At 40.0% G+C, this 116,261-nt stretch overlaps 2 protein-coding genes across 9 annotated transcripts in view; one reads left to right on the top strand and one right to left on the bottom strand.

Moving 5' to 3' along the window:
• The first annotated feature begins 15,787 nt into the window (after positions 1-15,787).
• On the top strand, positions 15,788-71,261 carry ppip5k1b (diphosphoinositol pentakisphosphate kinase 1b). 8 transcript variants are annotated; one of them, XM_037106512.1, is made up of 32 exons: positions 15,790-16,044; positions 27,078-27,628; positions 29,146-29,341; positions 30,573-30,663; positions 30,992-31,077; positions 31,387-31,541; positions 31,805-31,906; positions 32,051-32,212; positions 33,472-33,593; positions 34,615-34,716; positions 35,048-35,134; positions 35,629-35,704; positions 36,040-36,149; positions 36,444-36,467; positions 37,998-38,083; positions 38,276-38,401; positions 40,484-40,528; positions 41,538-41,659; positions 41,995-42,177; positions 42,474-42,615; positions 43,077-43,300; positions 43,837-43,964; positions 44,067-44,181; positions 44,310-44,417; positions 44,512-44,628; positions 45,512-45,652; positions 45,862-45,970; positions 49,685-49,828; positions 52,869-52,931; positions 62,474-62,611; positions 63,371-63,484; positions 68,423-71,261. In XM_037106512.1, exons 2-32 carry the CDS (start codon positions 27,452-27,454, stop codon positions 68,512-68,514), a joined length of 3,687 nt encoding a protein of 1,228 aa, XP_036962407.1. In that variant the 5' UTR covers positions 15,790-16,044; positions 27,078-27,451; the 3' UTR covers positions 68,515-71,261. The 8 variants fall into 8 exon arrangements, with proteins under 8 accessions (XP_036962413.1, XP_036962407.1, XP_036962414.1 ...); XM_037106513.1 differs by lacking the exon at positions 15,790-16,044 and adding an exon at positions 16,179-16,201; XM_037106518.1 differs by lacking the exon at positions 49,685-49,828 and having other exon boundaries at positions 15,788-16,044.
• Positions 71,262-79,037: 7,776 nt separating this feature from the next.
• The window catches only part of map1ab (microtubule-associated protein 1Ab), a 73,149-nt gene continuing 35,925 nt past the window's right edge, over positions 79,038-116,261 (bottom strand). Inside the window, exons 3-7 of the mRNA XM_037106700.1 lie at positions 97,478-97,560; positions 96,581-96,718; positions 84,039-96,408; positions 83,640-83,872; positions 79,038-83,399 (exon numbers count right to left, since the gene is read on the bottom strand). Coding sequence (XP_036962595.1) covers positions 83,244-83,399; positions 83,640-83,872; positions 84,039-96,408; positions 96,581-96,718; positions 97,478-97,560 — 12,980 coding nt within the window. The 3' untranslated portion in view covers positions 79,038-83,243. The remainder of the gene's footprint in view (positions 83,400-83,639; positions 83,873-84,038; positions 96,409-96,580; positions 96,719-97,477; positions 97,561-116,261) is intronic.

The raw sequence follows: 116,261 nt of genomic DNA, 5'->3' as shown, positions 1-116,261 counted from the left end.
AATACAGTAAGTGCATTTCACCACTGCTAAGAGTATAGGTGTCATCAAAACCAACACATCTAAACTACATGATTAAACACCGCTGATCCATCAATACAAACACGACCACCACTGACTAATAGAGCTTGCTGTCTTCTGCTCTTAAGAAGGGTGGATTTTCAGAAACACTCACTAGTCTTTCCTCAGTTAAAGCGGACAGGACAACATTGCAACAAGCCAGTCTGCGAAATTGTCATGAAATATAATAATTTTTTTCGTGTCTGCATTGAGGAAAATTGGATCAAAACAGCATTTATTTAATTAACTTCAGTTTAAATAAGGTCTGTTTGTGACCACAACTTCTTTGTCATCTACTTCTACTTCTACTTTTACTTCTTCTTCTTCTTCTTCTTCATAGATGAGATGCATTTCCCCTGTTCAGTGTCCTATTCCATCATGGGGAAAAATGGGCTTTAACAGCACTTTGTCAAAGAACCTAAGGGTTCAGCCACAATAACATTAAAAGAAAAAACAGCTGAAGTGAATATAATTGATTGTCTCGTTTTGCCAGTAACACCTTTGGTCCCCAATGGTAGCAGAATCTGCTGTAGATGTGATGATTTAGTTTTGGCTTGGTCATTTACATTTTTTTTTCTGTAGATTACATCCTCATATATCATAATTTCCCCTTTCCTGTCTTTGTCTGCTTTCTCGCCCTTTATCCTGCTCACCTGCATCCCATTAGATAGTCATTCCTGTGTATTTAATCCTGTGTTTTCCCTTCACTCCTCATTAGTTAATCTGTGTTCCTTTGTCCTGTCTTTCTGTTGTGTTTTACCTGCGTTTGTTGCCTGCGTTTGTTCCCAGCTCCTTGTGTGTTTCAGATTCATTGCCTGCATTTTCTTTGCTTGGACTTTGGATTTCAAATTTTGCTTTTAGTTTTTCAACCTGCCTGTCTGCATGACTTGCATTTTGGTCCCTTGTGACAAACTTTGACACAGGAATGACCCATGGAGCGTGACAAAGGACCCCAAATTCCCCAGATCCGACTCAGAGCATCTGTGTGATATGCCGGAATCTGATACATTGAGGCCCAAGGATGGATCTGGCTTGGTCTTGGCCCATTGAGGTGAGACTGATGCTTTACCAGACTGGGATATGGAAAACTGGGAGGCTGACACCTTGAGCTCTTTGTCCCATTCTCAAGCCATTCCTAAGCAGTTTTTTGTGGTGTGGTAGGATGCATCATTCTGCCGTCATGGTGTGCCACTACCATGAGGGTGTGTATTTGGTCTGCAGGGGTTTTTGGGTTAGTGGTGTGTCTCAACTGGCATCAACATGAGTACCAGGACCCAAGGTTTCCCTGCAGCACAGTGTGATGAAACAACTGTTGTGGCTGATCAATGTGTAAGCGATGATTCAAAATGCTAAAAAAAACAAACAAACAAAAAAAAAAAAAACGACTGCAAGTTTGTGAAATATGTGATTAATATTTATGCTCAAAAGTATACAGCTGTGTGAGTAAGAGACAAAGATCCTGAGGTCTGTTAGTGCGAGTACGTCCGTAAGCACGTGTTGGCGTGACATATACGCTATACTGCCACATGTGTCTGCTGCTGTGTCTGTGTGCATTCAGTTTAAAGTTAAACATGCTAATGTTGGCCTGAGGTTGAGGAAAGGCGTGTCTCCCATCCGTCTCCCACCAAACTCTATTCAGAGGTGTAAATACTGGCTGTGTGCTCTCTGCACTCACTGACGCATGCTCACCATCTACATCTTCAAAGGAGAATGTATTAACGGCCGATTTGCTCTAATTTTATGCTTATTTGCAGACCTGCTGTTTATTCAGCAGCTGCACACAGATAAAATAGTAACATCGGGTTTGCTCACCATCATTCATGTCAATCAGCTGTTGCATGGTAACATATCTGAAAGAGCATCTCAGAAAAATGTCTATTTTACAAGTTTATGTTAAGCTTTTAGTTTGCCTGGTGACACATGATCTTTTTATGTTGACATTCTCTTGCACATTCAGAGTTATTTGGCCTTTACAGCCGCAGATTTCTGATGCTGAGCAGCTCCGTTGGAAAGCTGTTGAGATACTTCAACAGGGGTTGCTGAGGAGAGTTTCCCACTTTCCCACCAAGCCAGCAGTTTTGGGGATTCCATACGGCGCTCCTCGAGTCACAAGGAAGCCTCCAAAATATGTTTAACGCCTGTAATCTTCAGAGACGTTAAAAAAACATGTGAGCAGTTAGTGACTAACTCTCTGACGGTCAAAGTTTTGAAAATGGAAACAACCATGACCAACCATGACCTATGCTATGGCTGTGATCTCACACAGGTTTGTCTTGAGTTTTGAGAATGAGTTTGTCTCACTGGCAGCCAAACCTCAGTGTTGGTCCTTAGCCCATGAAAGAAACATTCAAAGTTAGATAAATGAACATTGTCGAGTCCACAAGACCATGCAAGACATTTTTTCCGCTGTATACACTGTAGAAGAGCTACTGTTTCACATTTCTCTGAAACAGAGTTTTTCGCACTTTCTGATTCATTCATTACAATCACAGAAGTCATGACTATACTATGACTAAGAATTTGGCCCAACCCTAAAGAGACTGCTAAACAGTGACCCTTGGGAATACTTTCAACACTAGAACCAACACTTGGTTTGCACTCATAAGAGATTTGTTGTGGATACTCATGATCTGCAGAAGATGAACCCTTGTTACTTTTTTCTGACTAAATCATTGGTCTCTCTGAAAAAATCCAAATGTGTCACAGAAATATCAAAAATTACAGGGAGCACTGTGATGAGATTTACCAAGCACATCCATGGCATGTCCATGACATCAAATAGTTACAACGACTTATGTATGTAATGTGGTATGTTTGTAACTGAAGTTGCTGAAGTAACGTGGCAATTTTAGCCCAAACCCAGATGTTTTTTTTTGTTTTTTTTTTTAAAATAACCAAGCAGTTTAAGTGCCTAAAACATAACAATTGTAGTAATTGCAGTTTGTAAACTGAAGCAAACTTCAGTGATGATCTGGTACACTGCACAGGCTGAAGAAGTACTGGCTGTGAACCAGAAACCAACCCAACTGTTTGCCAACCGCCTATTAACCTGAAAGAAGAAGAAGAAGAAGAAGAAGTAGAAGTGGAAGTAGAAGTAGAGGTAGATGACGAAGAAGTTGTGGTCACAAACACAATGAGAACCAGAGGCTGAAAGTAGTCCTGTCCTGTGAGGCCTGAAGAACTGAAACACAGTTGTGCTCTGAGGCAGCAGGAAAGACCCCTCCAGTGTGTTAATATTGTCATCGACTTGAAATTGCAACAAGGCTGTTAAAAGTGTTGAGTGTTTAGGCTTTATGTGTTGGTCTAACTGTATATTAAAACGCACAATAAGTCTCTAGAAACAGACAGGTAGTTGGTCTGTTTTCGCAGTCTGGGTCGTAAAGAAATCATGTGTGTGCTTATGGTGTTGAGCTGACTCACAAAATCAATAATATTAAATAGGGAATGACTGTGACATCCTGCACACAGGTTTCTATAATATAGCTTGGTCGTTTGAGACCATGAATGCCTCTTTTGTTCTGACAAAAATGAAGAATTGGGTCATTATTTGCTTTCTGTGACTTAAGAGTCATGATTAAACATGATTTTTCCATAATTATTCCTTCTGTATTCGAGTGTGTGTGTTTGTCTGTGTCTTTGTCGACACACCCAAACCATCCCCTGTGGTGTGATTTCAGCTCATTTACAGTCTGTGTGAGTGCGGACTTGACTCACAACTAGAAGCAGAGTCCACCTGAAAGACCTCTCAGAGTGGACGAGGGAGGTCGACACAGAGACGCTTGTGTTTTCTCTCTTCTCTACGCCTGAGCTGATCCAAATATGAGCAGCCGCACGTTGGAAACTGGAATATTGCTGACACAGAGACTCGGACGGATCAACCAGAACCAAACTGAGGCTTTTTCTTCAGGGTGACAAATTTCAAGCTCAGGAAAAGTGCTGAGGCGTCTGTTTTGGTTGATATGTTGTTGCACTTCTGTTCACGCAGGGGAAACACACACACACCTCCTGTTCCCTGCAACTACTCACACATACACAAGACATCACACACGCTTGCAAGTAAAGTATTCATAGATAAAGATGTAGAAATGTCAGCATCCGTGTTCTGAGTTCGCACACACATCGAATTTGACTTCTCTCAAGTCACATTAATCATGTGGCTCAAAAATTATAGCAAATTAAAGATTTTTAGTGATTCTATCAACATGGTTCATAGTTCAGACTGAAATAAATGAATAGATTCTGGACATATTAAGATGATGGCAGCACAAGGCGTAAGTGATCAGTTCCTCAACTGCATAGAAAGAGGGTGCTGGCTTTGAACCCACTGACAGGCTGGGGCCTTTCTATGTGGACTATTGCATGTCCAACAGTCCAAAGACATGTAATTTAGATTAAATGGCGACTCAAAAATCGCCAAAAGGTGTCAATGGTTTTGTGTTTGTGTGTGTCAGCTCTGTGATGAACTGGCGACTCGTCCAGGATGTTGTCAAAGTGCTGCCCTCATGTGTCATATTTGCTTTTCATTTCCTCCCTTTGTGTGATTTTCTGCCCTGTTACTGTGCTCACCTATATTTTATATTATATATATTAATTAGTTGATCAGCCTTTGTGTAAATAGTCTGTATGCTCCCTGCAGTCATTGTCAGATTGTCTGTTCAGTCTGTTCCTGTGTCTCCCGTTTTTACTCCCAGTTGTCTCGCTCTGGTTTTGTTTCTTGGATTCTCTAGTTTTGTTTTCTGCCTTGGCCTGCCTTGTGCGTTATTATTTGGATTTGGATTTCAGCCATTTCAGTGGTCATCAGCTTTGTTTCATTAAAGCTCACTTTTTGTTCCTTACATGTCAGCTTGTGTGTCATAGGTTTGGGTCCCATTCTGTGTGAATTATGACATATGTAGATAGATTGTGACCCCCCAAAGAATGAGCGATTGTAGATAATGTAAAAAATGTCATAGAAGATGTCATTTTGTGCAGACATTTGTGGTTCCCAGAAGATGAATCCTTTAGATGTACTGTACAGATTTAGAAACTACGGGTATGAATAAGTATAAATATGCCGCTGTAATTTATAGACAGTGTAAACTCACATATACTGTATATACACATATGTATATTGTACACAACCACCTAATTTGCAATTGCAAATAATCCATATTGGAATATTTTGCTTTATAAATGTCAGTGGTCTGTACATCAGAGTTCCTGACATTAAACATCTCCACAGTTTACAGAGTTAAACCCTCTTTACCTGATTTTGCGAGTTCTGCAGACTGTAAATCACCACACATGAATGGTTAGACAGATAAGTCAACAGATGAATACTGACAAGTGAGAAATATCAGACAAAAAGAGAAACAGGCAGACAGATTTGATAATAAGACCAACAGATACATACAGATTAGGTTTTTTATGTCTTTTCAGTCTTTTCAAACCAGTACGATGTCTCACTAATGTGTCTTGAGGGACCAATCATTCTGAAAAAGAGCAAATGTATTCGGCCACAGTTCATATCATTTAACATGTCAGCAACATCCTGGGGTCCAGAAACTGGTCAGAGAAATGTCAACATACTGTAGATGCCAGAATACTTTTACACTTTCCCTGAATTCCTTCCTGTGTTTTAAAATGTGCCTGAAATAGACGGTCTCAGTTTAGCATTTTGTGGCTGCCGGTATACAGTGACTGTGAGTTTACTTATAATGTTAGTGTACTGTTCTCACAATGATCCATGCTAGAATGAATACATTGTATATATATTTACATTTATCTCCAACAATACAAACAAAATGAAGCTTCACATTCAGAACATGGGAATTAATTCATGTTTGTGGTGAAATATGAAATAGACGGCACACACAACCTAGTTTTTTGTCTCTTTGTGATAGTCTTGGGTCCTTTTGTAGTCATTTTTTAATCCTTCGTAGTTGTAAATGTTTATGTTCGTTTTGTGCCTCGTTTTTAGTTTTGAGCCACCTTAATATCATTTAGTGTCTGGTTTTGGTACTTTGAGTGTCATAGTTTTTAGGTCATCTTAGACACTCTGTGTTCGGTACTCTGGAGCTCAGTGAATCTTTGAAATCTGAAAGTAATCTGAAAATTCAGTAATGCATACATGAGTGAATCCTGCCTGTTGTTTCCTTGACCAGTACAGCGTGCTGGCCCTGTCAAGAGAAGAGGTAACCTATACTCTATTAGTTTGAAATGAAATGAGATTGTAATAATGTATGGTCATGTTTTGCTTTTGGAATCCTCGCAGTCGCAGAATGGTCGTTACACGCACCAGCTGTTTATATGAAGGCCTCATACTCTCATACTCATACTTTGTGTGCGTGTGTGTGTTCCCTCTCATAAGGCTGTCTTTCAACGACTCCTGGCTGGGCATCCATGAAGGAAAGGGCCAATTTGTGTGTGTGTGTGTGTGTGCTTGTGTGTGTGTGTGTGTGTGTGTGTGTTGACACAGCCTCTTGCAGTCTATCAAGTGGGAGGGCTGCATTTTTCCTTTACAGCCTCTCCATAGAGGTGAATAGATGCTTTATAGCTGTCGAGGCTGGCTCACTATATATAAATGTGTATATGTGTGGATGTATGAGCCACACTGCTCCAATGAGCATGTGTGGATGAAAATGGATGGGAGGATGTACAGGTGGTCTCCTTCTCATCAGTCTGTGTTGTCTTTGATAAGCCGTTGGTGTATTATCTAGTCAAAGGAAAGTGCTTAAGTTGCTGTTGGAGGTGTCAAGATGCCACGGTCACACTTGTAACTACCAGCATCAAAAATACCTGTACAGGAATTTCTCTCTGTGACACTAATGTAAAGACGTACTGATGACTTACATAGTTGGACAGGAAATTATAACATCCTCTGTTTGTTGTGCTTGACATGCGTGGCTTTTATTAAACACTCATCCTGCAAGTACAGCTGCAGGCATGGGATCCAACTGTGACCTCCTGTTGTCCTGTATGTTACTATTGCTCAATCCAAAGAAGACATAGAGAAGCTGGATGTGTCCACCATTTTTTGAGTCTTATTAGTAATATTAGTTATACTTTGCAGTAGGATAAATGCACAATACGGGACTAATAGAGGTAGAATGTACTAGGTATTTTCTTGTCATGCATGCATAATTTTTCCAAATCAGATGTCAGAAAAGTGAAATGAGATCAGTGAGAAAACCTCTTGTTTTATCTCTTTCTGAAACTGATCTTTTTAAACTTGGGTAAGGAACGTAAGAAGGGGCCACCATCACACCACAGGCTAATACCTCAAGTATCTGTGGCTGATATGAGATCTTCCCATCTAAGTCTGTGAGAGAAAGCAAAGTGTATTCATGTTGAAAAATTAATGTAAGTAGAAGTAGCAATGCCAAAATGTTACAATACTGCATGAGAAGTATATAAGAAATCATTAGGCAGAAGAAAATCCCCAGTTCCTGTTATGTTATCATAAATGATTTAAGTACAGATGTACCAATATACTGTAAGACGCATTTTGATTTTTTAGCTGGTTTAGAATTAATAACGACACATCATCTGCTTATAAAGACTGATTTCTGATAGATGCCTGGATATCCTTGATTTGGGTGTTTGGATATGAGTGATGCGAGAGGTGCTTTATTCTATTTAATATATGACTCTTCAAACCCAATTTTCTGCAGAGTATCACTGAAGAATTTCCAATTCGTTCAGTAAAATGCTCTTTGTGAGTCCGGTGACAATGTTGGAAGCTGAGTCAAATAATTTGTGAGGACTGATGATGAAGGAAAGCGCCCCATTTATAAAACTTGTTTGGTCAGGATGTTAATGAATGGAATAACTGTTTCAATCCTGATAACTACAGCCTAGATCATGATTTCATAACCTATACTGATTGATAACAAGAAACGGTAACTAGATACCCATCTAGTTCGCTCTCATACTGAGTTTTTATATGGGGTAATGGAAAAAAATTTGGCTACTGTTCTATGAGATGAGTTGATTTGGAGCTGCTTTCGGAATCTTAATTTGAAACATAAACAGTAGTTATCTTTTATATCTGTGATTTTGGTCATTTTATATCATTTGTATCCCTTTTATATGTGACTACTCATGTTGAATTTTTGTGTTTTAACATTTTCTGCTCTGCCTTCTTGTTTGAACTCAAGGCTACCTGGTGATTAGCTTGACTGTTGAGTGTTATTCCGTACTGTCGTTTTCCTGAGTTTTTTGCTTGTGCTTGTTTGTTTCTGTTTAAAAGGTCCTTTGTAGATAAAGTTTATTGATTTATTTGTTATCAAATTAATGAAGTGTACATATTCTGAGCTATAATTAAGTGGAATTACTCTAAAATGATATAAAATAAATTAATCAATCAAGTACAACTTCAAACTTGTACTTAAACACAGAACTTGAGCAAATGTACGTCTTTGTACCACCAGAGGTTTTTACAGTTATAACACTTACGACTAAAATTTAAAAGGGTGCTGTTTGACGTGTATCACTGTTTATTAGCGACATGTTGTCATGACCCGGCTCTAGGCAGGACAAATACGATGAAGCGTACAGGTAGAATAAGAAGTTAATATTTTTATTCCCCAAAAGAAGATCTCTACCAAAAATAAGCAACCAAAAGAACACAAAGAAACCACGAGGAGCTGAGAGTCTGTTCCAGCGGCGGAGCTGTGCCCAGCTGTGCCCAGCTCCACCGCTGGAACGGAGTGAAGAAGAGAGAGAGAGACCGGAAGAGGGAGGACCGACACCCTCTTGTAGCCTATACCTGGGGACTGGCAAGGCCAACCCAGTTGACAAAGCACCAACCACCCGCGACCTGCAAAGAGACACACAGAAACAAGGGAAGACAGGACAACAACGCAAACATCAAACAGGCACCACCAGCAGGAGGCTGTCACAATGTTTTTACTGTTGCTTCTTGGCTTCATGGCACACAGGACTGCTCTTCATCTCTGTCATTACTGCAGCTATTTTAAAATTCTTACTTTATTCTCAGTTTACTGACTTTTTTCTCAGAAATCTGACTTTAAAATCACAACTCAAAAAAAATTTCACATGTGGCCCTAATCCTCTTCCATATATGTTAATCTCAGAATTCTAGATTTCTGTCTTCAATCTCAGAATTCTAGAATTCTGAGATTAATGCTGTCTGTGCTGTCAGAATGCTGTGCTATCAGAATGCTGTCTGTCATCTCAGAATTCTAGAATTCTGACTTTGATCTCATGATTCTAGAATTCTTACTTTAATCTCAGCTTTCTGACTTTGTTCTCAGAATACTAATTTTAATATAACTTTTTTCTCAGAATTCTTTTTTCTCAGAATTCTGCCTTTTTTTCTCAGAATCCTGACTTCATTCTCAGAATTCTGACTTTAAAGTCAAAACTCACAATAATCATCTGCCCTAATCATCTTCCATACATGTAATCTCAGAATTCTAGAATTCTGGCTTTAATCTCAGAACTCTAGGATTCTGTCTTTGATCTCAGAATTCTTGAATTCTGACATTAATCTCAGAATTCTAACTTTAAACTCACAACTCAAAACAAATTTCACATGTGGCCCTAATCCTCTTCCATATAAATTAATCTCATAATTCTAGAATTGTCTTTAATCTCAGAATTCTAGAATTCTGACTTTAATTTCAGAATTCTGACTTTTTTCAAAGAATCCTGAGTTCATTCTCAGAATTCTGAATTTGAAGTCAGAAAACAAAAAAATGTCACATGTGGCCCAGATCATCTTCCATGTTCTGACTTTACCTCAGAATTCTAGAATTCTGAATTTGATCTCAGAATTCTAGGATGCTGTCTGTCATCTCAGAATTCTAGAATTCTGACTTTGTTCTCAGAATTCTGACTTTGATCTCAGAATTCTAGAATTGTTACTTGAATCTACGCTTTCTGACTTTATTCTCAGAATACTAATTTTAATCTCAGAATTCAGACTTTTTTCTCAGAATTCTGACTTTAAAGTCAGAACTCCAAAAAATGTCATATGTGGCCCTAATCATCAATATGTGTTAATTGCAGAATTCTGTCTGTAATCTCAGAATTTTAGAATTCTGTCTTTAATCTCAAAATTCTAGAATGCAGTCTTTCATCTCAGAATTCTACAATTCTGATTTGATCTCAGAATTCTGACTTTAATCTCAGAATTGTGACTTTGATCTCAGAATTGTGACTTTGATCTCAGAATTCTGACTTTTTTTCTCAGAATCCTGACTTCAATGTCAGAATTCTGACTTAATGTCAGAATTCAAAAAAATGTCAGATATGGCCTTAATCATCTTCCATAACTGCTTCCATAACTATTAATCGCAGAATTCTGTCTTTAGTCTCAGAATTCTGAATTTTCTCTCAGAATCCTGACTTCATTCTCAGAATTCTGACTTCAAAGTCAGACCTCAAAAAAATGTCACACGTGGCCCTTATCTTCCATATATATTAATCACAGGATTCTGTCTTTAATCTCAGAATACTAGCATGCTGTCTTTAATCTCAGAAATCTAGAATGATGTCTTTCATTTCAGAATCGTAGAATTCCAACTTTGATCTCAGAATTCTAGAATTCTGACATTGATCTTAGGATTCTAGAATTCTTACTTCAGTCTCAACTTTCTGACTTTATTCTCAGAATACTAATTTTAATATCAGAATTCTGACTTTAATCTCAGAATACTGACTTTTTTCTCAGAATTTAAAAAAAAATGTCAGATGTGGCCCAAATCATCTTCCATATATGTTAAGTGCAGAATTCTGTATTTAATCTCAGAATTCTAGAATGCTTTCTTTGATCTCAGAATTCTGTCTTTGATCTCAGAATTCTAGAATTCTTACTTTAATCTAATTCTTACTTTAGTTTTCTGACTTTATTGTTTATTGTCATTTTAATATCAGAATTCTGACATCAATTTTTTTTAACTTTAAAGTCAAAATTCAAAAGAATGTCACATGTGGCCCTAATCATCTTCCTTATATGTTAATCGTAGAATTCTGTCATTAATCTCAGAATTTTGACTTTAATCTTAGAATTTTGATGATTTTCTCAGAATTCTCACCTTAAAATCAGAACCCAAAACAATGTTACATGTGGCCCTAATCATCTTCCGTATATGTTAATCGCAGAATTCTGTCATCAGTCTCAGAATTCTAGAATTCTGTCTTTAATCTCCGGATTCTAGAATGCTGTCTTTCATCTCAGTATTCAAGAATTCTGACTTTTATCTCAGAATTGTAGAATTCTGACTTCTATCTCAGAATTCTAGAATTGTGTCTTTGATCTCAGAATTCTAGAATTCTTACTTTAATCTCAGCTCTCTGACTTCATTCTCAGAATACTACTTTCAATATCAGAGTTTTGACTTTTATATAAGAAGTCAGAATTCAAAAAAATGTTAAAGGTGGCCCTGAACATCTTTCATATGCGTTAATCGCAGAATTCTATCTTCAATCTCAACTTTGATCTCAGAATTCAAGAATTCTGACTCTGATCTACAAATTCTAGAATGCCGTCTTTGATCTCAGAATTCTAGTATGCTGTCTTTCAAATCAGAATTCTAGAATTATAATTCTGACTTTGATTTCAGAATTCTGTTTTTGATCTCAGAATTCTAGTATGCTGTCTTTCAAATCAGAATTCTAGAATTCTAATGCTGACTTTGATCTCAGAATTCTGTGTTTGATCTCAGAATTCTAGAATTCTGATTTTGAGCCCAGAATTCTGGAATTCTTACTTTAATCTCAGCTTCCTGACTTCATTCTCAGAATACCAATTTTAATATCAGAATTCTGACTTTAATCTCAGAAATCTTACTTTAACCTCAGAATTCTGATTTCAGTTTCAGAATTCTGACTTTTTTTCTCAGAATCCTGACTTCATTCACAGAATTCTGTCTTGAAAGACAGAACTCAAAAAAATGTCCCATGTGGTCCCAATCATCTCCCATATATGTTCATCACGGTATTCTGTCTTTAATTTCAGAATTCTAGAATTCTGTCTTTCTTCTCAGAATTCTAGAATTCTGACTTTGATCTCAGAATTCTAGAATTCTGTCTTTGATCTCAGAATTCTAGAATTCTGTCTTTAATTTCAGAATTCTAGAAGGCTGTCTTCCTTCTCAGAATTCTACAATTCTGATTTTGATCTCAGATTCTAGAATTCTGTCTTTGATCTCAGAATTCTAGAATTCTGTCTTTCATCTCGGAATTCTGGAATTCTGTCCTTCATCTCAGAATTCTAGAACTCTGACTTTAATCTCAGAATTCTAGAATTCTGACTTTGATATCAGAATTTTAGAACTCTGATTTTCAGCCAGGATTCTGGAATTCTTACTTTAATCTCAGCTTTCTGACTTCATTCTCAGAATACCAATTTTAATATCAGAATTCTGATTTTAATCTCAGAATTTTGACTTTGACCTCAGAATTCTGACTTCAATTTCAGAATTCAGACTTTTTTTCTCAGAATCCTGACTTCATTCACAGAATTCTATCTTGAAAGAGAGAACTCAAAGAAATGTCAAAAGTGATCCTAATCATCTCCCATATATGTTCATCGTGGTATTCTGTCTTTAATCTCAGAATTCTGGAATTCTGTCTTTCATCTCAGAATTCTAGAATTCTGACTTTAATCTGAGAATTCTGGAATTCTGACTTTGATCTCAGGATTCTGGTATTCTGTCTTTCATCTCAAAATTCTAGAATTTGGACTTTGATCTCAGAATTATAGAATTCTGACTTTGATATCAGAATTCTAGAATTCTGATTTTGAGCACAGAATTCTGGAGTTCTTACTTTAATCTCAGCTTTCTGACTTCATTCTCAGAATACCAATTCTAATATCAGAATGCTGACTTTAATCTCAGAATCCTGACTTCATTCTCAGAATTCTGACTTTAAAGTCAGAACTCAAAAACATTTAACATGTGGCCCGAAACATCTTTCATATATGTTAATCGCAGAATTCTGTCTGTCTGTCAGAATTTTAGAATTCTGTCTTTGATCTCAGAATTCTAGAATTCTGTCTTTGATCTCAGAACTCTAGAAGTCTTACTTCAATTTCAGCTTTCCGACTTTATTCTCAGAATACTAATTTTAATAGCAGAATTCTGGCTTTAATCTCAGAATTCTGACGTTTTCCCAGAATTCTGACTTTTTTTCTCAGAATTCTGACTTTAAAGTCAGAACTAAAAAAAATTTAACATGTTGCCCTAATCAGCTGTCTTTCATCTCAGAATTCTAGAAATCTTACTTTTATCTCAGAATTTTAGAATTCTGTCTTTGATCTCAGCATTCTAGAATTCTGTCTTTAAAGTCAGAACTCAAAAAAATGTCACATGTGGCCCTAATCTTCTTCCATATGTGTTAATCGCAGAATTCTGTCTTTAATCTCAGAATTCTACAAATCTGACTTTGATCTCAGATTCTAGAATTTGGTGTTTGATCTCAGAATTCTAGAATTCTGACTTCGATCTCAGAATTTTAAGCTTCAACCATTAATGGAATGTAACCCTCAGCCGCCACAGCCCAAAGCGAGAAAGCGAGAAAGCACTTTCTTACTAAGGTCAATCACAGTTAGAGTAGAGTTAGTGATGGTAGAGTTAATGATCCATAATAACAGCGAATATTTTTCAATTTTCCAGGAAGTCTGTGTGAGAAAGTGAGTGAGAGAGGTGGAGGAATAGAGAGCAACAGAGAGAGAGAGAGAGAGAGAGAGACTTGGTGAACCCGTTCAACTCATTATCCATCATTAATGACTGTGCACACTCTTCGTCCATGGAAACCACACAAGGGGAAGTTTCCTATTTTTAAAACATATATTTGGTTACGGGGCTAATTCGTTCACAGTGCACATTTTAACTATCTCTCCTCTATAGGTCTCAATTCTAATTTGACTGCTGACAGTCATGTCAGTCTAATGTTACAGACCTGCACACTTTAAACAGACCTCTTCACCTCTGTTTCCTCCTGTCTCCTTCAATGTTAATGTGGACAAGGACGCGTTTGTCAGCGTGCTTTCAAAATCCAAGATGGCCATCAGTGATAGTGCAGCCATTGAATCAGTGAAGACAGGGTGCTTCAGAGAGCTTTTTTTTTTTTTTTTAATGATTACATAATTTTTGGATGCTGGATAGGTGGTGAGAGAGAGAGAGAAGATGAGGAGGAGGGGTTTTCAGTTTTAGTGGTTTTTAGTGAACACTGCTTCCTTATGCCGAAGCACAGACAGACCTTCATGTACTTCTGTATGATGGGGCAGAAAGGAGCTCCACATTTTCTTGACAGGTTGCCAGACCGGACTGTCTGGCAGCGACCAGCGCCGGTCTGATGCTGGGAATGGCTCAATGAGAAGCAAAGGCAACTGTGGGATTACAGGGATCTATGTAAGGCTTGTTTCATACCTCAGCTGACTGTGTGAGGTTCCTGTGTGAGGCAGCAGAGATGGATTACTAATGAAATAATAAGTCTGTGTTATCTATCACTTAGATGACAGAAACCTGATCCACAGTTGATGATGTTTGTGTATTTTCATACCAAAAATGTTTAAATGTTTATTCTCAACAATAGATCACAGGACTACTTGCAGTGTGATAAGTGCTGGCCATTTTGATAAACTTACAGATAAATATCTTCCAACTCTCTCTTAGATCTACAGAGTATTTCAGCATCTCTCAGATTATTACTTTTATCTAACTACTGCTCTACTGTTACATCTCACAGGTCTCATCAGTGGAGAGCAATGTTTGAAAAAAATATGTAACTTCCCTGGCACTAAATAGTGGGCGGGCAGCTAAAGAGCAACATATTTCCTGGAGATGGTGGAGACCATATAAAAAGAGAGTGAAACAAATATATGCATAATTCAGGGGTGCCTGAAACATGTCTTTACTGTACCTCCCATAAGTAAGTGTTATTGTGTGAATTCTGATTCTCACAACATACTGACACATTTCAAGAATATAAGTGCAGAAACGAAAAATAAGTTACCACTCACAATACATTATTAGCTGATGCTCTTTCAAAAGCCCGTTCCTCTCATGGGTCTGGCAGTTATTGGACTAGTGCTGCTTTATTGACATGAGGTATATTTAAGTGTGGGAGGACAGCGGTCTATGGACTTTATATTACACCTAAGGGAAGGATTGTAAAATGTGACTGAAGCAGCAGAATCATGAGACATATCAACCAAATCCCCAGATGCTAACACAGTATATTTGCATATGAATAGGGGGTGTATGCCTCATGATAAAACTTAAATCCTCATGCAACTGATAAAAGACTATATTTAGTACAAAAAACATGTTCTGTGTCAAAAACTGTCATAAAAAACATCACAAGTATATGTGTAAGTATCAGTGGCATTGTCTAAACCAATTAGTATTTAAAGGATTAAAATCCTTAATATGAATGAATATTTGGTATTTAACATTAGGACTGATGCTGGTTGAAAAATGCAACCCAGTGAAAGTTGAAAATAATATTAATATAAGCTATTTTTATGGCCGTTCTTGACATAGAATTTTTTGTTAATAAATGTGATCTGATCTTTTTATCAGTTACATGGAGGTTCAGCACTCGGGTAAATGTACTTAGTTACACTGTTTATTTGAGTATCTGATTGTATAAAGGATATTTGGCACAAAAACTTTCCTCTGGTCACTGAAGGGCGAAGTGCTGCAATGCACGATGTGGCCGCTAGATGGCGGTGATGGCGCAGCTTAAAGAAAATCTTAACTTTCTGAAAAAAAAAAAAAAAAAGGTGAAGAAAAAGAAAATGACGGAAGCCGCAGTGGAGCAGCAGGCGGCAGCAGCAGCAGCAGCAGCAGCAGCTACAGCTACCCGGCTAATCACCAGCAATGACCGGACCTGAACTTTAGCGAGTAGCTCACAACTTTACAGAGAGTAAAAAGAAACTCAAGTGCGGCGGCAGCAGCTTCCTCACAGTCGCGCTCAGTCGGGGAAACAAGGAAGTGAACAGCTGACTGACTTCCAGAAGGGTTTCCGCCGGTAAGTCCCGGTCATTTTAACGCTTTCTACTCCTCTCACGGCGTGGCTCTGAGTCCGGTAATAGCTGGGTTTCGCAGTTGTGTCGGTGGAAATGGACAAAAGCAGGCAAGCTTTTACTGTTTTGTAACTTCAGCGTCTCTGTCAGGAGTGCCGTGTTGTGAGCAGGACGACGCACTGATTTATTTATCCATGTTTTATGCGGGTTATTTCTCCCACAGGAGCCGATTGTTACTACTACACCTATAACTGAGTCATTCATTGTGTTTACAGTGATCTGAGACGAAGGTCGTGGCTCCAAACCGGCTGCTGATGATGTGGTTCAAATGTAGTGTATTTAACTTAAAACCTTAACTATCAAAGCTGGTTTGGAGTTTAGTGATACAAAAAGTGAGTGGAACTGGGAGTGTTTACATATTGTGTGTGTGTGTGTGTGTGGTGGTAGGGGTGGGAGGTCACCTTACTTACTTACTTACTTCATGCCAAGTAAGGTGACATCTTCAAATTGCTTGCTTTGTCTGATGTTAAAGTTGTAAAAGCCCAAATATTCTCATATAAGACAAATAAAAGTAGTAAGAGACCCTACCAGAGAGCTGTTGCTGCCTTTACCTTGAACATGACAACTTATTATCATAGGAGTTGCTCATTCATCTTCTGTCAAGTGATTGTAATAGTTTAATCACTCAATCAGTTTCCATCTGTGAAATTAATGTCTAAATTAAATCCATTTAAGCAGTCCTGTGGAGATCTGACAAATGGTACAGTAGATGAAGAAAGCCTTTAAAGATAAAGTAATTATCTTTTGTGTTTTAAAGCAGAAATTACTTGCACTTAGAGAGGAGACAGTTTCAGAAGACTAAAGGAGTAATGCAACATCAACAATAATACTCTAAAACATGGCTCCACAGGAACCTCACTGGCCAGCTTTAATAGGGGAATACAAATTATTATAACAGAATATCCAACCTGTGAAAGAGAAAATAGCGTAGAAATCAAAAAACCAAAACCATAAACACTAGTGTAGTCTAACTAACAGGAAATGGAACAAGCCATGAACAAGTGATGACTGGTCAGTAGAGATGCAACCCATGGCTAATGCTTTACTCAATGAATCTGTCAATCATATTTTTGAGTAATAGAGAAGCAAATTAGTTGTTTGGTTATTGAAATATCAGAAAATGGTGAAAAATGTCGGTCTGTGTTTCCCAGAGCCCAAGTGATGTCCTCAAATGTCTCGTTATGTCCAGAACCCAAAGATATTGAGTTTACTGTCATAGAGAACGAAATATACCAGGAAATGTTCTCACTCCAGTTTGACTTTGTTGATACAAACCACTCCACCAGTTGATTATCAGAATAGTTGGTGATTGATTGAATAGTTGAATTAATTGATCATTGCAGCTCTCCACTGGTCACATATTTTTTTTTATTTTCAGACTCCAGTAATCAAAAAAGCAAGTCAACAAACCACAACAAGTGTCGCACTGTAATGATTTCAATAGTTTTTTGAGTGAAAAGGGTAAATTGTGATGCAAAAATTATCATTCCCACTTATAGTAAATAATGACACAATCACAATATCTGACCTTATGGGCAATATCATGCAGCCATGCTGTTGAATCAGTCTAATATAATGAAGTATGATCAGTGCATACAAAGTTATAAGGCCCTACTGATATTTTGGAGAATACATTTAACGCTGTGATCTCTGCTTCTCCTCTTTATTCATTTTTTAGTATGTTGTGATGTAAAAATTGTCATCTAAACTCTATCTGCTATATCTAATACACATTGTTATCTATCTTGTTTATCCTCTGCTTTGTTGCTGCTGAGTCTCTGTGTTATCTGCTGCTGCAGCAGCCCAGATGCTTCTCAGGGATCCATTAAAGTTTCATTTCATTGTCACCCTGAAAGATGCTTAAAAGTTATTCATCAGTTGCTGAGAAGCTAGAGAATAAAGTCATGTGTCTTTCAATGTTTCATAAATCATCTTGTGCACCCAACAGAGGTTTAATCTCTTATAGTGAACAATGTTTGCGTTGATGAGTTAGAAATAATGGGTCAGGGCATGCTGTACACCAGCAAGCCTATTATGGCCTCTGTTTCCAGTAAGGATAGACGTTTGTATTTGCAAACAAAGACAATTTCTCGAGAGCTCACTGCATAATGAATTTACAAGCTTGTAGAGGTGGTTGTCACTCCTGTTCTGCTGGTAGTTGTATCCTGATAACATTACCAGCATGTTATCTGACCCTTTGGGGAGATACTGTTTCAGGGCTGACGTTAGTGTCCAACCTCGATAACGTTGTGCACTTGAGCAGTAGCCATAATAATAATAATTAACAGTTTTGTTAATGATTTAGTCTTGAACTCTCTTCAGATAACAAGCTGCATACTGCCTCTGCCTGACAGACATGTAGGGATACTGAGCTAAATGTTAACCTTTTTAACTGTAAAAGTCTCTGTTACAAACACATCATTATGTCGTTCATTACTTCTTTTTCTCCATGATTGACAGGCAGTCACTGTTGCCATTTGCACAGTTTGTTGTGATGTTTCTCGTTTGCTGTCTTATCAGAGAAATTATGGTGAATAGGAGCTATTGACGACCTCCTCCCTCACTGGTCATAAACCCAACACAGGCTTCCTGTGGCAGACAGTCTCAAAGGTTAAAAGCCTTTTATTGTTGCCGAGTTGTTGATCTCCAGACATGCAGTGATGGTGGAGGTGACTCATCCGTGGTCGAGGGCCCGCAGGTGTCATCTGGGGATGTTTTTAATCAGCCGCCTAATTTATTTATGGGTGACACAGGTTTATTTTTGTGATGGGAACAATATAAGTGGGAGCCAAGAGACAGTTTCACATAATGATTTTGTCTGTTTGTGCCCTGAAATGACAGAAATATGAGAGTCAGACATTCATAATACACTTTGTGTCTTGAGGTTGTCCACAAGGGTCAGGAGTAGAAATAGTTTGAAAATCTTTGAGATGGGTCTGAATACGATGCCTGCTTTCTACCCTCTATGTTTCTGGGTGCATTATTAGTGTTTATTGTTGTCTAAAGAAGGGCTTAACATGTGGTGGCTAAACTTAGGAAGACTGTAATTTCCTTTTTCAAAAGTCACAGTTACATTTTTAAAGGGTACTCAGCTGATTCATTATCATACTGTCATTAAGTTCAGTCACAGCCTCAAAAAGGTGTTCGTTTTGACTGCGCTAAGGATGCATGATATTTAATTTTTTCTCCTGATGGCAGAAAACATTGAGTCTCTTCTGTAGAAGAATTAATGAATTATCATATGCCTACTGTTGTGTCGGGATGTTGCACTTGCAAATGCAGATATACACTGCTTTTTTAAATGTATACATTAAATGGGCAAAATAAGAAAACTACTTCTGGTTTGGCAGGTCACATTGGCTGAAATGTTAATTTTGGCAGATGTAGATATTTTTATTTGTTAAGCTTTTAACGGCTGATACAGATGCTGTACTGATATTATCGTGCATTCCTAGTCTGACATCTTCGTGTCCTCTTCATCTGTACAATAGTGGTCTTTGTAAGTCTTTATATGTACCCACCATGGATAGCTTTACGATGCAGATTGGGCAGGACAAAATATAATTATGGCAACATTTTGAATCCCTTTCTATTCCAATATGATTATTGCTACACTGGTGCAAAATATATAGGTTCTTATTTAAAACATGCAAGCGTATAAAACAGCTTCCTCTGATAATTTAACTTTAAGTTACTATTTCACATTTCCTTGAGGTGTAAGTTTGATTGAAAAGAATTGAGGCGTAGTTGTATCCTATTCTGCTTTCTATCTATTTGACATTACAATTACAGCTCACTTGGGCATGGATAAGTTGCTGTCACTTTTTTATCGTGGTCTTATTGTATTGTTAGATGTTATTTTGCAATGTTTAACAAATTAATATTGTTATCGTAGGTATTGCGAATCGTTTCCTATCATGAACCCGTGCTAGAGGAGTTGATTTTCCGGGCTAAATGTTGCTTCAGAGCACAGTGTAACTGTAGAAATTGTAATAGCATGCAACATTGGACCAACAGTGGTGTTGAGTCATGTGCAAGTGAAGCTCACGAGTCTTGCTCCCCCTTACAGTCAATCACGATGACACCAGATCAGTTCACTGCTGAAAGTCATTTTAATCTGTGAAGTATTTAGTGTCTGGTTGAAATTGAATTCAGTATCTTAAGATATATCTGGTTCTTCAATCCATCACGCAGTATTTTCTTGATGTGTGCAGTGTTGGCTCATCCTGCCAGTTGACTAAAGGTCATGCCCTTGGTGTAGTAAAGACAGAATAAACTTGGGCTCAGTTGTGCCTCCTCACAGTTAGATTATTTATGAGTTTATCTCTGTTAGTGTTCTCCGACCCTGAGCCAGCAAGAAGGGCTTCCACTTAGTTTAGTGTGGCCTGTCATCGCTCCTGGGGTTAGTGATGATGAGTTATCTTTGGGTAGCGTATAGCTGGCTCATGGCACTCAATCCCTGTGCCTTTGCTCCACCCCTCAGTTCCTGTTTCGGTCCCCCCTGGAGAAGAGGACATAGTTATTTCTGGGTCCGAGGTTAAGATGGGTCACATGGGAGATTCAGTTGAAGTATGTCCTGGCAGAAAGTCCAGGACACAGGAAGACTGTGTCTGCTCTCCTGAACGTTCAAAGGTGCCGGTGAACTAATCCACACTGAATGGGAGTGGAAGTGACTTTAAATAAGTTCTCACAGTCATTCAAAGAATGCATGGCGCGCACAGTCGACTCGTGGTATGTTGTGATATGATCTACCCATCTGTTTCTGGAGGCTTTTCCCCTCGAATCAGCTGTTTGATGTGCATGGTGGGGTCAGGATGGTGGTGGTGGTGTTTGAAGGTGGGGGTGTTGGACTACACCAATGGGAGACACATCACCTGACTTGGCTGCGCCTTCTGTTTTGTGGACATACTGTAGTACAGTGGCAAGTTTCTTCCCCTAGCTTGGCTTCATTTCTTGGGCATTGGCTCAGTTATGAGGGATGACAGCTTTGTGTCTTATTCTGTTGTTTCGGATCAGATTACGGGCAAACAGTGACCACACACACACCCATTATGTTGGAGCACTAGGGATGCAAATGTCTGTTTAAACTTGGCTGCTGTTACGTGTTGGATTTCTGCTGAAGAAAACATCATATCCTGATTAGAAAATTGCTAGTGACGTTCAGATTGCGTCTTTTATACAACCAACAGTCAAAAGCAGAAGACTCTTCAATTAATGTCATAAATGACAAAGAAAAGCAGCAGATCTTTGTAGTTGAAGAAGCCTAAACCAGCAAATGTTTGACATTTTGCCTGAAAATTATGGAAATGATTATCTGTAACTAAAAGTTGTTTCAAGGTGTAAGTGCTAGTACACTCAGGACAATGGGCTGTATTGCTGGCATCTGTAGACTCATCTAATTACAGTGAGAAGCACTCAGACTGCGATGTCTCTATGAAACTGCTGTGTCAAATCCTTGGCCATTACTTCACAGCGCTGTGTAACTGTACTTCTTGATAGCTGAAGAATTTTGAGTGATAATAATATTTCTAGTTTGTTTTTGAAATCCTGAAACAAGGAGTCAGCTGCCTCAGCAAAGGCCTCTTTTATCATCTCTCAATCTGGGAAGGACTTATTATGATTAGTGATAGAGTGACTCACCTGTAACAATGTTTCGGTGGCGGCCTTTGCTTGTGAATTCCGCTGTGTGAAAAACGATTATTGTCCGATAAACTGTGATTTTAGTTCCCTCACCTTTCTCTTTTTCAGCTCACTTTTTGGGGGGAAGTCAGTGTTGTACCTTTTATGAACAGTTCGAAAGTGCCTCTCAACATTCCTGATGGTAGTTTGACAGATAAGACAAATGCACATTTTTTTAGTATCCCTTCTTTTGTTGATATCAATTGAAGCCGCTAACCAGGTCCCTTAGCTCACTTGCGTTTTGAAGTTGGTAGCGCATTTGCTCATGCATGTTGACCCGTGACCTGTATAAGAAGAGATCTCAGACTGGCTGTCCTATACACCAATCAGGTGGCATAGACTCATATAGACTTCATTCAGTCATTCACTTTCCTACTGCTTAATCTAAAAAAAAAAAAAAAATGGAATGTCACGCCATATACCCACTCTACCTTTGCGACCTACCAGTTGATCACGATCGAGGTATTGGGCGCCCCGGTTGTAGAGTCTCCTCTGGTGGACAAATTATGCAACGCCAACACTCATAACATGGTTGGAGGGTGTATCGGCCATTTTTATTTAATTTTCTAAATATTAATTTATCGGCCATTATAAATGCAGATACCGGTAGTTAGGAAAATGCCTAATATTGGCCTGCCGATAAATCGGTCGGGCTCTAACACTGAATCATCAAAATGATTTTGAAGCTGTTATTTTATTGTAAAATAGACACTCACAACATAGGACACCGAACAGAATTCTCCTGCTGGGAGCTGTGGGAACTGAAAAGCCACATTGAGATGATGGGCTAAAGGTCCATTGTTTGGCTTTCAAACTATCTTCACAGTAAAGGCAGTGACAACAAACAGCAGCTCTCTTTGTTCCTCTTACCAAAATGCCTCTGTGTAAATGTCTCTGGGAAGTGGAAATTCAAAAACGATTGCAGAAACAAGTTCAGTGTTGCATCATGTCGAGGAGTCAGCCGATGAGCAGCAACTATAAACTGTATCGAAAGAACAGCAGACAAACCCAACCAGAGTGCAGTATTCTTCACAAGGATCCAGAGATGTCATATTACATTTAAACAAAGAGTTTCTAGACTTTAATCTGCATCATTTCACATTGATTGAGCCATTATGGCAGGCTTGTGTCAAGTGTGTTTTAGTTCAAAAGATCCAAAAAAAAGAATATTTGGCCATTTGATCACAAGTCAGCATAGAGAAACTAAGTCTGAGTAAATCCACGGCATTTAAATCTCTGTCCTTACCTGGGAGAAACTGGGAAGGGAAAGTTACTTGATAAGTAACTCTTATTTTAGTGTTTTAGTTTAGACAACTGGAGCCCTTGAGGAATTCAGAGAAAATTCTGTTTGTGGTTATGATTGAATAATTAAGATGAAAATGTAGATCTGAAAAGTTAAATGCATTCCGGAGTAATATGAGCCACCTCAATTTAAATACAGGACACAATGGAGAGAGACAGTCTGGCTCCTCTTCAAGCCAGCAGTATGAGCTATTTTGGAAATGAAATGTGCTGAGTCAGCAGAAGTAGGCTTACATGGAGCAGACAATGTTGGGAAAGGGGAAGTGTGGGCCATCTCACCTGTTAGAAGCTCTGACCTAGACTTTAATTGAATTATTATTGGTCTGTATTTATGAACATACTAGTAGTGAAAGGAGCTAGAGGGGTCGGCATGGACACTATGGGCTTTTAGTCGTTAGCATCAGCGCCAGTGAATGGAAGGAGACGGACGCTGAGCTGGGCTTGCTAAGTTACATATCTTGTGTTGTTGCACTTTTTTGATGCACAGCCAGTTGCCATGGTCTCCTGTTCAGGTTTCAGCTGCTCAGTTTTACTTTAATGTGCGGTGTGCAGACTTGTGCAAATCTTGGCTGCTGCATTACAAATATGTCTGAGCATGCATGTGTTACTTCAAGTTTTCAAGTCTTAACATTATTATGACATGCAGAGTCTTGTTTGAAGTTTGCACTTAACATAACAACTAAATGTCTGAATGGAGGAAAAGGCAATGGTGAAAAATAAATGTGCTAGTGTTTTATGCCTCTGTGCTGGAGGTGGATGTGGCCGGAGACATTTGACATTTTGGAAAATGACAACTTTGACTTGAGAATGAATTCCTTTTTTTCACTGTTACCTTATGTATTTCCTAATTTTGTGAATGCCACATCTCAGGAATACCTGGAGGATTTTTTTCAAAATTTGGGACAAAATATTTTGCTGATATGGAGCCTTGGGTCGTTGTCATTGCACCATGTGATAAAGCTCTCTCGCAGTCTTCTGTACTCCTCTGTAGAGTGAAGACAGCTTATTTCTAACTGGAAATTATTCTCTAGGTTGAGGGGTTGACTGATATGTTTTTTTTCAGGACCAATACCAATTATCAGTAATCCAATCAAAATCTTGGTCTCAAAGTTGGGTATAACCAGTGAAATCAATTACAGTTTGATCATTTATTTTTAGGTGCCTTGCTTCTATATTTCCCTTTTCTGCAACTTAATACACTCTACCCCATTAATTCAATTTAAGTTACCAGCTACTGCGTATTTAACTTATTCAGTGTTAATTGACTATTTCTCATGACATCAGATAGTGTTGTGGACACCACTCTGTTGGAGACCCCAGAGTGGTGACCACCAACAGAGAAAGAATGTTGCATGAAAGCCAAATTACTTTAAATGTATTTTATTTTTTTTTTTAGAAATCAGTCACATGAAAACACAAATACAGATAACAGGAAAAATGCTGAATGTTGGCAACAATAATCAGTTGACCCTGAACTGGAATCATGCATATCAATATGGTGATACCTTCAAGTCACCAAAGATGACATTTAACTTTAATTAAATTCCTTTAAGCCTACACTACATACTGTAGGTTATATAATACGAGTTGGGACAGACATTAATGTAAACTGAATTTGACTGGGGCACATAGGTATACAACTCAGAGGTGGCAGTTCAAGTCTGAAACTCCTTCAGCCTTAGGCCATGAACATATCAGTCACCCCTCAACAGTAAATATTTCAATAGTCAACCAAGAGTTGGGAGGTATCCAAATTTTGATACAGTCAAACCTCCTCCCTATTTTACTGCAGTATATGGTATCACCGTGACTAATTAAAAATTATGACGTAAGGCTCAGACGGCATCACCAAATGGTTGGCTTGTGCCTACACCATTCAGAAACTGAATACCAAACACTTATACTGAAACAACAACATAACATGCACAATATTACCAATTTTAATTAGCAACACATAGCAGCTTATAAAAAAGTGCAACAGTCAAACAGAATAGAATTAACATAAACTTCCAGAACAGTTTTCATGCACACAAATCAGTTAAATTAAATCACAGCCTGAACAACTTTTAATAACAACAAAGAGCAGCTTATAAAAAAGTGCAAATAGGCCGACAACAGTCAACCAGAGTTGAATTAACATAAACATCCATATAATCATCCATATAAGTATAACAATATTATAACAATTATTGCAAATCAATAGGCCTAAATTAAAACACAGTCCAGTCTCCTCTCCAATATTTTTTTAACAAAAACCAAATAAAAATAGCTGAAAAAATTATATTAAAAAGATAATGAATGCAAAGCATTTGTGACCGCCGAGTTAGATTGTGACCGAAGCAATTAAGCCACGGCCAATGCAGGGACCTGATTGCAGCAGAAATGTTGGCAGCGTTGTCAGTGGTTATGGCTGAAAGTGTTTCTCGTCAAGTTGCCAGTCCTGAAGTGCAACTCTAAGAGCAGCAGCAAGATTATCCGCCATATGACTCTCAGGAAATACATTGTTTGGAGGCATTTGGATTCAAGTTTTCACTCAGGTGTAGGCCGAATGGTGTGGACAGTGAGGGACATGTATGGTGTCATGTTAACTGACGACCACATGTCAGTTGTCAGGGAATAACTGTCTGCCTCTGACAGCAGCACTTGCACCGTATCTCTAACTTTATTATTTAAACATGGGACGGCTGTTTGTGAGAAATGTTTCCCTCCAGGCAGCTCGTACTGGGCATCTAGGACCCTCACCATATCCTTAAAGGACTTTTTTTCCACCATGTGGAAAGAGGCCATTTCCTTCGCCAAGTATTTTGTCACTGCATCAGCACAGGTTTTCCAATGGACACTGTCCATTGTCCTTTTGTACTTGTACTTTGTTGTTTTCCTGATAGCCCCCATTATCGTCTACTGCGTATAACTGGCAGTGGACTTAGTTGTTGTTGGTCCTGCATCAGCAGGAGGTGTTGAAACTGTTGCACGAACTCGGAGCGAACTAGATGCGTTAGAGGTGTTTCCATCTCTCGCGGTCACCAAACTACATAAGTCGTTTTCTTCTTTGAGGCCAGGTCACTCGGTGCACGACTTTCTCTCTCTCTCTCTCTCTCTCTCTCTCTCTCTCTCTCTCTCTCTCTCTCTCTCTCTCTCTCTCTCTCTCTCTCGTCTCCATGCTGTCACATGATGACAACTACACAAGTGCTCCTGGACATAGAATAATTTTTAGGCATTAAATACATTTATATTTAATCCTTATCTCCTGTATAAGTGCACTGCATTGTTTTTTTTTAATAATGGTATTGAAACTGATACTGTTGCTATTTTTAAAGCGATAGTTCATGTTTTTTGAAGTGGGGTCATATAAAGTACATATCTATAGTCGGTCTGTTCCCCACAGTAATCACCGATCAGCGCAGCCTCAGTTTGGAGAAGTAGAGAGCCACTCTAGCCCAGACGCTCAGCTTTGTACTGCAGTGAACGGGGTATAGAGAAAAAGCGAAATAATACTCCTAAAACAAGACTCATCTTAAAAAATTTATAACCATTCAAGTGTACGTTGTATAGAGAAAATTCACACCGCTTTGCATTGCCGTCAGACCGCCCTTACTTTTGGCACTACATTTTCTCAACCGTAGAACCTCTATATCCAAAAAATACGAACTATCCCTTTAAGACCCTGCGGTATAACGTATTACTGCCCAACCCTATGTCAACCTACTAGAATTTCTTTTTCAACATTTTTTATTGACTCTTGTGTTGTAATAACCCAGCTTCTACCGGAGTCAATGAGGTTTTCCTTTTGAGTCACACTGATGCTATATTCCTGTAGCTAATTAGATGCACTATATTAATTTAGGTTGCGTAGCTGTAACTGCTGTTTCTCTGCACTTAAAAATGTTGCTTAACTTCAAGTCAAGTTTTTCTTCTTTTGTGTAACTGAAGGAACAGTTGTGTACTGGCTGCTTAGCCATTTTTTATATGTGTTATTTATTTTCCTTTTTATTCCTAGGGTAAGGAAAACAGTGCACAGATGTTGACCCTGGGGATTCCTGTGTGAAGACACATCTCTGGACTGGAACATGTTACCGCTCAGAGCCAGAGCTCCTCTGTCCTGACACAGGGAGTTTTACAACCTGGATCTTTACTAATCTACCTCAACCCACGTGGCGTCCACTCCCTACCTACTGTTCTACCTCATAGGAAATCTAGCACTCTTTTTCTACCTCAGCTCTTACTTGCACGCCTGCAGACGCACATAGCTCTTATCAGCAGGCCCTTCACTTTATCACAAGGCTTTCAGGTGTGAGTTTACTGGGTTTCTTCCTGCTCAGCTGATTGAGGATTGAGGAGTCACCAAGCAGCCATGTTACAGAGGTGTTTGTGATGACCGAGCCCTGCAACGGACCAGGAGCAGGGGAAGGACAGGGGCGGGATCAAAGAGACGTTCCTCGGTTTGTGCTTGGCTGCGAAGATGACGAACAGGATATGGACCAAATGGAGACAGGCATGAAGAGTGAGATGTATCGAGAGGAAGAAATGGAGGATAATGAAGATGAGTCGGTAAGTGACAGGTGTTGATTTAGGTGTACACACAGCTGGTTTGTAAAGTTTTCAGATGGGGTGCCTCAAGGCTATAGTGTTTTAGTTGTGACATATTAGCATCGAAAGTAATATATCACTAATTTTTGCTGCAGTCACATTTGTCTATCAGGGTCTACACATAGTATTATCAATGACTTCTTGAGTAACTGTGAATCTACAGTGGAAAAAGGGGGATTTAATTTTGGAACAGGAAGCCAGAACTGTGTCCATTTTGGGCAATAGGAAGTTAACAGACCTGGAAATTTTAAAGAGGAAAGTTTTATTTGGAAGTGGACAGTGGAAAAAAATAGTGACAGAAATATATAAAGGCTGGCGTGAGAACAATGCAGTAGATAAACAAGTTTAAGGCATCTGCTCTGTTGTTTGTCCTGTAGCTATAAAAGGACTTTATGATCTTGCTTCAAGCCGCTCGCTTACTTGCTATGAGTCCCGCTCTCTTTGTCTCATGGACAGTTTTGCCATTAAGCTGATGTTACATCGAGGAAGCACGTAGCAGTTATGTTGATGCTTTAACTGTCAACACAGCCACTGTGGCACCACAGCAACAATTTTCATACTTGAGAAATGAATATATTTTCCAGGAATCTGATAAAGTTTTAGCCTACAGACAAGGCAATACACTTTTCCTGATTGTATTAAGTAATAGGGACAAAAGTTATGTCAATCATGAACGATCTTGTGGCAGTTTTAAAGAATGAATGCACAACTATCATCACTCCCAAATTTTGACAGAATTAAAAGTCTGCAGCAGCACTTCTGGACCTGAGAGCCTGTAAAAGTCATTAAACACTGGAAAGACTCAACTTTATCAGTCTAACTGTACTTTGTGGCCGTGGCTGGCATTAGCATTCAGCTCAAAGTGCATCTTACAATGGTGTTATCATTATAATGTCCTTTTAGCATGTCAAGGTGGCTACAGCTAGCATTTTACATGAGAGTAACCAGACAGTAGATGTTTACCAGTCTTCCACAGATAGTGCTGGTTAATGCTGGTAGTATTGCAGGTCACACGACACTTCGATCTACAATGTCAATAAAGTTGGAAAGAAAACCAGAATGCAATCAATTTGCAACAAGGTATATGAAGTGTTTCTGGGCCCCTGTAGTAATATCCTTCATATAGCCATGTGTTTCACAATGTGTTGAACCTCCTATTTGTCAGTCAATTCATATCAATCAGGTTTTATTTATATAGCCCAATCTGCACAGTGAACACTAAGACCCTCAATTTGAGTGAGGAAAACTTGACACATTGACAAAAAAACACTTCCTTTAAAAAATCCTTTAAGAAAGAAATGGCTCTAAAACTCCACCAAGTCAAATTAAGATTTTCTATGCTGTCATGAAGTCTTTACACTGCCCTCTATGTGCTTTTGCTTTGGCACATGTCATCAGTTGTCATTACCCTTGTCTCACTTGTCATCTCCCCTCATCTTTCCCTTCTCTGCCCTGGTCTTCTCTGTCCTCTCCACAAGCCACCAGAGCGACAGATTGTGGTCGGCATCTGTGCCATGATGAAGAAGTCCAAATCAAAGCCCATGACTCAGATCCTGGAGCGCCTTTGTAAATTTGACTACATCAACGTAGTCATCTTTCCTGAGGAGGTGATCCTGGAGGAACCTGTGGAGAAATGGCCCCTCTGCGACTGCCTTATCTCTTTCCACTCTAAAGGTACAAAACCTTGCAAACAAGTTAAAAACATCCTACTGCATGAGGAGAAACGGTGACAGGGAGGTAGAGGGGAAGTGAGGTCTGACTTTTAAGTGCAAGGTTAGGGAGTTCACCACGTTTTGCATATCCTCCGTATGAATCCTCAGCTGCTTTAAGCTCCACATGAACCCTTGTCATCCCGCAATTACATAATGTTTTTCCTTAAATAAGAAAATACTTGAATGTTTTGAACCACAAATTAGTCAACAAGGAAAACGTTTGAAAAGCCTAGCCCTAATCTTGCCTCAGATCTCAACTGAGGTTTAGTGTTGTTTTTAAAAATAAGGAAAAGATGATGGTATAAACAATGTCAGAGTAATACATAATCTGTATCTGTGGGAGTAAATTCAAAGTTCTGTCTTCCCCTGGGAAATATCAGTACCTAAAAAGCCCTGCCAATGTTTTACAGAGTTTGTGTCAGGTTGTCTAGCAGCAGCCAGTAACGTTTATGGGAACTGTGGGATTGGAAACATCTATTTAAGGCCTGTAATTATTTTTGTTTCTCAGCTGACCAAGTGTGGTTTACAAAAGCAGAGCTAGATGAACAGGTTCAATACACCTTTCCATGTATACAGTATGTCTTCTGTCTTAAGTGAACAAGTTGCAGCACACTTAATCACATGTTATGTTTCAACTTTTTTTTGTGTGTAAAAGCAGTCAGGTACAAACGGCAAAGGATGAAACCACTTTTGAATGTATATACTGTACATGTGTTTATACACTAATTAAGTCATGTTTCCTGCTGACACTGCTCTGACTCAGTTTGTGTTTGAGTCTCACATGGCACTGTTTCCTTTTCTATTTTTAACAGAATTTGAGATTTTTAGATATTTGATCCAATCATGGGAACATGAGACGAGTCCTGTGTTTTTATTATTATTGGACAGTTGGGAGAAACCAACTCGTATTCCCGAAATTATATCCTTAGGACATCTCTGTCTCTTGTGTGTTTTTTATGCATGAGTTGACTTTGACTCTATGCCGGTATGTCTACCTATCCTGTGGAATATAGGCTCAGTCACTACTGTGTCAAATGATCAGACAACAGATAATAAAGCAGAAATGTTTCTACATGAAAATTATTATCACTTTGATTTGGTTTGTTGTCAGTGCTGGTTGAACTTGGATCCATGAAGAAACAGTTTGAGCTAATAAAGTTGAGTGAGTTTTTAATCACATGACATCTTTTCAGGTTTCCCTCTGGACAAAGCTGTGGAATATGCCAAACTCAGGAATCCACTACTCATTAATGACCTCAACATGCAGTATTTCATACAGGACAGGTATGGTTCGAGCAGACACAAACAGAGCTGAGGGGTATCAAAAAATCAGGCTACACACATTAGTATGAAGAGGCTCAGTGACTGACAGAGGTAGGCAAAGTCATCAGTCAGCTTTTTTCTGATAGCTTAGGTCAAACCAGTTTTAAATAGCTCAAATTTGAATTGCCCGAGGGGCTTTACAATCTATACAATAAATGTTTAGCAGTGAAAATAAAACTATATGATGAAAATCAAATAAAATGATTGTTATTTCTACATAACTTACACATTATACCTCATTCCCGTGTTACTGTGCCACCCTACTAACATACGTTTGATTCCCTGTCAGGAGGGAAGTGTACCGGATCCTACAGGAAGAGGGCATTGACCTACCTCGTTATGCTGTGTTAAACCGAGACCCTGACAATCCTGAGGGTGAGTAAGACGTCTTATTTTGTGTGAACCCTCTGATTTATGATCAAATTAAAACAAAGCCATCAAGCCACTCCAGATGTGTTTGAAAAATGTTTATACATCTGTGGTATATGGCAGCATACAGGGCATCAGTTACTTTATGATGTTGATATTTGAAAGAACCAGCTAAACTAAACCAACTAAATCACAAGTAGAATATTCTGAACCGGATGCAGCCGTGTCTGAACTAATTGCATAAATATCTAATGGATTTATTGTATTTATTTTAATTTTTCCTGGTAAAATTATTTTTAAACATCCCCTGTGCAGAGTGCAACCTGGTGGAAGGGGAGGACCATGTAGAGGTGAATGGTGAGGTGTTCCCCAAACCCTTTGTGGAGAAACCTGTGTGTGCCGAGGACCACAATGTCTACATATATTACCCCACATCTGCCGGAGGGGGCAGCCAGAGACTCTTCAGAAAGGTAGCCGTCACCAGATCTGTACACAGATATTGGCCTTTTTGGATATTTGTTACTTGGTTAGGTATTCGCTTTCGATTTTGCTATTCGGCCTTACATTTTTTTGGTCTAATTAAATATATAGTGTGCTTACAATAAAGACACCCGTGGGTCAAAGCTGACATCAGTGATGGCATAAATGGAGAAAAAGTTGGGTAATAAGAGTTTTGTTTATGGTTTTTACATGCGTTTGAATTCTTCTTTGTCTCTTTGCCCTTTTATTGTAGATAGGGAGTCGGAGCAGTGTGTACTCTCCAGAGAGCAGTGTACGAAAGACTGGATCCTACATATATGAGGAGTTCATGCCCACAGATGGTACTGATGTGAAGGTACTGTGCAACTGTGGTCATTGATGGAAATGTTTATGAGTTTAAACAGATATTAACACCAGTAACTCCGGCTAACAAGTCATGCAGTTGACCCCAATTTTTTGTTTGTGTGTATTCTGCCTGTGTGTGTTTGTGGACTGTCAGGTTTACACTGTGGGTCCAGACTACGCCCATGCAGAGGCCAGGAAATCCCCTGCCCTGGATGGAAAAGTAGAGCGTGACAGTGAGGGAAAGGAGATCCGCTACCCAGTCATGCTGACCTCCATGGAGAAACTAGTGGCCCGCAAAGTCTGCCTGGCCTTCAAGGTAAACTTAGTCATCGCGTAGCTATGAAGAAAATAACCAGGTTTGAGATATTCAGGAAACCTGTCTTTATTTTTTTTAACCTGCATTATTTCTGGGTTTGTGATCCTTCTCATATCCCTTTTAATTGTAGCCAAACTCCAAAACTTAGCAACCTGTTTTATGTGCCATAGTCCATTTGTAGTTAACACAAACATCGCATCAGCTTGTGTTTGGTAAGTCCTTGTGCTTTCAGCTCATTAAAAACCATCTTTGAGTTGGGAGAAAATGTCTTAAAACCAAAAACTGTAAACTAAGAGAGTCACAGAGCCTCCAAAATATTCCAAACAGTTGATATTTATTTTTCTACATAAAAATTGTATAGTGCTATAATCAGCAAACATTAAGCAAATAGGGAATATCTCTGGTGTTGACTCCACTAAAACGCATAACTCAATATGGATGACTCAGTAAATTCAGAAATGACACTGGACTCCCAACAAACAAATAAAGAGGACAGCTGCACAAGGCACGGAAAATGAATTATTCATATGTACACTGTATGTTAAGTACAGCTCCTTATATTATTTTAGATGCATCAGTGTTTTTCAGTGGCAACTGGAAACAAATTGCTTGTCTAGTGCAGATGAGTGTCAAACACCAAGTTCAACACAATATATCTAGAATACTCTAGAAGTTTGTTTATTGCTTGCAAGCAAGAGTCACACATCAGCAGTGCATAGATGGTGACTGAACAGAGGCAGTCTCTCCTCATCTTTTGTAATATCCCAAAACAATAAAGCATTATTCCAATCATCTCAACATCCAACTCATGATACACATAACACTTCTTATACACTTCAACCATTGTTGTGTGTCATACGTCAAGCTAAAGTCAAAACACTACTACACAGAATAGGCTTCGCCAACCCCCTTCAGGATGAACCTCTTAACCTCAGTTCCTTTATGTTAATTTTCACAGCACATAATATCATATACAATACATCCATTCATACTATGCAACCAGATGATTATCGTAAGACAGAGCTCATGTCTGAAGCCAACAGACAGAAGAATTCACTTAACATGAATAATAATGTTGCATCTATATTGTTAAGTTGCATATGTAAGAACAACATATCAAAATTAGAAGGGACATTTGAGAATTTCACAATGACCTAATCACTCTAGCTCCTGTATCTATGTTTTCTTGTTTACCTTCTCCACATAGTGGCTAACATCTCTATGAGGTGTTTAAATATATGCTGTGTGTGTGATTTTAGCAAACAGTATGTGGGTTCGACCTGCTCAGAGCCAACGGCCACTCCTTCGTCTGTGATGTCAACGGCTTCAGCTTTGTCAAAAACTCCATGAAGTACTATGACGACTGTGCCAAAGTCCTCGGGTAGGTGACATCAACTTACACACTATTAAATATTGACCTTTACCTTTCTTGACGGATAAACAGATTCAGTGTGAGTAAAACTCAAAAATAAAAATTACAACTTGAAAAATGTCTTTAAAGTTTTGATCACAAGCTTGCAGTCAGAAAACACACATTTAATGATACAATTTTTAAAATCAATGCCTTCGAAAATATTGCAAAAATATCAGAATAACTCTCTAAATTATGATAAACATGTTGATGAATGCATGAAGAAAGAAGTTTCTTCTTGTTTGGTGCAATCTGATGTCTCTGACTTTTTAAGTAAATATTGCCTCGAAGCTGTCATGTTGTAAAGACTCATAAATGTTCCAAATAAAAAGACACAGGAGATGCAACTTCTCTCTAGTAATGGATAGTAGCATGAACATAGAATTTCTTAGAGACATATAACAGAAAAGTGCACTGTGCAACTGGAAAGTTGCTACAGTCTTATCTCTGTAGCAACTTTGTAGTTAAAGTAAAACATAAGCACTGTGCTGGGTCCATGCCTCTGAGATTTATTTAATATATCTGCTCTCTTTTGTCTGCATATAATTAAAACTACATCTAACAATTATTCCATTATCGATTAATCAGCCAAATATTTTGGTTAATAGAATATTAACTGTATAAAACGTTTTTTTTTTTTTTAAAAAAGGTTACCAGCAACTGTCCAAACAACAGACTTAAAATAGGAAACCCAGACTCTTTATTTACTATCATAAATGACAAAGAAAAGTAGTAAATTCTCACAGCTTGAAGCAGCAAATATTTTGCTTGAAAAGTATCAAAATGGTTGGTGATTTGTTGTCCTGAGATCGATTAATCAATACAGCTGTACTATCTCAAATCTGAGAAATCAAAATATTGAAATTAAACTGATTGGCATAAGAAGAAGCCAGCAGAATCAATCTCATGTTTACCTGTGAAATGTACTTTTTAACCTGTAAATGCTTTTAATGCTCAACAGCTTGTTGCTCACTTTTCTCTGCCTCACCAGGAACATGGTGATGAGGGAGTTAGCCCCCCAGTTTCACATCCCCTGGTCCATTCCCATGGAAGCTGAAGACATCCCCATTGTCCCAACAACCTCAGGAACCATGTGAGCGCTAAAAAACAAAACATCCTCAATCTGATGTTCAGGGTTTCTGGCTGACCCTTGTAAATCTTAAAACATGTTTAAGTATTTAACAGAAAGATTAAATAAGGTCTTCAATGCACAAACATGCACGTTTTCATTGTGCCAATTTCTAAATGGACGCTTGTGTGACACTGACATCTCACTGACATCCTAACACAGTCAGACTCACAAAATTCCAAATCTTCTTAATCTCTGCAGTTGAAAAATGTCTTTGTGGATGTTTTTAACAGAGAAATAACAAAGTGTCTGCTGCAATTAAAAGTTGCCCTGTCCTCTCCACTTCCTTATTCAGGATGGAGCTACGCTGTGTTATTGCCATCATCCGCCACGGAGATCGCACACCAAAGCAAAAGATGAAAATGGAGGTTCGACATCCTCTGTAAGTCTTTCTTAGTATTAAGGTGTCACTCCTTTTTCCTGTCTTTCTTTCCCTTTCTTCCTGTTTCAGATCTTTGAAATATTTGGTCTGCTTTGCACCAACAACATTGTACAGTTTACATCATCTAACAAAACAATTCCAGATGAAAAGATTAAGGTGTGAGAGGTGTGAGGTCAGAATATCACTCTTCACAAATCATCTCTAATCTGTTTAATTTGTTTTAACATTTGTATATTTATTAGTCTGTTTCATAGAGATGTGGTTGCGGTTGTTACAGTATTATTTTTCAGCATAAACTGCCCTCTCATTGCTTCCCTGGTGCATTTTTTAAGTGAATAATAACAAGTCAAACTACTCCAAGCCTGTCACTTTTTTACTCACTTATTTTTACAAACGAATTAGCATATGAAATATGTTTGAGTTAAACATTTTGCTTTCATCCGATGTAACTGTGTCTCTTAATACTGATGTTTTATTATGTTCGTCTTGCACAGGTTCTTTGAGTTGTTTGATAAGTATGGAGGCTACAAGTCAGGAAAGCTAAAGCTGAAGAAGCCAAAACAGCTTCAGGTGAGTGAGATTTATTTTCATCTCTCAGTTCTAGGGAGTTTCAAAAAGTTCAGTTACATTTACTTGTATCAAGCAACATAATTACTGTTAGTTGTGATAACAAAACACAATTTTTTAGTTGTCTTAATATTTATACTTAACTGTCCAAATCCCCTCACATACCATATTCATCAGTGAAACATTTTATGAAACACTGTTTAAGCTACCATTCCTCGCATTCAGTTTTGTCTTTGACGTCATGTTCAGTCAGGACATTTGCAGAGGTGCCAGTGTGTGTTTAGTCTACCAAGTAAAATAAAAGATAAGAGTCAAATTAAGTGCCTCTGTGTTTCCAGGAAGTGCTGGATATTGCCCGCCTGCTGCTGGTTGAACTGGGCCAGCACACTGACTGTGAGATAGAGGAGAAGAAATCTAAACTGGAGCAACTCAAGACCGTCCTGGAGATGTGAGTGACATTTCACATCAAACACACACAAACACTCTCTCACAAACACACAACATCAGTCATCGTCCTCCTGTTTCCTGCCATCATCATTCATCAGCAGTCATCTACTGGATTCATCTTCCAACACTTCACCACAGTCCAATCATTTTTACTCGTACTGACATTAAGACAGATGATTACCTTGATTTGCTACCTCCCTCTTGAGTCTTTAACTTTCATTATCTTTATCTTTTCTTCCCTCCTCTGTCTTTCTTTTTTCCTGCCCACCCTTCCCTCCTTCTTTCTCTCCAAAAGGGAATCCAGCTTGAATGACACTCAGTACGCACCCTCTCCCTTCTCACTTTAAAGGATGAGGTTTTACCACCTCCTTTTTTGTTAGTGTACTTAGACTGTGTGTACAGAATATTAGGAAAAGTGTTTCTTTATCTTACCCATGTCAGGTGTCTGTAGGTGAAAGCTGTGTTCAGTTGAAGTTGTAGATGAAAGGGTATGAAACAGGATAAAAGATTAAGTGTAAAAACAGCTTGGCAGGATTAGACATTTGAATTAGTATTTAGAGCTATTCCTAATATTTTGTACACCGAGTGGATAATTTTCATTAACATCCATTCATTTGTATCCATTAACACTGGAGACACACACAGTCAAATGTCTCTGATGATTTCACTGTGTTTACTTGTGTGTAAATCAGTGTGTGCTGTGCTACTTTGTGTGCATGCCGTTCTTACCACATATCAAGTGGAGTCTAAATTTCCTAATGTCTTCCTTCCTCCTGCCTCTCATCACTGTTTACAGTTGTTTTAGTGATCTACTAGTGCTATTCTCCATAGAGATTGGAATCAGTGCAACAACAAAATAATCTGGAAACTTTAGATTTTCCAAGAACTGTGTGGTTCAAAACAGCAAGAAAGGATATTCCTGTGTTAGAAAGCAAAAGCACTTTTTTTGAAGGCATGTGCATAACCATGACATGACACCTGTCATGAATATGAAAGAGTCTTTATGAATGCCACTGCTCTGGAACAGCATCTTGGCAGGTGTGCGGAGGCATACGACTATGATGGGGGTACTTTAAGTTTAGTGCTTTTGAGGAAATATTGGAATATCAAGAGATAGGTTGAGTAATGCAAAAGCCCAAAAGTATTACAATATTTAAGGTCATATCGCCATGTGTGATGATGTCTCTGTGACAGCAGTTCAGAGTCTCTGGCTTCATGCCAGGCATTCAGGGTCCATCATCATGTGGCTCTCTGAAGCGTCAGCTCAGCTGCCTGTCCTATTAGAGAACACTATGCGGTCATTAGTCTGAAGGATGTGCTAAATCCTTACCAAAGCACACTCCGCTGGGCAAGTGAAGGCTCTTGATATGTGTTTGCGTGTGACTTTTTTAGAATAACAACTAGATAGAAATTGCTATTGATCTTCACCAAACACCCTTTCAAAAGCCGTCACACACACTCTTACACTGTTTTTTTTTGTTTTCATGCCTACACATGTACACTGTTAAACATTGTAGCTGGAGTTACTGGTCTAAAGAACAGACTTAGTGACTGAATTATAATTAAACCATTGCTAATACTGGTACTCGGTTGTATGTATAATCAGTATGTCAGATTTGAAAAAGTTGTTGCCTTGTTTCTGTCTTCTCTTTCAGCTTTTGTTGGGGTGGATATGAAATACAAATCAGATGTTTGCTGTTTAACATTTAAAAGAATGTATTTGAAGATGGGAAAAATAGTTTGTATGTGTTTTGTCTGTTTATCCTCACTGTATGACTGTCTGTCTTTGTGCATATCAAAAAAAAAAATGTCTGCTTTTTGTGTGTGTGTATTCTATCTTTCTCTCCAGGTACGGTCATTTCTCAGGTATTAACCGCAAAGTGCAGCTGACGTATCTGCGTAACGGCCAACCGAAAGCCTCAAGCGAAGAAGAAGGTACAAACACACGCACACACAGAATCAGTGTTTTTTATGTTCAGTCGTTCTTTTTTAGCTGAGTGTGTGTATTCTCAATGTGTGTGTATAAGGTTAGGAGGTAGAACATAGAAATTAGAAACTGATGCCGATGGCAACATCTGTTTATATAGCGGTTGCTGATATGCATACAAATATGCTATTGTGTTTCAGACTCTAAGAAGGACGGTCCATCTCTGCTGCTTGTGCTGAAGTGGGGCGGAGAGCTGACGCCTGCTGGACGGGTTCAGGCTGAGGAGCTGGGCAGAGCATTTCGCTGCATGTACCCTGGAGGTCAAGGTACCTGCTACGCTCACATTAGCTATTAGATGTGAAATGCAGGGATCTTTTGCTTTGGCTTTGATTTTAATTGAGCAGCCCGTCCTCACACGCATACCACCACTCATAAGTGTTTATCTGCATTATCTCTGTTCAGTCAGTCCAATGTCAACATTACATAGCTAATTTGCAACACATCAAAGAACAGACAGGATTATTTAAGAATTGAAAGCCCAGATTTTCAGGATTTCACACAGCCCCTTCTTTTGTATCACTCATTGATTTCATAGATGTTATGTTTTAGAATTATGTTACGTCCCCGAATTGTTAGGGGATGAAGGGAGTAACACAGTTAAATAATAACTAGGGGTAAAGGAGGCAAAAGGAAACTGTAGCAAATTGTAACTCAAAACGGCTTTATTACGCCAATAAAAAAAACAGTCTGTAGCCGAGAAGGCTATGGTCATACGAAAATAACACAGGCTGCAGCTCGGGCTCTCAGGCTCCTGCATATCACGGCCGCCAACCCACTGGTATCCACAGCCTCCCTGTACCACACAGCCTAAGTGACAAGTAGCCTCAGGTGTGTGATCAACCCACTCACGGGGAGGAGGGGGGTCACCTAAATGGGTGAAAGAGAACACATAACACAAAAACACACCCACAGCACCACAACACTGGGGCTGTAACAAATTATGACTGTCATGAACACTCATACACCAGGTCAAAATACTGTTATAAGTTGTTGCACTATGTTATCAATTTTGTGCAATTTCTTAATATATTTTGCACCTCAGTGATGGATTTAGTGGAGACTGTTGAATTACTAAACAGAATTGGAAGAGGCTGCTGATAAAATTGTGACTACAGCAGATGTCACCTCAGTTGAGTGCTGAAGCCAGAACACATCCAGTACTGCTAAAAATATACTTTTCTGAGCTTTTATTTCTTTTAGATGGAGCATTGTTCAGGTCCACCTTACAATTTTTCAGTCATGGAAAAAAATAACTGTGCCTTTGAAAAGATAAATGGGGAATTTCTCAGTCAGGAACTGTAAACTCTAAATACACGGGAAACATCTGATCATACAGCTCCGTGACACCTGAGCACACTCTCGACTGCTGTCAACATTCTGATGGAGAGGTTGCCTCTTCGTATAGTCCAAGCTACGATTGTGATGCAGAATCATAGTATCATCATAGCAGGAACTAAAGGATACAAAAATAGAATTGGATCTAATTTTGGAGCAGTACTTAAAGTATCACATTACATCAGTTATTTTCTCCACTCACCAATTCGTTGTTTGCTCTTTAAAATGTCAGAAACGGACAAAAATGTCAATCAATTCAGTTTGAATTCTCAAATGTCTTGTTTTGTCCACAACACCAAAGATATTCAGTCACTCAATGGAATAAATAAGCTACAAAATATTCACAATTAAGAAAATGAAACCAGATAATTTTAACTATTTCTCTTAAAAATTACTATTATACTATAAAATAACTAAAAGAAATGTGTAGATTGTCTATTAATCAATCAACAGTTGGTGATTAATGTGATAGTTGACAACTAATTGATTAATTGAATAGATGCAGCTGTATATTGCATTAAGTATTTATACATACTTTCATAGGTAGACAATAGTGCAATACTACATCACAGCTGGATGAGGACAGCTGAGCACACCTCACCACCTCCAGCTGTGATGTTAGTTAATATAAAGACACCCAACACCTGTAACACTGAACACCGACCCTCTCAGCCAGAGGTTACATAAAGGTTTCTTTCTCTCTACCACTTTGTAAAGCCAAGCAACACCTTTCTGTCATTAGATTGCCCTTTTTTCAAACTTTCCTTCTCAATGCGTTGTTTTTATAGTGCATGCAAAACACTCTTCCAAACTGCACAGGAACACAACCTGAAGCAGAACTGAAAGTAGATGCAATAGTTAGATGTAGTCTGTCCTGTTTTGTGTTGCTTCTTTTGCGTGAAAAGAAGTTGATTGTCTCATCCCAGTTTCCATACTTCTTCCTCCAACACAAGTTTTGTCTATTAACTCTGCTTTTCTCTTCTTACCTGTTGTTGCACTGTGTAAACTACTAGCCGGTAACCGCCGGTCCCTTGGCTGTGAGTCCCCTATTGACTTTGGTAAGAGAAGGGTTCCTGGTTATCACCGCTCTCCCGCTCCTCTCTCATTCTGCGCGTTTGTCGCTCCGTCCACTAACGTGCTCTGATCTCTCCTCTCATCTCATCATTGATTTGGTTTCATTCTGGCGCCTTGTCCGGTTTGTCCTCCATTGAGATTGCTGTGGATTGTTTGTGTCGTCATTGATGTGTTCCCAAGGTGATCCACCGCAGCACATGTTGTTTTGGTCACACGCTCATAAACAGACAGGCAGCTACAAAGACTGCAGTTTGGTGCTGTAAGCTAACACGAATCATCTCACACTAATCCTGCTGCATTTTTTCCCAAGAGTTCTTGAGATGACGTTGTTTGTTTGATGCCTACTTTAGCTTGGAATAAAGCCTAAAACTGGGTTTCGTTACCAACACTCCCAACAAATCCCAAAGTAGTCAATAGTATAACATTAGGCTATTTGGCTGTACATTGAAGAAAAATGCATGAAGCACCAGTGTGATTGGATCTGTAGCGCTGGTATGCATCCACCTCCTACAGCTACAATGATTGAATTAGATGTAGCATGGTATACTTTTATTGCCTCTCGTCAAATAGGTAATCTTAAGTATTTGATATCACCTCGAGGTGAGCCGCCTTCGGTAATTTTGGGGGGTTTGTTCAACATAAGTTCACTTCACTTTCACTTCATTTTATTAATATCTTAAACAACACTATTTGAGTTGACATTTAAGTGAAATGAGTCAAAAGCTTCCAAAGCATTCTGAGGACCATACATTTGAACTGAAAGTGATGTTGCACCTGTGCAGGTGCCTGTGTGCCAATTTTAATGAAAATTTTCTGCATACAATCAACACACCGTTGTATTTTATTCTTTTTCTTTCAACTTCCTCCATGACGCAGCTGTTTCTTACTTGAAAAATGTATTGTATATCAATATAACAACCTAACATTTCAGAACAATGTTGTAAATAGACCAGTTAACCATGATTATGCCCCTCCCTTTGTACCATCTTCAAGGTGACTATGCTGGGTTTCCAGGCTGTGGCCTCCTGCGCCTGCATAGCACTTATCGCCACGACCTGAAGATCTACGCCTCTGACGAAGGCAGGGTACAGATGACAGCCGCTGCTTTTGCGAAGGTAATGTTGCTCCATAGGGGAAATACTTGACCTGCTGTAAAAACTGATGTTACTTACACACTCAAGTGCATACTTCCATTAACACATAACATTTTTAGAAGCTGCAGATCCACAGTAAAAAAACATAGGGCTCTTAGAAATTGAAAGGTTCCTTACTTTTCTCCAAAAATGGCTTCTCTGGGGAAAAAATGAGGAAGAACCCTGATTTAGCTTGACTTTAATTAAAATGTATCAGGTTCACCTTGCGTGTACTATATGCATGTCTGTCACAGGACTTGGATGAAGAAGAGAAACCACAAAACGACTACAGTTCTAATTGTCTGGCTTCTCTGCAGGGTCTGCTGGCTCTAGAGGGGGAGTTGACACCAATCTTGGTTCAGATGGTGAAGAGTGCCAACATGAACGGACTGCTGGACAGCGACAGCGACTCTCTGACCGACTGCCAACAGAAGGTGAAGGCAAGGCTGCATGAAATAATGCAGAAGGACCAGGAATTAACACAGGACGACTATCAGAAGGTATGTGGCAAACCTGCGATGGTGAAGTGAAAAAGCTTGTCTGATTTCATAAGGTGCATTGTGCAATGTCTTGTTTGCCAGGCAACTCTTGAATGTTGAGTTTAAACACTTGGACGTGCTTATCAAACCTTTTCTTTTGAAATATTTAACCGTTCCAAAGAGTTGTGAAAATGTTCTTATGCAAGTAAATCTGTGACCTACTGCACATATGATATTTCCTGTGGAAAACAAAATGGTATTCAAGCAAAACCCAGTGAAATAAAAACGTTATATACTCTGTTTCCGTTGTGTCTCAGCTGGCACCAACTGGCAGCCCATCGTTGGTGAACTCAATGAAGGTAATTGAGAATCCAGTGAAAACCTGCGACAAGGTGTATGCCCTTATCCAGAGTCTCACCTCACAGATCCGCAAGAGACTGGAAGACCCCAAGTCTGCAGGTAGTGTGAACAAAGTCCTTTAAGGCAGGTCATTCCACTTGGCTGCCATCTTGGCTCTTCTTCCAGAGCAACAACACGATTGGCTGATAAGATTTCCAGTTTGACTGTGATGATAAAGCAAACGATCAACTTTTGGGGGAAGGGGCAAGAGATGCATCATGCAGCCGTCATCTCTGGTGTTTCTCTCCTTTCTTATAACGTCATATGTGAACCTGTCGTGCCTGTGGGGTACAGGTATGTTGTACAAAATATAGATTTTTCAACTGCATTATTTATTTTTAAATATCCACATTTTAAAAGCTGAGATATTTGCTTCAGCCTATAAGCTTTTGTCTCCATGAACCAGACAGCTGCAGAAAGAATCAAATGTGTCCACAGAGTAAAATGTCAAGGATATTTCCAGAGACAAATGCCTCTTCATTTAGACTATTTTGAATAATAAGATGAGTCATCTTCCACAGACCTGCAGCTTTACCACAGCGAGACGCTGGAGCTGATGTTGCAGCGCTGGTCCAAACTGGAGAGAGACTTTCGCACGAAGAATGGCCGCTATGACATCAGCAAGATCCCGGACATCTATGACTGCATCAAATACGACTCTCAGCACAATGCTTCGCTTGGACTGGAGGACACGCTGGAGCTGTTCAGACTGTCCCGCGCCCTGGCTGATATAGTCATACCCCAGGTCAAAGAAGAACAGTGTCATTAAGCTTTGAAACACATTTTAGGTTTTCTCAGTTTTGCATTAATACTGAATTATTTTGTAATATTGGAATATTTAATTTATGGTAAGATTTGTACACCAGAACTAAAACCTTCAGGGGTTTAATCATGTGCTTAAATCATCTGAGGAGTCTGAGAATGTCAGAAGTTGTACCAGAAAGCAGTTTTATAGATAATTTCACACATTTGTTACATTAAGTGTTGTTTGTGAAATCAACTGTGTTCCCTCTGATCATAAAATCAAACTTTATTGATTCCATAAAGTATGACATAAAAACAATTTAACACTATTCAGTTAAAATGATATGTTAATTACAGAAGTGCTGCAGCATAATTATAGAGCCATGGAATATTTTATTAAAAGTGTCCATGCATGAATGTGTCACTTAGTATTAAATATGCTGAGATGAGGCTTCATCTCCTTGTGACCATGAATAAGTAGATTAAAAAGAAGCGGATCAAAGTCTTCAAATGACCTTTTTTTCTCTTTCATATCAGGAGTATGGAATCAGCAAAGCAGAGAAACTGGACATCGCTCAGGCCTACTGTGTCCCTTTGATGAAGAAAATCCAGCTAGACCTGCAGAGGACCCATGAGGACGAAGCCGTCAACAAGCTGCACCCCCTGTGAGAATAAAAACACACATATATTTGAAGTGCATGTTTATAGGTTATTGGTGCTAGTTTGACTGATGAGCCTTGTGTTATTTCCTGTCCTGTGGACTTCAGGTATTCTCGCGGTGTGATGTCTCCTGGTCGTCACGTCCGCACGCGTCTGTACTTCACCAGCGAGAGCCACGTCCACTCTCTGCTCAGCATCTTCCGCTACGGGGGACTGCTGGATGTACGCTCTGAATGTTTTGTTTCTGAAAATTCTGTTCCCTTAATAACGACTTTTGTTGTGTGTTGATGTGATTGTCAGGTGTTTGTGTTTTGGGTGTTTATCTTACGTCCATGATTTGTGTGTATCAGGAGGAGAAGGACTGGCAGTGGAAACAGGCAATGGATTACCTGAGTGCTGTGTCAGAACTCAACTACATGACACAGATAGTCATTATGCTGTATGAAGACAATGATAAGGTCAGTCTTCAGAGAGCTGCATAGCTCTGTCAGCCATAGCACTGCAGTTTTATGTACCGATTTCTTTAAGTCTTTATTTCTGGGTTTTGTATAGGAGCCGTCATCTGAGGAACGTTTCCATGTTGAGCTTCACTTTAGTCCAGGAGTCAAAGGGTGTGAAGATGAGGAGAACGTACCTCTTGGCTATGGCTTCCGCCCAGCCTCCTCTGAGGTGGGTGAATGTGTTTGTTATTTACAGTAGTTGGCTTTCTGAGATTGTGCATTTTGTGTAATCTACAAATCTAGAAACAATCATTCCAAAGGTACATAAATAATCCCCAATAATAGAATGTCCTGCTAAGTTCCTTTAATTCATATTTTTGACAAGTGTTATGCATTTGACAAGACATAATGTAGTACTTTGATGCACTCCGTCACGTTCTGCTTTATCTGCTTTTTTTGACATAGCATCTGGAAAATTGGAGACAGTATCTTGAATGACTTTATTATATTCAAAAGTGACTGTGAGGCTTGCCTTTCCATTACGTCTTGTGTGGGGAAGTCTGTGGTTGTATCTAAAGTTATCTAAGTACTCCAGAGCTCCCAAGTGGCTGAATTGTTAATTGTGAATTGCGAATTGTGGAGAGTTTGTCTCATCATCTTTCTGCTTGCATAGACACACTTACCGATGTTAAATTATTATATTCAGAGGTAATATGCATGTCAACTGTCCAGCTATTGTGAGTTCTTTTGAAAAAGTTTTGTAAAGATGAATTCAAACCTACAAAGACAGTGCATGGTAAAACTATACCTTCCATCTCTGTCTGTATCAAGCATTCATCATCGGCACTGTCTGCGTTGTCTGTGTGTGAATACACATTGTTCAGACTGTGTTTAACTCATACAGAAACATGCATTTACTTGTGTTTTGAAGCATCTTCCTGTGTACATTTAAGACCTGTAAACACACTTTAATGTGTAAAACGAGTGGTGTTACCCATTAAGTTCATGTTTAGTCATGACAGCTCAGGTTGTTTTTTCTTTTCACACCTGTGCATGTGGTGACTCGGAGAAGTAAATACAAAGTATCAAACATTTTCTTTCTGACCAATCAGAATCAAGACAAAAAGCCCAATCAAGGCAGTCTGGAGGACCTCTCTCAGGACCAGGTAGACCAGGCACTTCCTGTCTCTGAACCCATCAACATCCAGCGAAGGTCCCCTATGATCCGCAACCGCAAGACCGGCTCCATGGAGGTGCCAGACCTTAGTGTTTCCAGAGTTGTTGGAATGTTATGCTAATAATGATATGACCAGACTGGGTGTCTGTTTTATGTGTAGACGTTTTCTTGTTTTTCATTTACGATTCAAGTGTTTTTGTTGAAGTGAATGAGAATCATCAGGTCCCTGATTTACTGTAGCAGCCCATTTCAGTCTTAACCCCTGGTCTCCATGGCCCCACTCAGGTCCTCTCTGAGACCTCTCCCACCCAGTCCTCCAAAGGCAGCACATCTCACCGACTCTTCCCCTCGTGTTCACGCCAGTCTCCTGAGATCAAACCAGCCAGTGGCCTAGGTGGGCACCTCATTTCTGGTGTGTGTGTGTGTGTGTGTGTGTGTGTGTGTGTGTGTGTGTGTGTGTGTGTGTGTGTGTGTGTGTGTGTGTGTGTGCGTGCATGCGTGTGCACATGCGCGTGAGAGAGAGAGAGATTCTGCCAACAGACACACTGACTTCACAACATATTTATCTCCAGCTGTCGTCACTGATCCTCCTCTCATCACAAGCGTCTGCTGTGACCTCTCTCCCACCTTTTCATACCGCTCTCCAGCTCTCCTTTTATTTCTTTGTCTGTTTTTTCTGTCACCTCTTTTCTTTCCATCACCCCCCCCTTCCCCCTGTCCTCTCTCTGACGGTCACATAGCTTCCACCCCAGCTTAGCTTAGAAGCAGCCAAACAGGATCAGACTCCAAACTATGTAGGACAGAGGTCAGTGGAGAGAGTTGTGTTCACAGCACACATAGTGTTCAGAGATGTACAGATACCTCCACTAGGTGATAAAGTGACAACATAGGGAACATACTGTGGGTTTTATTTCTGAAATCATTAGTGGAAACAAACCAAATATGGATTTAATGAAACACTAGATTCTAGACTTCACTAATGTTTTATTCTAAAATTAATAATACTGCAGAAAAGACCTTATATTAAGTTTCGGGACACATGTTTTATCAATTGCTGGCAGTATAAACTATATATATACCATCAAGTTAAACATTTTTTTGCTGTTTTAAACAAAAAGAAAATGATGCAATACATTCATCAGTGGACGTCAGTCATAATACAAAATTCAAAGGTTGCTGAAAGGGACAGTTCATCCCAAAATCATACAATTAATATTACCAGAAGTGCTTTTTATCCAACTAAATTGTTTTGGTGTGAGTTGAAGAGTTTGAAGATATTACCCATGGAGATGTGTGCCTTCTCTTGAATTTAAACAATGTCGATAGCACTCGGCTTGTGTTGCTGAAAGTGCCAAAAAAATACATTTAATCCATAGACCTTGTTGTGAGCAGTTTCAACTGAACCTATCTCTTTTCCGAATCACAGCACAGATGGAAGCGTGCAATCATTATTACTGTGGAGTAAATGGTAGTATTAGGAATATTTTTGATTCCAGGTGAACTGTCCCCTTTAATACAATGATCATTTTTGTTTCCCAAGATCGCTCCTACATTTGCTTTGTGAATCGCTCCCTGAGACAATGATGTGCTTCAAAAGGTGCCTTACAAATCCAGTATTTTGTGTCAATACAAAGCACATACTCCAAAACTGGAATTGGGAAACAGCTGTAGTGTTATTAGACTGAGACAGTTACATTGTTGTTGATGATTTTATGCAGGTTAAAATCCTGAAAAGAGCTCAAAAGAGAGAACATGGTTACAATGCTAAACGATCTAAATCGCAATAAAACCTCAAGAAATGCAATCAAACGCATATTTTGGTTTATATATAAATCCAGACCACTGTACTTGAAATAAACAATAAGCTCATGCGCACAATGAAAAAGGACTAACAGGACAGTCTTGCACAGCAGATGTGCCCATTAGAAATTGAGTTTTGGAGCACATAATGTCATGCAGCAGGATGACTAATAGATATTGTTGTCCTCTTACAAATTAGCTCAACATTACCCTCAATTCAGCAATACTTAAAAATGGTTTGTCCCTATAATTGCAGGAAGTATCATTTAAGAATTGGTCTTCCATGGAAACTAAATTCTCTGTTGGGCAAATGTTATATGAGAGTCCCCTTACAGATTAATTAGCTGCTTTAAGGCGCTATAATTTAATTTGTTTTTAATTGCTTTTGTGGAAAAGATGAGACAATTGGAATTCTTTTAAAGGTACATTCCACATCGCGCCAATTATGTTTTGCTTTCATCCTGCTGCAGAACTATTTTCGGTGCCACAATAAACCTTTTTAATTTAGATGTTTGGGTAGTTGTTCTTGACCCCTTATCATGTTACACAGAATGTCTTAAAATATCTAAAATGTATAATAATAATATATAAAAGCTGTGTCAAATGTCTTTTTAAGAACCTCTCTAGGTGTTTCAACCCTATTTGACCTCTAGCCAAATGAAAGAACCTTTGAAAGACTAGTGTTTTGCTGTGTGTACAGTTTCCAACAACCTCCTAACACATTGGCACTCACATATGCATGAAATCCTGGCGTGTAAAGCAAGGTGTGGAGAAAACCATAAAACCACGCATGTGAGAAGGGGGAGTGGAGTCTGCCAACAATTTCTGCCACGTGTGCTTCACTATGTATCCTGCTTGACTGTTAAACTGCTTAAGCTTTCGTATTTTGTGCAGTTTATTTGATTTGCTTGCACAATTGAGACGTAAAAGATATAAAAGGATTCGTGGCACAGGGAAATAATTCCTCTCCGGTATGAAATAAATCTTAATATGTGATCAAATGTTATCATAAACAAACAAACAAAAGTAATTTCCTGCAAACAGGAGCAGGTAAATGCACACTGTGGGTGTAGTGCTACTTCCCCCTAATCAGCCTGTCACTCAGTGCTTCATTATAACAAGCCTGAAAGCAGCAATTGGTTCTGGTTGGTTTGCACAACATCAAAGGAGCTCGATACAAAGCCCCTCTGCGCATTCTCTGAGTAAAGCCTGTCAGTTTGTTATGTATGGTAAGTGTAAGGCTGCTGAGTGATCCCTCCCAGTTCATCACCGCCACCAATAACACTGACTGCACAGGTCACAAGAGCAGCACGTGTCAGGGAGGGCTGCTGTTAGCCAGCTGCTTTTCATACCTCCATACTGTTTTTAGAACAAAGAAATGAGGTGCAGAACCTGACACCTTTTTTTAAAAAAAGATTTTTATCTCTGCAATTTCAAAAATAATATTTCCTCCTCATGTGTCATCTGCAAACTCAATTTTGATTTATAATACAGTTAAAAAAAAAAAAAGTCAATAAAACTCCACCTTCAGAGAGTTGAACAGTGAGGCTGTCAAACAATCCCATTCCCACACTCGGCCTGATCGTCATGCTTCTGCTGTTCCTGCAAATGTTCTGTTCTGTTCTGTATGCACTACTCACTCTTGTTTACATATACACACAGATACACAGGCCTTATAGATGTGGTCACTGTTGTGAAAACCTTGTAGCTTGCAGGTAGCCATTTCCAGGAACAGAAGCCGTATTTTCAGATTGTCCATAGAACAAACTTTATCACAAACCAGAGCTGCAGTGATTATTTGATTAATCGATTAGCCAGTTGAAAGAAAATTAATGATCCACCTTTTGCTGGTTCCACCCTCTTTAATGCAAAGATTTGCTGCATTTCTTTAAATCTTTAGATGTTGGACTGTTTTGACAAAAGAAGCAATTTGAAGACGTCACTTTGAGCTCTGGGAAAATTGTGATGAGCATTTTTTCACATTTTCTTTTTTACATTCCATAAAATAAAAGTTTTATAGTTCATGAAAATATTTGACAGATAAATCAATAATGAAAATAGTCATTAGCTGCAGCACTGTAATAAACCATTTCCCTGAAAATGATTATTTTGTGTTATTACCACAAAATCCATCCAAACTGTAGTTACAGGGTTTTCACACAGGTGTACATGATCATCTTTGACATGCACACACACTCATGCCTGAACAGCCCCAGAGCGACAGTTGTGTTGTGAATAATGGCACGGTGTTTAATAGAAACTAACTCACCCCCCACACACCTCCTCCCCCCGGCTCCTCCTCACACAGGCTCGCTCTGCTCTGGCCTCTTCAGTGCCTCTGCCCTCGGGGTGTCCTGTAGCGCCCCCAACCTGCGGGACTACGTCCGTACGCACCACCACCACCACCGAAAACCACCTCTGTCCCCCGGCAGTCTGCCGATTGGCGTGTTTGGTATGTTGACACAGCTGTCTGTTCTCCTCCACAAGGCGGGTCTTTTCATCTCCTTTGAGGCCTCTTTTTTTTCCTCTTCTACTTCTTGATCCTTAAGCTACAGACATTTTGATTTTTGGGACATTCAGTATTTGTCACTTTTTTTTTTTTTTCCCAAGCCTCCCTTCTTTCTTCTGCTCCCAAGACAAACCGGCCATTTCAATCTGTTGCATCACATAATTTGAGTGATTTATTTTGCAGTGTGCATGACGAGAGCACTGATTTGACGGCATAGTGACTGACTGTGCAGTAAATGCCGAGCATGAAGCCTCACATTGGATTGTGTGATACATCGCAGTTACCGGTGATCAGTGTTCATCCAGATAAGCATGCAAGCTCACTGATCACTTCGTTGTCTGCTTGGGTTTGAATGTGTTGAAATGTTCTCTCTCTCTGTGCATGTTGTTTTGAAGCATATCCCCTCTCAGTGGCTTTAATTTCATAATCCACAGTAAAGTAGTTTTTGTGTCTGGAAGCCAGAAGTCTGGCTTTTTTCATTAATCACAATTTACGGTAATCCTTACATTAAGAAACTCAGCCTGTTATTTGGAACAGATATACTTTCAAGACTCAATAATCCACCTTTAAATAATCCCCAGTCACCTTCTTCCCCCCCACTCTTTTCCCTCAGTCTCATGTTGGTAATGGTGAGAACAAGCAAGCTGTTTTTACAGCCACCAGGGGTCCTTAGAGCAAGTTAAATTATCCCAAACATCTGGATTGGTTATCATTCTCATGGTCACAGCTGTTGCAGTTTATTTAATACTGTCCATAAATGAATGTGGCACATTCTCGAGTTAGGTGAGCTGATGATTTTACTTGCAAATTATACATATCTACAAATTATTCCCCTCTGCGGATTTTAAACACCAGGAACTAAGCTGTTCAATTTATCCACCGGGTGTCGCTCTGACTGAAAGACTACACACTGCCAGGAGCAAACAGATGCTTTCCTTTCTCTGTTCTGTTGCATCATGTTATTTTGTCTGAGAGACAGGTGAGGGTCTGGACTGACGTCAGTGCTGATCATCTAAAGGAAGAGAAGGTTGCATCAGGAAAACGTGTGAGTCATTTACTGGAAATGTGAAAAGAGGAACTGGTTGGCCCTATCAGATCAGTTCAAATAGCCCATCATCTAAACCACTGTGTTAAAAAGGAATTATTGTGAATGGACTTTAGTTAACTATATAAAAGGGAATATTCTTACAATCACTTAGTGATCCTGGATCTCAGAGCAGAGACCAAGCCTTTAAATGGGTTTGGTCAAGTTTGAATTGCTACCATCACCACTTAAAGCTGGTTGTTTAAACCATCTATTTATTATTGTAAAGCATCTATAATCAATATTACATAAAAAATTGATCGTTGTTGTTGATCAATTGTGTGCTCTATTGGGCACTGCAGTGTTTTTTAGATGAGAAACATGGTCCGAGCTACTACGCAAACGCTTATGCGACACAGACGCTGCAAACTACGCAAGAATGATTTCAGGCATTGTTGAGTTCTGGAATTTGTCACCTGAAAACGCTAAGGCAGGCCGCGGTCTGATCATGTACAAGCCTGCGAGCACCGGGGCATTAAACAACAAGAGGCAGCTGACCGCTTCTGATTGGTTTCACTTCTGCTCAAAACAGGGGGGAAAGTTCACTGAAGTCTTTGTCAAGAGGGCTAACTGTCACAGGGATTTTTTTTCAACACAAACACTATGTGAGGTAAAGTTTTTTGCCGGCGACAGACGCTGTTTTTCAGTCGGAAATGCGATGAAGAGTTGGTAGAACAGACAGGAGGACAGACGTATATCTCCACGTATATCTGCGGTATTATTTTCCTCATACAAGTTGCCAAAGACAGTTACAGTTACTATGTTATTTTTGTTTGGTCATGTAGCATTGCTTTGTGGAACATTGCTCTTTATTTTGTTGAGTGAAGGCTCTGTGTTGTTGTCAGAATGTCCATGCCCTCGATATGCGCAGCCGGCTTATCCATTCACACATATTCGGTTCACCAATATTGCGCAGATCAGCACCGGAGCAAAATTTCACCCCTCGCTGCCTCCAAGAAATTCACACAGCGGCGGAGGGAGTGAATTGGCGCAGGATCCCTGCAAACAGCAGTGTGAATGGGGGTACTGTCAACAACTGTAGTAATGGAAATGCCCTGATAACTCGATGATTAAGGCGCATGTTAAGTATGCTAGCCAGCTGGGTCAGGCATTACTGTTTGCGTACTTGCATGGACCATGTCAACACTGTTTCAGCTGTAGCAGGAGGATGTTACCAGTGAACCCTTAAAACCCTGCTCTGTAGATTAGCTGGTCAACATGGTGGAGCATTTAGCTATTAAAAAGACAGATATTTCCATCAGGAATAAAGGTGAATATCTGCAGGTTCTATTCAGCAGGTGGCCAGAAACACAGCTTCAGTTATTGTAAAGATTAAAAGAATTAAATAACATGGGTCTTTATGATAAGCTAATCTTACATGCTGCTTCCTGTCGCTTTATATTTTCCATACAGACGTACAGAGTGATGTCAATCTTCTCATCTAGCTCTCAGCAAAAAAAAAAATGCAAAAATCTGTATCGCCCGAAATGTTGAACTATTACTTAAGAGGAGGTCACTAGTCAAGTAAAAGGACAAAAAGAGTTTGGAGCCATAGATTGTTTCCTGTCAAAATAAATGCCCCATACACCAAAGCCCAGCGTCATTCCTCCTGCATGTTTTATATTCAGCCAAAACATCCATCACTTTCTCCATCTACTCCACAGCCTTTCCATTCACTTTCTCTGATAGCCTATCTCCTCTTTGTTTATTCAGAGATGACTCATTTTCACGCATGTTGGTTGGCACACAGATATTGGTGAATCGACAGGCCAACTCTCTCTCATTCTGTTTTTCTCTTTTTTTCTCTCATGTAAAAAACACATACAAACAAACAGGCAAACAGGCAGACACTGGTACCAGCAGCCCCAGTAATACCAGTTACCTTTCTTATCTCCTCAGAGCTGTTCTCTATGCCGGCAGTAAAGAGATTTTCTGTGTCGTTTGCCAGGCATCCGACTAATGGTATGTCTGCATTTATTCACGTTTATTTCGACACTCCTCCAGTTTTTCCTGTTATCTTGCATGATCTTTTTTGTGGGAAAACATTTCTTGTGTTTTCTATTTTTGGGGGTTTGACGTTTGGCTGCGTTAATTACTTTAAACGTCTACAAGATTGAAAATAAGAATAACTTAAGGAGTTTCTGTTTCACCACACACCCTCGGTGTTTGTTGTATCTGTTGTTTTCGGCGCTCACCTCTAACACCACCTGCTCTGCCTGCACCTGATTAATTTACCTCTCTGATCCTGATGTCTCTTCACAGGAAGGATCTACTGTATGTGGAATATATCTCTAAATTCTAATCTATTACCACATCCATATGTTTCTCTGTGTATATAATCAGCACACACATCACATCACCTGCACTTTTTGTCAATTTAAAATGATTCATGCTGTCAATCTCATGTTGGGGCTATAAACTTTAAAGCAACATTATGCAACTGCTTAACTTGGATGGTGCCTGTTTCATTCCCACTCCACGACGCGAATGCCTGTCCTCGCAGCACATAACTTGGGTTGAGTGTCACCAACAAGAAGTGCATAATGCTTAACGGCACAATGTCCCACACAACCAGCTGTGGGTCTGAGAAGACGCTCGGTCCATATTCTCAGTACGCTTTTTTATTTATTTATTTATTTTTTTTTATAATCTGCCTGTTCAGCACTCATCCACAAATTCGGCTGTTTTTCCAGACCACCAATGAGACAAGAATAAGGCTATAAAAGGATAGATGCCAGAGCTTCTTTGTGACTTTTTTCGCAGATTTTGGTAAAACTGGATGATATTTTACGAAGAAAATAATTTGATCAATGGATAACTTCTTTTTGAAGTAATACTTAAATGCTGCTGACTGTAGCTGCTGTTAGCTAGTTAGTTCAGTTTCTAGTCCTATTCATTGACTCTAATCAGGGCTCCACGCACTGGGATACAGGTGCTTCAACTGCCCAAAGGAGCAGGTTTTCAGGGCAGGACTCAGAGACCCACCAGGGAGTGCCAGCACAGAGTCCACTAATAGAATCATCAGCTGCAAGGCTAAGTTAACTTTCCAGCTAAAGGCAGCTACAGTTAGTGGCAGTTAGCAGTTACTTTAGCACAGAGGATATCAGAGGGAAAAAAAATGAAAATGATTTCTCTCTAGAAGATGATCCAGATCACAGACACGGTCTAATCTGTTGTAAATCAACTTGCGCGAGTTGTTGAGCTGTTTGAGTGAATTGCTCTCAAACTTCAGTCTTGCCAATTCTTGCATAAAGTTGCTTTAAGACCAGCCAGTGAAGAGTCCAACTGCTTTTTGTGATTGAAAGTTTCTTGATGTCACGGTGTATTGGCACCACCCGGAGTACACTTCTACATTACTGCAGCGAGGTGAGAAGTTAAAGGGATAGTTCGTGTTTTTTGAAGAGGGGTCCTATAAAGTACATATCTATAGTCGATCTGTTCCCTACCGTAATCACCGATCAGCGCAGCCTCAGTTTGGAGAAGTAGAGAGCCGCTCCAGCCCAGACGCTCAGCTTTGTACTGCAGTGAATGGGGTCCAGAGAAAAAGCGAAATAAACCACCTAAAACAAGGCTCATCTTAAAAAATCTATAACAGCTCAACTGTACGTTGTATAGGGAAAATTCAAACCGCTTTACATCACCGTCAGACTACCCTTTCTTTTGGCACTACATTTTCTCAGCCATAGAACCTCCATATCCCTATGCATTAGTGCAACTGGGCAACAGGTGATCTGCGAGCGGCAAAATACAGTGCGAGGCCCAGTTGCTGGAAAAGCGGTTTACTTTCGATAAAAACGAAACCTAACAGATTGTAGAACCTCTGTATCCCTACGCATTAGCGCAACTTCGTAGGGATACCGAAGTTCTACAGTGGAGCGGTTCCAAACCGAGGCTGCGCTGATCAGTGATTACAGTAGGGAACAGATTAATTATAGATATGTACTTTGTATGACCCCACTTCAAAAACCACAAACTATCCCTTTAAACTAGTAGAGGTCAGCAACGACAAGATTATAGGTGACTGCTCCCTCAAACTGCATGTGAGCTGCTTTTCATCATGAACGAGGAACTCCTCGCAAAATCAAATAGATTTTTTCTTAATTTATATGTTTGATTCATATTGTTTGATTTCAGATTTGATTCTACACCAAAACAATTGAGTGTGAGTTGAAATGGATTTTCATGGTACAAATTCATGAATAAATCCAGTTAAATTCTCTAGAATCATTCATTTTTTGAGTTCACAGTTTTTTCAGATTTTTTTTTTTGTTTGTTTGATCAGACAAATTCTGAATGGTTTGCAATCCCAGTTAATTCTTTAATCAGATAACCTGATCAATCAGAAATGAATTGCCCATCGTTTGATTGATTCATTCATCATTCCACTGAGTTTTCAAGCAGAAATACCCCAAATCTTGTTTCAGCTTCTCCAATGTGGGCGTTTGCTGCTTTTCTGTTTGGTATTATTGTTAATGGATATTTCTAGGTTTTGGAGTATTGATGGGTTAGTCAAAACAAGACATTTAAAGTCACTGCTTTTGTCCTCATTTTCTTTAATTAATTCAGTATCTGTCAAAGAGCAGGAAATGGCAGCTGTTGGGAATTCACAGGAGTTATTCCTCACTGCTTGATTCTGAAACCACTCCTTCTTCTTAAACCTGCAGTTTGATCAAATTCGATCTTTACTCTGCTCAAATGTGTGTGGTGGCTGTTTTGCACCACCACTGTGCATTAGGAGACAATTCATGTAAGGGCTCACTGATGGCAACTCTACTGGCTCTTACAAATTGAGTTTTGGCTAATTGAACTGTCCTGAAAGGTTATTTGGATTTGACTGAATGTTATTTAGGATTCAGATCAATGGCTCAGAAACATCCCAGCGTGTGTTGGCTGTCTGATTAGTGCTGTCTGTGTGTTAGCAGGGGGAATAATATGTCTGCCAAGCAATAGGATCATCTGACGTTTTGAGTTAGTGTAAGTCAGAAATCTGATATAATGTTGACAAGTATTTGGACCAACCACCAGGAACCAGAGCGATGAGTGTTTCGTTCCAGTTTGGGTTGTTGTCAAGTACGCATGTGGTTTGGCTTAGTGCCTGGTATTTAAGTTAGAAGGGTCAACAATATATAAATCATGATTCTTATTGTATAAACAAGTGTTTTAGTATCACAACACACTTAACCTAAGTATTCAGGCTGTTTTTCCTCAGCTTACATCGTTTATTTAAGTGTTTAAAATAGCCTTAAAATAATTTCAAATTCTGTGACCTGCAGCCGACCAATTTATCCCCTCTTTTTCTGGTTGTGACTGCTAATAATACATAATGATGATATTCATTTGACAAGAATGTATGTTCTCGACTTAGTGTAGCATTTTGACACATTTTGTAAAGATGATGAAGACTGTGGAAGGTATAACTCAGTGTGGAATACTCAAAGGATATTTAGCTGTGTGGGGCTTTTGTTGACAACATTTTTGGAGCCGTTTGTTATATATTTATTTTGGGATTGAGTCATAAATCAGTCAGGTCACATTTTCACAAAATCAGTGTAGTGTTTTGGAGTGAAACATCTCCCATTATCGGTTGTTTAAAGTAGAACCTGAACTCAGACATGTGGTTGGCAAATTTGCAGCCAAATATGGGCACTGATGAGAGAGAAAATGAAGAGTATAATGTGTAAGAAATTTTATATCTGCTGAATGGTTTGCCTGGGCATAATGAAACATCATGTGCTCACTGAGAAAATACGCCAATTAGTACTGATGATTTCTGATGCCCAACAGAGAAAAGAACTATCACAACAATTTCTCACTCGTACCTCCGTTATTAGGAGAAATATCGCACAGTGTAATGGAGAGGAAGCAAAATGTGAGAAACAGCCATGAATTATATCTTCATCAATCAAATATTGAAGATTGTGCTTGCTCAGTCTTGCACTGTTTTCTTAAAGCTTTTCCTTCCTTTGTGATTGTGATCAGAGCAGCACTGGTTTAACTGAAGAGTAGGGCGAGTTTTTGTGACCTTCACTAAGCAAAATTGTATACCAGGTACAAGCGGCACATACAGAAAGGAGCCTGAAGTTGGTGGTAATGCACAAGTCTGAAAAGTCTGAAAGTCTGAAAGCAGCTCACAATGTATCAAATGACAATGTGAAAGGATTCACTTGCGCCACTGAATCTACAGAGAATTACAACTAGAATCTGGAGATGAGCTTTATGGAGCTCTATAGTGAGTTTCTGCTCCTCTTTCAGTTTAGCTTTGATAGTTGTTGTCACTGAAAAAACTCTTAACAACTGACGTAGACATGAACATTGTGGAGCTTTTAACAAGTAAAGAAGCTTTTCCTCAGGATGTGGTAAAGATGAGGCACAAAAAGAAAGGAAATAGTAAACTGAAAAAAGCAACATTTTGCTAACAGTTTGCCAAATCAACCTAAAGATGATATATTTTTGTATTCACAGCTTGTTTCTGCTGCCCCCATGTGGCCACAAACTGTGTCTCACAGTATTAACAAATGAAACAAAACTTTACTTTGAAAAAACAGTCACAGTGCAGTTTTTTCTCCATGTTTGGTTGGAATGATTGAGACACACTGTTGTGCTCAGGACTGAAGACAAAAGAGGTTCCATATTGATCAATGACACGCCTCCTCCTGCTCCACTGTACCTTCTCTTCATCCCTTCCTGCTCTGCCTCTCGTCCCTCAGAGCCCTCAGACAGGCTACATGTAGTCCCGCTGCTGGGGGGGCGTCCCGCTGAGCTGGCCCTTCAGGGGGTTGCCCCTCTGGCTGTAGACGGGGCCACGGCCCATCACCTCCGCCACTGTCCCTACCACCTCCGCCTCCTCAAGAGCTGTCTGCTGTCTGATCAGGAGCTCCCAGAATCCCTCCACGGTCAGCCTCTGTAGATCCGTGTCCTCCTCTTCCTCCCTCTTGCCCCGCCCAGCCAGTGTTGGGGCAAGCGGGACGATATCGCTGCCAGTCCAACTTTGCATCCACTGTGGTCCGATGCTTATTTTTTTCTTTCAGCCTGGTTTTCTGCCTGTGCATTTATCCTTTCTCCTGTCACATCTGCAGTATGCAACACATGCTTTGAAAGCAGGGCTTGTCCATTTTCTTCTGCATTCTTAAAGTCAGAGTGAATCCTCAATCCTCCTTAATGTGACACCTTCTGAATCTTTGGGTGGAGTTAAGTTATGAGAAACATTTGATTTGGTCGCTCAACCATGGGCAATAATCCACCTCTCTTAACTGAGTTATTCCATCAGGAGGAGAATGAGGGAACATTTAATACAACTGAGATCCAAACACATCTCTGATGAATGATATAAAGTAGATTGTAGCAGCTATTGTGTGTTAAAAGGTGGAAATGTAAAATAAGTGGGATGAGCACATACATCATTACCTGTATCTCTTTAACCAATTGAATTATCCAGCAGTTCTTAAACCAGAAAAATTGATAGATTCAATTGGAAGTAGTTAGTTTATATGCCTCCATGGTGGAGACAGTACCGCCTGTGGACATTATGTTTTGCCAAGTTGACCGTACCTACATCTCACTCTTGTTAACGTCATATCTCAAGAACGTGTCAGTGGAATTTCTTGAAATTTGGCACAAATGTCCGCCATGACTCACTGATTAACTGATTAGAATTTGGTGGCCAAAGGTAAAAGGTTAAGGTCATGTGACCTTAAATTCACCTTTTTGGCTGTTACTCCAGAATGTGATAATTACAGTAAAAATATTGAATACGAAAAACTGATGAAGTTATGACATTTTAGTATCCAAAAGGTCACCAACACTATCATGTTCATAATATTCTGCTAAAAGTTATCTGCCCATTAATTATCACCATAGCTCCAGAAATGCAACTTAATGGAGGCATATCACTGCGAGGCAGCCTGAAAATGATATGGGTGGATCAGAAGTTACTGTATTTATTATTTATCACAAAAATATTTAGAAAAGAACAACAGAGAGTCAGAAGTCAGAGGAGTAAGACATCTGTTAACAGAAGCTTGAATAAATGATATTTAGTCTGCTACCTAGTGAGGATTGTCATTTAATATTGACAAATTTTACTCGGGTGATAGCACTACTTTTAAAAAGTACATTATCTGTACTGGACACGTTTCAGCTGAGATACCTGAATAATTTGCACGATGACACAGGATTAAAACATTCATTTTCACTTTGTCTTTAAGTCCTGAGTCTACACTTCTGCCTCACACACAATTGGACCTCTGTTAAAAATATAGAAAATAGAAAAAGTTTAACTCTATTGCAAACTTTTTTTTTTTTTAATTAGATATTGCATCTGCACAAGAGGGACTGTTTTTCTCTCCATGCATGCTTTGTGGACTTTGGGAGACCAGCTGAAGAAAGTTTTCTGTGGAAGACTTTACGGCTTGTCTAACTGCATCGTGTGCATGCTCCATCCTGAGCAGTGGTTATACAAGAAATGCACTCAAAACTGGCTATTTGTTCATTGAAAAGGTCATTAGAAAGGAATCAGGTCTTGGTAGCACTAGTTTGGTGTCTACACCAGGAGGTGAAGCATCCCTGCGTCTCCCCCAGAAATCCCAAAATATGTTTCCCAGCCAGTTGGCAGATATTTTAGCATCTCGTGAAGATCTGGGTCATCATCACATCCCTCATTTTAACTGGGTAATTAAGTGCAGTCTAGCTCATGAACTGCTGATTTTGGTGTTAGTGTTTCTGGAGCATGTATTGGCAGTTATTCCTACTCAATCTGTTACAGATTGTTACTGACGTTTTCATTTCCTACATGCAGACTGGTTGCAGATTTCTTGCCTTCTATGACTTTATCTTTTGCTGTTTTGAATATCACTGTCCTGTCTTTCCTATCGTGCTGTCTTTGTGCTCACTCGTGCTGGTTGAGTGAATGGTGCAGTGTACTGAAGCATCAGTGTTTTCTGCTCCCCACTGCATCTGGTGTGTGAGCTGAATTTGATATCCACATGGAAAGGCTGCAGCAAAGATAGGGAGGAGACGGAGGCGATAAGTGCCATCTTATGTTGATTTAATACAAATACTGCTGTAGTACATCTAGTATTAGTTTAGTATAGTTATGACATGAGTGTACAACAGGGGGTGAGAATAACTGTCATGTGGCAAAGCTAAGGAAGGAGATCAAACCTGTGGAAATGCGACACACATTTTAGTCTGCTGAGCCACTAAAACACTTCCTCCTGAGGCTTTATTAAAGCCAAGCAGGTATTATTTTTCTTCCATCATCAGAGCTTTGGCCTTTTCATGTTGAACAGTGATTTTTGCTTCCAATGAATAAAGGTGCTTGATGATTACACAGTCTAAAACAAATGTTAAAGCAGCTGTCTGTGATGAAAAATGCCTTACCAGTGTTGTATTTCTGTATGTTTTTGTTTGTATCAGCTATTTGGCAAAAGGGCTACAAATAAATGCCATATACAGATATGGACATCAGATATAAAATGGGGGGGCTGCTGAAAAACAGTGACTAAGGATAGTTTCATAACCCTTGAGCTTCTCTGCTGAGACTGGGATGTAAAAATGATCAACTAAGGGAGCTCATACCTTTGTCCCTTGCGGCCTCGAACGGTTCCTGTCCATTAAGTGCTGACTGCAGTTCGTTCCGCTTGTGTCGTTGTATTAGAAAGCTGTTTTAGGGAGTCGCTGTGGAGAAACCTTCAGTCATCACAGCACATTATTCATGGAGAAATGCCACGCTGACCAGCATGCTCTCTGGGGAGATGGATGAATTGAAGCCCCTGCGTCAACATCCATCTTTCCCTTTTGTTTTTCATGGTATCACCTCATCATGGTGTCCTCTGCCTCGTACAACACTACACCAACATTTTTTAAGTGTATATATTTTTTTATATGCAAGGGTTGTGGTCAATTCACTCTCAATCAGTTTATTATCAAGACTGTGAGATTATTACAATACCATTGATCCTTCAGGAGAGGTCATCTTTTATGATGCTATCTTCAACCCTCATTAAGATCCACAACAACTCACTGTGTTGCTCAAGGACACTCCACAGGCCAGATCATTGTTGTATTGTGGCTGGTATTTCATTTGTATTGTATTTTGTGTTTTATTTTATGGGATTATTGAATTAACTAGCAGAAAATAGAAGGTGGAAATCTTGTACAAAGCCTCTGTACCTCTCAACAAATACATGTTTGGGTCATGGATTTGATAAGTAAACCTTTTTTTTTGTTGTTCTTTTTACAGCATTGATGATGATGCTTCTTTTTTTCCACTGTTATTATAACAATAAAGTAAATATTGTTTTAAAAACTTTGAACTACCACATTAATGTCAGTTGATATGACATTATGAGACATTAGCATTACAATGACAGGGTCACTCCACTTCTTGATGAATACTTTTAATACTTGAACTACTTTTTGTTGCCAAAACATTTATTTTTTTCAAGGCCCAGTGTAAAGGATTAGGTGGCATGTAGTGGTGTGGTTGCAGACCGCAGCCCTCACCTCGGCCTCTCCTAAGGCCCTCTCGAGAGCGGGTGTTTAGTTTGACCATTTTGGTCTACTGTGGAAACATGGCAGACTCCATAAAAGAGGACCTGCTCCCTCTGTAGATATAATGGTCTCAGTCTAAAGTAACGGAAATGCAGCGATTATATGCTAATGAAAACATAATAATGCATAAATCCTACACACTGGACTCTTAAATGAAATTGTAAATGCATAACTTGTTTGTGTAACTCATTTTCACAGTGTGATCTCGATATTTTTAACTGTTGTAAAAGATCTTAATACTTCTTTACTGACTTTAATCATACTGATGCAAACCCCATTTTAAAAAGTGATGAGTCATCTTTTCAATATTATGTCCAGGCAGAAGGATCTATGGGTGTTTTTGAAAAATGATTTCATATTCTTTTATAGATTTAGATTATAATATTCGCAAAGAACTTTCCATACAGCTCATGTGGCTGACTTCAAACATACATCCAGCTCACTACAGTATGTCAACATGCTAAGGTTAATGGAAACTTTGAGAGTGAATTGATCCACATTGTTTTAAAATACAGTAAATCACACTTTCCCAAATGATGGACAACATCCATTTTTTGTCTAAATGGTCTGACTAACCCAAGAAGGAATTTAACAGCAGCCATATTTGCTGAATTTTTTGTTTGTTCACATTAATTTTTGCTGGTAAGTTTGTGTAATGCTGCTACTGTGGGAGGCCAGACAGTAGGCAAACTTTACCAGCCACTGTAGACAGTAACAAACCACTAATTTAAGATGTTAAAGTAGCATTAAAGTCTGTGTGGCTAGTTAACAAAACAATACGGCTGCCAGATGTTAGGACCTGCTTGTCAGACACCTGGAGGGTAGTCAACATGCACAGGTAGCTGTAGCGTCACCACTCCTCCCCCTTCTCCTCCTCCTCCTCCTCCTCCTCTTCATCTGATGGAGAAGTGGTACGACCGGCTGTGTTTCTGTCTCTCCTGTTTGTGCTGCAGGGTTTGAAGGCTGCTCCATGGTGCCCTCTATCTACCCGCTGGAGACGCTGCACAACTCGCTCTCACTGAAGCAGGTGGACGAGTTCCTCAACAACGTGTGTGAGAGCAGCAGTGAGGCCCACGCCAAAACAATGAAAGGTAGGCCGGCTGATGAATCAACGCCATATGTTAATACGTATGCCAAGTCAGAAAAACAGCGGGCTGCCATTAAAGCCATCAGAAAATGTCTGCCATCACCAAGTTTTATTCTGTATTATCATCAGGAGTATCACATCTATTTAGATGATTTGTCAGTTATTCTTCAGAACAGGTCATTTTGATTTTGTACTGTATTGATTCCTGTCTTCAAGAAGGTCATCTATGTGGATTCTATTTCCGTCAACAAAAGCCATCTCATGGCACTTTCCAAATTGAGCAGGTGAAGACCAGACGCCTGGTTAATTTTGTCTGGATGAAAAGCTTTGTTTGTTGTTTAATTTGTTTGCCAAGCTTAGGGCCGAAAGTTCAATAATTTGTTTAAGACCGAGCTGCAGAATAACCTGTGTACCTGTGATATGCCTGCTGCAAATGAACTTTTGGTGTCTTGTAAACCCACAAAGGTTAGCCACTTAAAAATTAAAGAAATCAGAGATGACTGTTTGAGTGTATATTAACCTGTTCATTTCCTTAAATTGAAGGAATTATATGCAAAAAGGGTCACAGCCTGTACTCTTAATCTAATTTTGTATGTAAACGCCACGTATCAGTGCTTCAAAGTCTGCTGGAGAAGAGCCAGCTTACCAAAACTCTTAGAATATTAAACACAGTCATGTTGATGTATATTTAATAACATGAGCTTCAGTGTTTGACATTTGGAAACAAATTGTCTTAATGTTGTTTGTCCCGTCTTTGTTCCAGCACTCTCCAGCTTGTTCGACTCTCAGAGCCAGACGTCTCTCTACAGCCCTCAGCAGCCTCTGTCCTCCTCTGGGTCGGAAACATCTCTTCGTCCGCCAAGCCAGCCTCTGTGGCGTGAGTGTTTACAAGATTTTATGGCAGAATGACAGCTTTTATCTTTGATGGTAGATAGCTTGTGGTGTGACACAGTTGATACAGAAGGTTTTTGGGGTGTTTTAGCAAGATGCCTTTAGTACAATCAAGTAAAATAAGAGATTGATCACTGAGTTTAAAGCCCAGTCCTGACTTCATTTTTCATGCCTGTACTGTGGTCGGTGCTTAGTGACTATCAATTTCGAATTCTTCCTTGAACAAAGCTTTTAATCCTCCCAGAGCTTCACTGTGGCCAGACCATTGCTTCACTGACGGGTCCCATGTGTGAAAATGAGTAACTGTACCAATGAGAAGCAGAGTGATGCTGGAAAAGACCGTGCATAGTCAGCAAAGCCTGGAAGATTAAAAGGTCTTCCACACCTTCAGAACAACCTTCACATTCTGTAGATGGGAGCAGATGTGACCCGATAGGCCTCATTTATCTTAACTGACCCAGCGGTTACAGATGCTATCTGTGTCATAACAACCAAGTCAGCCCAACATCAGCTGTCCTTGACCCTCAGCCCTGACTAAGGCTGCTAATGGTTATTTTCATTATTTATTAATCTGTTCATATTTGTCTTAATGGATGCATCCATTTTTAATTGACAAAGATAAAATCAGCTTTGTTCACAGTGTGCTCTGCAGGGCTGTTGGTGCTGGCATCTGCAAGAGAAATCAGAAAATAACACACCACAACCAACCAAATAACAACCACCCCACAGTGTAAAAAAATTATGATCAGTTTACAGCAACAACAACGATACACTTCATTGGGTTAATGAAAAGGCACAATGAGCCAAAGGGCCTTAATGTGTGAAACAAAGTGATTCATGCGTGCCCAAGGAGTGATGGAGCATTTTTATGGCAGCTTGTTTTGTTTTTTCCCAGGTTTTTTAGTTTATTTATTTTTCTAGATCATCTGAAAAGCTGAAAAAATATTTAGCATTTTTGTTAGATTACTTAAAGCTTTTTCATTTTTTGTTGATTTTACCCCCTTTGGACTAAATATGACAAATGTTAAACAAAGGGAACCTGTGTCTTTAGGGATGTCCACGCCGGAAATTATAACTCTAACAATAACAACAAATGGATAGCTTTAATAATCTTTCTCACTCAAATGGATGGCAGACTTTATCCCAGAGTATTTTTAAAAATGTCAGAAAAACTAATCAGTCAGAATACACACAAAATTACAGCACAATCAATCTTCATTTTGGGCAGATTCATCTACAAATTAATTTTGCGAGAGTGCTTAAAATATTGGTTTTTAACTGTAGCTGACCTCTTTTATGTGAGCTAATCAATGGCATTTAGGAGACACTTTTTAGATGGTCTACTCTAATAACTCAGCCTTGGTAATTAATACAACTTATTAAACGTTTACGTAACACACATTAGGCTGCAAATTACACGTAAAACTGTCTTTGGTGCTGATGGGGTCCCTGAAGTGTCTTGTGATGTCCCTTTATAACGCTCACCAGTTTGAATAAAATTTGTCTTCAAAAGATGACAAGTCGTCTAACAGAGTGCTGTATTCTCCTCACTCTTCTCACCTCTGAAGAATTTCATAAAATCATCCTTCTGGGGGTTTTCTTTCCTTGTTTCTCAGTGCAGTGTTTGCGTAAAGAAATAACGGGTAATGAAGTCAGTAATAACCATTTTCCTTAGCTGCCGACACACATTACATTCTGTTCACTATCATCAGTATGGATGCTCACATCATTATTCTTATACTTACAGTTATAGCACTTGCTGTGGACGGCCCTTTACTCTACCACCAGACTACAGAGCAGCTTCTCTCCTCAGGTTGCAAGCTCCCTCGATTCATCCTCAGCTCTCCACCATAAAATAATAGTTTAAATTTGATGTCCTCACACACAATTGAATACAGATAGGTTTACATAACCTCATCAAAGAGAAGATTAAAACTTTCACAACCAATTAAAAGATCCTTGTTGTGCGTTCAACTGATTAACTGAGTTGAGATTGTTTTGTCATCTGATATTTAAAAGGTCAACAAAGAACTGTGATCCTTTCCCCTAAATAATTAACTGTTACGAAAAGGTTTGGAGATTAATTTTCTGTCCATCAACTTATTGATGATCCGTTAATTGTTTCACTTTTTTTCTGAACACTGACCTTACGTTCTGCTGGATATGAGATCAATATGAAAAGACTTAAATGTGCACATGAATTGATAAGGAAGTGAGGGCTGTTAATGAACAGCCCATATGTCTACTCAATGAAATGTAATTTTAGTAACTCCTAAAAAAAGAAAACTCTTTAACAGCCCTGAAACTGTCAGCCGAACTAAATAACAGCAGAATGTAAATGTCTGGCAGGCAACCCTGTGGGAGCAGCATCACTTTAAAAACTTCAAAAATAGGGCTCCTCGAGAAAATCACTGCCCCTTCAACAGCTCCTCGTTTTTGTTTTTTCCCCTTTTTCTTCAAGCTGCTTATCAACATTTTTATCCCCTGTGAGGTTATTAATTTATCCTCCTGCCACTGTTGTTGATTGATAAACTATCTGCTCTCCTATGTGTCTATCTCTCATGGTTTCCCTATTTCATCCGTCTCTTGTGTATTTCGTTAACACTGTGCACACTTTGGGTGGCTTTTTATTCTCTCTGTTGATCTGTCTTTTTCTGTTCTGGTAGTACCTGCTTCATATCCGGGCTGCTGTAACAGCCAATAACTCATTTATCCTCATTTATCACACAGTGTTCAGACACAGATGCTGGAGGTGACGTCAGGATGAATACGACAGTCGGTCTGCTGGTGGTCAGACACTGATTTGCTCTCCTATTGGCTGTAGTTACAGGAGAGCTGTGTGCAAGGGTACAATTATGTCACTCAGTCCTTGAGATGTTTTTATGGACTGGATCTAAAAAGGATCTTAACATATGAAATAATGTATTTCCTTATGAATGTACTGCAAGTAGTCTTACTCTTACAATATGTTCTAGTCAGAGGCTAGACTCAAAGTGTCTACACATTTTTCCTGATTGGAAATTTCTCTCGCTACAGGAGCAATATGTAAGAACTGGCTCCCTGTCGAAGTCATTCTCTAAACAAATACTGCACAGGATAACACTATTGTAACTCTTAACTGATTATAACTATGGCTGCCATGAGCTAGTTAGCACATTTAGCAGTGCAGCCAGCAGTTCTATTATCTGACTGGAGTCTGCTCGGTCTGGGAGCACGGAGCATTGGGGGATTGTTGCTTTTACCACTAGCAAAGAGGCAGTAAACCACAGGAAGGAGAATGCTTGTCTTACATCACATCATCATCTAACTTCACCTTCTGCTGATAAATTTTGTTAATTTATTTATCAATATTTTAAATTAGAATTATTTATATTGCACCATCAATCTTTAGATTTCATAGTGAGACAAAACAAATTGCAGTGTCTGTTTTCTGGGGGACCTGTGTTGTTGTACCTGGCAACCAAACCCAGAGGCCGAGGTGAGTCACTGGAGTCCCTTTGGTCCACTTGGATAGCAGCTGAAATTGGATGAAACTGCTCCCATGAAGAGAAGATACACTTCCAAATTGCACACAAAGTGGTGTGACTTTCCTCTTTATGGACATTTACCTCCTGTCCCACTCTGCAGACTGTAGTCCTGCATCATTTTATCCCTTCTCTTCTTCTTATTGGAGGTCTACTGTAAAATTCACTTTCACATCCTTGTTTTTGTACCATTAACCTGTGGTTTAAGGCTGTATGTGGTGTGGGCATTGATGGTAGGCCATTTGCCACTTATATATCTACACTGGTTACCAGTTCACGTAAGAGCTGATTTTTTTTTAACCCCTCACTCTAACCTGTAAAGCCTTTAATGGACCCCCCCTCCATATATATTATGCATTCATGTTGTTTGCGTACCTACATGCTCCCAGATTCAACAAAAACTCCACTACTCTGGAACCACAATACATACATATCCAGACTGAAAACATCTATTTCATCTTCGGTATAATCTCTCTTAACTTCACCTGCCGGCAATCGAAATGACATGTGACATAGAGTCTGTAGGACAGACAGGATGAGGCTTTTCCATGTATTGATGTTTTCCGTGCATAAGTTGCCAAAGACACTACCAGGTACCACGTTACTGTTGTTTGGTCCTGTAACATAGTTTTGTAGGTTGAAATGTGGGACATTGCTCTTTATTTGCCAAGTGAAGGATCTTTGCCTTTGCTGCGGCTCTGAAACTACCTCCGGAGGTGATTCAGAGTCGTCCCCCCTCTCCCGAGCTGTAACTTTCACACAGACAGCGAGGTGGATTATCGGCATATGATTCCTGCATTGAAAGGGCAATAATGTGAATGGGACAACTGACTGTACTCTTCATTGACAATCCTGTTATGGATACATGGGCCTTGCTTAAGGCAAGTACGTAGTCTTATAAACACAATCACCTGTGTATTTGTGTGTGTGTGAGTGCTTTCAAATGTGTGCACATTTTCTCACCTGTTATATTGTATTTTGCTGTTTGTACACTTGTAAAGTGTGCAGAGACACTCTGGGTGATATGCTCTTTCAATGAAGTCAAGTTGATTCACAGATACTGAAGAAAATATCCCTTTTTCTCATCCCCATAATACATCGAAGTACATGTGACTTGATTTATGCAACCCCCCCAAAAAAACTGTTTTCATGAAGTTCTCCATGGCAACAGAAGATGGAGTTGCGAGGCTATGACGCTGTCGCTTTCCTGTTTTTGTACCAGATCACTTTGTTCACTTTCTGTCCTCCACATGACGCACAGACAGTAACAAATAATTTGGAGTGGAGTGAGTTCTCATAGTGCAAGTTACGACATGAATACGTCTATCAGGGATGGGATTTGTACCAGAGAGATGATCTGTTCTTGGACTCTCAAGATGTTTTCTCTGTTTTCTTTAAAGACGGCAGTATCCCCTCCAGTGCTGTATCCAGCGCCGGCCCCTCCTCCCCAATCACAGAGAGCTCCGGCCTGAACTTCAGCTTCAGTGAGTAGACTCTCTGTCTGAAGACAGAAGGACTTCTGGGTGTCTAAGGGCACCATCGGATGACTTCTGCTTGTCCCGTACTCCGTTTCATCTTCTCATCTGTTATTCTGCTCACATTAAAAAAACACTGGAAGAGACTCTGGAGAGACTGTAAATAAGACTCCTCAAACTGGACTCTTCTGCTTCACCCTGACTACACCTCCACAACTCCTCTGCTCTGTGAAGAGAAAAAACACTGGACGTGAAAATCTCTCTTGATCTCCATCCTCCTCTTCACTTTGTCAACACATTCATAAACGCACTGAGTAACAGTGCATCAAGCCAACATTCAGACCAGTTGTGCCTTTAGTTTAATTAGATGCTGCCTACACTAAAACAACAGCAGTGCCTGCTGGTTTGATTTTTTTTTGTTTGTTTGTTTGTTTGTTTCTTTTTTTTCTTGCCCAAATGCTGTTTTTCAAAATAAATCACACACCAGCTGTTTCAATCCTGACCATAAACATGTACAACTGAAATGGATTATAAGACTGTGAGTCATCATGTCAACCACCATCGATTTGCTTATTTTTCAACACTGTTGTGCCACAGCACTGTGGCTAGTTAATCACAGCCTGAAACCAAATGCGTTGTTGTTTGAAATACAAGTGAACTTGAGTGTTGGGGTGCTTTCACACCTCGTTTGGTCCGTACTACAGGTACAAAATCTCCCCTGGACCATGGTGTGGACCCAGCCATGCTTGGTCTGAGGTGGTCTCAGTCCGTATCAAACTGAAATATGGTTCAGAACCATTCCAGTGTCCCAGCATTTTTTTTTAGTTATCTGACTTTCGGACCAATTATAGGAAGTTATGACAGGCTACCGTCAGCATCGGGAAAAAAAAACTGTCACTGGCAACGAGATGAATCTGTTTTATTTTTCTCCACAATGGAAGCTGAAGGTAAGCTACCAATCGGATTGTAAGCATGCTAATGTTAGACACATGCCCATCAACAAACCAGTCAGTGTCAAGTGTCGAGAGACGTTGCCTAAGTAGGTGATGATAACAGGATGTCAGTATATATGTTTAAGGAATAATTGCAGTTTGAAACCAAAAATGTATACAATGCAACAAAAACATGAAAGTTGGTTTGGACCTTGGTTCAGATGTTCAGGTGTGAAAGCACCCTTAAGGTTGACCACTGTATCCACAGTATGTGATGTCTTTCAGGTTAACATTGGTTCAAAGTTAGAGCTTAAAGGAATAGTTTGACTCTTTCCTTCTAACAGTTGAGTTGAGATGATGAATTTTCTCATATCTGTTCATTGAATATGAAGCTACAGCTGGCAGGCTGCTATCTTAGCATCAAGACTTGAGACAGTGTAAACATCTAGCCGGATTCTGTCCAACAGTAATTAATCTTCAGCTCTAATATTTGTTATATTCTAAGTATAAAAACTTAAGTGAAAAAAACAACACATTGTGGGATAAAGAACATAATTCTGAGGCCAATTGAGGCCTTTGAATATAAATACACTTTTATCAAATGAGCGGCTGCAGCCCATAAAAGAGATTACAAATGAATTATTCTGAATCTGCAGGATTATCTGAGTTTTAAAGTTATACATTTGGCTCACGTTTGCATCTGCTACATTGATGTTTTGGTACTTTTTTTACAGGATTTTAGTTCACTCCATAGATCCATAATAATTGAGTCTTGAGTCTCCATTTTGAAATTTTATGAATATTTTTATAATGTCAAACCCAAGCCAGCTCGATCAAACAGTATCAGCCTTTTCAATGAAAATCTGCTGTTAAAGTGAAACAAAATGTATCTGTCAATGTGCCTTTAAATGATTTAAGAGAGGAATATTGTAGACACTGTGGATAACCTGCTGTATTTTTACTGCTTTTTCATTTAACAAATGAAATTTGATTTTGAGAAAGTCTGTGGTATAGTTTTATTCTAGAATTAAAGGGAAGAACCACTTGACTTAGTAAAGAGTATAAATATACTTTTACATGACAACTTCCTGATGTCACACCAAATTAAATGTGTATAGTAATGTTACATGAATCAAATAACTGTTTCTTATGATTAAATGAGTGATCTGCAGATGGAAATGGTTTTTAATCAACATGTGACTGAAAAAGGGGTCTATTCACTTTCAGTTATTTGAAAATCAATGCATCTGGTCGTGAATTTACTACTTCAGACTCCAAAGAAATACTTTAATTACTTTGACCAAAACTTGTAGAGTTAAAACTCATATGTCATAAAACGGATCATAAAACACTGACATGCAGTTTTATTACAATAGAGCACTGTGGTTATTACACTCAGGCGATTCAGTCTGCAACACCCTGAGTATAAACGGGAGAAATGAAATGGCTCCCAGCTAATTTTAAACTGGTTAAACTGAAAATGGACTGACCCCAGAACCTGGAAACACCTGCTGTAGAACAAAGATAAATATATGTGTGTATTTGTCAGTCACAATGAGAAGAGTTTTAGTTTTAGATCTGATTAGGATTAATTATTTTTGTACCTAAAGGTGGGTTGATGTAGGTAATGTTAGTGCTGTATTTATGTGATTATTTAATGTGCTATTTAATGTCAGCCAAAGAGGAAAGTGTGTTTTCCGGGATGAGTTTGGCTGCTGCAGAACAAAGTCTAGGTTTTTAAAATGTGTAAAATATGTCTGTTGGGCTGTAATGTAAACAAAGAAGGGGAGGAGCAGGATAATAAAAGAAAATCAATTAAACAGTGAAAACATTGTTCAGTATGTGTAACAATTCACGTGTGTGTGTGTGTGTGTGTGTGTGTGTGTGTGTGTGTGTGTGTGTGTGTGTGTGTGTGTGTGTGTGTCATTGTTAATGGTCCACAGTGCAGACACATAAGCCTGTTATTGCTCCATAAACAAAGCTCCTTGTCACCGCTCTGCCAACACACACTGAGACACTATGTCTCATTTTTCTTGTCCTCTCCTATTTTTTCCTTTCTTCCTTCTTTGTGTTTAATGAGTTTCTCTTCTCTCCTGTCACTTCTTTATTCATTAATCCCCAATTTGGTCCTCTCCCATCCTTATGTCTTTCTTTCCTTTCCTTTCCTACCTCAACCTGTTTTCTTCCTCTTAACCTTTCTCTTGTCTCCACCAGCCTCTGTGCTTTCTCTCAAACCCCAGCTTTCTCTTCATCCTCTTCTTTTTTTCCCTGCTGCCTCACATTGTCTTCTTTGATCTCCTCCCCCTCCTAATGTCCTCCTGTCCTCTGCTTGTTGTCTTGCTCTCCCTTCTTCTCTTTGTTGCTATCAACTACTTTTATCTTGTACTTGTCTCCTTTCCTTTTGTCCTTTTCTAGCTTCTTCCTTGTTCCCACTGCTCCTCTCCTCTCCTATATTGTCCTTATCACTTCTCAATTCATTTCATCTCCTCTAAACAGCTCCTTTTCCTGTCTTATCCTTGTCTCCTCTCCTTGCACTGTCCCAGTGTTGAATTTCTTTTTCTTGTCCTATTTACTCTCCTTGTTTCCTCTCCTCTCCTTATGTGCTCTTCCTGTCACATCTCCTTTTCTTACCTATTTTATCTCTGCTCCGTATCTTTTTTCCTCTCCTTTTCTCCCATTCCCTGTTTCATGGCCTCTCTTTGCTTCATATCCTCAGCTTATCTCCTGCCCTTGTTCCCCCGCCTTGTTCCATCTCTTCTCCCTCTCCCCTGCCATGGTTTCATCTCCTCTCTTTTATCTCCTTTCCTAATTTCACTTAGCAATTTTCTCAGTTTCCTGTCCTTATTTGATCTCCTCTCCTTATCACCTATCCTATTTCTTCCTTATCGCCTTCATATCTTACCTTTTTTGTCTTCTTCATTTTCTCCCTTTTTCCTGTATTCTCCTTTTCTAGCTTCCCCCTTGTTTACTCTTGTCCTTTGTATCCTCCTCTTCCCTTGTCTTCTCTTCTCCCCCTTAATCTCACCCCTCACCCTCTTTTACCCTGTTTTCTCCCCTCTTTTTCCTCTCCCTCTTCTCTTGATATCTTCCCCAAACCTGTTTTTCTCTGTCTCCTCGTTCTCTCCTCTCGTCTCCTCCTCCCTCTCCCTCTCACAATCCTCTCCAAACAGCTCTTAAGAATAGTGATGACTCATGCCTCCTCCTATTGCTGCCATGCGTTGCCATGGCGACGCCCCCAGATGTAATTGACTCCTTCTGAGCGATGCTGGTTGAATGGAGAGAGAGAGAGAGAGAGAGAGAAAGCGAGAGACCGCCGACTCACCGGAAGCCAAAAGCTGATGTCATTCACTCCATCTGTCTTTCTCTCTCTTTCTGGCTTTATTTTCTACATTCACACACACTTAAACACACAAATGTCCATTCATTCAGTCTCACACACGTACACAGACACACACACTTTGAGTTACAAACACAGAGCCACCTACCTTGCTTCAATACAAACTCAACAAATGCTATTTTCATCAACAGAGCTCTGAAGACTACAGTTTGTGGCTGCAGGTAGTTGTGTGACCTTTAACAAGTTCTCGCTCGAGTAGCCGAGTCACAGAGAAAATAAATGCTGTTAATGTAGAGGCTACAGAAATGTTTTAAGAGATGGAATCAAACACAAAGTTCAGAGCAAAATGCCAGCGAGTCTGTCAGGGCTCTGAGTCTGAGCCCTGTTGTGTGTTACAGGGGATTGCAGTATGTTTAAACATGTATTAAAGGGCAATGGTTTAAAATACTAGTCACACAGTATTACAAAACCTAACAAATTCAGTCAGCATGAGACCAACAACTCCCATGTTCTGCAAGGAAAAATAACAACCCGATCGCTAGAATAAAAGTTTGGTTATTCAGAACCACACAAAAGTTCAAACTTAATGGAGCAATAAGGAATAATTTTGGTTCAAAACAATTTTTAAAATGATCAACCAATTACCCCCAGCCTGTCCTGTCTTGTAATACCCCTCCAGTCTGGCCCACAGCTGATTGAGCTAACTGGCTAACAGCAGCTACAGTTAGCAGTAGTTAACAATTACTCTTTCCCCTTATTGTATTTTTATGTTTGGAGTGACCTTGCTTTGACAGGTGGCAGATTCTTCCGCATTGTACGGTTAACATTAATTTATGTTGCTACTTTATGTTTATCAAGGTTCAGTTTTCTATTTCTTTCTTGTCACATTGCTGTGCTTATGGTCTGCTTAAATTTCAGCAAAAAAAAAACAAACAAAAAACAGTTGAAATAGCCATACCTGTTTTTGTCACCACAAATGTCCTGAAAATCTGGAAATGTCTGTTCATCTCCTGGTTTTGTCACCACAAGAACAGTTAGAGACGGTCCACCTTGCCACAGAGTCGAACTTTAGTCGCTCGGCCGTCTTGTGGCTTGTATACTTGTATACAACTATCTCCTCTATCTTGTGATATAAAAATTAGCTAACAAGCAGTTAATGTGAACGTGATGCAAAGGTTTGGTGCAAGTGTAAACCCTTAGATGCGTGCAAATTAGGTTGGAATTTGCATCAAAGCTCCACATTGATTTGCCAAAAACACTGACCAAGGAAGTGATTCACTGATGGGCCAAGATGTTTAGTTTTTACTAGCTGTGGATAACTGTCCATGGAGGAAAAAATAATTTTGTTATTGTTTAGTTTTTTTTTGTAGATTTGATGATTGCTTCCAAGATTAGAGATACTTAAGATTACAGCGCTACCATTAAAAACTTCTGATTCATTTAGCACCACTGATGAATTCAGTGTAGTTAGTTTAAAGACTCTTTTACACTACATGTACTGAACACCTCTCCATGTGAGTGGTCAAGATATCTATGCTGCTACAAATGGCTGAACAGCAGAAACTGCCACAACGTGGTTTCAGTCCCGTAGAATTTTTTAAAGCTGTTGTTTTGGAGAAAAAGTTCCAGCAGGAAAAAGTACAACAACAAAGCCATTATGGGTATAGTTGCTTAATTTCCTGTCCATGGAGGGGCCTCGGTGAACCTGAGTGCAATAAAGGCACAGGTAGAGGTCGATTAAATAGGCTGAGGGAAAGTGGGAACACAAAATAGTAAATTGAAAACCATTTTGGAGCCTATTGGTGTGATCCTGAAAGCCCTCTCTTACCGTATGAATCAGCCAGGTTGAAAAGGATGAAAAGAAGCACTGGTCGCATTTTCCTTAACTGGAAATATACTAGATTCATTTATTTATATTCATCTTCCCTGCAGTCCTGTGAGAGACAAAGGTTAAGAAATTAAAATAAAAAAAATAAAAACTACAGATCCAATCTGATCTATGAGTTTTATCCTCAGCGCAAGTCTTTTTACCCCTTGCTCTATTTCTTCTGTCACATCTCTTTTGCTGTAGGTCACTGAGTCACAAACCCCTACTGTAACTCCCTCCCTACTATTCAAGGACTACGTTTGTACTTAGCTAAAAATGCAAAGACAGGAGTGGGAGGGAAAGAGAACAGGCGAGAGTAACTATTAGTCATTCTGATGAGAGAATTACACTCATCTACTCTCCATCCAAACCCAACAGGAAGGCAGGGATGGTCACCGGTTATACCTTGAATGCCACGTCCTCAACTCCCCCCGTCATAGATAAACCCACTTCCAAAGACGAAATGCATTGTCATGGTAACTGTGGGAGGTCTGGTGGGGGGTGGGGGGGTTGTTTTGCTTGTCGATGTGGCAGTTGTTGCAGCAGCGTGTGGGCTCAGCCACCCCACCAGAGACCCAAACTGCATTTAATAGTATTGTATCCGAGTTTAGAGGCACTGCCAGCGTGAGAGAACAACAGGCCAAATTTGTTCCTCTTTCTCTTTCTGTTTCACTCCCTCTTTCTCCCTGTGAGTCCTGAAAGAAAAACAGTGAGAGGCTGGAGGCTGACACACTTACTGCAGGAGAGAAATTAAATGAGAGACAAAGACAAATTTAAGAACTATTCATCACCAGCTGAAATGAATGCAGACCGTGTAGCAGCAGCAGATGTGGGTGTGGATCTATCGAGGTTGATGTTAGAGCGTAAATTGATCCGTCTCCCCCACCCCTCAGGGAGAATGTAGTGAGTTTTTTTGTTGTTTTTGTTTTAAGACCACTGAGTCGTTCTCTCCCTCGTTGCTTAAGTCAAAGATCTGTAAATGTCAAATGGAAATCTGCCAGGTTCTTTTGACAAGTGGAGAGTAAGAAATGGGCAGTGCTGCTGGAGCAGAACTTCTTTCATCTTTCCACCTGAAAAATCAAAGCCGATCAATTCACTGACCAGGCCTGTTATCTCCGGCACTGAAGCCAAGAGCACATTTCCTCACCTCATATTTAATTTACAGTTTTAAAGCAAACACAGGTTTTGTACAAGAGTACTACACTAAATAATAAATCCAGAAAGTTTTAATTTTATTTGCCAAACTGGTGGCTCGAGCTCTCGTGTCAACAGCTGTACTCCTGTATGTTTTGGTGTCAGAGGCCTAAACTATCAGGGATAAGATATGTGACACTATTTCTGCATCCAAATGGCCAAAAAAGATTAAGACCTTTGTTTTATATTTTGTTCAGTTGTGCTCTGACAGTTATCTTAAATCTTCCCAGCAGTGTTCAAATCTGAGTTATCCACAAGTCCATAAGGTAACTTGTGTTTCAGTTGGTCTCCTGCCACTTTAACTTCCAGTAGCGAGTCAGAGTTGTGAATATTTCTGCCTGACTCACGGCAGATAGATTTTCATCAGCAATGACACTTGTCTAATGGTGTGATCTCCATCAGCAAAGCACATTTTCACCTTGTGAGTTTGACTGCATGATCATCAGTAACATTACTTAAGCCGTACAGTAGCTGAAAACTAGCCAGCACAGTAACATGGCCTACCTGAGAATGTGTCTGCTAGGTGAGCTTACTCACCTAGACCCCAGTTCCCTCTCCTTTTCCCCTCTCTTCTCTGTAATGTTACTTTCACAAAGTAAAGAACATTTCCCCTCTAGCTTAAGTCTGCAGTCAACATTACAATATATAAACACCTGACAGTGGAGGTCACCTCTGTGGATTTCTACTGCAGTCAGGTTGATGAACAGGAGTGAAGATGAGTCAAATTTTACCCCCAAAACTAAAAGATAATCTCAAACAGTTTGAGATCAGAGCAAAATTAAATGTGACTCCAGGAGTTTATTCCTCTAGAACAGGCCCATTCAGCTACTTATCTGGAAGGGCCAGATTTCAAATAAAACAGACAGCCAGACTTTTCCATTCCTAATGTCTGGCCTGCTCAGAAACCTTATGTCTTAAAACAGTTTCTTTTCTTCTCCACTTCATTAGATTCCAGTTTTTTGTTTCAGAGGACAGATGGTCAGCAACACAATTTTGGAGACACTGCATATGAAAATGCCTGCTCAGGTAAAACCGTCGCTTTTTGGTTTAATGACTTGAATTAATTTTACAAAACATTTAGCCACTTTTGCTCACTATTTATTCATAAAACAAGAGAAGTTTTGCTTCAAGCTAAATGCTAACATCAGCATGTTAGATCATGCTAACACGCTGATGTTTAGCATATACTGTCTGTTTTAGCATGTTCACTATCTCACCATGGTTTGTGTGCTTAATGTGGCACTAAGCGAGAAGCTGAAGCTGATCCAGATGTCTTTAGTAATTGCTCTTAAACCAAAGTATTGGACAATGATAAATGTTAACATGGCACAAGGCTAATGTTAAAGAATCATCATCAAGTTTTAGTCTGGACTAACATGGTGGACCAACAAACAGACTAGACACAATCTCACTTGTTACTAAAATTATAACTAATGTCAGATTTACTCGCTTCAAGTTGCTAAGTTCATTTTGGTCTTTTCTTGTTGGATTTTGCTTTTCTTCTGGTACCTTGTTGTACACTGAGCCTTTAAAAGTGTCCCACAGGAAAGCAGTCGGTGGGGATTCCTGCAGCTCTGCTTTCTCAGGGTTACACAAATGTTGTTAGACAGTAGATGAATGTGTTGTGAACGGCTGATGGGGCCCAGCTACAAAAAATATTCTTCACTTAACCGTCACTCCCTTCATCTTAAACCAAATTTCATGGCTTATTTGTCACTAATCGCTGATCCCAGCATCGTCATGTCAGATTGTAGCCTGAAGAGATTTGCTAAACAGCACTGCAGAGTAGAAACTAAAGAATTGTTGAGAACTGCTGGTACAAAGGCAAATAGCTGTTTGTCCATCAGCTGTAACTAATCACAGTTAATGAGAAAGTCCAAATAAAGCAATAAACTAAAAAATGGTCCAGTTCCTCTTTTTTCCATCCTAATGTAGACTTGGTTCAGAGATAAATAGCTGAAATGTGCCTCCAGTAGCAATTATTTCACAAAGTACAATACATCACATTAATGCATTTTGCTTATCTGGATTTCAAGAGCAGAATTAAAAGCATGTTTGTGACTGAAACAGCACGATGTTAGCTTTTAGCTAAAAGTATTATTTTCATTATGCCCCCGATATTGTTCCCACGACACCATTGTGGGTGAATTTCGGATCCCTTAATCCAGGTTGAGTAGACGAGTAAGAACCAAGTAGAGAGGAGGCTTCAGGATGAACTTAGAACAAGAAATTAAGTGTCTCTCCCTCTAATTTCTCTCACATCATCACATGGAGATAGTAAGATGAGAAAAAGAGTCGCAGTAAGCAAAGAGACATGTTATCATAATGAAAAGCCCCGAATAAAACATACAGAACTGCATTAAGACTGCATTCTTCCTAATGGCCACCAGGGGATGACTTGTGTATCCTGACAGTGGATCTTCTGGTTTAGTGTCAGATGACACCAGGAATAGCAATATGTATCCCCTGCAGCTCCACCTGCTCATTCAAATATGGTCACTTCTGGCCCCAAAAAACCAAGATGACGACAGCTGTGATGCTTAACTTAAGGCTGCAAAAAGGTAGTTCACAAATTAGTGGGTGACGTCACGGTGGGTCAACCCAATTAGCAGAATACACTTTAGATAAGTAAGTTTTTGCAAAACTACAGGTGAGTTAGAACTTTGGTTTGCTTTGGTTTAATTTTCTTTTTCTCTCATCATGACCATATGCTATGGGTAGGTTTCCGCGCAAAACCCACTTGGTTCGTGTTTGGAAAACATCATGGCGGTTGATGGTTCGATTTCCTGTCAAAATTGCCAGTTTTGTCGCCACAACCAGCTGGCAAAAAAGGTGTCCATAAAAATATCCATTGGTGTGACTTGAACTGCGTCGACTGTTTAGCAGCCTTGTTAGTTTGTAATAATGCCACCACCACCCTCTCCATGTCCTGTTATGAGGGGTGGCTAATGAGCATATAATGTGAACATGATATGCCACGTTTGGTACAAATGTCGACCTTGGATGCATCCATGGTTTGCAGAAACAATACCCACTGACATCATATCTGGGCGACTGGGCGCCTCGCAGAGTATAACTGTTTCATCTTTAAAGTGTATACTGTAATAACTTTTAATAATTTGAACATATGTATTTACTTACTCCCTTAAACCTCTTAAAAATATAGAATGAAGTGTAAAGAGACAAAGGAGACAAACAAAACAACACCCACATGTTTAGATTTCAATGTACTTTAATTGATGATCACCAGGCTGTTTCCCTTTTACAATGAATCTGCAGTAGTTCTAGTTTTACCAGTTAGATTTAAAGAGACAGAGAGATATTGAATATTGCACTGAGGAAGAAAAACATAACTAAGATTAATACAATGCAAAAAAAAAGAGAGAGAGAGAAAGAGAGAGAGAGAATCAAACAGAACTACTAATACAGCGTCTTCTTAACAACATGTTAATAGGGCAAACATTAAAAGCACAGCCCAGTATTATATTACTGTAGGTCATTTCAGTACCAGTTAAGACAATTAGCTTTTTTTCAAATATACCTCTTTAAAATAGCATTGTATTTTTTATTATTATTATTTCCATGTTAAACAATTACATTCAGGATTATAACTAAATAAATCACATGCAGAGAGATTAGATGGATGGATGACACCATGTTGTGATCAAATGATATCTTCATTTTAATGCAGGTATGGTGATGAATGAAATTGAACTGAAAGATGCACGTTTTTTTTTTTTTCATTCTGTATCTTGTCAGCGTTTTGTGTAGTTTTCTTTGTTTGAGGAGTAGTTACTGTAGCAGTTTTGATCATACTGTCACTAAAATCAGCTAAAATGAACAGTTGTTACAAGAAGGATAGTTTGTTATATCTTTCAGAATTTTTATTCTTTCCAGAGCGATATGTACAAATCTGAGTACAGTACATCAATGTACATGTAGCGTTTGTTTAATTTTATTGATGGTTGTCTTTTGAGTCTGCATGTGTTTCAAGTCATATTCAGGAAAAGGAAAAAGTTGCAGGTGCAGTTAGTAATATTTGTCTGTTACTGTTAATGTTTGTTATTGGATCTCAGTTTCTTTCTGACACCTCAAACCTTCTTCTCCTCTGGAGCAGAACCATAATTGAAATGACAATTTGTCAAAACAGAAAACAGTCCCTGCCCTTATTCTCTATGCCATAAAATGTATTTCTGTATTCGGTTGTTGTGAATATTTGGTTGTTTTTTTTTTTGTTTTGTTTTTATGTATTTTTTTTCTCTATTGTTTTCGATTCCAGCAGCATTCGCATGGTAGTACCAACTCTACATTCAGAAAAATAGATCTCCTGTATAGTGCATTCAGCTTCTGTATAGTCATACAGTTCAGTATTGAGTGATTCACAGCGTTCTACTGATGCCCTGAACATCTCAAGGCCGCCTTTTTGGAATCTGCCAACTTAAAAACATTATTCAAAGACAGAACAACATATCAGACCATCCAAAAAATCTGATCCATACAGTGAAAAGCTTCTCCCTGGCTTTTTTGGACACACACGGCATCGAAGACGGGGTGAAAAGGACGTTTTGCTTGATTGATCGGTTTGCAAACACCAAGTCATGAACTGTTTTCAAGGGAGTCATTTTGAGTCTTCACTGTCCCTAAGTGTGCATATATTAATGTGGCCTTCAGTTAATCAACTCCCTCCACACTGGAGTGTTTGTACTTGTGCGTACCCAGCTGTTTAATACACAACCTGCATCAAACTCAGATTCTCCGCAGTGGGATAAGAAATGCGTAAAGGACAAGTATAATGCTGCGAAACTAAAGGGAGGCCAGGCAGAGCAGAGAGTGCGGAGGCCTTGGAGGATGAGTTACTATAAGAGCTTACAGGGAGAGAAAATGGCACTGGTCCCAGCACAAGTTGATAAATGCTCCTGCTTTCTGTGACGTCTCTTTCCATAGTTTGAATCATCTTGTGGGAAATAATGAGGGTTTAACTGTGCAAGCAGATGATTCTCCCTGCTTTTAGTTGGCAACATCCTAACAATCAATCTTTCATCAATAGTTCAAGCAAAGTTTTTATTGGAAATCCAAGCCTCCCCATGCTTTGCCCAGCCTGGCCTGTCCCCTGTAGCTTCAAATCAGTCCTCACAACAACAAAATTATCAAGCATGTGATGAGCCATCTCTAGAAAATTGAAATGTAAACAGAAAATAATGAGAATTGCACTTGCTTCTCAGCTGAAAATTGGAGAAAATGAAACCAAGAATGTCATCTAAAAAAAAGAAGAAATAAAACTCGGCCACATATAAATTTGACGCGAGCTTCTCTCGAATCTGGCTGTGAACAAGCGGAAAGACCTTTCATACTGAACCCACTGAAAACTGACTTGCCACGTCACTGTCAGAAACTATTCTGTGTTATAAAAACAGCTACTTGGTGTGTATTGTATTCTCTCTCACACACACAAAACTACTTCAGAGACATTCCTTCTTCTATAACTGTGTCCAATACAATCATAACCATCACATTCATGCTCATTCTATAAAGATTACTCTTGGATTAATATTAGTTAATTATTATACATCACAAATCAAAGTTTTTTCCTGCTACTACGCTAACTCTCTGTGCTTCGACTACAAACAAACATCCAACCTCTAAACGCTCCTCTCCCACTTCGAAAAAGTACATTCCTATTTGGTGCAATACCTGCTCGAAGACATTCATATTGTTTTGGCTAAAAGTGGCATTTCAGAATGTGGAATTAATGCTTAGTTATTTCATTATAATGTATTATCCTGGGTCTGGATACGGTTTGTGCGTGTACAGTGTGAACTGATTGGTCCTCTATTTCAAAGTCATGTACTTGTTTTGTTTTTTTTGTTTTATTTACCCTGATTTCTGCCTCTGTGTCAAAATGGCTGACATGTCCTTAAAATATCCTCCTCTCTCCAAAACCACAAGCTAAAGGCACGTGAAAGAAGCCTCCTGTAACACACTTCGCGCCATTTTTCTCCCTGAAAATCACCCCAATAATAAATATAAACATTGCAGTTCCCACTGGTGTAACTTTCCCTCTGAAGGGACTTGCGGACGAGCTTCTGTTGCTACATTTGTCACAGCTCACTGCTTGTTTTGTCCATCGCTTCGAGATACCGACAGAGACGGTAAAATGTAACTGAACAGGAGGAAATGACAGAAATGTTCTTTTAAACCTTCTTAAATGCACAATCAAAAAACGCTGCATTCACCTCAGATCGTAATTTGCTGCATCATCACAAAATATATAATTTATTTAACATAACCTCTGTATTGATATAGAAACATTTACCCTAATATGTGTACTGGAGTACATACAACCAACAAAGACCATGAAAAGACTTAAAGAGGAACCATTACATCCAGCAGAGATATGATTAGTGTACAAACGTCGTTCCTTTGTCTGGTGCCTATTGAATTCACTTGAGCATAGACAGCCAAACAGTGTAGTAAGCTATCTACACTATACTGCATTCCACACTTGAAGGCTGGCTAAAGAAAGGTTTAACCCTATGCAGTTCTGAAAGAGTCCGAGCTAAAACGCAAGCATCATGCACCAGCAAAGCTGTGAAAGCTGAAATAGTGTCAACTTCAGGCACCTCCTAAAACTTCACCACAAATGACGAGAAGGAACGTTTAATTTTTTTGTTTTTTGTCTTTACATAACATCAATTTATGTCATTATTGAGTTAATCCAAAAACTACTGTAGCGTGAGCAGAATTACAAAGGATGAGTTCTGTTGTGTGCACAGGTGGAAAGGAAAGCTTCATATTGAGAAACTGAAAATATTCTACCCTTTTTAAAACACTGTGCATACAATCTAGACAAATTAGGAGACAGTTTAGAGTAAGTAACCAATAAGAATTTTTGTTTTTAACAGTGTTTTGGCACTTGTTTTGGCCATTCAGATAAGAAATTTGCCACTTTAGTGTATTACCTTTCACAAGTTAACTGATTTGAGCCAACCATTAGAACCATAAGAACTATACCTTTCTAATCTATGGTTTAGCTGTGGCATTTGCCTTTGAGGGATAACGATGTCCAGTCGTCTGGTAGATATGAGGTGATAACGTTGAATTTTTAATCACAATTGTTAGTGCTAGTATGAGGTGTGTTGGGGCAGACAGTTTAATCACAGAAGAAAAAACAAAGTATGCTATTGGTGTGATAGCCCCACTGTCGCACAGAGCATAAACCCAGAGTTCTGACTTTGATTTCAGCTAACAGAATCTAGCATACTGAGGGCTGCAGCAAATGCGTTTGAGATTGGTACCATGAGAGAGCGAGAAGCTTTGAAGAAGCAGAAGCTATAAGCTCTCGCTCTACCTCCAGTGATAACAGATGACAGGGAGGGCGAGGATGGGGGGGGGGGAACACAGCGGGGCTCGTGAAGCTCAGAACTCGATCTTGCAGGCAGGGAAGGACTCGTCCTGCATGACTACAGTGCTGCTGGAGGCCAGAACCATGATGTTCAGGTCCTGCTGCCTCTCGTGGGTCTGCTGATACCAGTCCCGGGTCACCTCCGTGTCATGGGTTGGGATCAGAGTCACCTGACGAGGACATGAGGAAACAAAATGAGGTGGCAGATAAAAGGGCGGAGGTGAGGGAGAAAAAGACAGCAGCTATAACTGAAGGAGATACATAAAATATTGCTTATCTGGCATAAAATCCACCAAATGGCACCAAAAAAATTAATTATTACAACATTATAACATTTTTTTTAAACAAGGCATACAGGTGACAAGTTGTGCTCATTTTTTTTTTTTTTTTGCAGAAATCGTGAGAAATACCTGTAAATTGGAGCCCCATTGAGCTTTGCCCTCGAGCAGCGCGTCCAGGACTCCACGGCTGGGTTCTCCACTGCCCGGGTCGTTCCCGCTCACCACGTAGTACGCAGCTCTTACTCTCTTGAAGAATTCCTGGTCCACATTCTTGGCACTGCAGTGGTTGGGCACATAGGCCAGGTCGACATAGACGGGAGGTCCGGGGGGGACAGCCGAGCTCGTTTTCTGGGAGTTGTTAGCTGGAAGTGCACAAGAAGTTCAAAACCACATTGGGGTAATAACAGTACCAACAATTACTAAAATCTTAAGTTTTTCCACAACTTTCTGCTGTCGTCCATCAAAAATGTGTCTACAGGGCAAAACAAGGGACACCACATGTTGCACAATGACAACACCTTAACCCACCTGAACTGCTCTTGACACCATTGACCAAGCCTTTTCCAGGGTTGAGGATCTCGCTCCTGGAGCCATGGGTCTCAGACATCTTAATGAGCCTGGAGCTTTTGTCTGTGTCCTTCCTCCTGAGGGAGGCTGATCGAGGTGAGGCAGAGTCCTTTGAAGTCTGCTTCACTGGCGTGGAGGACCTCTTCCTGACTTCCCCCTTACGAGCAGGGGAGGCTGACTTGGGTTTGCCCTTCCTTAGGCCCTTGGTGGTCTTATGCTCCTTTTTAAGAAGTTTCTCTGTGCTGGTAATGTCATTGAGAAGAGCCTCTGGATCTACCATGCAGACATCTGGGTGGGGAGGGTGGGGAAGAGGGTCCTTCATCGGGGTAGGGAGGGGATCGTGAGTCTTCTGAGCTGATCTTGGTGATGACGGATGGTGACCTCCCCCACCACCAGATGCAGACGATTTGTCCACCGGCAGATGTTCAGCATCTTCATCAGAGTCCAGATTTCCTTCAGCTGTTATTGATGGACACTCCTCGGTTTCCGGAGGGACGTCAGAGTCAGACTGTGAAGGCAATGATTCGCTCACTGATGTCGGAGGTGTTTCCTCTCCAGCTAACGTCACAGCCAAGCCAGACGACATGGCGCCTGGCAGCTGTGCCCCCTGTCCGGCGTCTCCATAACTTGGAGGTTGGTGGCGCCTCTGCTTGTGAGACCTCCTTTTGACAGAGTGCTGCTCCTGTTCATCCTCATCTCCTTCCTGAGAGTGGTCACTGTGCTCTTCCTCCTCACCCTCGTCACTGGAGAGCTGATGAGGGCTTGGGTTGATGAATGAGGGAGAAAGTTCTCCTTTGCGGTGTTTATATTCGCAGGAGGAGTAGCCAGTGTGGGAGGAAGAGGAGGAGGTAGCTCCTGTGTTCAAGTCAGATGGACGATCAGCCTTCGTGGCTCCTTTGCTTGATGCTTCTGTTTGATAGGTATCTTTTGAGGAGGACTTAGAGCTACCATGGACAGTGGCCATCCATTCCATCGCTTCCATTGCTTCCTCATCTTCATCTTCCTCATCATCATCACCGTAGCCTGGAGGAGGGGCACTTGGGCAGTCATCAGGTCTCTGTAGTAGCTCCCAATCAGATATGCTGCTCTTTCTCCTGACCGCTAACCTCTCTGATGGCTTCTCCAACAAGCTCTTCTCCTCTGCTCTTTCCGCTTCTCCTTTCTCACCATCTTCTGCTTTTTCACACATCTTTGGATCAGCTGTTACCTTCTTCTCCTCTGCAACGTCTTTACATGTCTTTTCTTCCGACTTCATATCATCTGTTTTCTGCTTGACTTCACAGTCTTTAGCAGTCTCTGTCTTTTCATCTTTTTCTTTTATTTCTTTTTCTGATACCTTTTCATCTTCCTTCAAAGGTGCAATAGGTTCCTTTGTCTTTTCTTCCTTCATATCCTGTGTTTTCTCCTTTATCTCCATACTTTCCTCTGTTTTGAACACGTCTGTTGTGGCACATGTGGTTTTGCTAGCTCCACTATCACTCGGTGGAGTAGCTGAGGCTGTCTGGTGAGTTGTTTGGATCACCACATCAGGTTTAGACGCAACAGTAGAAGAGGTGACGGTGACCGTCTTCATCTCTGTGGAGGTTATGGTACTTTCCACAGAATATGACTCGGTCGTTGATGCAGTCTCTTTTTGCTCAGCCACTTTGATTTTTTGACATTCAATACGACATGGTAGCGTGCTGTCCTCCATTTCAAGTGTATCAGGCTCCTCATCTTCCGCTGACCCTTGGGACACCCTGTCAGAGGACTCAGCCCTTTGAAGGGGAGAGACATCGAAGCAAGCCTCTGATTTGGATAAAGTCTCTGACACCTTCGCTGGTTCGGTACCTTGTAAAGATGGCGGTATGGTAGATGTTGTAATCTTAGTTTCTAGCATGTAGAAACTATCAGTGCTTGACTTTGTGTCTGTTTCAGGCTTTACAGAAGCACTTTGATCCTCAGTTGGTCTGGCAGTGGTAGACGCGCCTGGAGATGATGGTTTGGTCTCATCAATCTGGCTGGGTAAAGACACTTTTGTTGCAGGTTTGGTCGTCACCTCCATGTACTCATCTCTCTGAAACCCTCCAAAGCAGGAGCTTGAAGATTCTGTGGTGGATGGCTCCTCTTTGGTTAGAGTTACTTCAGAGCTTGGTAGTGTTGTGGAAGTTTGACCTTTGTCTCCAAACTGTTGGCTCAAAGAGGCAGAAGTTGAGGCTGAGGATGAGTAACTATAAGACGAAGACGAGTATGTTAAGGTTGTGTATGTGCAAGCTGATGAAGAAGTTTCCTCGTGTCTTGTGGTCTTCTCATCCCTTCTTTCTTCGTGGACGTCTCTTTGAGTGTAATATTTATCATCACTTAGCTTGGATGGCTGGGTGTCTTCCTTCTCCTCCTTCGATCCTTTTTGATGATCCCCACCGTAAAACTGCTCAGAATAACCTTCAGATCTGCTGTGTCCGATATCGGCATAGCTGCTGCTAAGTGGAGGAGAGGGACTAGATGTAGTCTTGGACATGGACTCTGAATAGTCAGGTGGCAAAAAACTGCCTGTCAAGCTGCTGGCTGTTGTCAATTGAGAAGTTTCCTTTGTCAAAAAGCTTGGCGATGAAGATGCTTTGTCTTCATCTCCTCTTACTGACCCAAGTACATCGCAGGAGGCAAAATCCTCAGCCGATGACAACCTTCTCTTTGTGGTCGGTTCAGGAGACAAATGCTTTTTGTCTGTGCTCTCTTCTTTCTTTGTTTCAGGAGGTTTTGGGGCATCTGATGTAGTTATAGCACTTTCGGCAAATTTTTTATCACAAGGGCCTGGTGACGGAGTTGGTTTACATACATCCTCACTCTGTGTGTCAGGAAGCTTGGATGTGGCACTATCACTAGCTTTATCAGCCTCTTTGATGGGTTTTGTCTCAGGAGATGGTATTTTTATACTCATGTCCTCCTTGTCTGTCTCTGTGACTTTAGAAGCCGAGGCATCATTAGGTGTTGGTTTACAAACCTTTTCCTCTTTAAGCATGCTTGATTCAGGCAACTGAGACTTTTTATTTGAGTCCTCTACCTCTGCTAATGTAGAACTATCATCAGAGGTACGCCTGCATATTTCTTTTTCAGACTGTTCTCTGGCACCCTTTTCCATATCAATATCACTTAACTCCTCCTCTTCTTCCTCTTCCTCATCCTCATCCTCGTCGTCATCATCATCAACATTGAAATCTTCCCCCTCTACGAGTATCCTTTTATCTATCAGACTCTCTTTTCCTTCAGGAAAGTCTAACATGGATTTACAAGTGGCAGAGCTGCTAATTTGACTATTGTCAGATGCCAAAACATTATCATCTATTTCATGTCCTAAATATGTAGCACCAGGCACAGATCTCGAATCACTTGAGGTTCCCTCTTTCTCTACAGGTGATGCTTGTCGAGGTAAAATGTCTTTTTCTGCAGGTGAATGCCGCCCAGATGGAGATCCCTCTCTGTCATGATCAGAGGAGTCCATTTTGTCTTTAAGCACTTTTTCTTTCTCCTTTTCTGTTGTTTTCTTTTCTGAGAATTCTCCAAAAGCTACAGGAGAAGCGGAGACTTGGGGACCGAGATCCAAGTGGCTCCATGATGGAGATGGTGTATCTTGTCTTAATGATGTGCCTGCTGATAGACCAGCTGCACTGGTAGAAACTTTATCACTTTCTCCTGTTGCCCCAGTTGTCTTAAAAACTGCTGCAGCACCTTCGGTCATAACCTCTTTCTCCCTCTCTGATTTCTCAGGTTTGTCCTCTTTGGGACTGAAAGAGTAAGACTCAGCAGCCTGGGACATTTTGTTATCTTGGATTTCTACAGATGAAAAGCTCTTTTCAACAAAAGGTGTATCTGGTCTTTCTTCTCTCTCCCTTTCTTCCTCTTGGCCTTTCTCTTTGTCTTCATATTTAGGCGAGGCACTTCGGCTGTGGTGGCTGCTCCGCTCACTCTCTGTGAGCGACACCGGGCTGTAGTCAACTCTACTGAAGGACAAAGGCTCTTCTTTGTACTGATCATCGAGGAGGAACATGGCTCCTCCAACCTCTGCCTGGCTTGCTCTTCTGTTATCATCAATACCCATATCAGACGTGTGATCAAAACCTAAAGAAACCTCACTTTCTTCTCTAGAGTCCAAGTCATGATCCTTTGGAATGGGCTTTTCATACGGATCGTATTTGGATGCACCAAAGGTTTGCTTTTCATCATCGAGACTTCCACTGATCGTTTCCCTCTCTGAGGTAATTTTATCAACGCTCTCCTTTTTCAAAGCATTGCTGGCATCTTCAGAATCTCTGTCCAGCAAGAAATATGAACAAGGTTGTGATAATCCAGGAGAAGCCACCTCTCGCTCTCCTTCCATCTCCCTCACAGCCTCTTTTCCGGTTTTCTCATCCATCTTTGTCTTTTCTGTGGCACCAACTTCTGAGCTTGTCTCAGATGCAATCTGTTTCTCTTGCGTTGGTGTTTCGTCCACACTGGATTGGCTCTCGGTGCTCGAAAGCGTACAGCTCATGGGTTGACTCTCAGTGCTTGAAACTGTTGATAACACAGCCTTTTTCTCAATTGAGTCTGACGTTGGTTCTGCTTTGGGCACAGGGATATCAGACGCTGTTTCTTGTTTTGGATCAGAGGTCACCTCTTCCTTTGAAGTGACAATATCAAAGGAGGGCTCTGGCTTGGCGAGTGGCGCAGGTGTGGTTTCTGTTTTCCCAACATCTTTGCCCGCTTCTGGTGAAAGTCTGGATTCTTCTTTGCTGAACTCTTTGAAGTCTTCATCAATAGAGGGCTCCTGCATTGTTAGTGTTGGTATAATGACTGTGGTCTGTTCTGATGTTGCTGGTTTCGTTTGGTCACTTGTATGTGGAGCTGGGGCTAAGGGCAGACCTGCAGACGAGATGTCATGTTCTGAATGTCTTGGCTCCACTGACAAAGGTCTGGACCCTGCTCCTCCCATGCAAATGTCCTCCTCATCTTCATCTTCCCTGTCTTCATCGGACGACTGAACCACAAATGCAGGCTTGTAATCTGACTTTGATGCCATTACTGTGTCTTCTAATACTGTCTGCGCAGGCTGCTTCGTGGCTTTGTCCAGGTCTTTCTCTTGTAACTCCTCTCGCTCCCATTTTTCCTCTTTGGTGTGGTCTGCATCAGAGTCTTTCTCAGTGTTGTCATATGTCTTCGTGTCAGAAACGTCCTTCTCTTTAATAACTTTTTCATCCTCTTCTGGTTTTGTCTTTTCATCTTTGATGTCTTCAGTCCCATACGTGTATTCTTTTTCTTGTTCCTTTTCCATTTTCTGTTCTTTACTGAGTTCAGCCACGTGTGCATCATCTTTTTCTTTCTCCATCTTCTCTTCTTGACTAATGATGACCTTTGCTTCTTTATCTTGTTCTTTTTTCTCCTCTTGAATGTGGCTGAGTGACACACAAACGTCATCTTTCACTGGTTTCAGGGCAGCACTTGATGTAGTTACAGAGGTGTCTTGCTGCATTTCTACTGAAGTAGCTGCAAACGTTTCCTTTTCTTTTTGGATTTCAGTAAGCTTATCGGAGGATTCTTCATGTATATGCTTATCACAAATATCATCCTTTTTAGTTTTCTCCTCCTCCATGGTCTGAGAGGTGGGAAGATCTACCTCTTTTTTATCATCCCTCTTAGATTCAAGCTCAACAGGATAATCATCTTTCCCCTTTTTCTCATCGCTGATTGATGGAGTGTATACCTCCTTGTCTGTTTCCTGTTTGATGGATTCAGATTCTAGACTGCCCTGTTTGACTTCATCTTTCATTTCCTCCTTGATGGTTTCATCTTTGGACGGCTCTTTCTCTTTCATGTCCTTTGTTTGCTCACCACTTGAGTCTCTTTCTTTGTCCTTTTGTGTGTCAGGTTCTTTATCCTTAATTTCCTCTAAAATTGGTTTGTGGTCAGAGATGTCTTTCTTTTCCTCCTCTTCAACCTCCTGCTTTTCTATCTCTTTGCCAGAAATGTCACTTTTTATCACCTCTTTCTCATCCATAGTGGTTTTGACAGAAGTATCGTCTTTGTCTGCTTCCTTCTGCTCCGTGGATAGAGAATCAGCAATATCACGTTTGTCTTTCTCTTTTTCCATTTCTTGTTCTTTTACCTTAACTTCTTCATCAGGAATTTTATCCTTCAGGACTTCTTTTGCCTCCTCCTTTATTTCTTTTGTCTCTTCCTTGATTTCTTTTGCCTCCTCCTTGATTTCTTTTGTCTCTTCCTTGATTTCTTTTGCCTCCTCCTTGATTTCTTTTGCCTCCTCCTTTATTTCTTTTGTCTCTTCCTTGATTTCTTTTGCCTCTTCCTTGATTTCTTTTGTCTCTTCCTTGATTTCCTTTGTCTCTTCCTTGATTTCTTTTGCCTCCTCCTTTATTTCTTTTGCCTCCTCCTTGATTTCTTTTGTCTCTTCCTTGATTTCTTTTGTCTCTTCCTTGATTTCTTTTGTCTCTTCCTTGATTTCCTTTGCCTCCTCCTTGATTTCCTTTGCCTCCTTCTTGATTTCTTTTGCCTCCTCCTTGATTTCTTTTGTCTCTTCCTTGATTTCTTTTGCCTCCTCCTTGATGACTGTCACATCAGAAACATCTTTCAGATCTACCTTCTTGTCCTCCACTGCAAGGGATTTTACACTGGCAGCGTCTTTGCTTTCCTCCTCTTTGTCGGGTTTGATACCAGCAATTTCATCTTTAACTGGTACTGTATCTTTTCCGTCCTTGATGGGTTCAATGGCAACACTAATGTCCTGAATTGACACGTCTTCCTCTTTGGATGGTTTCACAGTGATAGTTTCCTCTTTGTCTTTTGCTTCCTCCTTTCCCTCTTCTTCTGTGGATGGGACAGCACAAATATCTTTACTGATTTCCTTCTCCTTTTCGTCTTGTGTGGTGACTTTAGTAACAAAAGTGTCATCCTTCATGCTTGTTACCTCCTCTGTTGTTTTGACAGCAGAAATACCTTTGCATACTAAATCCTCTTCCTTGACAGCAGAAGTGACAACTTTATCTGTTTCTTGCCCCTTTTCTTCCTCAATGACTGGTTTGACAGCATCCTTAAAAGTCTCTTTTGTGTCTACCTTCACTGATATGGCAGAGAAATCTTCATCTTTACAAACTTTAACATGCTCTTCCTCCACCTTGGTTAGTTGGATGGCAGCAGTATCGTCTTTACTTTCCACTTGTTCCTTTTCTTCTCCAAAGGTTGGTTTCATAGCAGAATCATCTTGCTTACTGGGCAGTTTATCTGTTTCCTCCGCCTTGGTAAGTTTTATAGCAGCAGTATCATCTTTAATGGTGTCTTCCTTCTTGTCTTCCTCTGCAGTAGATGTGAAGATGTGAGCATCATCCTTGCTTGTTGTCATATCTTTTTCCTGCTCCTTGGAGAGTTTGGTGTCATCTTTGCTTGTCTCTTTCTCTTTTTCTTGCTCTGTGGTCAGCTTGGCAGCAACAATCTCATCTTTACTCAACGTTACATCCCTTTCCTCCACTCCAGTGAGGCTGATGGTTGAGATAGCATCTTTACAAACCTCCTCTGCCTTCTCTTCTGTCATGGAAACAGCAGACGCATCATCCTTGCTGATAATTACTTCTTCTTTGGTGAGTTTAGCAACAATGATGTCACCCATTTCTTTCTCCTTTTCCCTCTGCTCATCTGTTAACGGCTTGATAGCAGAAGCATCTATCTTTTCCATCTCTTTTTTTTCCTCTTTCTTATCTTCGATCACTTTAATATCAGATGTTTCTGTCTCATTTTTCTTGTCATCTTTAGCATGCTCAGTGATGGGCATATCGGCTTTCTCTGCCTTTTCCTCTGTCTCGTCTTTAAGAGGCTTGATATCAGCAGTCTGGACCTTTTCAATCTCTTTTTCTTCAGTCTTTACAGAGCTTATATCCAAAGTAGCATCCTTTTCTGTCTCTTTCATCTCCTCTCCTTTCAAAATCATGCTTTCACAAACATCTTCCTTTTTAACCTCCATCTCAGTGACCTCACCTTTGGTTTTGAGGTCAGAATCATCTTGTTTTGTATCTTGCTGCTTCTGCTCATCTTTGATTTGTTTAACCTCAGGAGGAACAATTTCTTTTTCTGTTTCTTTAGCAGTTTTGACTTCAGGAACTTGGTCTTTTTCAGGCTCCTTCTGTTCATCTTTAATGGCTATATCAACAATGTCCTTTACAATTTGCTCCTCTTCGATAGGTTTAATTTCAGATGAATCATCTTTCACAGCCTCTTTCTCTGCTTTCTCATCCGTGATGGACTTAACGGCAGGAATGTCTTCCTGGATGACAGATTTCTGTTTCTGCTCATCCTTGATTTGAATGACATCGGAGGTGTCATCTTTTTCTTTCTCCTGTTCCGCTTTGACAGTTTTAACTGCAGATTTATCATGATGATCATCGTCATCATCTTTCTTGTTATCATCATCATCATCCAGGGAACGACTGTCCCTCTCTGAAAATTTCCCTGGAACAGGTACTTTAGGTTCTTTGTCATGAAGCCCTTTGTCAGCCTCTTCATCACTTTGTCCAGATGAGATGAGGGAATCCTTCCCTAACAAGGGTGGCTGAACTTCTGTCAAAGCTGCAGCAACAACAGACATCGTTTCTGCTTGTTTGCCTTCATCTTTTGGCACTGGTGAAGCTTCTTTTTCTGGCTCCTTCAATGCTGGAACCTCTTTTATGTCTTTCTCAGATGATTTGTCCAAGGATGTTGAAACGTCTATCTCATGCTGATCTGCTTTCTGTTTGTCAGCATCTTCCTTTGTTTCTGTTTTTATTTCATCTGTCTTTTTAGTTTTGTCTTCAGGTGCTGTGACTACATCGAGTAGCTCCTCTTGCTTTTGCAGCTCCGAATCGGGAAAGACCTTCATTTTGTCTTCCACCGGTGACTGCCGAAGTGGAGAGTGAGCTGCACTTGGCGGTCCGGACTGTGGAGGAGAGGCCATTTTCACAGTGATATCATCCGGGCTGAAACAGCGCTCTTCACTCTCTGAAGTTACCGAGTCTGATCCAAAAGGTCTAGTAGGCACAACAGAGGAAATATCTTTAGGTGCAACTGCATCTATATTCTCCTCTTCGACTGGTAGGTGGACTGGTTTGGTGTCTTCTGTAGACTTTGAATCTGGAGACACTGAGCCAGCGAGCATTTCGGTGTCTTTCTCCTTGCTCTGTAATAATTGGGATGCAGCATAGCCCTCTTGGAGTTTTTCAAGTGACATCTCAACATTAGGAGTTTGGTCTTCTTCCTCTTCCTCCTCATCTTCTTCTTCTTCCTCTTCCTCATCATGAGCATCAGGAGCCTTAGCACCCATCTTCACCTCAGCAACGGGAAGCTGCAAGTCGTCAGATGGAGACTTGGATTGTTTGTCGTCTTCTAAAGAAGGCGGTGACAGAGTTCCTGCAGAGAGTGGCTGATCTTTGCCTTGGCTAGTGTCAGATGGGGTTGACACAGGAACAGAGGTTTTGGTTGGTTCCTCAGCTGGAGGTGCAGCGACAGATGCCACAGATTGGTCTTCGGCGATTGAAGTGGGAAAGGAGGAGATTTTGTCATACTCTGTGATGGACGTTGCAGAGGACACATGCTCCTCTTCTGCCAGCGGAGCAGTGATGATGTTGGTGAACACCGACACTTGCTCCTGCACACCTGGGATAAAACCTTTCTCAGTCATAGCAGCAGCTTGCATCTCTCTCATGCCGTGAATGTTTACAAATGACTCAGTCTGATCTGGAACAGAGATGTCATAGGCACCAACGTCGTACTGAAGGTGTGGTATCCTCTCCTCTGCCTCCTCGTGAATCTCCTCGTCAGAGATGGTTTGCTCTGTCTCAGAGTATCCAGGGATGGTCTCGTCCTGGATGTAGGAGATGGGTTCAGCTGCGGCGGCTCCTTGAGCTACTGAGGTTATGGGAGCTGTGGCCCCTGCAACATGTGACAGGTATCCCTCCTCGTCTTCTTCTTCTTCATCTTTGGCTGCAGTCAGAACTTCAGTGGTTTGGCTTTCAGTGACCATTTGCTCTTCAGCAGCATCTTCAGGTCTGACTTTGATCTCTTCGTCTGCAATTACATCTAAATCTTCTACCTCCTCCAGTTCAGCTTTCTCCACTGCCTCCTCCTCCTCCTCCTCTTCAGCTAGAATCATTTGTGGTTCAGCTTTTGTCATAACCATAGCCGAGAGATTTTCTGATTTCTCCATTTCTTCTATTTCATGTTTCCTGTCGAGCCCATCGTCCTTTGCCTCTTTCCATTTTGATTCATCCTCTTCTTCACCTATTCCCATATCTTCTTCCTCCTCCTCCTCTACTGCTTTCTTTACAACTGCTGGGGCCTCCTCTTCTTCCTCCTCCTCTTCCTCATCTTGTGTTGCTGCTCCCTCATCCTCAAACTTTTGAGCCTCTTCCATTTCTCTCTCTTGTGTTGCATCTTTGTCACCAGCTTCTGGGGCTGGGACCTCCTTTTCTGGAGACTTTGTGCCAGGTGGAATTTCAGAAGTAGTTTCTTGTGCTTCCTGCTCCTCTTGGGTAAGGCTTTGTTCCGTCAGCTCCGATGAGACTTTGTTACTGTCCCCTGGCTCTGCTGATGCATCTATGACATCATCTTTTTTCAGTTCCTCAAAATCCTTGGTGAGGTCTTCTGGAGTTGAGGGGGCAGATATGCCCTCAACAGCTCCGTTCTCCACTGGCTCAGGTTGAACAGTTTCAGGTTTTGGCTCTTCTTTCTTCGGTTCAGCAGGTTCAGCCTTTGTTGCTTTGACTTTTCCAGTCTTGGCTTTACTTGACACTTTAGCTTTATGTAATGTCTTTCTGACTTCTGGTGTAAGTGGTTTCAGGTCAGGCTTTGTAATTTTTCTCAGCTCCGGTTTGGATGTGTCCTTCTTTTTGTCTTCTTTGGACTTAGCATCCTTCTTGTCATCTTTTTTAGAGTCGTCTTTCTTTACTTTCTTGATCTCTTTCTTTTCCTTGTCCTTTTTCTCATCCATTTTTGACACCCTTTCTTTTGGGTGCTTTTTTAAGGATTTTTCTTTCATGAGTTTTTTCTTTTCTGGCACATCAGTTTTAGATTTGATAGTTTTAGTAGGCTTCTTCTCTTCCTTTTTCTCCAACATGTTTTCCTTCACAGAGTCACTCTTTGCCTCTGTGGCGGCTGACACGTCATCTTGTCCTTCAGTTTCTTTCTTTGAGGCCTTTGCGGTTGTCTTCGGTGAGGACTTAAGACTCTCTTTGCTATCTGTTCTTTGCTTTAATTTGGTTTGTTTTATAACAGAGGGAGGAGCTCCTGAGGCAATGTCCTTTTGTGTGGCTACAGGATAGCGCAAGAAGTCAAGGTGCTTTAATTTTTCCAGCCCCTCCAAGATCTTGTTTTGCGGTGCATTCCCAGGGAACAGCACTCGGACGATCTTTTCTGCAGGGTTGGCAGGGAGCCAGACGACTAAGGCTGTAACTGATGTCAGGTAGGGCACAGAGATTTCTCCTTCTTTCCCGTTGGGCAGCACAATGCCAGTCTTGGCCTTGCTGTTGCCAGCCCACTTCTGCATTAAAAATTGCATCTCTTTACTATCTTTGACAGGGTTGAGAATATACATGTCTAACCTGCCCACTCCCATCTTGTGGAACAGAGTAATGGGTTCAATGGTGTTGCTGACCACTCGACAGAGAGGCTCAGCTTTTATTCCTAGTTTGTTAAGGTACTGCAAAGTCAGCGAGGCTTCTTCGATGCTGCGTTTCACTTTAAGATTTGATTCAGGCATACGAAGCTTCTCTGGCACGTTGAAGAAAACAACGCCAAGTTCGGGAGAGATCAGGTTCTTCATCCAGTCGCTATAGTTGGTGGAACCTTGAGACTGCTCCTCCTCCTGCTCTGCTATCTTCCTCTGAAGCAGCCCATTGATCCCTGGGAGATTGTCAGCACCGATGTGTGTGAGCAGAATTGAGTCAATGCGGTCCAAGTGACGAACCAGCTTCCAGAAGCATGATTTTCGCTCCGAGCCTCCATCCACTAAGATGTTGAAGCCATTCACAGCGAAGAGGGCAGAGTCTCCTCGTCCACCGGGAAAGATGTAGCAACATGGCTTGGACAGTTTCAGGAAGCCTCCGGATGTGGGTGGCTCCAGGAGGTCGAAAGGTGAAGGGACGTCGACGGTCTCAGAGATGTACTCTGTGAACTCGGTGACGCCCTCCATTTTGGGGAGAACAGACTCAGGGTTCAATTTGTATTCCAGGAACTCCCGCAGGGTCTGCTGCTGTCCCAGGGAGCTCCAGCCCACCTCCCCGCGGCAGGACACAGTGAGTGTAGCCTGCTGCTTGGGGGCTGTTGTGCCCAGTAATTCACTGACCTGCCGGAGGGACACACCCAGACACATCAGTCAGAGATGAATGACCAAATGTGGCGGACTTGTGTTGTAAAGACAAAAAAAATTATATGAATAAAAGACCATTCTTGAATGTACAGTATACATTTCTCAGCTGATCACTGTTAAGTATTAAGATACCGTAGATCTGACTCACCCCAGGATCAGCAAAGACACATGAGAAGGTCTGGTAGGTGAAAACCCCACTTTGAAGGAGAAGGCCACCGTGATCTGAGCTCTGGCCACTCAAGACCAGAAGCTTGTGTCCTGCTGAGTCTGTGACTAGAGACTGGATCTGGGACACACCGAACAAGAGAGAGAAGAGAAAGACAAAGAGGACAGTTAAAGGAGAGACAACGTTGCCAAGACAGAGAGAGAAATGGAAAGGAAGAGAGGCTTTAATTGTGTCAAGGTTCATTTGATATTCTTGTTTATCCTGAATAAACATGAAGGAGTGATTTGCTGGATATCTAGTCTCAATAGTTCTTTTGTCCATAACACTTTGCTATCAATAAATGTCTGGTACAGAAAATAGCCACTGAACGTCTGGCCAGATCTATACACTTCACTGATCAGATGGAGTCTGATTTAAAGGGAACCAGGTTAAACATTTAAGCTTATGGATGTCATGTGAAATGTTTTCTCTTCTTCATTTTGTTGATAAATTAAAATCGAAGGTGTTACAGAGGGACTTTTGGAGATTTTTCCAAATAAATTTAAAATAAAATAACATTCTTTATCCTGGGGAAAAACAAAAAAATTAAAAAATTCTCCTGAAAACATTTTTTTTTGTTCAGTCAGAAGGATTCAGTGAAAAAAAATATAAAATGTTGCTATAGTAAAAATAATAGTATTTGGTATTATTTGCAAAATATTTAATATTGAAAATGTTCAAACAATACCTGGCTTTACCAGGAACTGACAGGTAAACATGTTGTTCAGAGAAGATGTAATGCAGATTAACTTTTATATATATACACATATACCACACCATTGATACATCAGTGCACATGTAAGCAGAAGGGATCTATACCTCAGATTAAGTTGACATTACCTCTGATACAACAGTGTCTTGTGAAGGGTTGACGAGCACCACGGTCTCTAGGACATCACTTCTGTGGTGGAGAGTTCTTTGTCCTATAAGAGAAGATTGAAAACATAATGTTAGTCTTTCATGAATAAAAAGTGTTAGCCTAAGATCTAACTTCATCAAGGCTCAAAGGTTGAATGAGGTAAACAAGTTGACAGACACTGCTGCCAGACGCTGAGCTGTCCGGCCTGAAGACATCCTACTGGACGACATCCAGACCAGATCTGAAAAACCTCTTTGAGTCGGGAAGATTTACTATACTGCATTCTGCATCGTATGTGGGGCAATCACTATACAAAGACAGGCAACCCACTTGTGCATCAACGCAAGAACAAAAGTTGAAACAAGAAATGGGTCACTGATGTCTTGTTGGGTGAAGTTTAAAACGAATGCCATGAGCACAAAACACAAAGGTTGAGACCGGTATTCACAATGCTTCCCTATTACTAGACCCCGGCTAGAGACAGATATATATGCTACCCGCAGTGCGATCAGAAGAAGTCTGATTTTTACGATGCAGGCTAGAAATATTAAAAGATGAAACAATTCTGTGAGTAAGACCACTCATACATGGAAATTTGCATACAAAACCAAAGATTACTGCTAAATCATAACACCATTGAGCACATTTCCATACATCCTGATGCATATTCATCATTGTTATGCATCAGGATTTAATTCTTCTCAGAGGTGATGCTAAGCTTTTAATTCCCCTTTGTTTCAGCACAGATGCAGGCTCTAATATTAGACAGCTCTAATAATAGTGCGCTCTCACTGACTCCAACATCCGGCACAATCTTAAGTGCATCCCATGAGTTTGCAGTTCTTCGTTGTCTTTTTAGGATCTGGGCTGTCAACATGTGTTTCCCATAAAAATAATTTTGAAAAAAACACAGATGTTAATCATTTTTAGCTTCAGATACTGTACAAAGGACTGAGACACTATGAAGTTATCAAGAGCTACAACTGCTGAGATTCAAAGAGGTTGATAAGTAAAGTAATTTCACACATTAAAGAAATGGTTCAGCTTTAAAGTCAATAAGGTAATCAGGGCGGTAATTATAAGTCTAGACCATCTGTGAGTCAGAGGAAGAAGCACCCAGTAAAGAGGCTGTTATATTACAGATGTTAATCACAGCCACAGTATCTGCCTTCAGCCTATGATTGCATTGTATGCTTTCTTATTTTTCATTGAACAAAATGGAATTAACATCATGAAAAAACAAAACAAAACACAAACTGAATTAAATCGATTTATATTCAAACACATTTTACTCTTATCTAGAAAATAGTCCTCTGTGACATCTGTATCTGTATAAGAATACAGAAATGTCAGAAGATTTATCTCTTTTCGTAAAGATTAGGACTTTTAGTTGGCTGTTCCGGTAGCTTTTCTTGGAAACTTAATCCCTACAGCAGGCTGTATTTAGGACGTCTAGCAGCAACACTGTTTTACATTGAGTACATAAAAAAACAAAAGCTGCTCCATATATTCATCTTGAGCAGGTTATCATTAAACTTTAGTAACAGTCTCAAAAAAGCTCTTGGGCAACTTCAACTTCTTCAGTATGTAGCTGCCAGACTTTTAACACCAGGTACAGCAGTAATGAGCGCTTCATGGTAATGTCTGAAGTCTACAATCTTAGTTTGGTGTGTGAATATACCAACATTTGCTGTTTGGTACTGAGGACAAGAGCTGAAGCTCATTGGAATTTCTTCAGCAGGGTTCTTTAATTGATAGCCGGCTGCCTTAACAATCTATTCTTGGTTAATCAATAATAACACATGAAATATGTTGGACTGTTTTCCATTAGAACATCGTTTTAACCCAAATTTAAAATTGTTTTAAAAGCCTGTTGATTTGCTTTATTTCTATAACATGTTGTGTTCCCATCTGTTTATGTCCTATGTAAATCAATTAAATGACTTTGTTAACATTTGCTCTATAGTACAAATGAATTTGCCTCATCTTCGTCTTTGATTTGACATTTTTGATCTATTGAATCATTTCAATGTTTGAGCTATGAAGTTACTCTGTACTTCTGTAAGGTGCTACAGCAGATAAATAAATTATCTTGGCTTGTGGGTTTGAGCAGAAATAACGATGGCTGAACAGACGATGAGACAAATATCACAATAAATCTGAAACAGAAGGTTTGAGCCGACAGTGCTGCCACAGGAAAAAAAAACAAAACAACAACTTTGTTCCACAGATCTTTTGCTGTTAAAACGACACACTGACGGCCATGTTTCCCCCCCGCAGACACACTGCAGTGAACATCACTGATGTCTGACAGAAAACAATGACCAACAAGGGCCAACGCCTGCATGGAGCGAGTGAGGACAGGAGACTGAAGGGCTGTGTTGATGGATGGAGAACGATGATACCCTTCAATGTACAGATGAACCTGCTGGTGCAGCAGTCAGGAGGAGCTCTAACACTTCAGCAGATCTGCCCACAGACTCGTCCGGTTTCACAGCGTGATGACTAAGCTGCGAGGGTGAGCGATGATTTACAAGTTTGCTTTGATACTTTCAGCAAAAGCAACACCCAACGCTAATGCAAAGATACAGGCGCTGCAGACACCTGCGTCAAACCTGTGCATTTGTAAATCGGCTCTGAGAAGAATGAAGCCCAGTGAGGCAGCGAGTCTCTTTGACCTCCTGATGTGCTTTTCTCAGGTGAGACAGAGTAGAAGAGACTGCATTAGCTTCTGCTGCTGATGGCTGCCTGCAGGGTGACTGCTCGCTGACACTGCAGGCTGGTACAACATGATACTACAGCAACAAAGACACTCTAAGTCAGTCTGAAACGCTGCTGTTTTCCCCCCCAGGGCGGTCAGAGAGCATCAACAATGCAGAGCGTCTGAGAGGACTGTCACTGCCACTGAAGGCTGCAGGACTCTCAGATCAGATTCACTTCCACTCCCAAACACAGCTAATGGATGGGATTCTGTGGAGGTGACATTGGTGCACAGAGAGTTCAAAAGGTTCTGTAAAACTCAGCTTTCTGGCTTTTGCGCCTGTAACTCAGGAAAAGAGCATTGTTTTTTTTATGAGGTTTTGCAAATAAAGGTAGTGATTAGTGATAAGTTGATTAACTGTGTAGTTATTTCTCATCAACTAATTTTGATACCAATTTCAGTCATTTTTCAAGCAAAAAATGTCAAAACATTTTTTGGTTCCAGTTTCTTAAATGTGAGGATGTGCTGTTTTTCTTTGTCAATTATGACAGTAGATGAATAATCTTTGTTACAGACTGTTAGCGATATAACGATGACATAGCCTCAGACAGTGATGAATCAATTAATAATGAATAAAACAGGCTTTAATTACCAAGATTAATTGATAACAAAAATATTTTTTGATTTGATCAAGATTAATTAAAGTTTAATAAAGATGATAGTAATCATTATTATATTGTATTACTTTTTATTTCATTTTTTAAGTGTAGTACTGTATTGCTTGTGTTATATATTTATTTTAACTTTTATTATTGTAACTATCCAAATATTATTTCTGTCTTGGAAGTTTTTTAGTTCAGTTTTTAAAATCACTTTTTCAATCGTTTTTAATTTTTTTTCAATCCCTTGTAAAACACTTTTGGTTTGTTTGAATAGCAGTGTATAAATAAAGTTTGACTGATTGATTGATAGTTGTTGATTTAAGTCATCTTTAAGCAATAAAAGCAAACATTCTCTTGTTTCAGCTTCTCAAAAGTTAAATTTGCTGCTTTTCAAGATATTTGATGACATCAACCGGACAGCGAAGTAAGACAAACTGCATCTAAATCATATCTGGAGATGGTTGAAATTGCAAATCAAACTGGATTTTATACAGATGCATCTCAGTCAGGATGCTCTCTGGCTGCTCATACCAGATTTAGAGGGTTTTTTTTGTGTCACTGGCAGCACGACACATGACAACATTCCCAAATCCAGACTCACAGAGGTGCAACAGAGTGGCTGAGCAGAATCCAAGCCGCCACAGTCACGCTGAAATAAATAGCAAAATAATCATTCAACTAAAATCCACACTATTCATCTGTGCCACTAAAACAGCTCATACTGATGGTTTTCACCCAACCTGAAGTGATATTTAATCATAGCATATCATTAGTTCATGTGTCTCTTTTGACCTGCACTCCTGATTAAGACCTTCGTATCACTGCTGCAGAGACAGACTGGTGTTTGTGAGAGAATATCACTGATGGTATGTAAACTGAGAAGTCAGCAGAGGATTTTAGGCGTGAAGGAGTTAGTCATCACTCCTACTTTTTACTGGAACTTTGGTCAAGGATGACAGTGTTATATACAAAGTGGGGTCACTGTCAGATGTGGGTGTGTTGTTTTATCACAGCTTGAAGTCTCTGTTACTTTTAAGCACGACACATCCAAATACATACGTTATGTTGGTGCGTGTTTCAATTCATTGATGTAGTGAAACATCTTTTTAAGAAGCATTTAATAACATCAACTTATTTCAGGTTTCCAAATGCACAACTCATTTGCCAGAACAATGTTGGCAGTGTGTACATCTCTACAGACCATGGATATGTTGAAACTTAACATTTCTTTGTGTTTAGATTTTTTCCTTTTTTTAAGTCCATAATCCATAATCTTATGATGGAGTTTGTTAATAAACTGTAAAATATCCTTCCTCCATCTTTTCCACAGGTCATTTTTATTTGTATAGCGCCAATTCACAAGAGACATTATCTCACAACGCTTTCCAATTTGAGCGTGTCTAGACCACACTATTACTTGATTACAGACAACAGAGAACCAACATTTCCCCCTTGAGGAAACTCTTGCTGACAGTGGCGAGAGCTTGTTACATAGAAGTAATATTTGTTTTTAGCAACAAAATGATCCTCACAAAAATAAAATCTGAGAAAAAGACAACAAATTGCTTTTATGGTTCTTTGTCTAACTAATTTAATCAATAAGCTAACACAATCACACTCTTACTAATATTAATGCATATCTATCTTTGCATGGCAATGACAGATGTCAGATTCATGAACAAGCTTCTCACTTACAAAAATGATAAATGTGCTCAGCCTAAAGAAAACTGTCAAACGGAGAAGAGTGATGGATTTTTCAATGACTTGAGTCAAGGTGGGAATCAACGGAGTTATCACTGCAGTGTGTCAGACACGCCTTGATTAAACACATCTCCACCTCCTACGAAGTCCTCCACACCTCCATGTCCATGCCTTTTCATGCCTGTATCCTCAGGGTTGGAATCCATGACACACTTTCACTCATCTACTTGAAGAAAAGTTCTTAAAGAGAGATAAACAATTCTAGTTCCAGGCAAATTTCAAGGACGTTTTGACTAACACACAAGAAAACTGTGTGGTATTCATGACAAACGTCGATCATCAAACCAGTCTCCATCCCCTTGCTCTTAAAGCTGTAATAAATAACAAGACTTTTACTGGAAATTACAACCCAAGGATGTGAGTCAGCCCTGAGGGTCTCACTGCATCCACGGAGATACAAACAGTGCAAAGCTAAAGCCTCCTCAGGCAGGCCAGCGTCTGCTCCTCAGCTTAAATGTGTTTGTTTAAACAGTCCTTTTGAAGAGTGCGATGTTCAGCCAACTTGCCCTCATCTATTCATCCCTGTGGCTTTCCTTTACTGGCATCCCAGACAGAGAGAGGAGGCATCATCCTTTCACAGAGAGTGACTTTCAGCCAAAGGCATTTTGTGAATCTCAGTCTCACATTGAAAATGATTTCTACTAAGTCTGTTTAAAATACCTCGCTTTTCTGCACAGGGTTTACTGCCTCCTCGCTGTCTTTGTCAGCTGAATCAAGCACTCATCACTTCTTACCATATCAGCTGCTTCTGTTGCTCAGTAAATATGACTCTGATTGTGAACATCAAAGCAGTGTAAATCATTAGCACATCATCGTGACACATTTCTGCAGTTCACTCAGTCCACACAAAAAGAAAACAAAATGAGATTTAAACAAGATACTTCATATTTAGGATTTAAGTATTCAGAGCTTCCTTGCTTCGAAAACATCATCCTGTGAAGTTAGAAAATAGAAAACTTCTTTCCCAAGAAAGTGTGTGTGACTCCATCAATCTAGATAAAAAACTATGTGTTTTATAGAGACCTATGGCTATATCCAGATGTGTTTATGGCAACCAAATCAGGTATTTTAAGGCAAAATTATGTTTTCAGGTGCCGCTTTGTCAAGCATCAATAGACTCGTCATTGAACCTTTCAGTTCAGTGAAAAGTAGTTCTTGGGACTAAAAGTTTCAGATACTTGAGAGGGAAGACATTATCAAATGTTCTTTTTCAGCTGGCCTGACATTTAATGTGTCATGTTTATTTATAGATTCCTATCTTTATTTATAAATGTATGCCATGTAACAAACAAATTTCCCCAATAAGGATGTTAGTCCGAAGAAACATGTAGTGCTGTGTAACCCAGCAGGGGTATCTGTGTTAGCCGAGCTCATACATCTGCAATGATCCCTTTTCTTGACGAAAATAACTTTGGTGGCAGAGCAGACGCTGGATGTCATGTGGCCCGCTTCTGTAGGTTGACTTAAGGGTCTTGGGAAGTGAACTCTTCACTCCCTCTTCAGTCCTTGCGTGACTCTGTTCATAACTGCGCGGCCCAGAGGAAGGAAGGTCATTTGTCAGACAGAACTCAGTGTTTCTGCTCATTCCGGCTCTTCCTCAGCTGACCCGCTTGTTATAAATACCCACGTCTGAACTCCCCAAACGAGAACGCTCTGTTTAAAGGCGACTAAAACGGAGCACTGATCGTCCGAGGCCCAGCCACTGCACTGCTCCAGATAGCATGTTCCACATTTACAGCGGCAGCGGGGATGGTGAGAGGGTTCAAGGAATTTAAAGACAGCAGGTGAAACATATAAAGCAGAAGCTGCTTTGAGAAAGACAGATTCTACAACATCACTGTTAGGAAAGAACTTTAAAATTAAACTCAAGGTCAGCGTTTCAGAGCTTAGATTCAACAAAATGCTAGTAAATCAGAAAGTCCAACACAAAGCTGAAAATGATTCAGTACCGAGGACAGCTCCTCTTTCAAATGTTAAAGTCATAACTCTAATGTAACGCCAGACAGCAAACATCCTGTTCTAAAGCTTGAAGGTAGACACTATTTCATTGTAAAGCCATGTACATCAGCACTCACAAGGTCAAAGCTTTCAGTATTGTTGTAATGCAAATTTTTAGCACCAACCACTTCAAAGGAGAACCGATTGACGGCTGGAGTCAACAGCTCAGATGATTAGTTGATTAAAGAAAAGGTATATATTAGAGGGCAGACTTTTTCTTCCACAGGGAAACATTCGGACGTTAGAATAAAGAATGATCTATGAAAATAGCCTCAGTTGCTGGCAGTGAATGTATTACTATGACATGGACGAATGATGACATACTTTCCACCTTCTCCTTAATGATTCACCAAGAAGTGTTTTATTGACCTAAAGGAAGAGTGCAGTTTGCAAGTCTTGAGGTCTAACACCTTCTAGAAAACATTTCCAACCTTTTGAATCTCTGCTGGGGCTCTCACAAGATAGACACTGAAGTGAAATTGGATGCAAAAAACACAGATATCAAAATTCAGATATCAATGATGTGGTCAAATCCTATGACCATCTATGAACAGGTTTATCTACCAGGACCAAAACGAACCCGAAACAAAACCAGAATACCGGCAGTTGCAGATAAATAGAGGGCAAAGGCGCTTCAGCTCGAAGCTAACATGAACGCAATCAAAACAGCTGAAATGACAATCTATATAAATAACTGAGGTTCGAACACCAATCAGTGAAGAGAATACATTTTTGCATGATTGGTTCCATCAGTGAATGAAGTGCCAGGATACAACCTCTCTCTTGTGGGACCACAACAGAGACGACAATGACAATAAGCTGAAAGGTAATGAATAAATAAAACTGAATGCCAAAGAGTGGAAATGGAAAATATAGAGACAATACAATCCAGAGAAATGAATGAAGATGCACATGAATAAAGAAACAATTACTGCAAAATGAATACAGAGAAAAACATAATGTAAATTCCTCCACAATGTGTATGACCCTTACTGAAGTCATCTAGCAGGACCATCCTTGAACCGTCCTTGACTTGTATTGTCATCTGACATGTCTGCTGCATCTGCTGGAACGCCAGATGTGGTTTTAAAAGCTCTGAAAGCTTGTATCATTTTGCTCAACGGCTTCATGCTGTGTATCTATAGACTGACTGAGAATAATTAGTAGTTGCAGCCCTACCAAGTATCCTGTTGTTGTAACTCTGCCCTTGTTTTCGGTTTAAAGTTAATCAAGCAAAATTAAGTTAAGTAATGAGCGGTTAATGAAGCTGAACTGACGCCTCAGGCTTCATCTTCATATACACGTCAGATCAACAGAGGTTGATTGAAGCTGACATCAAAAAGTTATTACCCTGTTCTTAATCTCATTTGCCTAATGTGGGCTCGTTCCTTCCCTCACCACTATTGTCTGAGCTCAGAGATGAAGTGGTGTGAAGTGGGTTGGAAAATTAGAGAAGCAGCTACAGACCCGGCTGCCTCCATGCTCATTTCAGCACCGCATCTCCACCCACCAGTAAAGCCATACATCAAAACTACAAGTCCGAGCATTTGTTTGTGTCTAAAGGCTTCAAGTGGCTGCTGAGTCACTGCTGGAGTCTGCAGTGCAGAGTACTGAAATGCAGGTGCAATAACTAAAATATGACAACTTATTCATATGTATTCGCTGCTCTGTGGCCAGTTAGAATATTAAGCTGTGCATGAATCAAAATGGGTGCACTGATTAATTACCGGTAGATATTAAATTGTTTATCTTATCTATTTACTGTATTTTAATACATAATTATTACTGCCTCAGTGACTATAATCAACCCTCACCGAGTGAAGATGATTTAATTTCTCTTTCCAAATTCATTAAATCAGTCCCAATTTTATGAAACATCTTAAAACACAACCACCAGGATAGAAATGCGCTCCTTGAACCACAATCCGTGTCTTTGGTTCACACCAGCAACAGGAAGCCAGAGTCTTATTCCTGATGCTAATCCTGGTCCTGTGATTTGGCAGCATTGAATCATTTGGCTGCTAAGCCAGTTAAGGCCTCAACGCCAGAAACACTTAGCCTTTCTAGAAATAGAAAAAAAAAAAACATATGCATCTGGGCTTTACTGATCAGAAATTAGCCAAATTAACTGAGGCTACTGTCCAAAAATATAATCAGGGAGGTAAAGTCCAAATGAAAAGCACAAAATAACAAAATACAGAGAGGTATGACACTTAAGGGTTAAATTATCCTTAGGTGATGAACTTACATAAGGTTACAGCACACAATCCCTTAAAAGGTTTCCTCAGTTAAGGAAAACCGGAAGAACCAAACCAATAAAAGTTGTCAGAAATATCAATGTGATCAAGGCAATGACAACTGTTCACATACAGTTCAGTACATAACCATCCATTAAATGAATTAAAAACTATGACATATCATGACATCAGACAGAAAAAACGTGTTAGGTGGACCTGAGTTTGTTTTTTAAATGTGTAAACATTTTTTAGTCAGTAAGTAAGTAAGTTTTCTTATTCCATTCTACAGAAGCCCTGTACATAACTGCATGTTTTAAGAAATGAGTCTCTGACTAATTATTGTTTCTCCATACACTGAGCAGTGTATGTATGTGTTGGACTGGAGTACTACAATACAAAAAAAAGCTCAAAAGTCTGGACACACTGTGAGAGAAACACTTTTCAAATACATGTAGGTGGAATCTGAGATATTCAACACAACAGATTCCATCTAACTCTGATGTTCAATGCAGTAAGTCCTTTACAGTAGCTTCTTGTAGAGACAGGAACACAATGTTGGTTTAATGAGTGACTACATGCCCAAATCTCTGCAAATCCTTCAAAATTCCCCCACAGGGGTCTGTTAAATTTATCTTGCCTCAGAAAATAACTTCATTCTCTCCCTTCGGAGATTAAATATACACACAGAATCATCAGTGGTAAGTTTTCTCACAGCTAATGTTCTTGCTGATAAATTGTCCATTATCAATGTGCTCAGTCAAGCACGGTGGCAAGCACGACTCGCTTGCTTGAATCTGCACCTTAAACAACCACTGTGAATGTGGAGCACATTTGAAAACATTCAACAAAAATCTGATTAATAGAAATATGCAAATAAGTCTCAACTGTATTTGTATTTACGTGACCTACTGACTTTTGTAAGTCCTGCATTCAAATCATACTTTAGTCAGCTGATGTTTTCCAGCAGTTCCCCCTCAAAATGTGTTCAATTTTAAGTTTATTAGTCTAGTTTTAATTGTGTATCTGTATCTGAGAAGTTCAAATTTCAATAACTGAAATTAGAGACACAAACAAACAAAATGTACAAAAAAGTACAACATCCCTGTTAACACTAAATGTCATAAGATGACAATGATTAAACATCTTTAAAGTCTCAAAACATTGTCTGCACTGCTTAAAATTGGGTTCTAAAATAGCTCCCACTCATTATCAGCGCATGAGTCATTATCGCATGAATGAGGAGATGAGAGAAAAAGGAATATTAGCCAACTGATTGAAGTTGGTAGCCGAGCTTCACTGACTTCTGCAGTCGCTTCAGGGGGAACTTTTCACCTGATTAAACACAGGCCTGAAGCGTTTGCTCCCCATCATCACGTCTGACACATTAAAAGTAATCAATAGGAAGAAAAGGAGAAGATAGAGGGCAAGGATGTGTTGATGAAAGCGTCTGCGGCTCTTTGGTGTTTCAGTGTGTAAGTATCTGCAGTATTTAAGGCCTTTTTCATTCAGAGCTAATACAGCTCGCATACTACCAGCCATTGCAATCTCCCCCTTTCCCTGCACTCCTTGAAGGGCCTCTGAGCTCCTTTTGCAAGTCTATCATTCAGTCTTTGTTGCTGCAGACTGCCATGGTGATGCCCTTCTCACATCCACACACAATCACTCGCACTGGCACCTGCACACATATGCATTCAATTGAGCACCAAAGTCTGACACAAATAGTTTTGGACTTGCAAAACTATTTGTGTATTGTCATCTTGTGGTCTTGAGTCTTTGATAACCACATTTAAAGGCTTCTCTGTGAAAACAAAATGTTTATAATTATGTAAAAGAAATGTATATCAACTCATATGTCCCCATTCAATTACTTAACTTACAATATCTTCTTCAAAACTCAGGACTGGTTCAGCTTTACTACTTTCAGGCCCAGATATCAGGTTAATAAGAGAACCCCACATAAAATAACTAGACAAAAACAAGCCTGAACAACTATAAGACTGAAAGAACAGCCTACATGACTTTATCTCTAGTTATGGTTATGGTAATTACTTGATTCAGCATTTCAGATATACTTAATTCACCATCTTATATCAGGGTTCAAAATCAACCTTCACCATTACCTTGTGTGACAGTATACCGACATATGCATTGGTAATTAAGGATCAGCGATGTGAAAAATTTTTGTTTACACAAACAGGCGTGCACAGAACCAGATTTAGATGAACTGATGAATTGATGAAACTGTCATGTGTGTTGACATATGTAAACTTAAAGCACCCTGGTCAACCAGTTTCATGATGAACTTTATGGGAGTAGAAGAGAACATAATCAGAACGACAGTGAGAGAAACAAACAGACAGACAGACAGGCGGACTGACCACCCCGAGAGTGAGGAGGAGCATGAAAATGCAGTTAGAGCTGCCACTAGAAAAGGGCAGCGGGAGAATATTGGCAAAGTGTCGGTGTCTCTTCAAGTCCGGTCCACAGCGTGCCAGCTATGACATCACTGCTTTTACCCCCCTACTCCTCCCGCTGTCTAAAGGCCTGAAGAGACAGTGAAAGCAGTTCAAACAAAACACACATACTTACAGACACACACACACACACACACACACACACACACACACACACACACACACACACTACAGTGCAGTACATGCTGCCAAAATATCACACTAAAATGTGTCAGACCATCTTTTTCAGGCCACCACAAACATTTCCCCCTGCAGTTGTGGGCCTTTTGTGTTCAGGCCGTATCTAGAACAAGGAGTCACATTCACACATGTTGCCGCTGTCACATTTTAATATACAAGGTGCAAACAAATCACAAGTCACATCACCCACCCATAACTTAGCAGAGATTTTGCAGAGGACATCTGATCACCTCCCTTGTCATATTTCCTACTTTTCTTACATTTCTTAAAATGTTGCTGGTATGGGAGATATTTTATGGGAGAGGATTTGCTCTAATAGAACAGTTTCCTATTAAAGTAAACAGATGAAGTTCACATTTTCAATAAATTTCACTTTTGTTTCTGAGCTTTTCCTCTGTTTCATTTCTGTTTTTGTGATGAATGTAAGGTTGATTTACTTTAAACAAGTGTGAAGTGAATGTATTGATATTTTTATGTAATTTATATCTACATTCATTCAAAAATCTTTTGATTAAAAGTGAAGCTGTCATAGCCTGTGTATCACAGGCCGCTGCACTGTTGTGAAGAGAAGAGATTTTTTCTTGTTAATTCTGTAAATGAGAATTTTGCTCGGGTATGCACTCTTGTTTTCATTCTTGAAGTTCCCTTTATGAAAGTTAGACTGTGTAAATGCCTTCTCTTTTTACAATTGAGGGTAATTTATGGTGATGTCATCTGTGGTGTCTTGCATCAAAGTGTGTAAAGAAAACACACAGAACCCAAAGTGAGACCCACACCACATGGAAACTGTACACAAGAGCAAATTCCCCTAACAATTTTGTCTCAAAGCAGAAACGAGTTGATGTTCTGACAGCTTCTTCTCCGCTACAAATCACTGACATAAATATATGCTGCATCGCCCCCACCTCCACTCCAACACACACACACACACACGTACACATACCCCTCTCTGAAAAAGAACATTCCTCATTTTCATCGCTGAGGTCTTGCGCTGTCAGGAGAGAGCTGCAATGATTATAAACTGGTTGTCAGCAATATGTTGAGGAACGCAGATGTCTCATCCATCATGGTGACGGACACAAGACGGGGTCTCTGGGTCAGACACATACAGGCGAGGCAGACGACAGTTATGAAAAATAAGTGTCGGTGTGACCTTCCCTCGTACAACGACAAGATATTCAATCCGTCAAGGTGGGAAGACCCGAAGGGATGAAGGAGGGAGAGAAGAAGCTTTCCTCCCCTGACAGAGGAGACAACCCAAGAGAGAGCTTGAGATGAGAAAATGGGAATGTTGAGGTGAGAAAAGATGCAATTCAGAAGTCACAGGCTGTTAAATTGGCTGCAGATAGACTGTCATTTGTTTGGAGCTTTTTCTGCAGCAGCTCCTGGGTGAGAGGCATCGGCCTTTGGGGATTTACTCTCAGCTTAAGGTGGTTTTAAAACAGCCAGCGTGCAGATTTAAGTCACTGGCTGGTCACTTGGTAAGAAGGGCTTATCAGAAACAACAGCCTCACAACAGCGTGGCTTGGGCTGGAGGACGACTTGTTTGCTCATCCAGTCTAACAGATACAGAAGCTCCTCTAACTGAATAACTATACAGCCATTAAACTGTATCTTGCTGTTGAGGCTCTCAGAGAAGGACGAGACAGCAAAGATCCAAATCTCTGACTTGTGGAGCTCAGAAACTGGAGCACTCAGCTTCTACTTTCACTATTATTCATTGGTTGCATTCAATTCAAAGTTATAATAAAAGAAAAAAAAAAAAAAAAGCTGTGTGTTCCAGTTTCTTTCTGGGCTCAACGACTCGTAGATTTGGATCAACACACACAGGCTTATTTCAGGAGTATTCCAGCTTGGCGTGAAGGATGTTTTTCAATCTGCTGTTCTGTTTGCAGGTTTAAAAGTCTGCAGGGGGATTTGGGGATTTAAAACTGCAAAATTAGGTATTTAATATCTGAAAATGTAACCCCTACTCTGACAAAACATGTTAATGAAGGCTTAAGCATCTGTAAGACTTTGCATTGAGAAAGTTAATAATTTTAGGACTGCAAAGGAGAACTTACTTCCTATTACAACAGGGTTAACTGAAGGACATGTGACCGCGGACACCGGCTCCTCATTAGTTATCGCCTCCCTTCTCATTTGCATCCCCTAGGTTGCAGAGCACATTAAAAGCTGCTATGTTCAGCAAGATACAGGTCCTTGGGTTAAGCTCCTATATTTTTTTTTTTACTCACACACACACACACACACACACACACACACACACACACACACACACACACACACACACACACACACACACACACGCACACATACACGCACACACACACACACACACACACACACACACAGTGTTTCATGCATTTGTGTTTGTATAGGCTATCTATAAAAGGAAAGCAGTGAAATAGTCAGTAAAGATCTGAGGAAACACATTCAAACACCTGGTTCATCACAGGAGAGATTCTGTGAAGACATTCTTTCAAAATACTTTTTTGATGACCCCACTTCCTTTCAGCCTGAATCATGATGCTTTTGTTTGCATTTTTCCGACACTTACTAGAATGGCATTCAAGTGAAAAAAGCAACAGTGATAACAACATGTTCTTGTTGCACTTTACCATAGAGGTTTGAAAATGTGAGCACCTTCTGTTTTACCAAAGGTACAACATTCATCTTCTAACATTAAACAGTTACACCTCCCACGTCTTTGTGACTGCACGCCAAAACAAAAGACTGGATGTGTAGTTGTGGAAAACTAGAGACCACAAAGGAAAAAACATGTGGAGCAAGTAGCAGAACAGCTACACATTCATATTTCTGTATTTTAGTGTTTTTTTTTTTTTTTATCTGACACTGTGCAAAGCGTTGGCTCTGGAAGGAAGGACCAAAACATCTTAAATAGACTCTGATTTTAAAAGATCATTCAGCTTTGGTCTCAAACTCCATCCTCTATCAGCAGACCACATGAGACCACGTTATCTATTTTGAGAAATATTTTGTCATTCGTTATCATTTTCTCTTTGATTAAGCTTGCGTGTCTTGCCCTCTCGAATTGCTTTTTGCAATGTCACTGCTTTCCAAGATCTCAGCTATTATCTATGTAATGGAATTAATAACACTGTTGTGTTTGTGTAAAGCAAGTGGAAGAAGGAGGCACTTTACACATCACATTTAAGACATCTGTTTGGATGTGATGCCATGAGACAATGTTTCTATTTATGGCTGTGCACTATTACTAACTAATGTCAATAGTGAAAAAAGGGAAGTTATGTTTCTTTGCCATACTACTAGACTACAGAGCACTTCTTTTCCCAGGTTGTAAGACCCCTAAATTCATCCTCAACAGCCACCACATAGTGACAGGCACAGTAATAGCCAAATGTCACGCTGAAATCTAATTCGCTTATGACTGACAGGCATCAATGTTAAACTGGGACTGCTTCTTAACCAGTTAAAAAGTTATCCGTAGAATTTTTCAAGATGTCTAAAATCTCAATCTGAACACAAAAACAGGATTGTAATCCATTCACATCCGGACTGCTCATACATTGCTCTCTGCTGCGGTCTATCCCCTCAGAGTGTGGGTGTGTCAGGATCATTGGATGCACTGTGGCGTCTCTGTCAGCAGATCAGAGTGGACAGAGGGGGATGGAGGTTGGGGCCCCTGGGAACAACTCCTGACGGGGGGATCAATGTTTACTGCTGCTCTTCCCCTCTGATGGTGGAGACATCAGCTCCACACTCCGGTCCAATATGGCTGCCATCAGCATGAATCGCATGAATCGCCTGACTGCGGTGTGACTACTCTGTCTTTGTACCGTCCCGTTTGTCCGTCCGTCCATTTGTCAGACTCAGCCGCTGTCATTCTGCCTTTGTTCAGTGTGTCAGACACTCAAGACTGTCTTTCTGCTCATTCCTCTCTGTCTGTACTTCCTTTCTCACTACATCCCATTTTATTTCTTCTCTTCTCTCTTTTTCTTGCTTTGTCATTCGGACTCTTCAATCTCTGCAGCTTTCACTGAGTCTTCCTGCTCTCCAGCTCGAAAAAAGGGGCATAATGATGCGCCTTATTCTGTTTCAGGTCATATATCTATCCTTCTCTATTTATGCTCTATAGCCCCCAGGGTGTAGAACAGAAAGAGACAAACTGAGCGAAGACATTCAGGTTTTAACCCTCTGTGTCCGGGATTGTGATCCACGGGATCTGGGTCGCATGGTTGCATCAGTGAGACATATAGAATAACAAATGATTTTTTTACATTACAGAACAAAACAACAGACGGAGCGATCCTGTAAAGAAAGACAGAGAGCTGGTCAAGCAGAACGAAGCAGCGACATAAACTGAATAGAAAGACACAGACTCTGCACCTTGAGACTCTATTTTCTTCAGAAAAAAACGGGACTCTAATCTCAGCAGGAGGTATTGAGGGAGCAGAGGGAGGGGCGGACGGGTTTCGCCGCATTGGTCTACACTCGAGTCGAAACAGTCTCTTTTTACATAAACATAATACAAACACAGCATGGCTATTTTCAGCATATCTGTACATTCTCTCTCTCTCTCTCTCTCTCACACACACACACACACACACACACACACACACACACACACACACCGCACACACACACACAGACTCCAGCAGCAGGGGGAGACGGCTAAAGCAGCAGAGCAAACAGGGAGGTGCGAAACGCTGCAAAGACTGCTCACTGCTGCATTCTCTGAGCCAGAACCTCCCCTCTTCTCTCTCCATTGTTGTCGACGGGTCCCGAGACTCTCAGTACCTGTTCTTTCTTTACTCATCCTTTACCTTATCGAATCTGGCCAGGGCTTATGGAAACAGATATCATATGTACACATTTATGTTTGACGCAGCATGACGGGCGACTGGTTCTCATTTATATAACCGGCTTCATTTCTTTATCGGCCATAGCTATCACCAGGAAACAGCACTGATGTGTATTGTGAGAATTTACACAGGAGTTACAATGTACACCTAGTAAGGGTTTGGCCAGTGAGCCTTTATAAAAGTCTGCATCAGTATTTTGGACTAAAAGACAATGCGTTTTCAAATGCTGTTCAGCATGTTAATGGATTTTCATGCCCCCTAAAATACCAGTGCAGTACTTGGTGTCTCCTCTGACACAGCAGAAAAAAATGGGACACTAAAGCTCTCCAATGAAACCTAAAATATTTTAGGCAGGTCAGCTGCTCCTTATGATGGAGTGACCCAATAGAAGGGAAAGGTCTAGATTGCACCAACCCTTTAAGTGAAGATCGAAAAAACAAATATACTAATAAATACTGTTAATACAAATAAAAGAACATTTCATAACAGCTTTTACAAACTGTTTGCTTATACTGTGTTATCACATACCAGTGATCAGGAAACTTGCAGATTTAAAACACATAGTATATATCAACAGTAGTGTAGAGAACGGTAGTCATGCAGTGTGCAACAGGTGTATGTTTGAATTGTGCCTACTTTTGTGACAATGTTTATGTTAGCCTTTTGGCTATAGGTTATACTTGAAAAGAACTGTTAATCTTAGTGAGGCTTCTACCTGGTTAAATCAAGGATATATACCGATAATTTAAAAAAAATAATTTTTCAGTAAGATATATGAAATTTTACATCATTTAAGCAATAATTTCTATCTTATCTGTGTACAAAGAGTTGAGAAAGCTTGAGCAAATGATAAATAATCAACATCCACAGAGCTAAATGATAAAATCTGCTAAAGAGGTCCATTGGGGACTAACAAAAAAAAAACACTCACCAAAAGTTATGGAGTATGGATTATGGGTGATATCTCTGGTGGTAGCGCAAGTAACAAAGTATCAAAACAACTGATGCACTGTTGGCACTTTCAAGGCTTTAGCTAAGAGTGCTTAGCAATAATAATAGTGTTAGTAGTATTCAAACGATAAAGTTGCTAGCCTAAATCTATATGATTACTGATACGCCATACCAGTGGCTCTAGGAAAGAGGATTAGGGTTCTGTTACCATGGAAAATGGAAGTGTCAAAGTCGCACATGGTAACATGAGAGCTAGGAATCAGGTGGATTGGCACAGCAGTGCTTTGAGATAAATGCTAATGCAAGTATGCTAACATGCTCACAATCACAAAGCTAACATGATCGTTTTAAGCAGGTATCATGTTTCACTGTCTTGGTTTAGCTTTTTAGCATGCTACCATTAGCTAATAAGCACTAAACGCAAAGGGATCAGCAGCTGAGACTGATGGAGATGACTTTAGTTTTGCAGCATTTAGTCTTAAATCAAAGCATTAGACACATTTTTGACCTCATGACTGGGGATCACCCAATTTATTATAGTTCATCCTGTGGCGGACATGAAAGTGTTAACAAAATTCAGTTCCAATAGTTGTTGTGAAATCACTGAGGAAAAAATCAATGAATACAAAGTCATTAAGGTTAATCATGTGGGAAACATGAATGTCTGTAAGCATTGCCAATAATTTCCAAATGCAGTGGACTGACAGATATTCTAATCCACAGCATGGCTAAAAACATCCTGACTGACTGACTCATGCATTAGACTGGAGTGGTTATGTGGCTACTGTTTCTCCACTGTTTGAATGCTAATTAGCTCAATTCTAAATGAAATGTGTCAATTTGGCAACACAAAGCATCTGTGAGCAACGCCACCAAAAATGTATAACAAGTATGTTAAGGAGAAAGTAGTAACCTGAACAAAAACTGAACTAAAACTACTCTTGTCTCTATCTA

Source organism: Acanthopagrus latus, chromosome 8, assembly GCF_904848185.1.
Source record: "Acanthopagrus latus isolate v.2019 chromosome 8, fAcaLat1.1, whole genome shotgun sequence".
Classification (NCBI taxonomy): Eukaryota; Metazoa; Chordata; class Actinopteri; order Spariformes; family Sparidae; genus Acanthopagrus; species Acanthopagrus latus.
The sequence above is the reverse complement of the archived record's forward strand: the minus strand, read 5'-3'. Positions and strand labels throughout refer to the sequence as shown.

What these genes read in the sequence shown, in the direction of transcription:
- ppip5k1b (XM_037106519.1), top strand. Translation starts at nt 27,452, where the DNA reads ATGACCGAGCCCTGCAACGGACCAGGAGCAGGGGAAGGACAGGGGCGG. An exon ending in AGGATAATGAAGATGAGTCG is followed by an intron (nt 27,629 to 29,145) that starts GTAAGTGACAGG and finishes CCTCTCCACAAG; the next exon opens with CCACCAGAGCGACAGATTGT. An exon ending in GCCAAGCCAGCCTCTGTGGC is followed by an intron (nt 63,485 to 68,422) that starts GTGAGTGTTTAC and finishes TTTTCTTTAAAG; the next exon opens with ACGGCAGTATCCCCTCCAGT.